The sequence below is a fragment of the Colossoma macropomum genome, unplaced genomic scaffold, assembly GCF_904425465.1.
Source record: "Colossoma macropomum unplaced genomic scaffold, Colossoma_macropomum, whole genome shotgun sequence".
Taxonomy (NCBI): domain Eukaryota; kingdom Metazoa; phylum Chordata; class Actinopteri; order Characiformes; family Serrasalmidae; genus Colossoma; species Colossoma macropomum.
This window is the reverse complement of record NW_023494797.1, coordinates 3,342,077-3,486,255: the sequence shown is the minus strand read 5'-3', so window position 1 is coordinate 3,486,255 and position 144,179 is coordinate 3,342,077. Positions and strand designations below refer to the sequence as shown.

The window sequence follows — 144,179 nt, the reverse complement described above, 5'->3', positions numbered from 1 at the left end:
AAAGTCAGAGGAGAATAAGTGGGAAAAAACAGGTGTTTCCAAAAGCTGGGTTCAAAAATGATTAAAAGTATAGAGAAAATGGGACTGCTAGCAGACCTGGTAGACCACCAAAACTGTCATCATCAGTTAAACAGTATTTAAAGCTTTTATCTTTGAGAGAGAGAAGAAAATCAAGCTCCACTCTTGCTCTAGAACTGAAAAAACATCTGCAAGTATTTCTGTTCATCCTTTTACTATGAGAGGGCCACACTGCAAGAAGACTGATAAGATAAAAAAATAAGAATATGAATTAATAAGAATAGTTGCAAATCAAGCAATAAAGCTACTGGTGCTCTCAGAAGAATGGACTGACTGCTCCAAAACACAGAACTTAACATCACAGAATGTGTTTTTGATTGCCTGAACTGTGGGAAGCAGAAAATTAAACCAACTTCTAAGAGTGAAATTTGGAGGTGCGGAAAAACATCTCCGCAGAATTCTTTGAAAAACTGAAAGCAAGTCTTCTGAAAAGAAAGGAAGCTGTAATAAAGGCAAAATGTGAACATTCTAAATACTGAAAAAATGATAATATATTTAGTTGTTGCAGCTTCTGTGTAATGTACTGTTAAGTATACTTTTTCTGCTTTTTTCACCTTGTACTTAATGGCCGTTTTCAATGCAATAAACAAAAGATGGTCTCTGACTTTTGCACAGAGCTTTAGGCTTTTTTTCCTAATGCTGAAAAATGAATAACGTAATGAATGGCAATTTTGACTGGAAATTAGATAAATGAATGGTGATGTCTTGGACACGATTTAAAATTCTGTGGATTTCAAATACGAGTGGGCTATTTGAATGGCAGTCATGCATATTACTTGCAAATAGTTATATATAGAATAGAAATGTATGCTTTATACTCAAAATAAATGACTTGAGTTTGATTTCTACAGTCCAATGAGACAATGTTTTGACACTTACCATACAAATTATGTCCAGAAAAAACGTCTAATGAACCTCATAATGAATTCAACAGGGAGAAGAGACTGCTAGATACTTCAAATAATATGTACTATAATGTATACACTCAGTCACGTCAAGCTAAGCCTACAACATCCTACAGAATCAGCAGAAACAGTCAACTTTCAAAACATCATTTGTTTTTAAGCTCAGACACTAAGCTGTCAAAACAAATTGCCTTTCAGAAGTTGAGAGCTACAGGACTTTGAACAGTGCTTTGACATAAATATAGCTTTCAGTTTGTGCTGTGGGTGGGTGAAATGGTGCAGCGGAAGAATGGCAGCTTACATCTTGAAAAAAAAGAAAAAACATTCTGCAACAAAGTCTACATTCCACAATGAAGCCGGAATGGTGGAAAACCAAATGCTTCAGTTATAACCACAATGAGCAGATCAATATCCAGCATGAGAGGGCTGCCTCTCTCTGTGTATCTGTCCGTCTCTCATTCGTCCTATTTCTGCAAAAGCACATAAAAGACTTTGAGATCAGAGGTATAATCTACGTGATATGCAGGTATGTGCCACATAGCCATTAGGAAACTGCTAAGACTTACATGTACTCATTTTTGAAATGCACAATAATACATTAGAGATTCATGTATTTGGGTCTTATTGCTGTTGTTTGTGAAAAGAAAAAAAGCAACAATAGAACAATGACATGATTATGTTGCTCAGAGTGCCATATTACAGAAAGCTATTACATAATATGGCTACAAATAAGCTCATATGCTCCGAAATGTCTTACTTAATACTTAGTACTTAATACGATTCATCATGATACCATGGATCATAAACATGCTTCCAAGTCAAAATAATGACTTATTTTCTCAGCATAATGACTTGCTATGTGAAGTATCTTAGTATCTCGTAATAATGACTTCTTATGCTAAAATAATTACTTTTTTTAAATTTAATAACACATTATTTTGACATAGTATTTCAAGAAAGACATTTATTAGAGATATTAAGTCAATATTTTGGGCCAGTAAGTGATTATTTCAAGATTCCCAGTCAATATTTTGAGAAAGCAAGTAATTATTTTGAGATAGTAAGTCAATATTTCCAGAAAATAAGTAATTATTTCAAGATACTAAGCCAGTACTTCGAGATAGTATCTCAAAATAATGAATTACTAAGTCAATATTCTAAGACAACCAATCACAGTTTTGAGACACTAAGTCAATATTTTGAGACTGTAATTATTTCAAGATATTAAGTCAATATTTTGTGAAAACTAGTCATTATTTTGAGACATTAAGTCAATATTTTGAGACAGTAAGTAATTATTCCAAAATACAGGGCGATTCAAAAACAATCATCCGATTTCAAAGCACCAGATTTTTACGACCGTAAGGCACCTAGGAACCAATCACATCATAGGGATCATAGAGTTTCTGTCACCAAAATATGGCTCCCTTCAGTCTGTGAGGAGATGGGCACCCCTGAGCAGAAAGTGTTTTGCGTTCTCCACTTCAGTAAGCGTGAATCCGTCATAACTGTGCTACTTGATTTTCGTGGACAGTGAACCTCCAACAGCTCAGAGCATTTGTCGTTGGTTCCACAACACTGGATGATCTCCGACATCGCATTGAAAGAGCTGTGAGTACAGTGACACCCGACATGCTCAATCGAGTATGGGATGTATTTGACTATCGCTTTGATGTTGTCCGTATAGCTGGAGGAGGTTCATATTGAGTACTTGTAAAATTACATAGTAAACTTTATGCTCACTTAAACCATTTACAGTTTACTGCATTGTTCTGTAATGATTTACAAGTGAAATAAATCATTTTGAAATCGGGTGTAACACTGTATTAAGTCAATATTTAAATAGGTTATTATTTCAACATAATAAGTCAATTTGAGTCATTTTGACATACTGCTGTCAGAAATGGAGAAAAAAGAAACAGAAGCATTTTTTTTTCATCTGGCCTCCATATTTGCCATATAAGTTTGGTTTCTGTCTACTTTCAGAGACTTAGTGACCCAGTGTGGAGCCGCTGCCATCCACATTTCAACTCATGCACTGTCTAAAAGTGAAAAACCTGAACTGAGAAAGTTGCTTCTGAACAACTTTTGTCTTCTTGTACTTTTGTCACTTTGATCTAACTCTCTCCCTCTTTTGCTTCTTAGTCAGCAGTAGCTATGCCTGTGGCAGTGGCAGGGTGTGCTGCGCTACTGCAAATTAGAATCAGATTAGTTTGAATACGTGCATCTCAACATAGCATCAGTTACATGTCCTTTCATCTCTTATTGTCACTCCCTTCTTTGTATTTTTGAATGAGTAAGACAGAAGAAGAGACAGAAAGACTGCAAGGAGAAAAGAAAGATAATGTCAATAGAATCACATTTCTCCCCTGCATCATCAGCCTAAGCCATGTGGCAGATGTTGAACGAAAGGAACCGTCTTCTTCTTGTTTCTTGCTGGTGCTGTTTACTGTTTACAGCTTAAACAGGGCAGAACCTCTCCAAAGATCAGGCTGAGGTCAAGTGTTCAGGACTGAAGAGTCCAGACTCTATGTTTGAAAACAAGCATTTGTTGTGTAGGCCAGACACGGGGCACTCTATTAAAGATGAAGACATCTACACCACCGCTTCTGAAAGAGAACAAACACAGGCCAGTTTGCTATACTCATTGCTGACTAGGGTCAGGTCAACTGACAGAGGTCATCAAATTTGGAGATTTTTTAAAATGTTATTAATAAAAGTGCAACTTGATTCTTTGTTGATTTGCAATAACTACCAGATTAAGCCACAGGTTAATTTCAGAGTATAAATATACTGTATTATGTACCCTACATGTGCCTGAGAAAAGCAGAGTGACCACAGGAAAAATACACTGTGCTACACTATTTAATTGACATATGAAAGAACGATTAGAAGAAGATTCATTTCTTAATATGTATTTATTATTTATTTTGAAATACTCTGTGTGCGTATCTTGCTGTTGTCTCTCTGTGCTGTTTGTGTTGTTGTTTCTCTCTCTTAGTGTTTGTACTTCTACTTCACTGCTACTGTCTCACTGCAGGTAATCTCAGTATTTCTGAAAATAAATGTTTAAAATGTACTTTTATGACATTTTAGCTAGCAATAATATATCTGGCTACTATGGTAGCTTGTTTGCTGCTTTTCAGATTAGGTAAATGTGCTAGTTAGTTGCTAGAAAAGTAAATACTAAAGTTAACTAACTTACCTTCCTTGTCTAGCTGGTGTTAGTTAGCCAGCTAGCTAAGTAATATCCCATTTAATTAGCACAGAAGATAATTAAAGTGGATATTAGTTAGCTAACATCACTGCCCCCAAACTGGCTGCCCCCTGCTTTCAGCCACTTTTGCATATTGTGTATTATTCCTCTCTCTCTTTGCTAATCACTGTGAGGAAATTCAAAAAACACAAGCTCCCTCCTTACAAGGGAATGTAAACTTGATTCTTGCAAAACATCACATCTGAAAATAATACCTAACTATTGCTAACAATGCTGTAATTCTGTGAGTACAAAACCACAGGAATACTGTTTACATTTTGCGATGAATATCTGTCTTGATGTAAATGTCTTACCGAAAAATTTGCTGCCATAATAATTAGTTTTACATATATACAGTAAGTGTGCCTACAGAGGACATAATCTCATTGCAAACACAATATGCAGTTAGTTAGCACAGCAGAAAGATGAGTTATGGAAAGCCTAAAGTGACCAATGGTGGCTGATATTGGGGGTGCCCATCATTCTAGTGGTATTAGCATCAAAGTAAACAAAAACATTATTATTGAAAAAAAAAATCAAACCAGTCTTGGACATTAATCTACACATATCTACCTAAAACCATTAATATGGGAGCATAAAATGCTTTCATTTATATACATTTAACTTAGAATACCGTTTTCTTGTTTTGAGAGTTCTCACAGGTGGGTTCTCTATGCTAGCTTCTTTCCTAGCTATGCTAACATCAGCTAGGAAAGAAAGTTAGCTAACTTTATTATTTAATTTTCTAGCAACTAATAACCTCCAAAGATAATTAAGCTGAATATTAGCTAGCTACCTAGATAACACCAGCTAGATAAGCAAGGTAGGTTACTAACTTTAGCATTTGATTTTCCAGCAAGTAATAATCTCCAAATATAATTAATGTGAATACTAGGTAGCTAGCTAGCGAACTAACACCAGCTGGATAAGGAAGGTAAGTTAACTAACTTCAGTATTTCAGTTTGTAGCAGCTGATACCCTCCAAAGATAATTAAGCTGAATATTAGCTATCTGGCTAGCTAGATAAGGAAGGTAAGTTAACTAACTTTAGTTTTTCATTTTCTAGCAGCAAATAACCTCAAAAGATAATTAACTTTAATGAACTTTAGATAGCAAACTGGCTAACTAACATCAGCTAGATAAGGAAGGTAAGTTAAGTAACTAGGGTATTTTATTTCCTAGCAGCTAATAACTTTCAAAGGTATCAACTTTATCTGATCAATGATGGATCCTTGAACTTAGCTTTTAGTTAGTTAGTTCTCTGTTTTATGCAGTTCAGCTAGATCGCTGCCAAGCTTACCAAGCTACCAAACTTAGCAAACATTAACAATCGCTAACTTAATAATCGCTTTTAATTTGAAAAAAAGCCTCCTTTTTATTAGTTGGTCAGTTGGCAGTGTTACTAACCTTTCAACTTACCATTTGCTGCTATGATTTTTTACTAAATCATTTTAGTCTAAATGTTCATTTAACTTCATTTAAACTTCATAGTCAAGTTTCCCTGAAAAGAGCTTACTGAGCTTGAACACATGGGTAAAACATGAATTTTGATTCGTGGTCCCAGATTCATCAGCTGCACTGATTGGCTGATGCAGATAGAACCTTATAACACTCACTGCTTACGCCATTTTCAAGAAAAAAATCTTTCACTTTTTAAAATACAGACCCTATGACACATTTAAAAAAAACACCACAGCAACAACAAACACAACTTAATGATTAACTGTATTTACACACTATGTACTGAATGTTACTATATGTACTATATGTAAATGGTTTGGTGGAAATTTCTGAGCAACATTTTATTTTAACTTAAACAGAACAGAAGGGGAACTGTGTGTTATTGTGACCTCAAGTGTTCTATTTTGCTTTTACACAGCTATTTTGCAAAACATCGGAAAAAAGCAAAGCAAACAAGCCTTGGATATTGCAACAAATGTGCTTTAATATTGGCAATTCCTTTTAAAAAAAAGTCATAGCCTAGTTATAGAGCCATAAAAGTTCCATAATCAGGTTCAGTGCAGCTTTTTTAATACTTGTCAGATAAAGCTGTTTGTTGTTTAGTGTGTAAAGCATTTTACAGCTCATCAAATTGCATTCTGCTTCTGGCTAATTCCATTTTGATTTGTTGTTCCGCCTTTACAGCTGCTGACCAAAAATCTTGCTTAGGAGCAATTGGGAATTTGATGTGGGCCTCCGATCACACTATTCTTCAGAATCAGACCAACAGGCTGCATGTCGAGTACTATCTTACGGAGGTTTTCCTATTTTCTGTTTTTGTATGTGACAAACAGGACAAATAGATTAACGTAGTAATAATTAGCTGCAGTGTAAATGCATATTGGAACCAACTGTTGTATGGCTGAAACATTTGAGTGCTGATGAGTCCTGATGTCACAACAAAGAGATAAATTGCCTGGGGTTTAATCCCAAAGTAGCACTTTTGTCAGCTGTTTCTTTATACTTTGCAAATACTTTAAAACAGGTTTTAAACAGTTTTCCATTTTATGTGTTATTACAACCGGACAAAGAAAACAAGTTCAAAAAACATTCTGAAAAGCTAATCCCTGAACTTTTGATGCAGATTAAACTCAAGAATCTTTCAGAAAAGCTTCCAGGCTATTTCAGCATAAAAATACATAAATGAATGTCCATCCATTCAGCATAGAAATGTATAAATGTTTTTTAAAGAACAGAATATAGTTATGCATTTGTCAATGCATAGTCATCCAATAATGATTATTTGGAAACTTTACTGTAGGGTGCTGTTCATAAGGCAACATGACACCTATATAAGCTTGTCATGATAACTGACATAACTTTACACAATTGTTCATAAATGATGATTCCAAGATGCATTATCTGTCATAAAAGCTACTTTAGCTAACTTGAAAACTGGCAGATGAAACCTTTACAGTGAATAACGCCTATTGGAATAAGCATTTATAAACATTTATGTAGGGTTATGTCAGTTGTCATGATAAGCTTATGTAGGTGTCATATAGCCTTATGAACAGAACCTGACAGTAAAATGTTATTACCAATTAGTTATAAACATATAATCACTGTCGGACAAAAACCTTGTATTTCCAAAATGACCATTTTTCAGGAGACGGAGGAAAGAGTCTTAACTTTCCATGGAAAAAGTTATTTTTAAAAGATTTCATTCCAAGTCATTCTGGAGCTGAATTGAAAGTTGAAATTTTGATACAAAGTTAAGTGCAGCCGGTGTTTTCAATTTATGTCAAAAAATGAACCATGATGAGGATTTGTTCTGACAGCAATATGTAATGTATTATCACATACACATTTAAATCCAATATTACAGGGAACAAGCTTTTTTTAAACAAAACACAAAAATGCACAAAACATAAGCGACATGAATCATCAAGTGTGTGCCAAATTACCAAATTACAGAATGAAGATGTCAAATCGAGCTGATGACTTTAGATAAATTATCGCTGCTGCATCATCTCATTTTTCAGGAAAGCTCACAGCAATTAGCCTTTCTTTTCTCCAGGCCTCACAAAAAAAGAAACCCGAGGCTGAATAAAGCACTCCAGGTGAAGCAGCGTGGACAAAGCTACAGCACCAGCTTTCTCTTACAGGACCCAGCAACACTGAGAGATCTGTTCAGCATGGCCTTGTCATTAAACAACAATAACCTCTTTATAATAAACACACAGTAGTGCCAGCTGAGTCTCTGCTCATGCTTTTAACCGCCAGAGAAAAGCGTAAACAAGTGGAGGTTTTAAGGGAGAGTACATGAAGTCTTGGATGTGTGTGAATCAGATAAGAGAATGGGGAAGATAATTAAGCTCTGTCTGTGTGTGTGTGTGTGTGTGTGTGTGTGTGTGTGTGTGTGTGTGTGTGTGTGTGTGTGAGTGAGTGAGAGAGAGAGAGAGACAGAGAGAGAGAGAGAGAGAGAGAGCAAGTGAATGCAAAAAAAGCCTGTGAAAAAGCACAGGATAAAAACAGGGTGAGAAAGAGAGAGAGAGAGAGAGAGAGAGAGAGAGAGAGAGAGATCAGATACCTTCTCTTCCTGTAAACTGAAACAATGCCACTTCATTCATCCATTTTCCCTGGGTCATGTTGGTGCAACAAGGTCAAAGGTGCATGCAGGCACTACTTGTGGAACTGAGAAAATATCCCCCTGTCCAGGTGTTTTGACCAGTATCAGTGTTTCAATTTGTCTTCAACATAGAAGAACAGAATTTCAGTTCAAGTATTTGGCAGGTTTACACAATATTTTAACCCTGATGTGGAAACTGAGGGTGCTATTTTAATCACAGATGGTAACACCATTTATTTGGAGTCCACTTTAGATGCTTTTGTAGATGCTTAATTTACTTTCAAGTTACATTCAACTAAATATCTACCAAATTCACCATAATTTTCTGCAACTCTAAACCTGGCTCTAATCCTAATCCTGACCTCAGTTAGGGTCAGTGTACACTATTCCACATTAAGAAAGACACTGGGCAAAAACATGGCATCCAAGGGAGAGCCGCAAGGTGCAAATAACTGCTGACCAAAAAGAACACAAAGACTTGTTTCACATTTGTCAAAATCATCTTGATGACCCTGAAGACTTTAGGGATAATATTCTGTGGACTGTTGAATCAAAGGTGGAACTTTTTGGAAGACATGGGTCCCATTACATCTGGCGTAAAGCTAACACCACATTCAACATCATACCAACAGTCAAACCTGGTGGAGTTTGCTTTGCTTCTGCGTTTGGGTGGCTTTTCATAACTTTTAACTCTGCTGTCTATCAGAAAAAAAAAACTAATGGAGAATGTCTTCCCATCAGTTCATGACCTAAAGTTCAAGTGCAGTTGGGTTATGCAGCAGGATAATAATCCAGAAACACAAGCAAGTCCACCTTAGAACAGCTCAAAAGAAACAAAATGAAGATCTTGTAGTGGCTGAGACAAAGTCCTGAATGAATGCCATTAAGATGCTGTGGCAAAATGGGCTGTTCATCCTTGAAAACCCTCCAATGTAGCTGAATTAAAACAATTCTGCAAAGAAGACTGGGTCAAAATTCCTCCATGGTGATGTAAAAGACTCATTGCAAAGACTCATTATTGGAAACATTTGATTGCAGTTGTTACTGCCAAGGATGGCACAACCAGCTATTAGGCTTAAGGAGGCAATTACTTTTTCACATGGGTGATATAGGTTTTAAAAAATCTTTATCTTCAATAAATGGTATGATCATTTAAAAGCAGCATTTTGTGTTGACTCATGTTGTGTTTGTCTTATACTAAATTAGCAAAAATAGAAGAAATCAGGTGAGGGGTACATACTTTTTCACAGCACTGTACATATATTTGTTTATTATTAGATTTTTACCCCAAATAGGTCTCTCAGTAGATCTTCCCCTTCACACTGTGCTGCAAAGCTGGGAGGGATGAACATTCGGGAGTTTAGGTTGAACAGGATTTTGGCCCACATTCTGTAAAGCTTGTCTAACTTCACAATAGCAGCTAAAACAGAACATATTTGTTACAGTCAGTGGCATAGCTGTTCTAGGGAAGCTGTGAATGACCTCTGCATTTTATCTTATCAATGCATAACTGTCCCTGCATCTTAGCAGATGAAGCCTTGCCTCCTTTTCTTAAGATTACATGCACACTGGCCAAGTTGACAAGTGCCACAGCTTGCCGCTCAGTGTTTTGCTGCTACTGCATTAAAATTAAACCCAAAATGAAACCATAAAAAACCATAGTAGGTGATGCTGCCTAACCAGAGAGAACAAGGCTGATTATGCTATCTTGTATATGGATGGCTGTGGCATCGCCTGGCATTAAACCCATGATCTCCCGATAATATGGCCGAAGTTTAGACAGTTACACCACTCAGGATTGTAGCCCATTTTCTGTAAAGCTTGTCTAAACTCACAACACAAGCTACAAAAGAACACATTCAACTGATACTTTTGGGAAAAACTTATATGGGCCTCACTTTACTTGGATAGTCCACTATAGTCCCCTATAGATTATCTACAGATGTTCAAGTCGTTAATAAACAATCTGTTGAAACTCAGCTGATTCTAAACAGTGGTGGGCAAGTGAGGCCTGCAGTTCTTCAGATGTTCGTCTGGGTTCTTTTGTGACCTCCTGGATGAGTCGTCTACATGCTTTTGGTGAAATTTTGGTAGGCCAGTCACTCTTGAGAAGGTTCACCGCTGTTTCAAGTTTTCCCGCATTTGTGGATAATGGCACTCACTGCGCTTCACTGGAGTCCTAAAGCCAACCCTTTCAAGACAGGAAGGTTTTAGTGACTTTGTTTCACGTCAGTATGTGAAACATGGCATCATGTGCTGCTTTTTGAGACCTTCTAGTCTGCTTCACATTGCCGGACAGGTTCTATTTAAATGATGTTTAGATTCAACAGGTCTGGCAGCAATCATGCCTGGGTGTGGCTAGTGAGATTGAACACAATAGTAGCTAAGGGCGCCATTACTTTTTCACATAGGGCTAGGTAGGGCTGAACAGCATTTTTCCTTTAATAATGAAGCCATCATTTAAAAACAGCATTGTGTTTACTTGGATTATCTGTATCTATTGTTAAATGTAGTTTGTGCATATATGCAAAAATAAAAGTTGATGGAAGTGATTGAAATGTAGTCCAGTTCGTAGCACCAATTCTAGCCTTTTGGGGGCCCTAAGCAGGATTTTTTGCCCCCCAAACTGATAGCTGATGTCCTGTAAAATTACGTGCTAATTATCAACAATGACTACCACAATGGCTGTCTAAATTATATGGATGCTCATTTGAGGTTCTAATGAGTTGCAGTTTAAATTACAGATAACCTTCTCAGCATTTTTGATTGAGGGGTCACAACGCAGTATTTCTTTCTTACTCAGCTAACTGTAAGCTTATTTTGAGCCAACCCTGGTAGCAGTGGTGACAGCACTGCTTTTTTGCAGTTATAAATGCTTTACTTTATACATATTCAGGTAGCATGACTTCTTTTTCCTTTGAGACGCTAAGCAGAAATTCTTAAACAAAGCCTACAGATACAAAGCTAAACAAAGATTTCTGCCGTAAAGCTTATCCAATCTCTCAACAGTTGCAACTGAAGATTTTGTGGGTGGAGCATGGATAGGTCAGCTGACTTTTGCCAGAAACTCATTTGATTGAAAGCGCACCTTTAGTTCCAACGTCAAGGTTAAAATATAGTGCAAACCTGACACATATATAAACTGACATTCCATGTTCAAGCAAAAGAAGACCTGCCATGAATTACAATTACATTTTAAACAGGCTCAAATCTGAAAAATAAGCACCTTGAAGTTAGATTCTTTCAGCGATGTGCTTCAAAAGTATCTCAACACGTGCGACTAAACAATGATGCATCTTGAAGGCGAGCAAAAATCATTTCTCCCAGCGTTCACCTTTCTCTAAGGCTTTACAAAAATCCAGATAATAAGACAAATCTTGATGTTGATGTACAAAGACACCGTACTCTATCACACATCAGAACGTGTCAAAGTCGTGACGTGTAGAGAAGAAAAATTCCCCATATGCTGGAGTTTGTTTAAAGATTTCTTCAAGCTTAAAAAGCGCTCTCGGTGACAGTAACTTAACCGAAAGCACCTGGTAAGGGCATCCATGCTGGAGAAATAGCGCTCTAATTGGCGCGTGGTTGTATGGGGAATAATTGGGTTGATTTGAGGAGGTTGAGAGACGCAAGAAAAGAGACAGCAAACCTTCCTCAAGCTCTGTGGGGAATTAGCTATGAAGCGCTCATATTTATTCGCGCTCTGTGTGCACAGATAAACAGAGATTTTCGGTGTCTTACGTGTCAAGGCGATGAAAGAGACACATGATTAATGTTCTCTGCTCCTTTTTCAAGCACTATTATAAACTCAACCTCCTTCCATACTTCCCTCAGCGGGCCAGGGAGAAGACAAGCTTTCTTAAAAGAAGAAATTAAAGTTAAACGCGTCAATCCCGCTGCCGAATGAAATGCCTCATATATTGGCACAATGTGAGATGATTGTGAGGCCTTCATGGTGGAAAAATGTGCTTTGAATGAAGCAATTACTGGCATGAGGAAGAAAAGGAAATAATAATGTTAATTCAAAGAAACAGGGGAGGCAAATCAGACTCTTTTTTACGACATGAGATGGTAGCCTTTAGCTTACTAGGGAGGATAAAGTGCAATGAGGTTGGGGGTGTTGGCATGAAAGTGCTTGGACCCCTAAAGCAACACAGGCTAAAAGCTTTGCTCAAGGGCACAACAGCAGCTCTAAGGAGGCAGATGATTTACAAACCACAGATGTTCAGAAGATGGTTCATTTTCCCATTTTACCCACATCATCAGTGCTCATCAGTGGTCTAAACCACTGAAGTGACTGTCCACATATATGGACCATTGGTTCAAAGTCAGAGTCAGAAACACATTTTAGACTTAACTTTTGCTTTGAGTGAGACTATACCTTAATTTTGTTTATTTTAGTAAAATAAATGATTAAAGAGTCAACTTTGTCACTACCAAAACAATCATAGTGCTACCGACACTTTATCAAATGTTTCGATAGTGAATGTTTCGGTAATGACAATTTTACCTACATTTGAGAAGAATTTGACACTCTAGCCAGTACATGACTAGCAAACACTAGCAAACACAATAGTTTAAAACACAAAAAGTTTACTTAATTGAAGAAAATGTGTTTCGGTAGTGAGAGTTCTTAATGTTACACGCTGATTTTTAGAATCTGCAACACATTTACTTGGGATCTAACAGTGAGATCTAACTGCTCACCATGTGGCCATGAGGGGCAGGGATACAGTCTCACTTCCTACTCTAAAATGCAGGGGTGTGGCTAAAAGTCTCCGTTTATGGACTAAAACTGTGGGAAAGCATTTTTGGAATAAAGCTTTTTTTTAATATTATCTTTTTAATTTAAGTATGTAAGTATTATTTTCACAAATTTAAATTTAGGGTTAGGGTTTGGGATAACCACCTTCCTGGAAAAAAGGACCCTTTACATGATGATTTTGTCAATGATGAAATGATGATTTGAAGCTTAATAAACTCTGCTACCTGTAGCTTTGATATGAGCCTGAAGTCAGCTTCCTATTCACCCTCTTCTTGTTCGAATTTTCCAGTTCCACCTTTAAATGGTGCAACAGTTCCGTTCTGGCGCCTCAGGCTCCTGCTTCATTTAAGGTGGAATAGGAAAGTTTGAACAAAAAGCTGGCAAATAAGAAGCTGACTTCAGCTTTGTAGTTTTAATGCTGGTAGTCTTTTTTGAGAAGGTGATTTAAGCTTTAATCAAAAATTCCTACCTAGAGTTTCATGTCTGGACCTACCTATAAATATGTGCTACACTACGACATTTCACCAAAGTAGCACAATTCATCACAACACATTTGCTATAGTGGGTGGAGGGCACAAAGAGGACTCTTTCACACAGATTTATTTTATATGCAAGTTCTGCAGACAGGGTAACAATCTTCCGTCAAATTTTCCTCTGCAGTCTTATAAAAACCAAAATATGACCACACTTAGAGGGGTGAAAAATCTCTGAAGCACTGTGAGTTTTGTTTTGTTGTGTCAAAGGAAAGATGGTGGCACTGGCTTCCACCATGTTTCCTTTGACACAAAAAAACCCCAAACAAACCCACATTGTATGCTGCACCACCATGCCTGTGTCTGGGAGATTGTTGCTAACCTTGATTGATGCTGGACAGTATTTAACATGAGTTTTTCAAACCGCGGTAATCAACCCCAGTTTTAATGATTATTAAAACTTGAAATGGTGATACTAACCATGTGGAATTTTACCATGATTTACTGTCACTACAGTACAGTACAGAACTGTTAAACAATTGTACTATATACTGCTGCTTCTTTCTTTTTGTCATCATTGACTATAGCTAAACAGAACAGCAGTATACTTTGGGTTTAGTTTACATTAGTTTTAAAATGTGACTGACAGTTGCATAATTGATGTCTGACAGCTCTTTTGCAACTCAGTGTGGGAGAGACATGTCCCCCGTGCCCCAAAAATCCTCACCAGTGATTGTAATGGAATACATTACTGAATACATTTAAGGCAGTGTAATCAGCATTCTGCTCAACTCTGTGTATGTATTGGACAACATATATATCCTTTGAAGATAATCAAATTTAACATTTAGGTTGATTATTAAGATACAAGGACATCTGAAACTTAATCTGTGATTGGCTAAAGAAAACTAAAGATATTTTGAGCAAAAAAGTCAGCTTAGTGATGATCATGCTCTGCACAACATCCAGCTGTGTGAACCAAATGTGCATTCCACAATTAATGACATGAAAATCATGTCATGCTTTGTCATGGTGTTCTGTCCATATGCCACTTAAACTCTTAACAGCAAACAGACAAATAACATCTGTTCATGGATGAATTAGCATCGGGTTCCAGTCTAATTCCAACATAGAAGTTTCTTCAGAGAGATTTACCTTGAATATGTGAAAAGCACTTACATCATCAAAGACATAAAATTGAACAGACACTTACATCCTTTCCTCACCACACAAGAGTGTACACACAAATATATCAACCGTCAATATAGGATCATAAGGTAGCTGTTTTTCAGCCCAAGAAACAGTCCACATCAGAGGAGTGTATCAGAGGAGAAGAAATCCATAACTAAAATGTTTTATGTTGCTCGGGCCCATCGCTGGCGGCATTAAAAGCACAGAGCTAGTAGTGTCGACGCATTCGCTGCAGCTATGCGCAGGACTTTATTGTTGGAGCAGATCTAAATCATGTTGTGCCAACATTTCACATTGTTGCATAGCAACGGCGGGGTGAAATAACCCTAACGCAGTGGAAGCAGGGCGACGATTCACTGTTCGTTTTCTGTGTTCTGGATAAAACGCCCGTGACATCCCCCGAGAGGGAAGAAGAAGGTAAAATCATGAGTAATGATCTCGCAGCAAACAAAGACAGCTTTATAGCAAGAGCCAGATGGAAAATTCAATTTAGGCGAGATAAATAAATAACAGAATGCAATGATGTAAAATTGCACATAAAGTGTGTGCACCTGCTAGTGAGAAGAACAGTCATTTGGGTGGAAAACCAATCGCAGCCAATATGAAAATGCTCATTTTCTGCATGTTCTGTATGTGTGGAGCTGAAACAAAGATAGCAAAGAGAGGAAATATCAATCCCCACACTCATCTAAGCCTCCATAACAATTTCAGTGCTTTATGAGCATATTCCCACGCACAAGAGAAACATCAGAGGAGCCTGTGTTCCACAAAAATGTCAAAGACAATGAAGATGTGCATCAAACAGAATGGGCAGTATTGCCATATACAATGAATGCATGTACCACAAATGCAAGGTCAGATGTTTTACTCCAAACAAGCAATTGGCAAGTTTATTATTTTAATTTTGGACAATCTGTGCTGTTTTAGGATGTAAATAAGGCAGTAAACACGACAGGTTAGAGCACTTGCACTATATCTGAGTGCTGCTGTTACAACTACACTAAAAAGTCGCTGTATAATTATACATGACACTTATGCATGACTCATTGTGTTAAATAGTCAGTTGCCTCTTATATTCAATGTAGCACTTTATTTGACTCATGATATTTAAATAAACAACTCTTTCATTTACATATTTAAAATGGCATATTAAAAAGCAAATAATATTATGTATACTGCAGTTCTGCCTAAAAGAAACTACTGAAAATGTGCTAGTGCAGGGCTGCCCAAAGTGTGGCCAATGGGCCAAAAGTTGGCAAACCGGGATGTTTGATTTGCCTGTCAGAAAGTTTACCTAACCCCACTCCATACCCAATTAGACAACAAACCTATTTTTATACCACACAACTTATTCATTGGTGTCATTGATATACAAACTTCAATTCCAGAAAAGTTAGGACAGTGTGTGAAATGCTAATAAAAACACACAACCATTAAATGCAATTTCCACCTGTTTTGGAGGTCCCTCAGTTTTTGCACAATGTGTTTTTTTTTTCTTTAATAACACTGATAGAATACATTTAGATGGAAATGGGTATGATTTACAAAAAACAGACACTAAATGGATTTTTGTTTTCATAGATGAGAGTAAGTCAACATTTATCTGTCTTTTTGTTGTCTTTAAATGCTTTTTTTTTATCGTGGCAGTTTTTGATATGCAGTTCTGCAGTCCATTTTATCTCAGCCTAGCTGTCTTTGTGGAGAGGTCTGAACACAGCTGGGGGTTCTCAGCCCTTCCCTTTCACTCATCACTGCTCACTAGCAACTCAACACAGAGTCACAACATTTCACATAAATGTAATGTAATGGAGAAAATATGTAATTTGATTATATTAATTAAAAACATTACAGGCAATTTCCATTCGGCCGGATCTTGCAGAAACAAGTTAAATTGAAAACCATACAAAAAGATAAAATTTGATGTTTTACCTAATGAACTGATGTTTTTGTATCTTTCTTTTTGTAAAGATACACTGACTCCAAACTTAATGCATGAAACACTTTCCAAAAAGTTGTGTAAACACCACAGCATTAAATTATCACTTAGGGACTGAAGGCATTCTCAGATCATGCACCCATTTTGTTGTAACATGTTCCAAATGTGGCTAGCTGTTATGTCAAAATAAGCATGAAAATCTCTGAAAAAGACGTCCTCTAGAAGGCGACACATGCTGCTCCAAAATGTGTATATGTCTTTCAGAGTTAATGTTGCCTTCACAGATGTGCAAGTTACACATGACATTGACCCCTATCTTTATAAACCCTGGCTTTCAAAATTTATGCTGGTAACTATCTGGATTATTCCTTTCTTCTTTGACTCATCAGGGCATAATACACATTTCCACTGTGCATCAGCTGAGCTTGAGCTCAGAGAAGATGGTGTCGTTTCTTACTTTTGTTGATATAAGCTTTCCACTGTGCATAGTACAATCTTAACTTGCATTTGAGGATGCAGTAACAAATGGTTTGTCAAAGTATTCCTGAGCCCATGTGGTGATATTCATTGTAGAAACATGTTGGGTTTTAATGCAGTGCTGACTGAGGAATTGGCCGTAGAGAAATTGGAATCAGCCAGTATAATTCATTAATGATGTATCGTTAATTATCTTACCACTGATCATTTATCCCAGCAAGAGTTAGGCCACTATTGGGACTGACCAGACATTGCGCATTTTAGGCCCTCTTTCCAGGCAGATGAACTAAATTAAACTGTCAACAATGATTCTCATTGTACAAACTTTTTAGAGATGGGCTAGGCTTAATCTTTGTCTATAAAACCTACCCATTCCCATTATGCACTAATGTCCTCTAGCTGACAAAGGCACAGAAACAAAATAATGAGCTGTTTAACATATGCTATGTGCACACAACTGCTTTAGGCACATTGATTCATGCTTGACTATATTCTCTACATATTTTATCTACATAAGCTTTTACTGATGTAGTCTACATTGTGGTAATGCCCGACTGCAACTGTTTAGGGGTCTTTTATCCATATGTTCTGTACAGCCACATATCCTACACTACTCTGAGAAGTTCAATTGGGTTCAATTCAGTTCATGTCATTTGTATAGAGCTTTTCACAACAGGTTCAGACTGCTAATGAGCAAGCTGAGGGCAACAAAGCCAAGAAAAACTGACAAAGACCATGAAGAAAAAACCATAGGTTTAATCCAAATATTCATATCACAGTTCAGAGGTCACCAACCCTCCTCTGGAGATTTCCTTCCTGCAAGTTTCACCTTCAGTCCAAATCTAAAATACCCCCTTCAGCTAATAAGGGACTTCTGAAAGCAATAATTAGATGGATGAGATGGGGTCTGTTATGGTTGGAGCTGATGTTTGCAGGTAGGTAGATGTCCAGAAGTAGGCTTGGTGACCATTGCCACAGCTTACGTGGCTGGCTAAAACAACATAGTTGTTCATAATGGAATGCTAATTATGTAAAACATATGTAGATTTTCAGAATCAAATGGATGAATTGAGATAGTAATAAGCTAAACATATACAAAATCATTATAGGGTACTTTCTTTTGGGAGGTGGCTGTCCAAAACCCTACTCCCTAAATTTCGACATGTGAAAATAATACATACTTAAAAAATACATATGAAATACTTATTTTTAAATAAAAGAAGCTTTATTCTAAAGATATTTTCCCACTCTTTTATGTCACGATCAAAACAGTTTTAGTTCATAAAAATTCTCTGCAATCAAGTACATTTTTGTGTTTTAATGAAAAATATATACAACTGTTCAGAGCTGTGTTTGCCAGTCATATAATTTTGAGTTCTGCTCAAAAGTAGGTATAATTTTCACTACCAAAACAGCAAGTACCAAAACATTTGGTGCAGTTTTAGATGTGTTATTGTTATATTGGTAGTGACAAAAGGAATGTTCAATCGTTTATTTAAAAAAAAAAAACAAAAACAAAGGCATAAGGTCATTCAAAGCAAAAAGATTTTAATTTAGAGCCCAAGTCAAAGTGCAAATTAAGTTATCAGCTCTGACATTCATCCAATTTGGAAGATTGACCCATAAAGTGCAGCGACTGTAAGACAGGTTAAAAGTCTAACGATAGATCATTAATTAATTTTACATAGCCATAACAACTAAACTAGACAATGTTTCAAAGAATTATTGTAAACTTTTACAGTCATTTTTGCAGACAGTAGACACTCTTATCTAGAGCCATTCACAACAGTAAGTAAAGACAACACTAAAGGGTTATACAAAGACGTTTGTTTTCTTTTTGGCATAGCAATAGCAGGCTATAAGAGGAGGAACCGATCCCCAGTCTGCTGTGTGTGAGCCACTATGCTATTCAGGTGTGTCGGTAGCATAGTATCTGGGCATGCAGGATAGGCACCTGCATACATGCATACATGTCCTGCTGGGCCTGTGAATCACCTCTGCATTTTATCATTACATAATTGCCCATGCTTCCTAGTTGAAGCCTTGCCTCATTTTTGTGAGGTTTATGCACACCAGAGTTTCTCAGAGCCATTCAGCATTGCTGCTACTGCAAAGCTTTAGCGCAAGTTCTACCAGGAAGACTATAATACTACATCATCTTTAAATGACTTGACTTAACTACATATTCTGCTGCTTTCAGGTGCCTACATTTTAACATTCCCCTCCTTCCTTACCACCACCACCAGATGGGTCCCTGTCTGGTTGTCCGGGGGGTAGACTCCGCCCTTGCCATCTCTATCCGGCAGGATCAGCGAGGGTCTCGATGCTCCAAGACCTGGACCAAGAATGGGGCCTACGCCAAAGACTCTAATTTTTACTGAATTATTTCCTTTTAATTTGTAAAATTCCATTGAGGTTTTAAAAAAAATTGTCCTTCACTCTTGGCTCCTGAGTCTTTCTGGCAGAACTAAATTAAACCCAGAAGTGAGCCACAAACGGCCATCGTAGGTGACATGTGGCTTGAAATTTACACCAAGAAAAGCTACAGTCTTTTAAGACAGATAGAGAAATTCTAACCATCTCTTATCTCCCCTAATTTTAGTAGCCCAGTCACATTGTTACATTTCACCTCATACCAGAAGCTTGAAAACAGTGAGTTTATGAAAAGTTAGTTGATACCAAATGTGATAAATTCACTAAATTATGTTGAAATTTTTTTTCTATTAAATCTATACAAACAGAGTGCAAAATGGGATCGTGCTTGGTGTTCTACAGTGCTTCTCATCCATCATGCAGGAATTTTCAAATCACTTTTCAGGAACTGATGCTGTCTGCCATTACTTTGGTGGACAGAAACTTGGTGCTGCAATTCAAATCAAAAAGACATGTCATTTAACAGGGGCGTATCTGAACTTTTCCACACGACTGTAGTGGCTAAACGGAGGCATGCGCCTTGAACATGTGCTGAAAGATTATTTACCAACAGAGTAACATTATTTCAGCTCAAAGGATCAGAAGTATGTATGTTATACTGGGAACCTGCAACACAGTCTGTGTTATTGTTTTGCAAATTCAAGTTTTTAGCTGGAGAAGAATTACACCCCTTGGTGGGAAAGAACTTCATGTATTAAAACTGCTATGTCTACATAACTGAGCTTTCATTTTCAGTTTTTCTCTTGAGTTTGACTATAATACAGTCAATCAAGAGGAATCAGACTCAACACATTCTCCTCCGGGCCGCTCTAGACAGTGCAGTTATAATGCAAAGGACATGTAAAGTAGGACAAGTTTACAGAGGCAGAATTGCAGAGGCACTCAGATCCTCCAGAGTAAAGATTCCAGACATAAACCCAATGTGAAAATGCTATTAAATACATAGCAGAACAAGATAAGAGAACATGTTAGGCAAAAATGTGAAATCTGAAGCTAGTCGTCCATGAAAGGGACCAAGACATGAACTAATTTGTCAAGTACTTTATTCCCCCTCTGTTTTGTAGGACTAATAGTGGTGTTGCACTGAAACCTGTTCCCTTCTCCACTCTACCACACCCTGTCTGGCACTTCCTGGTGGTACTGGGTCATCTGCAGTGGAACTCTGGGAATTGTAGTTCCCAGCAGCAGATGGTGAGGGAGTACGGACAGGAGCGCATATGCTCGGGAGGGACACGGGGTCAGCAGGCGCAGAAGCAGAGTTTGTTAGCACTACTAGATGGTTCAGCTATAATAGAGGTTTAGGTCAGGCTGCCTCAGATTGCACCATATTTCAGAGGTAATTTTTTATACGTGATGCTGCTGTCATGTATTTGACCTGATCAGATGTTAAAGGGAAGGTTGATGGGAGGACTCAAGTACATTTATGGGTTCATGCACACCGTTATAGCTCACGCTGTTGTTGACTCACATGTACTCAGTGCTTTCAGTTAATGGTACTCTTGGCAGGGTGATGGGTGGCCTATAAAATCTTAGCCAGAGCAAGAGCAAGAAAAAATGGGTTAATACTCAGGTAACCAATAAATAAGTTCATGCTTTTATTATGAAATTTACTATATAACATTGTGAGTTAATAAGTACTACTCAAATGTTGAGTATGTAATATCACTATGTTGTGATTAAAGATACAGTACCATTCCGAAGTTGTTCTCCTCTATAAAAAGTGTGAAATCAGTGTCTAAATTCTAATTTGTTTGCAGATAAATACAGTAAATTAGTCCTGTGCAACTTCTCAGATTTCCAATAATTAGTAAGAATTAGCAAGAGATTAGTAATTAGTAAGAAAGGCTGTAAGTGAAAAAAAGAATGAAAGAAATATTTTATCTGTCAATGTTCGCAGCAGTTGTAAAACACTTAATTTTCAAAAGTGCATATAATATAAAAAGTATGCACTTTTAATGTTTACACTGTAATTAAATGTTAATTTAGTTATTATTTTAACTAGTTGCACTTAAGTAGATGCAATTATGTAACTTGTAATTTGTAGATATAACTTATTACACTTACACACTATAAATGTATTACTGGGTGTGCTGATACACTTACTCAATACATTCAACAAATAAAACAAGTATTTAAGTGTACTTTTACAAAATAATAGTAAGTATACACTTCAGGCCTGGGCGAAAAGACGATGTAATCCCATATCGTCAATGATGGACAAGTAACCCGATGGCACTGTGTAAAAGGTGCTATTTGCCGTTTTGGTAAAAGAACTGACAGAGAATTAGAGAGAACTAATTTACCTTAAAAAACAGCTCAATAAAACATTGCGAAACTGGGGTTCATGCTTAAGAAGTGTGCAGGTTCACGCACCAGTAGTTATTTTCACAGAGAGAGAGAGGCAGAAAGAAAGAGAGATGGGGGGTCGTTGTTAAGAAGCTGCCTGTGTTATCTCTGCTACGCACTGTAATGCTAGCTTTACTGCACGGATTCCATTTAATTTACTTTACGTGAATAGAATTGAAAATGAATGCTGACGTGCTTTGGAACTTTGGAGCTGTCCTTAAGGCGAATAAAAAAATTAAACAAAATTAAAAGGTTCATTGACTGAAGGTTAGCATAGAGCGAGGGAAAGTCCGGTGTACCGTATTTTCTGTACAGATTAAGTGTCCTAGTGGTTAATGGAAGTATGAAACGTCACTGTAATGATGGAAAACATATTGTTTTAATGTGGAAAGTGTGTGGACATGGCTTTGGAGAATCACTTGCAGTCTGAACAGGAAGCTCTAATTAGCACGCAAGTTGGCATGAATCTATAGCAGGAGAAGCTCATGATTGCACATGTTATCAGTAATGTTTATTATGACAGATGAAGATGACATCTATAATCGCAATTTTTTAACTAGAAAATATTGAGCTAATTATTTTTAGATATCGCCCAGGCCTAATACACAAATTCTGCTACACACAAAACATATGATTTTAAATGTATACTCTCGGGTGTACAGATACTCATATTGACTGTAGTCTTTGCAGCACTGCTGTGTATGATCCACTCGTACCAGTGCAACACTCAATAACATGCCATCACCATGTCAGTGTCAGTATTAGTTTGATCATACATTTGTTTGGGTTTTTTTTTCTTTCTTTCATTCCTTCCTTCCTAAGGGCAACTTTCACCTCCCTCGTGTCAGTTTTGTGTACATGTAAAAACAGCTTCTCCTGCTTTTGCTCTGCTTTAATTAAACTTCTCAAAAAAAAAAAAAGGCCTTTCGAGCCACAGCAAGCATTTATCAAACAAATGGGATCACAGCAGGGCTCGGCCTCTTTGAAGAAGCACGGCGGAAAGGAGGTGGAATTAAAAAGCAAGAGCGAGCGAGTTGTCCGTGCTTTGTTTAGCAGCGGCTGACTGATAGTTGTAAAGTGCCAGAAGGGGAGAGGTGGCAGAGGTTTGTCAGCGTGGCTGGTGCGCGCTCACTCCCAGCAGATAAACACTTTGAGCGTGGCAGGCACCTGAAACCAACACTAATGAGCGCAGCATTCCAACATGGGATGGCAACGGTGAGTCTAGGACAAAATCAGAAACAATTTAGATGGAGGCAAATCCACATGGACAGAAGTGTAATTAAAAAGACCTTAAAAAAGCCTGCTCGAGAGCAGAGTAATTGACTACACATGAGCTTTCCTTGGAGTAATCCTTTATGTACAGTAATCTAATGAAGCCTGATGAAAGTCTGCTGCTTTTTAATGTTGACTGTGAATTATGTAGGCTTGAGTTATTGTCTCAGTAGGCTTATAACATCTACTTTAAAACATACTCACCCTTACTCACAAATGCAAAATGACAAGACCCCTTTGATAACTCTAAAATCTATGGCTGTGCCTGGATATGTTTTTTAATGAACAGACTAGGTTCCATATAATTTATTGTAGCTTCTGTGGTGGAATCTATTGATATGTAGTGCTGTGCAAAAATCAGAGACCACCCTTCATTTATTTAATTTCCAGTTAAACAGTCATGAACTACAAGTTTTTATGGAGCCTCAACAACTAAATACAACAGCAAAGATTTTCAAAGAAATCTGCAGAGATATTTCTCCATACCTCCAAAGTTTAGTCTAAGAAATTGGTTGCATTTTCTGCTTCTCACGATCCAAGAAATCCTGAACACATTCAGTGGTTCGAGGACTGGACTCTCCATTGATCTGTCCATTGCTCTGAGAACACCAGCAGACTCATAGTGTTGTGTTGTCTTCTCACAGTGGAAGGATGGACAGAAACACCTGTGGATTTTTTCAGATCTGAAGAAAGAACAAAGCTTGATTTTCTCCTCTCTCTCAAAGATGAAAGCTTTAAGTACTGTTTACCTGATGGTGGCAGTTTTGGTGGTCTACCAGGTCTTACATGGTTGTTATGCATCCCATTTCTTTTATAACATTTTTTTTCATTTTATTTACTCTGAACACTCATTTTATAAATGTGTTTGGAAGAACACAAGAATGGAGGTCTATATGATTGCACAAAGTAAACTGTGAGCTTCTGTCCCTCGTATGTGCAACCATACTTTGCCAGTAAACCTAATGCTGTTCACTTGCTTTTTGCTATGGGTGCGTACTTTACTGCACGGATTCCATTTAATTTACTTTACGTGAATAGAATTGAAAATGAATGCTGATGTGCTTTGGAACTTTGGAGCTGTCCTTAAGGCGAATAAAAAAATGAAACAAAATTTAAAGGTTCATTGACTGAAGGTTAGCATAGAGCGAGGGAAAGTTCCTCTGATCCTCGTCTACAGCCGGTGTACCGTATTTTCTGTACAGATTAAGTGTCCTAGTGGTTAATGGAAGTATGAAAACGTCACTGTAATGATGGAAAACATATTGTTTTAATGTGGAAAGTGTGTGGACATGGCTTTGGAAAATCACTTGCAGTCTGAACAGGAAGCTCTAATTAGTCGGCATGAATCTATAGCAGGAGAAGCTCATGATTGCAACAACTGATATAGGTTGACAGGAAAATTTGTTTTCTTTTATTTTTTCTCCTGTGGTCTATAAACAGTCATAATTCATTTTACCTCTGTTTTTGTTGCTGGCTGTTTTTGTTAAGACTGATTTATGTAAATGACTCTGCTCTTATTGGCGACATCATTCAAAAAGAAATCCAGGCTGAAACACTCCTTATAACTTCAACATGAATGGGTGGGATTAAACTGTTGAAGTTTGAATAGGTGGACAGGTGAAAATGCACTGGAAATGACTGTTTTTGCAGCTTTACCTTCCTATATAGACTGTGTGAACTTGAGAATAAACAGTATTTTGAGATTTAACAATGTTTACAAACTCTCTATAGTCCAAATCAACCTTTTATTCTTAAAATGTGGTCAAACATAGGATTACAGTCCATTATTTTGTGTTTCATTCATAGTTTGTGCATGCACTGATGCATACATAGTCACTAGTGGTGGGTATTTGAATTCTTTTTCAGTTCATTCTGATGGATAGACGGATAGTGTAGTGGATAACACTGCTCCCTCACATGCAGAAACGCAGTAGTTGATTGCCTGTGCAGGCAGGAACACCACTGCATATCAGAATCCTTAGACTGTTAACATCACAATCAATCTACTATTGTGAATGACTCTGAATAGGAGAATCTACTAAATAATGTAAAATATTGTTTTGTTTTGTTATGTAAAATGTTATCAATGTTTACAATAATTTCCACATCTAATATAGTTGTCTCATGGTAATGTAAATTTAATTTAATCACATAACACTCGATAAGCATGGTACGGGGCCCAAACAAAAGGAAAACACATGTCTAATTCTGCCGACAGAGGAATTGTACCATGTTCACATTCCCATTGGCAACAGATAAACTGTAACAGGTAAATACAGTATGTAGAATCTGAGCTTTGTATGTGCTAGCGGTTTTCTATCACTATGGAAAAGATGCCCGAGGTTTCCTTTTTTCAGAGTGAGTGCATAAGCTCATTGAACGTGCAGTTCGGATTGGTAAATGCTCATTATGTGATTTTATTATTTATTTGATTTGTTCAAAAATAATAAAAACAATAAATGACAGTGTAACATACATGTTTTCTTGTTCAAAATGGTTCTTTCAGTCACAAACTGAATAAAAATTTCATTATTTTTGGCTTTGCTAGATCTGGTTCTTCACATATCAGATAATAATGCTTAGTGTTATTAACAGAAAAGAGAAGTTAAAACTGCAGAAATAGCCACTTTTTGGGTCAGCTTCAAAGAGCTAATTAAGTTCTTAAGAACATTTATTTTCATAAATGGATCATAGTGCAAACTTGCATTGAGAATCAAAAAAATAATAATTGACAGGTTGTACAATTAATGTAGGGCTCAACTATTAAATTTAAATATTTAATTTTGAATATTTTATTAAATGTTAATAAAATAAAGATTAAGTTGCAGTTTAGTATATTGTGCAGTTTAGTACATTAATGAAAAAAAATTCTCATTGCTGTCTTTAATTTTTATTGTTTTTTTTCTTGTTCTTATTACTTCATCTTCTTCTTATTATTATTGTTATGCTCTATTGCTTAAATTACATTTATATAATGTGCTTTTTAATAAAATGTGATTCTACATGATAATGAAAAGCTTCAATGACAGAGAATCAATGTTATTTTCATAAGAAGTTGCATTAAAATGCTAAACTGGGGGTTCTGGCCAATCTGGTAACCCTGAACAGTACCGTTGCTGACTCTGTTTGAATGGCAGTGTGTGGGTGGAATGTAGAGTCAATGGCATCTTTTTAACCATCATATTAAATTGGAAAACTTTTTGGTTAGTTCTTGTCAGGATAGGGGGAATAATAGTTATTCAATCACTCAAAAATCTTTCATTAATAAAGGCAACTGAGAAAATGCTAGCTAGCTAGATTAATCAATTTTATTGCTAGTTAGCTAACAATTGTAGAAAGCAGTAGGAAACATATTTGGACTGAACATGAAGTTAAAACTGATACTGTTGTCACTGATACCTCATATTGTGTCTCGCAAGCTGTGCACCATAGAGTAGTGGAGCTGGTAGCTGCGTGCTACTGGTGAGAAGCTAATATTTAATATTAATATATTAATATTAATATTTCCCCACAAGTGTGCATGAGTTCATATGAGTGGTAAGCATGGTAGTTAAACAGTTTTTTTCTCTTTCAAATATTTTTGCTAAAATTCACCAACATTATTTGTTGCAGCCCTAGATTATTGTTAACCACTCAGAAATTCCATATGGGTGCATCATTAATTGTTACATAAGCATGTAATGGGCTTCCAGAGTACAGTGTCTGAGTCAAGACCAAAGCCACCTAAACCAAAACACCTGTGATACCGTTATTATTCACTCCCACAGTCTCAGTTTAGACAGCATGTAAATGAAATAAATGGCTCATAGAGTCAGAGGTAATTGGGCCACCTATTTAACTGTAAAAGAAACAGAAAATAATGAGGATGAAATCTGGAAACAGCCACATTCGCACACACATACAAAACTGACGGTTGGCAACAATGCAAAGAAACAATGCATACTGATAGATGCACTTACTGATGTATACTCAAATGCGGTGAATCCAACGCTACGTACAAAGACCCCAGCAATGCACACAAGCCAACCAGGCCAGCAGGAACCATACTGTGAAAAATAAAGAGAAGCGTGCATAGATACACAGGAGAATAGACAATCGAAAAGCTGTGCGCACACAAAAACATGCGCATACAAGCACAAATACAAATACAAATGCACAGGAAAAAAGGATGCCACACTCAAATAAATGCTTGATTATTATGTATAAAATGTTTCTGAGCAGTCAGCTGAAAAACTAATTTCATTTTCTCATTAGGAGCCTGAGCCCGAGGCCCATTCTCATGTCAATGTTTATTACTCTGCAAACAGAAAATTAAAATCATCAGCTTGTTCAGAACTGGAGCAGTGAATCACCACATTTATATGAGAGAGAGAGAGAGAGAGAGAGAGAGAGAGAGAGAGAACACGAATAAAAATACAGCAGAATGGAGATGATAATAGGAAACCAGCTCATTCGAACTGAAGCAATGAATTTATAGCCACTATGACCTTTTCCTTTCCCAGGAGATTTGTTGCCATGCCAACTTGGATCCTATTTTTTCGACATTGTATGAAGTTCTCCAAAATACACAGCTAGTGACTGTATGTTCTGGTGAAGCAATCGCTTTCTTTTTATAATATGGAGAGCACAGCACTGCATCGCAAGCCACTTGCCTGAAAAATGGCCCATCCTTGCCCTCTTTTTCTTTTAAATCTGACGACCAGCCAGCTCTCGAAACACAAAATCCCTCCCCGAGCTTCATCAGCTTGATATCCACTGTTCAGTTCCCCATGAGGTCTTCAAGTACAAGGCCAGATACATCATTTACCGCTTGGAAAAAAACGTTCTTCAAAGCTTTTTTTTTTAAAAAATGCCAGGGCACTTCATTAAACGTGACAGCAACACAAACGTTTTCCTTACTTTTGAGCTGATTTATGCCAGCAGGGGCAAAATTATTTCAGAAGCTATCCCCCAGCCATTCTACAGCACTCTAGCAAAAACATTACTCATATGGCCTATGCACTTAGCAGGGGTGCCCATAATATATAAAACCCAATAAATGAGCCGTTTCTTATGCTTTATTCAAATTTTAAGTTTTAAGGAATAATTTGATGAAATAACTCAAATACTAAAGCAGCCACACGTGTATTGGGGGTACCTACAATTGTGTTAAGGACACAATGTAATTTTTCACTTAACTATTTGTTTGGCAAGATACTGCCAACAAACTATCTTGATGTGAAAAAAATATGACACCTTTAGGCAGCGGTGAACCGTGACTATTAGAGCTAGGACTTCAATTCAGGCCATAAATGACAAAACTCGGTAAGAGCATGAAGAGGGGCGGGGTGGAACACACACACACACACACACACACACACCTCTACAACAATGCTAGCTTCTGCTAATGTGCCGAGGGAATTCTAGTAGTTTGTTAGCTAACAGCGCTTCAGATTAACATTTTTTGGCAGTTCTACATTAAACACAAACATCTGAAGCTTTTAAAAACATTCCATGGTTTACTTGAAGCTTGTGCCAGACATGATAGCAAGTTCTACTTGGCCGCAGTTTTACAGTGACCCTTTCAGTAGTGAGCTCTGGTATAGAACTGCGGCTGCTGTTTTCCATTTTTAACAACCCACTGATTAAGCTGCTGCTCGTATTTAGTCAGTGACATATCTAGGAGTTCCAGAAGACCCAGAGTAATGTTTTTTTTCTCATGAAATTGATCCCGTCTATTGAAAATCAAAACGTGATTGGCTGTTTCCTCGTAATTATGCTGATAAGTGATCTAACTTATTAGACCTTTAGCTCTTGAAGAGTATAAATAGAACAATGAATGTACTGAATAAAGATGAACTACAAATTAGAGACATGCATTTTTAGTTCCCAGGAATCATTAGACCATGTCTGAAGACCTAGAAGGCCCTGAGGGTTTTCCTCTGCATTTAAGATGATCTGCCAAACACTTCAGTCTAATTTATCTTTTGCTCAACCAAAAGGGTGTTTTTTGGGAAGATACCATAAAAACAACCTTTCAGTGCATAGTTAGCACCACAAAGAGCCACTTTTGTAGAACCATATAGAGTCCATATCCTGTATTTTTTGGTTATGTCTTTGTATTTTTTCCCTGAGGTTCATTTATGAAGTGTGTGTAAGTACCAGTCATGACCTTTTTTCATTACATGACCTCTCTTAATCCCTTAGAATGAAACAGGCTGTGTGTTAAGACCTGTTTAAGTAAATGAGCTCTGTTCTGATTTACTACACTATATTGTGCCTCCTTCTAAAAGCAGTCCAGGCTGGATCAATCCTTAAAACTGAATAGGCAGGCGCTGTGTTGGTTTTCATTACATCTCAAAAACAATTCAAAACGAGCTGTTTTTCAGCTGAATTTGCAAATATGGACTGCATGGACTGAGGAATGAATGGTATATTTTGACAACTTTAACAATGTTTACATACTACATCAAAATTTTAAAAATAATAATAAAAAAATTCAGTGTTCCTTGATATGGGGCCTTCAAAGTTTCTTCAGGTTGGTTGTTCTTTAATAGCTTTCTTATAAAACCAACCCTAAGCCCTAAATAGAAAGGAAACAGAGGTGCCTCTAGGAATTTTGGGCCCCCTAAAAATTTAATGCATGGGTCTCTTGCCTCACTTCATTTCCTATACCAGAACCTTTCACAACAAAAGCATGCCAAAACTTGTATAACCCTATTTTTATCTTGCTGTAGCTCCATAATTCTAACTCTTACTTAAGCTGTAAATATGAACTTAAGCATCATGACTGCACATCAATAAACTGTATAAGACAGGCTTGAAATGTACCGTTTGTTGCTTCTTAAAGGTGTTGCATCTTGGCTGTCGAAGCAAAACACCCTAATGAAGTGTTCTTGACTAGAGGACTAGAGGACAGATACATTATACAGATACATCCAGCTATAGACTGTGAACAGACCACTGTTACATAAAAACTGAGGGTACTGATTTGGTGGAAAAACTCAAAAAAGCTCAAATTTGGACTGTTTACACAGCTCTGTCACATCATTTCTATTTCAGAACTACAGTTACCACTGACAATTTAGTACCTTTTTCCTGAGAGTATATAGCATAAACTTCCTTTCTACTAACAACTAAGGTGCATCTTGATGACTCACTTTTACTGCAGAAAACTGGGTGATGTTGCTTACTGTATTCTTGCTTTTGCTGTTTTCCTTTTTACATTTTATTACTGTCATATTTGAAAGCATAAAATATGTTTGTTTGTTTTTTTTTGCCAGAATTTTCATCTAAATTAAATACTCTTTAGAGAGTATAACTGGGCTAAACCACTGAACATTAACACAGAGGGGCCGACAACAGGGCTGGCAGAATGCAAGATGCATTACTGCTGGCTCTGTATTTAAAACTGTTGTTTAATGATTATGGAATTAATAAAGAATTTCAATTAAGAATCTTTCAGAAAGTTTAAAAAAACACATGCAAAAAAGATATATTTTTTGGCCCTTGTCTCTTTGTAGTTTTTTTTTAAATTCATCCTAATCTAATACAGTCAACAGGTGCAGAAATGTATCCCCTCCCACATCAAGAAAACATATGCAATTTTCACACCCCTACACTGGGCCATACCACTGTCAACTGTTGACTGCCTCAGATTTGACTCCCTCATCATCTATTCATTCTTAGTGAAAATGTAAGTTACTGTTTGTGAATTAGCTAGCTGGTAATCTTGGTAGCTAGCTAGCCATGTTACTAGCTACCTCTACCGTGGTCACTCACCCCCACATTCATAGCTAAGCAACTTATGAGCCCCTTTGGTGGCTGGTTTCTCTGCATCTGCCATCGCCACTACTAGTAAAAATGTGACAGGTTGTTTGTTTTATAAAAGCCTGTTGGATAGAATTAGCCAGCCCGTATTTTGCTAACTGAAGAAAATAAAATAAAAACTTTACCATAAATGATAGTAGAGGCAGTTCACTACTTAGCAGGGGTGCAACCATATGTAAATTTCACAAAACGCCATTTCAGTTTTTTAGTAGAAAACTCATTTTCTTTGAAGAAAAAAAAAAATATGAACAAAAATGCATATTATTACATGTTACATACATTTGGCAAAGATAAGTTATTACAGATCATTATAATAAAATACAATAATCAAAATTAAATTAAATTAAAAATAAAATAATAAAAGACAAAAAAATCTTGAAATGAACTGAGCTTTAGAAGTTCATTTACTATATAATCTTGTGTTTCTACATAAAGTGTGGGTCTTACTTTCTAACTGACAGGAGTGTAAGAGCGGGATTTTCTAACATGGCTCAATCACTCAGAATCCAGGACTCTCTGCATCCGAGTAGAATCGTGTTCTTTGTTTCACCCATTTAGAATCGGCACTTGGTGGCTACTTGAATCATGTATTCAGAAGAAGCTGCTGCGACTCGTGTTTCTCCTCACTTTGGTAACTGAGAGCTTTGAGTGACGTCTTCACAAATGAGCATAGTTGAGGTATTAGCAGCAGTACTCACACAGTGTCAGCACACTGTCACTGTTCAGTCTAAAACTCTTAGTCCATCATCATTGTACTCGACTCATAATTGTTCCCAAAACAATAGATGAATGCGAGTTCTTGCTTGCTCTATCTGCTTGCAATTTTAAACAGCTTTTAATTGGGACAGATTTGTATTAATATGGAGAGTAACTTAGTGGTAAGATTTTTTGTTTTTTAGAATGTCTTCAGTAAAGTAATACCATTCCGGTTTGGATGAAGTAATTGGTAGTTCGCAAAGGATTGCCTTTTATTAATTATCCCCAACACTATGTAGACAGATAATCGAAAATCACTGACTCTCAAACACGTACTAGCAGAGCAGATGATGTTCAACAATTAAAGCCATGGAAAAAAGGGCTCGGTCAACATTACATAATCAATATGCACGCAACTGCGATTTACTTTGCCTCGTCCCATTTGTGTTTGGCCACTGCTCCGTGTCAAATGAATTACAAGGTATGACAACAGGCCTGGCCGAAACAATACCCAACCGGACGTCGCTTCCAATAAAGCCTCATGATTTGAGTTTACTAAATCGGAGTTGGAGAGCTAGAGAGCCAGAGGGAGAGAACAATGGGGAAAGTTCATCAGGGCTTGACCACCTCATTTGTGTGGCTGAGAACAGTGCAGCTGTTGTCGAGTCTCTGCTAGCTATTGTGTCCGACCTGCGCCCCATTACAAAAGCCCCACCTCACCCCCTGATGGGCAGCCACTGACCCAGAAACACAGCCTGGGACCACCCCCCGTCGCCCCAACATGATCTTTACAGAGAGAAACTCAGTTTTAAGGGTGCAAAGTGAGGGTTTGTGCCTCTCTATGGATGTGCATTTTCCAGCCTACTGTAGGGCTACAGGTCTTGTCTACATGTGTTTGCAATGGAGACAATTCCATATATGCTAAAATTGCATAGTGTAGCAGTTCCTATAATAATTTGGCTGTTCCTTACAGAGCATCCTACTGAAAGTTCATGGAACTTTGACTGCCAACATTTCACAAGTCAGGATCATACAGCTGGCTGCATATCGCTGTTGTCAGAAGAAAACCTTATATCTCCATTTTTGATGATTTTCAGTGTTTGACATAATTTGAAAATACCTGTTGTCCTTTACATTGTATGTAAATTTCATGATTAATGGACTAAAAGAAATGACCCAAAATGACTTGAAAAAAAGTCTGGTTCTATTGACTCACATTAAAAGTAAAGTATTTTTTTTTCCTTCTCCTGTAAAGTTACCATTTTGGAGATAAAAGGTTTTCTTCCAAGAACAGCGATATAGTTGTATGCAAAGATTTGAACACCCTCAGTCAAAGTACATATTTTGTTGGTTTTCTAAGTGAAAACAAGTTAAAATATCCTCTGCAACGAACTTATATAGGGCATTTTTCTCAAATTGTAGTGCATAACTTTGACAAGTGAACATATTCAGTGTGACCTAACTTCTGCAAAGGCCTCAGTTTAGAGGATGTGTTAACTTATTTTCCCTTAGAAAATCAGCGAAACATGTCATTTGACCAGTGGTGGCCAAACTTTTGCATTGTCAGTACTGCTAAAACGCAAAACAAATGCATGTATCAAAAAAATCAAACAACCACAACAACCAGTGTAATAAAGTGGACAAAGTGCTTAGTAATAAGTAGTTTGTCAACAATCATATTGTTTTTTGTTATCTTTACTAATTGTTTTATTCTTTTCACCTGTTCCTTCTTAGAGGTTTTTAAGGGATGCATGATGATATCAAAATACTATTGATATCAGCAGATATTTGCTTATCAAATATCAACATCAGGCAGCTGTTTAGATTTGACCAATAATACAAATTGTTATCGGATGAAATATTTATTGCCCTATGGAAGAGCATAGTGTTTAGGTGATACTGAGTTAGCGAAATTTTGTTAATTTTACTGCATTTTGTAATTCCTACAAATAATGTTCTATGCTAATACAGGCAGAACATCCTCCCAGTTTCTACATTTTATGAAAAAGCTTACATTTCAGACTTGAAAAATGGCCGATATCAGCACTGAGCAGAAATTTCCACACTGATTCATTCGTAATATTATTTGCATTTTGCTGCTGGTGCAACACATTTGCTAGCCTCAGGAAGAAGAAATCGTGATACATACTGTGCACAAGTATTGTGATGTTACATTTTTGCCATATCGCCCACCTTTACCCATAATATTGACAGCATTAAACAGAACATGCACGGAAGAATGAAACTTTTGCCAAAATCAACGTCACTTTTTTCTGCCTTTTTCAAAAGAGCATGTAACCACACTTCCTTTATCCCTTTGGCTTCTCATCTTCATAAAGACGATCTTTTCTGTCAGAAAGCTAATACCAGACATCCCTGCAACATGTGTCCTGACCTTTCCCAAAGCTGGAGTTTCTGTTTTGATATGCTCCTGATAGCGAGCCGCCCTGCTCTTTGCCAAAGAAAAGGTCACACTGAGTGTTCACATTAGACACACGCTTTCTCTTCATCTTCAACAGAACTGCCTCCCCACAGGCTCATGTTTAGGGACTCCAAAAACGTGCGGGAGTTTAGTTCTGTCATGGTGGTCCTCAGCTGGTGTGAAGTGTTCCTACTTCCAACATTCACTCTTTAAAAATGATGGTTCTTGGCTGGAAAATCTTTTATTATAGGATCTTTACAAAACATGAAGGTTCTTTCAACATATTTCTATGATTTGCAAAGATTAAATTTGCAAAGATTAATATATATATATGTGTGTGTGTGTGTGTGTGTGTGTGTGTGTATATATATATATATATATATATATATATATATATATACACACATCTGCCCTATTTTGACATATGTGTAAATAAGTTATGTTACAATACATGCACATATATGTATATTAAATATATGCAGGTGTCAGTTTTTAACATGTACATGCATGTCAGAAATATATACAAATATAGTTCAGAATGATACTGACACATTTTTTTTAAATATATTTACATGTATTTCTATACTCTCACACACACAAAATGTCTACAATTACACAGAGTCAAATGCAGATTGAAAAAACTTCCTTCCATAAAGTGAATATATAAGCAAAAACATTTGTTCAATGGAGCAAAAAATGCTAATAACTTTAGTTTCCTAAGTAAGATACCTAGAGATCTCATTACAAAGGTGATTGTTTTAAAAATAGCAATTGACATCAACATATCAGAGCAGTTTTCAGTCTCCTATTAGTCATGTGGTAGTGCTTAGTGACTTCACCTGGAAGAGTTAAGAATTTGTCATTGGCTTCAGCTACAAATGTTCCTAAAGACAAGGGAGAATGCTTCAAGTACCTTTACGTTCTGTTGGTACCAAAGAACATGAAACTGGAGTATTCAGTCCTGGTCTGTGGGCCAACGGAAAAAGCACAGTTCTAGTTTTCTGGTGCAAAAGCTTTTGGTACTTTGTGTGGTGGAAACCACCCTTGAGCTAATTTGTGGTGTCAGTGGTACAGTAGGCCGGGGTGATGTCTAAAAATAATTAGCACAGTATTTTCTTGTATATCATTACTCCCCTACCCCCTGCCCCACAAACCAATACACCCAGTCTGCTGCAGCTTTGAACTACTTTTTATTCCATTTTTAGTTTGTTTTTTATTAACATGGATTGCTTTAATGAAAATCTTTAATAAATCTCTCATATTTAGTAATATAATGCTGAGCAGCCTTCTGTCTTTTTAATGTATGTTACTGCATACGTGCATTCATGAGCTTCTTCTGGTGCAGATTCATAGTGACTTGTGTGCTAATAGCGCTCCCTGCTGGAGAAACTTCAGACTGCAAGTGATTTCCAAAGCCATGCCCACGTGCTTTGCATATTAAAAAACAAGCTGTTTTCCGTCATTAAAGCATTAAATCATCTAGTTTTTTAACTTGACAGTTTTTTTTATTTAACTTACCATCAGAACACTTAAACTGCTCAAAACATTCAGCCGATGTTACTCAGATAGTTAATTACACGCCTCATAATAACCCAGTGTTTTACTAGTAAAAGTGAGTACATATTAATTAATATTATTACCTTTTTCTGATCCTGTTTTCTGGCCATAGACATAGACACATGTCACACTGAAGCAAGTTGAAGTTCCACAGCATGACATTTATTTTCAGTTCCAGGTACTTGAGTAAAACTTAACATGAAGTAAAATAAATAGCATTGTGGTACACTCTCAAAAAAAGAGGTACTATACCGTCACTGGGGTGATACCCTCAGGGGTACATCTGCAGTACCTTTAGTTAGGGAACATAATGGTACCATATTCCATTGCATGTATACTCCACACATCCTGTCTTATCTCCAGGCTTTTTATTTTACTGGACATTAAAACCATTGTTGTACCTTTGATGGCACATTTACACTGTTTATACCTTGATAAATGAAAAATGTACTTGCACAGTACCGTTCTTTCTGACAGTGTAGGTAAAGCGAGCAACACATCTCTCTCTTTGTCTCGTCTTCTGTCTCTTTCCCGACCTCTTTTAAAAAGGAAAAAAGGCTACTGGGGTATGGGCCCACACAGATCTTAAAAGGAACATGAATCCCTATTTCCCAACATATTTACAAGCTGTTTAACAGTAAATTGGTCCCAAAATCGCCCTAATATCACCCTTTTTACATTACTATCAGGTTACTTATACTTAATTATTGATGACATCCAATCACATTGCCCTTTCACAATGTAACATTCACCATTCTTCAGTTTCCCACCACAGGTCCACTGCTGGCCACATACTATTTGGGAGGTAGAATATTCAGTGTCACTGCTAAGTTGACCAAAAATATCCAGTACAGTGGTTCTGTGGTCAGAGCATGACCACCGATGAAGAGCTAGAGGATTGTGCGTCAGCAGATGCATTACAATCTCTAGTTTACACCAAAATAAGTGTTTCTAATAAAGTGGCCAGTGAGTATACAGGCATGCCAAGGCAGAAGAACAGAGGATTTATTACTATGCTTCAATTAGAGGATTCAGATAAACAGACAGGAATGGCCAGTCACACAACTTGGCCAGATGTAGTACACCCACAGAGCTTACAATGGTCATGTTGCTTTATGTACAAAATAAACAAACATATTTTGTTTGTACCCAAAACTGTAACAGTCAAAATGCGGCATGATCTGAACACCACAAACACGCATAATAAGCAGGTGTGTCACGATGCTGGAAATAACCAAGCCCTCTCCTCGCATAAACACCCCCCAGATAATAAACAATAAACACTTACTCACATAACAAACACATTTAGCTGCAGACACAACTGCCAATTATTCCAAATATAGACATTTGTTTAATAAGCAAACATGTGGCGAGGGTTTGCGCTCTGATCTCATTCATCAAGCCTGGCAGATTCGGCTCGTTTAGGCTCATAAGATGGAGTGATTGCAAGAAATTTGGGGCACGGCTGATAAAAAACGAGGCCCTTATGCATGTGGACAGCTTTTGGGAGGGTGGGGGAGGGGGCCTGTCAACCTGACATTGATCGATGAACCCGCGGAAGATCATGAACTGAGAATTAGCGCAGTAGGAATTGTATGATAAATAGTCTCCCCAAACTGAATTGAAAGCAGTCTAGGATTACAAAAAAATAGCGTGTGTGTGGGTGTGTGTATGTGTAAGATAGGGAGAAGAGAGAGAGAAAGGAACGCCCTCCTGTCTGGAGAAAATCACTAGACCCATCCAAATCTGTCTAATGCTCAAATGGTCAAAACAAAAGGTGCACTAATGTCAGGCCACACATTGATACCAATTTCAAAACCAGGGTTTCCAGGATTATTCGGTTAAACTTGACTACTCTGTTAAAAATAATAAATTAAACATACCATAAATCAGCCATGATTTGCTGACAATCTTCATGATCATAATGCATATCTTTAATTCTACTGATGGTCTCTCTTACGGTAAGAAACAGAGCATGGTGGATACTCCCATTTGTCTGCATTCTTTCTTCTTTTTTTGGCCACGTTGCATTTTTTGCTTATTTATTGTATTATTTTATTTATTTCCTGGCCTTTTTTAAAAAATCCTTAATTATTTGATTAATCAACATAATTGGCAGATTACTTGATCATTAATCAAATATAAATGAAAAAATGTGTGTAATATATATTTTTTTTATTCATAGAATCATCATGCTTGTTAAATTTGAACTCTGCAAATATTGTAGTAATACTTTTATACAGTTGTTAAATTCTGGTTGGAAACAAAAAGGTTAAATTCTTTAAAAAATATCCAATCACAATGTGTTCTCTAGGTAGATATGGCCAGGCAAGCTTGCTCATAGGTTAGGACTTAAGGAGCTGGATTGAAGGCCTAACGTATCAGATTAACATATATAGGAGCTGAAAGTGGAATCAGCCAATGACATTTTGAGTTTTGACATTCAAACCTAGCTCTAATTGTCACAGTCAGCATTGCTTTTTACAGTATGCTAATTGAGGCCTATGATGGCTGCCTTATACTGTAGGTATTGCGCTATAGCTTAAAAAACATGGATAGTTGAACTTTCATTGATTTATGTGGTTACTTGTTAATGATGATAACTTTACTGAACTTTTGCAATGCTGAATTAGCAAAACAGTTGATTATGCTGAAAAAGTATAATAATAATAATAATAATAATAATACTGTTTAGTTTTCATTTTTGTTGCAGTGGACACAATAGCTTTGATTTAGTTGTTTGTGAAAACTGTCCATAGAAGACTTCATGAACAGAAATACAGATTCTACACTGCAAGATGCACATCACTAGTAAGCCATAAAAACAGGATGGCCTAGATACTATTTGTTAAAAAGTATTTTAAAGAGTCTGCAGAGTTCTAGAAAATGGTCTTGTGAACAGATGAGACCAAGACTAACTTGTGTGAGACAGACAGCAAGAGCAAAGTGTGGAAGCAATAAGGAACTGCCCAAGATCCAAAGTATGCCACTTCGTCTGTGAAGCATGGTGGTGGGAGTGTTATGGTCTGGGCCTGTATGGCTGTGGGGGTACTGGCTTACTCATCTTCACCGATGATGTAACTGCTGATGGCCTGTAGCAAAATAAATTCTGAAGCGTAGAGAAACATCTTATCAGCTCAAGTTCAGGAAAATGCCTGAACTCATTCAACGACACTTCATCCTACAGTAGGACAATGATCCCAAACATACTGCCAAAGCAATAAGGATGTTTCAGTTCTAGAAAATTCTTGACTGGCAATTCTTGATCAAGTCAGGCACTTGATCTGCATCACATTAAGCAGGAGCTATAGCTATATGGCTGCAGTACAGGCCTGGCAGAAGATACTCAGCACCTGGTGATGTCTATGAGTCACTTCATGCAGTCATTGCATGCAAAGGATATGCAACAAAGTACTAAACATGATTTATCTACTGCACAAGCCACAGCTGTGTCCCAAACATCGTGTAATTTCTACATGATAAAACTAAAATGTATACAAAAATTATTATTAAAATCTGAGAAAGTGCACTTTGACCATATGTGAATTGTTTAAAAAAAATTAAAATTGTGGAAAACAGAGACAATAATCTTTCTTTTATGTTGTATGAAAATTTCATGACGAATGGACCAATAGAAATGCTCTAAAATTGCCTGGAATAAAAGCTCTTTACATTAACTTACATCGAAAGATAAGAGTGTTTTTGCCCTCTGCTGTAAAGTTGCTATTTTGAAAATACTTGTTTTTCTTTGGACAGGGATGATATATGCCTATATATAGCGTAACATGAGGTTTTAAAGCTTTGCCTTTAAAGTCAGATGTTCTAAATATGTTCCGCATTTGTCGCCTTATTCAATAAAATCAAACCACACGAATGGATCAATCAGTCACTGAACCAGTTAATAATCTTAATCAAGTTCCTTACGCAAAGCCTGTAGGCCTGATCTGTTGACTGGATCAATAATGCTGCCCTGTTTTCTGACCCATCTCTCTCTCTCTCTCTCTCTCTCTCTCTCTCTCTCTCTCTCTCTCTCTCTCTTTCTCTACATCTCTCTCTTTGTGAGTGTGAAAAATGCAGAGAACACACAAACAATTTAGTTGCTTATTATGATGCCTTCATGTTGTACATATAAGTTTTCACTGAGAAGATTTTAAGTAAATGATCTTCTAAGGTGGAGTTACAATCCTCTGGGCAATTCTGTGCTGCCAACGACAGCATCTTGTAAAGTGCACTTGTAAATGTAGTTAAAATGCAAAAACAAGTCAACACAACTCTGCAAAGCAATTTTAAGTTGTTAATTGGTCAATATTTGCATAAACAGCCGCTTTGCAATGTATCCACCAAATCTGGAGCAATTATCAACACAGAAATATGTTGATGTGCCAGATGGGGAGTCAAAAAGTTGAAAATAATTATTATAACTGTGTTTGCAAGTCTGTTGCCACAGTGTACATTACTGTTTAAAAAGTTGGGAATCACTCTTTTTAATAATATAAAGTCAATGTAGTTGCAGGTACATGCATACAAGTATTCTATTATGATGCGTGTAATCTACAACTTACAGATTTTTGATCATTGGTAGAAAACTGTAGAGAATTAAGAAATTTGAGTGATGATTATATAATGATTGAAAAAGCTGTATAATAAAATTAACCCCCAGAATGCCTCATATTTGAAAAAATATAGGCATAACTTACTACTTTTTAATATTATTTAATAGATTCTTCATGCTCCCAAAAATGTGATTAATAAAACATCTTAAAAGATCTTGTGGTGTCTAGCTTTATGGCATTTTCTTAATAGTATCTACACTGTATAGGTAAAACTAATAAAACAATACCAATCATTAATATGATAAGTGATTTTAAACTTCATAGTATGCATGATTGTATGCAAATGTTTGAACACTCCTGGTCTAATAACATGCACTCAAATATGGCATTTTCTGATAATTTTAGTTCTTAGTATTTATTAATTACAAGTTTAAAATATTGGGGGTTGGGGGGCATATAAATGAACAAGTAAGTAAGTAAGTAAGTAAATAAGTAAGTAAGTATTTATTTATAAAGAACATTTAAACCCAAAGTGCTTTACAAAGAGGATAAATTTAAAACACATATAAAAAAACAACATAAGGTATATCATAAAACAAGATCCAGTCCAATCAATTCACAAAATCAAAGGCTAACCAATAAAAACAGGTTTTTAATCTAGACTTAAAAGCATCAGTAGAGGGCGCAGACCTAATGTCCAGAGGTAGACTGTTCCACAGCTAGTAACAACTGATCTGAAGCATAACATTTGTATAGGCTACAATAACATAGGAACAATAACATACTATATTTTATGTTTCATTTGTTTTGTTTTTTTTTTATTTTAAACATTTTATATTTTATTTGTTTCCTCAGTATGTTAAATTCAGCAAATAAACAGTTATTGTGCATTATACTGTGCAGAAGTGTGTTCTCTGTAGAGGATGTGTAACTAATTTTCACTTAGAAAATCAACAAAACAGGCCATTTGACCAAGGGCGCCTAATCTTTTGCACACAAGTACAAATATGGTCAGACATGAAATGCTATTACTGATCAACATCATGTCATATTCTCTGAATTATACCACTGTACAATTCTGAAACCATAAAAAGCACCCATAAAATAAAGAGTAATCCCGGGCTGAAGTGAAAATAACAGCTTCAAGGCAAATTAACACTTTTAACTTGCAATTTACAACTTGGCAAATCGGAACTTATGAGGAGCATGTGCTACCTACTACTGTTACTTTGACAGTGACAGGTCACACTTTATTCAGTTGGAGATCAATCAGTCACTGAACTCAATGGAACACTCTGCGGGAGCACTCACTCATGCGCTAAACTGATGGGAAAGTGATAAAATGCTGAAATGACTGCAAAGTCAGTGCAGGACAAAAACCTGCCCATTGCTTTTTCTCTCTATACATAGCTCGACTTCCATCCGGCTGTCAAATTACATTCAAGCAAATAACTGAACTAAGTGAAATGGCGCAAAAATTGTATGCTGCTTCCATCAGATCTGTACAAAACTATTTACGTCACATCTGTAAAAAACACCTCTGAGAACTGTGGAACTGTGGCTTTACAGAGAAATCTTTAATGTTGACCGACTTCCTGTTTCCATTTTGTTTCATTTTATGATCATGTTTTACATCATAAGAGTAGAGAGAGAACGTACCGGCAAACATAATGGGACAGGAAACGGTCATCAATCGACTCCAGAACCTTCTGTCTACTCACTGTCTAATATCAATGTTGTGGTTTGGTCTTTGTCATTAGTCAACTGGTACCTGCTGCCTTATGTTGTGTTTCATGGTAACATAACTACCGTCGTGGCTGAAGTGGTCCCCTCGTCACTATACTCCACATCCAAAAATCTGGATCACTTTATAGGACAGTATTATAGGGAACAGAATGGGTGATGGAAGTAAACGATTTCAGACGCTGAGTCATACAGGTTTTGTCATTACAGCAGATTCTTTCACATAAACACTATGAACATCCTGCCACCAGTCCAGTATAACCATTAAGATTGACTGCACACGAAAACATACTTTTGTAACAGGTGTGAAGAGAGCTCTGTTGGAGACACTGCTCGGAAATACTCGGAAAAACCAAACGACGCAGTGCATTATGGGTATCCTCTAACACCTCTAAAATATTGCACTATGTAGTGAATAAGGCACAGTTTTGGACATAGCTTGTGTGCTTCCATCATAATTTCTAGGACAAATCAGTGTCACATCATGACAGCAATCAGTTATTTGAGACTAAGGCTATATTAAATATTCAATAATATTAGATAAACGTGATCCTCAAAAGCTTAAAAATTGTAAAGCCATTCAAATAAACAACACTTTTTTAAGAAATTATGCACTTCTCTGGGGAAAAACACTTTTTATCAAGCTCAATGCTAGCTTGTCACTAGCAGCACACAGCTGCCAGCTTTTCCCACCAGACTCTTTTTGGACAAACATTTCTGTTGAGACCCCATTCCTAGTCCATTCCTCTAATTTGATATGACAAATGTTTTTAACTCCAGGTTCAGTCGAAACAAGTTCTCTAGTGCTAGCTAGCGTTTCCAAGAATGAATCAGAGCATGCAGGCTAGCGAGCTGTCCAGAGTGGGAGAAAATTTATTCAGACTTCACTGGACATTAAGACCAATGTAACAAAAATAGTTGATTCCCCTAAGGTGACATGGTGATTGTTTAAAAAGGTGTGGGCATAAAATAAATACACTGAGGCCTCAAGGTAAGTTTCTCTTAACTCTTGGCCTCAATATAGTAATTTGTTGCCTCAATATAGTAAATTGTGGCTGTTTCTATGTGATGTTTGATGCACTTCTTTGGTTACAGATGATAATTTAAGGGTACAATGTTAGCGAACTATCAACCCTTGACTGTTAACTACAGGTGGATCATCATTGTGCATCTAGCATTACTGAATAGACAAAGAGATGTTAATAGACATCTATCTATAGAAAAAAAGCTTTTCAAACCTTCAGTCTGGAGTTAAATTAACAAACTTGATGTTTGATTACCACCAGGAAACAAAATGGGAAAAGCAGCTCTTTGTTGTTTTATTTGAGGGCTAATGTTAGCAGGCTAATGTTAGCAAGAGAGCTAGCTACTGCTGCTACCCTCTGTGCAATTCACCTGTCGACAGTTCACCAGATTTCTTTCTGACATTCAGCTGGCTGAGTGCTAGACAACATTTCACACATTCATATGGACAACCTTAAACACCAAGGTACTACAAGTGTATCATCTAAGGCTTGGTGTAGCTACAGGTTATTTTCGCCATACAAGCTGGAGCACAAATGATGGTTTAATCAGGTGGTCTCAACCAAACAATCCGTCTCTTTCCAATAAGATTGGATGCCCCTACATTAAACTGATAATACCTCTTTGCGTTGCTCTCAACAGTTTTCACGTTTGGTGAGGAAACCAAATATGTGTTTGGTCACATAAGTCAAACTTCTGACACACTGTGGACGTATGGGCAGAGCATCAGTGTTTGATTGGCAAAGTTAAATTAAAAAATGACATCATGTTTAAGATACCACTGGGGTGGCCACTCAAATTTTAAGTCTGTCTCAGCGGCCATATTGGCAATGCTGTCAGGCAGTTATTTCCACTCAAACAAGGCCAGACTCCTGTCTCTTTGGATGGGGAGAGACCTAAAAAAAAAGAAATCAAAAGCTTTATTAACGTTTAAAATACATATTTTAAATTACTGATAAAATCTGACAAAATATATTAATTATTGTGGCATCTAGGTGAAGAAGAACCACAGGGAAACACTGTACATGCTCTTTTATTGGACAGGCAGCAAAGGAGAACTGCTGCCCAAGCGGCCAGGATAGTGGTCAGGTCACTTCCAGCTATACACATTCTCTTTACATCGCCAATACACGCCAATGCACATCTTAGACTGAATAACAGCAACATGTCAACATTAAATGTCTCTCCTTACTTCGAGCGGAGCCTCCCGAGAGCCTCTTTGCATGGTCACTTTGCATGGCCATGCCTCCAAGACACCACAATATTTTGTTGCGTGTGACTCAAATAACAAGCAAAAAGCTTGTTCTTTCTGCTGTGTTTGCGCAGACCTCCACAACGAGGGGAGCATTTCCTGCTTGCAGCTTAAACAGAAAGCTGATTGGCTCATTTCATTGAAGAGTGGGACTTTCCTTGTAAACAGACGCCATGTTGAGCTTTCCAATTCATATTTAAACCAGTGACCGCTCTCCTCCTTTATATTGCCTCTGGGCCAACCCAGGCCACCTCCTGGTTCTGCCCCAGAATGCATTCCTTTTTTATCAGCAAATAATTTATTCACCTCAAGCATGCTTGCAAATTTGATTGATTTAGCTGATTTTATTATATTCATGAAAACCATTTTATTTGATTTGTCAAAAATTGCATTTGAAGAAATACATGGAATTCAACCTAGCTTCTCTGTCTCTCAATCCACTGAACTGAAGCAATGTTTCTAACGGAAATATAACACCATGGTTGATTTAAACATGGAGGAAAGAAAGAAAACATCGAATGCAGATGGATTTTGTATGAATTACAGTTGATGTTATGGTTAGTTGACACTGAGCCACAGAATTTATCAGAACTTGGTATGTCAAGGTTTAAAATTTGATTAGGCAAACTCAATACAGCTGATTACTGCTCAAATGAATAGCAGATCAGCACTGTAAAATATCAAGATATTTTACTTCATGTGAACTGAAATACATTCTTTGGAAAACATGAATCTGCTGTAGGGGTGGCAGCAGGCCAGAGAGACAACAAAAACACATGTTTTGTATTCTTTTTGTGCTTGTTAAAATCACCTCTGTTAAAGGCCTCATGAAGGAAAAAGATTTTTCTTTTGTTTGATCATGATTGCGATATAATCATAAAATTGTTATATAATTGTTATATAATTTGAAAACGCCAGCTGCTGTTTACACTTTGTGAACATTTCATGAGGAACAGACCTTTTTTCCTTCTCCTGTAAAGTTAGTTGAGATTTCTTGAGATACAAGCTTTTGTTCCAGCAGTGACGGAAAACAGCCTGTTTGATTCTAAGAGAAAGAGAGGTAGAAAAATGGACATTTAAAATGAATTATGACTGTTTTGGGTACATAAATGGACCTCAAGGGTGAAAATAAAATGGAAATAAAATGAGCTAACCATTACAGACACCTCTCTACTTCAATAAAGTTTCAAGAAAGGCCTTTCAGAAACAGGTGGCCGAGGTCAAGGCCTGTTCTCACTCAATTTGCTGTCCTCCGTCCTGCCCACTTATCAGGAGCAGTAACAGTCCTGGTGATTCAAAATAATTAAGTCAAACTACTTCATTAATTTGCTGTAATCAATCAAATTGGCCAAGACGTCAAATCTTTAGAAGCTTCCTAGTGCTGTATCCATTATGAAGCTGTTCTCAGTGGGCGAGCTGCACAATGCAGGCAAATGAACAGCAATTGTTGGATGAAAAATCTGCAGACATGTTTGCTGCTGACTGTGCACATAATCAGAAATGGTCTTTCCCTCTGGGCAAAGCACCAGCATTGATAATTGCTTTAAATGTGGCTAATGCATCGAAAGCCATCAACTGCTAACCAACTTGCAACTTGAAAATCACCTTAAAAATGTGTGTTTATGTTTGAAATTTCAACTCGGCTCCAATTCCACATATCAGCGCTGAGTCCTTGATGTTCATCGACAAGGGAGATTGATTCAGCATAGATCCAGCCAAGTGTTGCCTGCAGGAGAGTTGACACTACAAGAAACCCCTTCAACCCTCAGCCTGCATATTTATTTATTTATTTACCTATTTATTTAACACAGAAAACATAGATAAACATTGCTACGTGAAGATGCAACAGATGAACAGATGAACTGTAATGACTAACTTCTAGCTGAAGCTAACTTGTCAGCATGTAGAGCAGGGGTGTCAAACTCAACCAGTAAAAGGGCCATTTTAAAAAATCATCAAATCTGTGGGCCAGAAAAAAAGGTTATATTTCATTTCTAATTAATGTTGCACTATAACCCAAACTGGCCATTGTTTATTCAAAATATGCAAAAACTTAAACAGTAAACAGTAAAACACAGACACTTCTAGTAGACCTCAAAATGTTACATGAATACTTGAAATATTCAAAATTTAAATGTCTCCAGGTGCTCAGTCTTTTAAACCTGCCTATTTGCTTGAACCAGACACCTGGCATCCTTTCTTTGCTGCAAGTTCATTAAGACTTGGACTCAATTTCTGAGCTGCGGAGCAAACGTTAGGTGTATGTATTGGTTAAACTGCAGCTGAAGTGCATTTCGTTGAAATGACTGGTGTGGAATTGTGCATAATTTTGTGGAATTGAGGTGTAACCGTTGTCCCACAGACTGTTGTTGGGATAGTTAAGTCGGAGCACATTATATTGCAGTGTATGCTGGGGACTGTAATGCAGTGCATTGTGAAATGGGTTAATATTAATAGAAAATTAAAATACTTTTGCAGGCCAGTCAGGATTGTGGGGTGGGCCTGATCTGGCCCACAGGCCTTGTGTTTGACACATGGGATGTAGAGCCAGTAGAAGAAATCAAACCTAAAACAATGTGTATATTTGGGTCTTTCTGCAGAAACGTCCACTTTTTTATCTATCCATAGGAGTCACTGGTGTTACTGATCATCATTGGTGTTACACATAAGAAAGGTAACACCAGAGACAGTAACACCAGTGACAATTTTAATGAAGAATGCATTTTACAAAATGGCTGCTACGGAGTACCAAACCACGTGTCGTCAATCATAAAATATCCACTAAAATATGTAATTTAATCCATTTGTATTCTATTTTTTCACAGTTGCCTAAGAATAAAGTAGGTCACACCAGTGACTTCAACTAAAATCCTCATATGAAATCATGAGCTAAATGTGAAAATTTCTGATAACTGAAAAGACACAGTGGACTTACCATGTGCTTTTCTTCATAGATCTTCAGGAAATAGGTAAAAGGAAGTCAAGTGATGTGATCAGTGTGATTTGTAGTTACACAGTAACACAGTAATATCATGTATAGATTATTGCAGTTAAAATTGCAGAAAAATGTTTTTTACCTCAAAATATGGCCTCACCCTTCACACATGAATGTGAGGACAAGCACTTCTGTGGTGCTTGGAATTCTAGATAATTGGATTTAAAAACCAATATTGCTAAATTGATGCCTCAGGAAGGTGTAATTGGTAAAATAACTTATTGTTTTATTTTTAAATATTAATAAATTGTAACCCTAAAATGTTTTTCAAGTGTAATATAGCTGTAAACGCTAGGGACACAAAAATGGATGTTTCCATAGAATGACTCATTCATCCTGAACAGCCCATATCATTGGAAACCAAATTTACCTCACTTTTTTAAATAAAAGTTTTTTAAATAAGAGTTTGATGTAGTATGTAAACATTGTCAAAGTTTCAAAACTTCCCATATATAAACTAAACTGCAAAACAGCTAGTTTTGAATTCATTGTTTCTATGATGTCACAAAATCAATTCATTTACATATATCCACCTATTCAGCCTACGGCAGTTCAGCTCCACCCATTCACACTGAAGTTATAAGGAGTGTTTCAACCTGGACTGTTTTTTTGTTTTAATTTTTTTAAGAGGCATAATACAGGGCAGCCAATCAGAATAGAGGTCATTTACATGTAAAGGCACAGTAAAATCAGCCTGTTTAAAGAGAAGTTGAAAAATGCTCATGTAAAATGAATTATGACTGGTTTTGATACACAAAACCACAAAAACATCTATTGTCTATCCAGTCTATCTACTGAATCAGTATTTTGAATGATTTGGTCACTACTATGAAACTAATGTTTAAGTTATGTAGATATGAAAGTGAGGAACTGACGGTTGGACGATTTCTTCTGATTTGTGCTCAGACAAGCTCAGAAACCATGTAGACCAAAGAGCTGTTTAAAATCTCAGATATTAATAAAAATGGATTATGGCTTTAAGTAACATTGTCTTGTTTTACATGTCTGAATGTGTAGAAAAATCAGAGCTCACTGTCACACTCCACAGTCTCTGACCTCCCAGAGTTCACCAAGTTCACTGACACACTAGCAGATTTACACTGTTGTATATTAACCATTTCCCTTTCCCACTGAATGGAGCTTTCCCCCCATGTCTCTATGAAAGTGTACAGTTTCCATCTCGCTCTCAGTGTTTTTACTCCTCGCGCTGATTTTGCGTCTCACCTCCCTCTGCCCTCTTTTGTTTGCTTTTTGTTTAGGAACAGCTGTTGGGGTGCTGTTTTTTTCTCCTTCTTCTTCTTGCCTTGGTCAGCTGTGGGTGCTCTGGGCTAAACAGGAGCAGATGGTGCTTTGCTGAGCGTGAATGAATGAAGCAGTGGAAGAAGAGCGAGCTGAATAGACGCCCGATCCTGAATGGAGTCTATAGAGCACCTGCCTCTACAGAGGAACAGTGCCGGAGCAGTTATGATCTGTCTACTGTCAGAAAGAGAGACTGAGAGAGAGAGAGACTGAGGTAGAGAGATACAGAGAGAGAGAGAGAAAAGAAAAAGAGGGAGAGAGAGAGAGAGAGAGAGAGAGAGAGAGAGAGAGAGAGAGAGAGAGAGAGAGATTGAGGTAAAGAGATACAGAGAGAGAGAGAGAAAAGAAAAAGAGATACAGAGAGAGAGACAAAAGAAAAAGAGATAGAAAGAGAACAAAAGAGAGCAATAGAGAGATAGACAAAAGAAAAAGGGAGACAGAGAAGCACAGAGAAATAAAAAAGAGATAGACAAAAGCAAAAGGAGAGACAGCGGGAGAGAGAGAACATAAGAGAGAAATGCATAGAAAAAAAGGGGAGAGAGAGAAAAGGGGTATAATGTAGAGCAGAGAGAGATAGAGCGAGAAAGTGAGAGAGAGAAGCACAGTGGATTAGAAAAAGAGGTAGATAAAAGAAAAAGAGTGAGAGAGATAAAAGGAAAAAGATGGAGTGAGGGAGAAAAGGGGTAAAAAAGAAAGTAGAAGAAGGAGAGAGTGAAGCGTAGGGAAAGGTAAAAAGAGAGATAGGCAAAGGAAAAAGAAAAGATGGAGAGATGGGGGGATTTGGACTGGACCACAGAAAGAGAGCTACACAAATAAAAGACGGAGGGAGAGAGAAAAAGGGAGAATGAGAGCATGAGAGAAATAAAGGGAGAAGAAAGAGAGAAAGAGAGTGAGTTAGAGATAAGAGAGACTGACAAAAAGGCACAGCAAAGAGAGATAGACAAAAGAAAAAGAGATGAGGAGGAAAAGAGAAACACAGAGAAACAGAAAAAGAAGTAGAGAAAAGAAAAAAGAGAAAAAAATGAGTGTGAGAGAGCTAGAAAGAGAGAGAAGATGATGAGAGAAAAAGGTTAGGAAAGAAAGTAAAAGGAGGAGAGAAAGAGAAGCACAGAGAAAAAAGACAAAGATGGAGGGAGCAAGGAAGAGGGAGGGACGGTGGGAGTGAGGGATATAGACCAAAGAAAGACAGCTAGACAAAAGAAAAAGAAAGATGGAGGGAGAGAAAGAAATAGAAGAGAGAGAGAGAGAGAGAGAGAGAGAGAGAGAGAGAGAGAGAGAGAGAGAGAGAGAAATGGGGTCAACTACAGAATGACAGCCAGACAAAAAATAGTGAGAGGAAGAGAGAGAACAGAAAGAGAGGTAGGAAAAAGAAAAATAACAAAGGAGGAGCAGAAAGAGGGAGACCACAAGATAAGAGAAATGAAAAAAAGGAGAGTGAGGGAGAAAAAGAGCAAGAGAAAGAAAAGAAAGAGGTAAACATAAGAAAAAGTGAGATGGAGGGTGAGGGGAAAGAGGGAGGGAGGAGAAAGGAAAGCTAGAGAGAGTGTGATGTAGAGTTAGGAGAGAGAGGTAAACGAATAGGAGAGTGAGACAGATGGCAAAAGAAAAAGAAGAGAGAAAGAGAGATGGTGAGATGTGAGAAGGAAAGAAAAAGAGAGGAAGTGAGAGAAGTAGATGGTGTGATTGTGTGAGACTGTTTAAAAAAAGAGTGAGAGAAAGGGGGGGAGGGTTTTTTTTTTGGGCTGCCTCCATGTTTATTGATTCTCCTCGCAGCGCTGGAATAATGTTCTGTACAGTCAGTTTGAGTTAATTAGATATGACACAGCATGCACATGCAATCTATCACTGCACTCTGCCAGTACACTTTGTCAGGTTTGTTGCTATAGTAACGTGGTGAGCTTGGTAATAGCTTACATTAACAGGCTAAGTAAGTCGCAATAAAAAGTCATTTTGGAGAGTCGGTTCGCTCAGAAGAGCACAAAGCCCATAAAACACTGATGGGGGGAATTGGAAAGTGACATCTGGGCGAAGAAACAAGCCGGGATTTTATATTCTACAACTAAACCTGACACGGCCCGAACTGCTCTCTCTCTCTCTCTCTCTCTCTCTTTCTCTCTCTCTCTCTGAGACATCTGTCAGCCACTGGCTTCATTGACCTGTCACAACAAAGCAAGTGTTCTTCAATCACTAACAGCTTGCAGAGCAATTTCCACCAAAAAAAGGAAAAAAAAACTCACCACAGCACTAAATAAACACAGCTATGACAGCAGAACCAAAAAATGCTAACTACATGCAGGCCCGCTCTAAGCGGCCTATGCCTGCCAGCTCAAAAAACTGGTCATACTGTCTTTTTAAAAACAATAAAATCTACAATAAAAATATCTTTAGCAAATTTCTGCGGAGGCTGCAAACCACCGGTCGAAGGATTCTAGCCTGCTAGTGCCCCTGAGGTAGAAGAAAAAAGAGAAAGAGTCTTTTTTTTCAGCCTTCTGAGTGATTTTGGACTGAATATGTTTGGCTGGTGACCTTTCGGAGACTGACGACAGGGAAAGCGGCCCTGACGATGGAGGGAGGAGTGGGTATGCAGTGCTTGTGTTTGTGTTGGTGCACCTTGCGGCGTCCTTAGAGTTTTAGTAGTGCTGAACCACAAAAAAATGCAAATTTACAATATCCGCCTCATTCTTGAGCCCTGTGATGCCTCGAGGGAATTATGGACAGAACTTCTGACAAAGCATGAATGCATTAAATGCTAATAACATAACATTAACATGATAGAAATGTGGTAATCAATAAAAATATAAAGATTTTTTTGGTCAAGTATATCAGATCAGTATCAGTAATCTTTAAATAACATTCAATAAATATCCATTAAATTCAACTAAGCTTCAAGTTGACTGTCAAAGAGTTTAGTAAATGTATCCCTAACCCTAACCTTAACCTCAAGGCAAAATCTACACCTACTCCTACTCTAACCCTAACCATAATGTTCATAGTCAACTGAACATCACCAGAACGTTTGTTAATGATTGAGGTATCTGTAGAGCATCTATAGAGGACCATGCAAAAAAGTGTGACCACTGTTTTATTGTTGAAATACTTGAATGCCTGTGTTCTGTTGTTTGTATCTTTCAGCAAAAACCTGAACCTGCAGGAGAGAAATGCTTCAGTCAGAGGATTCTGTTCATAGCCTACACTAATAATTAATGCTAATAAGGTCAGTTCATTTCAACTACACACACACACACACACACACACATATATATATATATATATATATATATATATATATGTATATATATATATATATATATATATATATATATAAAGCCCCTCATATGTTCACTATGGTATGCTAGCATCAAGCTAGCTTGGTGCAAAACTGAATTTTGATATCAGCTGTAGTTTAAGCTCACAATAGGCATATAAATTGCATACTTTATTCGTCTCAGTTTTTAAGTAGCTCCTTTAAAGGCTTAAACTTGAAGTCTGTATTTATTGTAGCATTAGCCAGTTAGCCGGTTAGCTTTGTGCTGACCTGCTCAGCTTACTCCAGTGAGGGCAAAATATATCCAGTTATGAAGAGAATATAAAGCATAAACCAGTTACCAGTTGTTCGAAGCTAACGCTGATGTTCTACTGGCTGCATTTTATGGGCATTCACAACTGGCTTTGCTTCATAATGACAAAAGAGTCATTATGAAGCAAAGCACACCCTGCTGAAAACATCAGAACAGAATTAAAACCTGATGATTTTGCTTTCTAATGATAATTAGCTCAATGGTTACTTCAAAGACCACTGTTTTTTTCTGTAGGACACCTTAGATCCCATTAGGAAACTGTCAAATTCATTTTGTATCAGTCTCAGAACATGTCTTAAACCATCAGAATCCTTTACACTGTGATATCAACCCCTTAGTAAAACACAAAATACCATTAGTGGCTGTTGGACACCACCAGCAGAAACGCTTTCTGGTTTCTATGATGTTGATGTTCTTTCCATACTTTCATCATAGTGACAGCCGCAAACTGCACATTGTCTCAGAATGCCTCGAGGACTTTTAATTGGTCAAAAAAACTAAGCACACATTTTTTAACTTTGCTAAAAATCAGTTTGAATGACATTTACTATCCACATTATTTCAGGTCATGTGAAAAATAAGGTGGATAAGTGTACTGAAACCTACTGAGTAGAAAAAGAAGGAAAAGAAGGCCATTAGAAAGTGGATTATTAAATCTGTCTGCATTAACTTCAGTAACATTAGTGTTATAGCTATATAAAAAAGGGGTGGCTAAAGTTACCAAACATTCACTGGTATTCACTGCATTGTTTTTGCATGTCCCATGAGGTTCAAGTGTGACAATCGTACGTGTTTAAGTTCCAAAACAAAGTCATAATTCATTTTTACATGACCATTTCCAACCTTTCTTTAGACATAAACTTTTTGAGTAAGACTCTTTTTGTTCCTGTGCCTTTAAGACTAATATCTGTAAATAACTCTTCTGATTGGCCGAGCTGCATTGTGCCTCATTCGAAAAGCAGGCTGAGTTGAAACACTCCTTCAACATGAACAGACAGACTGATATGTAAATGCGTTGTGTTTTGTGATATCGCAAAAAACAACGAATTCAAAACAGACGGTCTTTGCAGCTCAGTTTTTCATATCCTGCTTTTGCATAAATTTGCCTCAGGGTAACAAACCCATTCCTCACTTTTTAATGACATGATGCATATTTAATGATAATGAAAGGTGTAATAATAAAGGTAAGATTTTAAAACCAAAAGGCCGTTGGGCTTTTTAATGTTTTTGGGAAGGTCCGACTTGTGGACGATACACTTTACTGCACCAGACTGACTCAAAAAAGCAAGTATTCATCTTTCATCCATCCAAAAGTATGATTGACATTTGTAGAGGTTTTTAAACTATTCAGTATCATCATCATCATCATTATCATCATCATCGTTAACCGCTTAGTCCAGATAGGGTCACGGTAGCAGTTGGGAGAGCAGAGAATCCCAGGTGACCCTGTCCCCCGCAACTTCCTCCAGCTCATTCCCGGGGACCCCAAGCCGCTCCCAGGCCAACTTGGAGATATAATCCCTCCAGCGGGTCCTAGGACGACCCCGGGGTCTTATTCCGGTAGGCCGTGCCTGGTACACCCCCACCGGGAGGCATCCCGGGGGCATCCGGATCAGATGCCCGAACCACCTCAGCTGGCTCCTCTCAATGCGGAGGAGTAGCGGCTCTACTCCGAGCTCCTCCCGGATGGCCGAGCTCCTCACCCTATCAAATAGAGTGTAGCCCGCGACCCTGCGAAGAAAGCTCATTTCTGCCGCTTGTATTCGCGATCTCATTCTTTCGGTCATTACCCACAGCTCATGACCATAGGTGAGGGTCGGGATGTAGACCTCTTCACCACTACAGTCCGGTACAGCGACCGCATTACTGCTGCCGCTTGTCCCAGCCTGCGGTCGATCTCACGATCCTTCTTCCCATCACTCGTGAACAAGACCCTGAGATACTTAAATTCCTCCACCTGGGGCAAGTCCTTTTCCCCTACCTGGAGTGGGCATACCATCCTTTTCCGGGCTAAGACCATGGACTCAGACTTGGAGGTGCTGATCCGCATACCAACCGCTTCACACTCAGCTGCAAACCGCTCCAGTGTGCGCTGGAGGCATCCATGTGATCCAGCCAAAAGAACAACATCATCTGCAAATAGCAGAGACGCCACCCTCCGGCCTCCACACATAATGCCCTCCTGACCCCGGCCACGCCTTGACACCCTGTCCATGAATATCACAAACAGGAGTGGAGACAGGGCACAACCCTGGCGGAGTCCAACGCTAACACTGAAAGAGTCCGACTTAATGCCGAGTATACGAACACAGCTCTCACTCCGGGCGTACAGAGATTGAATGGCCTGGAGTAGTAACCCCGGCAGCCCATACTCCCGGAGGACCTCCCACAAGATATCTCGGGGAACACGGTCGTAAGCCTTCTCCAAATCCACAAAACACATGTAGACTGGGTTGGCAAACTCCCATGCCCCCTCAACAATCCGTGAGAGGGTGAAAAGCTGGTCCATTGTTCCACGGCCAGGATGGAATCCGCATTGTTCCTCCTCAATCTGAGGTTCAACTATCGGTCAAAGTCTCCTTTCCAGCACCTTGGCATAGACTTTCCCAGGGAGGCTGAGCAGTGTGATACCCCGATAGTTGGCACACACCCTCCGGTCCCCTTTCTTGAAAATAGGGACCACCACCCCGGTCTGCCAGTCCAAGGGTACTGTTCCCGAGGTCCATGCACTATTGCAGAGGCGTGTCAGCCACGACAGCCCCACAATATCCAGAGCCTTAAGCATCTCCGGACGAATCTCATCCACCCCCGGTGCCTTGCCACTGAAGAGCTTGCCAACTACCTCAGTGACCTCAACCAGGGAAACGGAGCTTGACACGCCAGAGGCCTCTGGCTCTGACTCCCGTGAGGGAGGCATGTCACCCGGATTAAGGAGTTCCTCAAAGTGCTCTTTCCACCGACCGACAATATCCTCATTTGAAGTCAGAGTTTCTCCACCCCTGCTGAATACAGCCTGGGCGCAGTCACTCCGACCACTCCTGAGTCGCCGGACAGTTGTCCAGAACCTCCTCGAGGCCTTTTTCCATGGCCTCACCAAACTCCTCCCACGCCCTGGATTTTGCTTCTGCCACCGTTGCAGCTGCCACCTTTTTTGCATGTCGGTACCTATCTGCTGAATCGGGAGTCCTTCGGGCCATCCAGTCCCTAAAGGCCTCTTTCTTCAGCTTGACGGCCTCCCTCACCACCGGTGTCCACCAGGGGGTTCTTGGGTTACCGCCATGACAGGCACCAACAAGCTTTTGGCCACAGCTGCGCCTGGCAGCTTCCACAATGGAGGTTTTGAACAGGGTCCTCCGGGACATGAGAAAAGCTCTCCCGGAGGTGGGAGTTAAAATCATTCCGAACAGGGGCCTCCGACAGTCGTTCCCAGCACACCCTCACTATTCGCTTGGGCCTACCGGGTCTAACCCTCAGTCTTCCCTGCCATCTGATCCAACTCACCACCAGATGGTGATCAGTTGACAGCTCAGCACCTCTCTTCACCCGAGTGTCCAGAACATACGGTCCCAAGTCAGATGAAACGACAACAAAGTCGATCATTGACCTTTGACCCAAGGAGCTCTGGTACCATGTACACTTATGAACATCCTTGTGTTCGAACTTGGTGTTCATTATGGACAATCCATGCCTGGCACAGAAGTCCAATAACAATTCACCATTCGGGTTTAGATCGGGCAGGCCGTTCTTCCCAATCACGCCTCTCCAGGTCTCCCAGTCATTGCCAACATGAGCATTGAAGTCTCCCAGTAAGACTATGGAGTCTGTAGTTGGGACCCTTTCCAGAACCCCGCCCACTTGCTCCAAGAAGGCCGAATACTCCGACCTGTTGTTTGGTGCATAAGCACACACAACAGTCAGAGTTTTCCTCTCTGCGATTTTAATACGCATTGAGGCGACCCTCTCGTCCACCGGGACAAACTCCAACTGTACTGCCACCAGCCGGGGACTCGTGAGTATCCCCACACCCGCCCGGCGCCTCTCACCTTGTGCAACCCCGGAGTAGGAGAGGGACCAACCCCTATCCAGGAGTTTGGTTCCAGAGCCGATACTGTGGGTGGAGGTGAGCCCAACTATATCTAGTTGGTACCTCTCAACCTCCCGCACAAGCTCCGGCTCCTTCCCCCCCAGTGAGGTTACGTTCCACGTGCCAAGAGCCAGTTTCTGCCACAGGGGCCTAGGCCACCAAGGGCCCCCCTGCAATCTCCCACTGCCTGTACGGCACTGCACCACTCCCCCATGCTGGACTTTGCGGGTGGTGGGCCCACATGGTCCCCCGACGTTGCCTCTTCGGGCTGAGCCCGGCCGGGTTACGTGGGCTGCCTGGCCACCAGGCGCTCGCCGAGGGACGCTACCCCCAGGCCTGGCTCCAGGGGTAGGTCCCGGTGACCCTCTCCCGGGCAGGGTACACGATGTTCTGTGTCCGTTTTTCATGGAGGTTTTTGGATCGAGTTAGTCTGGGTCTTCACTCCAGACCTGTTCGCCCTGGGAGACCCTACCAGGAGCATGTTGCTCCCGACGACTTAGCTCTGAAGATCCCTAGACCACACAAGCCCTTCTGCCACGACAAGGCCCCGATCCAGGAAGGGACAACTATTCAGTATAATAAAGATAATTTTATGTTATGAGAAATATGAGAAATATGTTTGTTGCCTTAAAGCAACACTGTGATAGTAAAATAGATTTAGCCAGTTGCATGTGAGTTGTCACTTGTGCAGCCATGTGAGAGAACACTGCAGTTATTATTTAGTTTTTCATTTGATTTTTTTGTTGTTGTTGTTGTTTTTTTTGTTTTTTTATCATTTTGCTTATTCTGGAACTTTAACTTATAAAGTATTTTACGTGTACTCAGTTTTGAGCCTTTCCAGTCAGTGTCATGTAGTTTTATAGTTTTGTTAAGAAAATGAACAGCAATTGCTATTATTTGAAAATTACTTGATTCTTGCTTTTTATGTTTTAGCATAGTTTTAACTCTTATTTTTAGCTTAGTTTTAAATGATTGTTTGGTGTCAAAATATTACTCCAAACGGTTTTGTTATATAAACATGATTTGTTTGAAAACAGAATAAAATTGGATTATTCTGTTTTTTTGTTTGTTGTTTTAGCATTAATGATATTTAAAGATCAACAAATTGTGCAGTTAGTCAGTTTCAGTTCAAATATTTAGATAAAAAAAACGTGCCCTATATAAACACAGCATCATTTCTTTGCACTTTTGCACAATGTTGCCTCAAGGCAACGTACTACAAAAAGGAAAGCTGCACTATTTTTTTTATTTTATTTTAGTTATCAGGCACATTTTGGATGCATGACCTGGGGAGTATATGGACCAATTTGAAACTTACTAACTGTTTACAAACTACATCAACATCTTTTTAAAAACTGAGGAAAATGGTTTTCCATGATTGAGTCATTAAAGAATAAACTACTGGTAATATAATAAACTTAAGTTTGTTGCCCTAATAGTTAACAAGCTCCTACGGCTAAAGTTAGCTACTTAACTTTATTTTGAAAATAAAAAAAGAAGATAAATAACTTTATTTATCTTAAAATTATTGCTACTGTGAGAATTATTGACACCGTGATACCAAAAACAGCCCTAGACAGTTAGTGTCCAAATTTAAAACCTGACTATGTTTTCAATAAACCTAAAGACATTTTTGTCTAAAAAATTAAACAAACATATGTGTACATTTCTGAGACAAACAGAAACCAGAATTATGAAACACAAAAAATCCTTGTCCTGTTAATGGAATAATCTTTGACTCTACTGCTGCTTGCATGGAACCCATTTTTGTTTAAACTGAGGGGCTGACATTTTATTTTCTTAAACAGAACTAGGCTGGTCAGTTATCTAACATGCTAAAAAATAGTAAACATGCTAAACAACTCCATCATTAACATCACATGCTTAAGTTAAAGTATTTACAATATGATTCATATGATAAAAACAGAAATATAAAAGATTAAAGAATGGTAAGAATGGCTCACATCAGGGGTGTTAAAATTCAACCACTAAAGGGCCATATGAAAATATTTCAATAAACCAGTGGGCCCGAGAAGGCCTAAGTTTTCTTTTTTAAATAACATTTTGCTATGATCCGGACAGGCCATTGTTTATTGAAAATACAACAAAATGTATGTAGACACTTGTAGTAGACCTTGAAATATTACATGAATGCTTGAAATATTCACATTTTTAATGTTCCCAGGAGGTGGATCTTTTAAACCTTCCTGTTTTCTTGAACTAGACACCTGGCGTCTTTTCTTTGCTGCAAGTTCATTCATTCATGAAGCACAGCTAGTCTGTATGTGACTTGTGTGGCAGAATCGAGGAACCACTGTCCCATAGATTATTGTTGGGGCAGATGGGTGAGCGTGCACATTATGTTGCAGTGCATGCTGGGGATTATAGTGTAGCGCATTGCGAAATGGACTAATATTGATGAAAAACTAAAATACTTTTGTGGGCTGTAAGGTATTGTGTCACGGGCCTGATGTTTGGCATATGGGGCTTACATGCTTCAAATGTCCGTGTTTCAGTCAGATCTGCCTTAAGAAGCATCAAACCCAGGCTGAATCTCCACCAGCTCTGTACTCTGTAAAATACGTTTTCTAGCTTCTACATCCAAATAGTGCACTATTTGTGGAGTATGGATGTGGCTGAATCCCACATGAGTATGTGTAACTAAGAACACCCTTCGCCGTAATAAAATCACTGTAATGCATGCCCTTCCAGGGCTCATTGCTTAAGCTGATTCCCATGCTTTCTTTTTTTTTTCACTATGAAGATGTTTTATGTGTATAACAGCTTTCTGGTCACTGTCTAATTCCATGTGTTGTGCCCAAACTTTTGACTGCTATCGCTTCAAAAAGAATATGTAGTGATGCAGTGAGATGAACAGGCATTGCTGTCAGTTTGTAATTAACAAAATCAAGTGTTCATTTAAGCTGTTTCATTATAACTATTTTAAGGATTTAGACTCTACGCATAAACAACGTTACAGTTCAACATGAATTTGAAATGTTAGACAGTCCGTTTCAGTATATGCAAGTGATTTTGAGTGAAATGAAATTGGAGGCTTTTTATTTTGGGAGGGTGTGCAGAAGTAGCCTATTCATCAAAGCAGAGGGAGCATGAAATTTAGCTTCACAGAATAATCTCACTTGACATTAATAAAAGCGCATAAGTATTCTGCGGCAGAGAAAACCATTTTCTTGGAATTTAAACTTCAATTTAGGCCAGTTCTGCTCCTGCTATTGGAGCGGAGGGAGCCAGAAGCCCATTTGATCTGCAGCAGGGAGGGAATTTAGTTCTACATTGCTGATTTAAAACTAAAATCATCGCCTTGATATTACAACCATAGGGGTTTATGAGGGAATATAGAGAAGGAACTAAATAAAAAGAGATGAGGTATGACAGCAGAAAAGCAATGTTTGGATCGCTATACTTCTAGTGCGTCATCTTGTAAAAAGAGTTTGTCCATAATGTGCCTAATAGGTGAATTTTAATAGCTTCCAATTAGGTTGTAACAATGGGCGATATGAAGAGGCAGGAGTAGGAAGAGGCTGACTAACCAAAACACCTAGTACACAGCCAAGGGGTACAAATACACATGGAACAAAGCAAAACACGGCAAGACACACAAGGAAAGATAAACTAAGGCAGACACAGACAGAAACAAGGAAAGACAATGCAGGGCAAGACAGGATGTACATATGCACTGCTATATAATATTTGGGGGCTTTTGGGTTTTTAATTGGCCAAGTTAGTCAAAAACAGTCCTTTTCTCATGTAAATTTTGTACTGGTACTTAAATAGCAGTAACAGTTTAAAGTGAGACTATCAGATACTTCATTGTTTTGAGACACAGATTCACTAAATCAAATACATCATAAGCTGGTAGTGTGAATGCATGGGTTCACTAAGGTTCAGGCCTGAGGCCTCCAGGCTGAGAGGAGCCCCAAGCAGGGCCCAGTGTCAAGGGAGGGGCATTGATAGACAATAATAAATTGCTTAATACATGTGTCATTCTACTAAATTTGTTCAAACTCAGAGTTGAAAACACATTTAGAATTTTCAACTGACTTGGGCTTTAGACTAAAATCCTTTTGCTTTAAATGAGAAACCTTATGTTATATTTTCTCACTACCAAAACAATCACAACACTACTGTAACTTTACCAAATGTTTTGGTAGTGAATGTTTCAGTACTGACAATTTTAGCTGATTTTGAGCAGAACTTTGAGCCAGTGAGTCGCAAAACACAGCTTTGAACAACTGTACATACCTTAAGTCATAATAGTTTCTATTAAAACACAAAAAGTGCTGCACACTGATTTTGTAGACTTTTTAGACACATCTACTGTAAAAAAAACAGAATCTAACTGCTCACCATGTGGCAATAAGTGATGCATAGTCTCACTTCCTGCTCTAAAATGCAGGGGTGTGGCTAAAGTAAGGCTCTGCCTATGGACTAAAACTCTTTGTGTTTCAGTAGTGACATGAAAACGTGAGACCGCACTTTTTGAAGTTTCTTTAATCTAAAAATTAAACTGATGATAAACCTAATCTTTCAACTTCACTTTGAAACAAATCAAGGTCTTTAAAAACACTCCACTAAAATTAAGTATTATTTTCACAATTTGAAATTTAGGGGTTATGGTTTGGGACAGCCACCTCTCAGAAAGTAAGTACCCTATAAATGATGATTTTGTGTATATTTAGCTTATTACCACCTCTATTAGATTCAGATAGATCATACGCATAATCCTTGTAAATATCTAAGCTCTGAATACTTAATTGCTTTTTAAATAGATTTTTTACTGTGGGACCACACCATGACCAGTCATAATTGAAACTCTCTCTATGTCATTTCTGAAAGTGCAAAGTAGCCCTCTTTATTTACTTCAAGCCCACTGTAGACTGATAACAGCTGCCTTATTAGCTCATTGCATGTCACACTGCATGAGATGCTGCAAATAAAGTCTTGGCCAAATTCCATGGCAGACTGAACAACTTCAAATATGCTGCAGGCCAGATTATATGATAAAGATTTTTTGGTGATACATCTGCGATGCAAGACAATGTTGACATTCTGCTTTTGCCTTATTTTTGCTGAAAAATAAAGCAGTGCCACCAAAAATAAAATAAAAACTAAAAAAAGCCCTCTGCATAATGTTTTTCCTGAAAAAACAAACACTAAACATTTCTCTGTCAGCTTTCTGGAAGTTAATGCTGCCATTTCAAGGCAGATCATTCTATATCTGATCACTCTGAGCCAGCATTCAGATAAAATTTGTTAGTAAGAGTAAAACAGCCACAGAGTTTCTGTGAATATATTTTGAATTTGAAGGAACATTTAGTTAAAAGATGTGCCTGGGAGACCTGAAAGTGACCAGATACTCAGACAGAGTGTGTTTTCTACCCATTTCCAGAGCCAAACACAAAAACGTTAGCTTGTGTTAAAAACGTTGGTGCATCGTTGTGAATAGCAAATTTGCTGAAGTTAATTAAAATGCTCTTTTACTGAAAAAGCTTTAAATATGTCAAAGCAATGTCTATTTAGTTTAAGATTGCTGGTGTTTTTCCCTGACTTTGTTGTGTAAGTCACATCTCGGCTGTCTGATTATAACTCAGTTATGTGGTCCTCAGTGGGGTATAAGTGGAGGCTATTTCAGTTTTGGGTGAGTTTATGTGATGCTTTCATTCTCATTTATGTGTGTCTAGTGTTGTTATGGGAAGCCATGGATTACACCATGCTGGAGTAAACAACATGGAATAAATGGTAGATTGGCTACCGTTGACAGACACCTGATAGCAGGCTGGCTAATGTTACCTTGCTAATATGGCTAAACTAGGCCTAGCTAACAGTTAGTGGCAAACATTAGTTAACAACTGCTTGCAAGCCAGCTAGCTAACCACCTCCAGATAGACTAGCCCAAAGGCCAATGTTAGCCTTAGTGCAACCTTGATCACAAATGTTTTCTTGTAGAGATGTTATAGAGTCTGTTGAAGAATGGTGCACACTTAACTCTTTCAGAATAGTTCACAATAAAAGTTAACACTTCAGTTTTTGTTGGGAAACTGGACTTGGAACAGTGCCTTCAGCTCCTCCCACATTTCGCTGAGGGCACAGTGGTGAGCTTTTTGCCCCACCTTTGGTCTTGAAAGTCAAGTTCTTTATGCAGAGGTAACTGGCCGGCCAGGGCTTAGCAAGACAAGCTAACAAAGCCAGAGCAGTCCTACACACAAAAGTTCACTGCTGCAGCAAAAAGGTCAACAGAGCCTGAACAGACCTCAGTCCAGCAGACTGCAAGGTCAGCATCTTCCAAACAATGGCTGCCATCGGGTGTCGGGTTCAACAGGTTTCTAAACAAAGCTGGGCCATTGTGCTCGTGGGTTAAGCCAAGTCTGCCCAGGACCAGGTGTCTCAAGTCATGTCAAAGTTCATGCCTGCCCTTTAAAACTAAATGAGGGTGGGGGATGGGGGGACAAAGTGAAAACCAGAGCTGCAAAATCTTTGTTGACATTTTATATTGTGAAATCGGTATTTGTAACACTGTCGCTGCCCGACCAAAACCCTGTATCAACAAATTGGTCACTTATATAAGTTAAAAATGTACTAGCAATATATATATATCCTGAACTGGAGTGCCCACAGGCCCTAAGGGTCAGAACAGTGGGCAGCAGAACGTCTGGCATCAGGACATAATATCCATGCTGTCAGCAAGAGAATATGAGATACCAATCCATCATTAAAAATGTCTAAAAGCAGGATTCGAATCACATCTGGCTTCTCTGATCAATGGTTTAAACATAAATATATATGTATACACACCCACCCATCCACCCACACACACACCAAACAAACAATGGCATGCTTACACGCAAACATGAGTGCACGTCTATTCACATGCAGGAACACACAAACACATACGCTGACAAAGCATATGCAGACGAGAGAGAGAGAGAGAGAGGGAGAGAGAGAGAGAGAGAGGGAGAGAGAGAGAGAGAGAGAGAGAGAGAGAGAGAGGGAGAGAGAAAGAGAGAGAGAGAGAGAGAGAGAGAGAGAGAGAGAGAGAGAGAGAGAGAGAAAGAGAGAGAGAGAGAGAGCACTGCATTTACAGTAAATTAAAGTCAGTTGGGCTGTGCCATATAAGAAAATCTAAGGTCAGATCATGTAACAGTATGAACTAGTTTCTATACATAGGCATGATATGATTACTTTAATGAAGGGTCATGCAGTTCAAATGTAACTCATGCTCTGCTAAATTCTTTACAGCATTTTACATTAACACTTTTATTTAACAGCAGAAGTGGGCAGCATAGCCTAAACCCATACTCAAGTAAAGGTATAGTCAAATGCAAGAATAGGCCTGGTCAAATGTTTCAGTACATGCTTTGTTGAGTATATTATGTAAATAACACACCCTCTTCAGGGAACAAACTTAAATATGTCATTTTTCTGCTTTTTTCCTGCACAAAGTTTAACATATTGGGGAAAAATATGAAATAAAATATAAAATGTGCCATAACTTTTGCCCAGGCCACATGTTATGTCTTAAATTTTTCTCCCATATGTTCAATTCAGCACATACATTGTGCATTAAAATGTGCAGAAGTGTGTTCTCTGTATAGGATGTATACTGAAATGCACATTTGACCAGGGGTGCCCAAATTATTAGGATTTTTTATTATTGTTACAACAGTGAAATAATGACACCAGTAAAAGTAAAGGTGCCTTTGCAAAAAAGAAAACTTCAGTAAAGTTCAAGAGTAGCAGGTCAAAAACCTCCTTATGTACTGTGTAACTTAAAGAACTGCATTGCTGGCCTGTTTAGGTGCTGTTCTCTTCTTGAGATCCATTTGATCCAAGATAAAATTCTAGAGATCAAAAGCAAGAGATGTGAGCAACAGTAAAGCAGTCCATGCACTGAACCAGCTAAACAGAATGAAATAGACCACTGAAGTCGTGCCATCATTTTGCAGTTTGCACTATACCTAGAAAGGGAGCTCTGTGGATCTATGGTGTTTTTCTATGTGGAAAAACAGCTGGTGTTTTGAAAATCACTGCACTAAACAGAAGTGTTGAGAAGTCACTATGTGATGCTCTGTGTACACTTTCCCATTAAATGTAACTCTGAATTATGGTAATTAAAGAGTTAAAATACAAATGTTGATACACACAAGCTAACACTGCTGCACATTGAACTGACATCATAAGACTGTCCACCTCACCAAGCGACCCCACACCAACCAGCAAGCTTCATCACATGTGGAGTATTAACGTGCTTGCAGCATGTATGCAGCACTATTTATAGTTCAACTGCAAAACAACCTCATAATTCAGAGGGAAACATACACAGGAAAATGTACACAGGACAAAGTAGACAGGACAAAATGAATCCGCTCTAACTCATCTTTGTCTTTTGACCTATCTGGTGAAAAACTGCTTAGACGCAGAGAGACCAACGCACCACTTTCAGGTGCAAATTGAACGCATTCTGCCTTCGTTATGCACAAACCGGCGCTTTCATGTGGTCAAGGATTAATCACAGCCTAAACGTGGATTAAAACTGGATTAATCACATGTTGAGTACCTAAACCTGGATTAATCACAGTCTAAGCATCTAAACCTGGATTAATCAGATCTTGAGTGCTTAAAACTGGATTAACCACAGGCTGAGTATTAAAACCTGGATTAATCACATCTTGAGTACTTAAACCAGGATTAACCACAGGTTGAATATCAAAACCTGGATTAACCATAGCATTAGAATCTTAACCTGGATTAATCATGGATTGAGTACCTAAACCTGGATCAACCACAGCCTTAGTATCTACACCTAAATTAACCACAGCCTGAGTAATTAAAACTGCATTAATCACAGATTGAGGACCTAAACCTGTATTAATCACAGCCTGAGTATCTAAACCTGGATTAATCACAGTCTGAGTATCTAACCCTGGATTAATCACAGCCTGAGTATCTAAATCTGGAATAACCACAGTCTGAGTATCTAAACCTGGATTAACCACAGTCTGAGTATCTAAACCTGGGTTGAACACAAAGTATCTAAACCTGTATTAATCATAAACTGAGTATCTAAACCTGGATTAACCACAGCCTGAGTATCTAAACCTGGATTAATTTCAGCCTGAGTATCTGAACCTAAATTAATCACAGCTTGAGTATCTAGACCTAGATTAATCACAATCTGTGTATCTAAACCTGGATTAATCAAAGCCTGAGAATCTAAACCTGGTTTAGGCATAGGCTGAGTATCTAGAACTAGATTAAGCACACCCTGAGTACCAAAACCCAGATTAACCACAATTTGAGCATCTAGCAGCCTAACCTGAACTTTTTTCATTACAGATCCAGATACACTACTTCTTGTTGTCCAACTACAAGCCAAACCATATGGCTTAATGTTAATACCTTAAAAAATACTTTCCTCATCTTCTTCTTTTGCTTTCCAATGTTCCGCTACAGATGTGTACTCACCTTTTTGAGACACGATTAACTGGTTGCTTTTTCCTCTCGAGCATCTTAGACAACAAATTGGTACAGTAATAACCCAGAAGACGTTAGAGGGCCTGCTTGTGGCACCATGGCCTAAGCAGCTGCTTATGTCATCTATTACGTAGAGGTGCCATTGCATATGTATTGTGGCGCTGTTCAAAAGGGGATTGCACATAAAAGTGGGTGGAGATACTGCACATGCATCTGATTACATATTCCTCCCTATTTATTGATGTATGCAGGGCTAGTGGTAGCTGAGTTTGCCTCATGTTGAATTTTCTTCAACCATTTAAAACTGGATAAACCATTTAAAATTTGGATAAGGGTTTCAAAATATATGTTGTTGAGAGACTTCATTTAACAGTGGCAGCAGCCACAGTAGATAGATGGAGGCACAAGCCTTGAACATGTCCTGAAAAATGTCTATCATTATAATAACACTGTTTAATTTCTTGGGACCAGATATATGTATGTGAGAAGACATGGCGCAAAATATGCCATCATGTGGCTGCAATATGCACACAAACTCAGTATGTTTCACAAACTCGACATTCTTAGTCGAGAGTAAAATAATAACCTTGTAGAATGCTTTGGAAGGAAAAAAAAATATTAACGCTAATAATTCATCACTGAACATTTGTTTTCTTGTCTTTAGTTTGTAGTTTGTGTTAAACCCGGAGCCTCATGATTGAGCACTTAGTTAGTAAGTTTTAATCAAATGAACGTTAGTCCTCAACCCGATCTATAGCCACAACAGCAAAACATGTGGGCAGTAGAAGAGTAGGAGTTTACTAGCACGTCTGCTACGTCAGTTGACTGAAAGAAAGCACACGGGTGGTACAAGACGGTTTGGTCAGGGTTAGCTTTCACTATAATGCCCCCTGCTGTGACACTCAGAATGCAGGTTGCACTTGTGATATGAGTTGCGTTGCGACATATTTCAGAACGCAGTGATGTGCAAAGCCGTGTTTGTGTAGCTCAAAGCGTCTGTGTTTGTGTCCTTGCGTGAAGCTTGTTTCTAGCCTTACATTCCACACTGACTATAAGGTCTAGCTTTTGACTTTTAAACCTCTTAATAGCATAGCTTGGCATATCTTACTGACCTGTTGAAGTGTCACCGCCCATCCAGACCACTTCATTCAGCTCAGGCTTACTGCAAACACCTAGTATCCATTTAATGTATTTAAACATTTAAGTATTCAGACTTTAGATATTTACAAGGATTGTGTCATGATCTATTTAAACCCATTGTGTTCACTGAGATAGTAAATATAAACAAAATCATAATTTATAGCTATATGACAAGTTATTTTTTGTTTGTTTTTTTTTCAAAGATCTTTTTGATTTTTGTTTAATTCTAAAATAAAAAAAAATACTTTATTACAAAAAAACTGTCCTGCGTTTTTATGTCGCTACCAAAACAGTTTTAGTCCATAGGCGGAGCCTTATTTTAGCCAAACCCCTGCATTTTAGAGCAGGAAGTGAGACTGCATTCCCTGTCCTTCATGGCCACATGGTGAGCAGTTAGATCCAATTGTTTTGACATAAATGTGTACCAAAATCTGAAATCCATCATGTAACATTAAGAATTGTCTCTACCAACAGCTACTTTCTGCAATGTTTTAATAAAAAATATATGTCACCACAGAAACATTCACTACTGGAACAACTGATAAAGTTTTAGTGGTGACAAAATGGAACAGTCAATTATTCGTTTTAATAAAATAAACAGAATGACAGTATAGGGTCACTCACAAAAGATTTTAGGCTGAAGTCCAAGTCTGTTAAAACTCTGGCTTTGAACCAGTTTGGTAGAATTATCCATATATCGCTGTTGTTGGAAGAAAACCTTGTATCTCCAAAATGGTAACTTTACAGGAGAAGGAAAAAACCTACTTTACTTTTAATGTAAGTCAGTGGAACCAGAATTTTTTCCAAGTCATTTTGGGCTGTTTTTTTTTTGGTCCTTTCTTCATGAAATTTACACAAAATGTAAAGTGCAACAGGCATTTTCAAATTATACCAAAAACTGAATAATGACAAAAAGTGAAGATATGAGGTTTTCTCCCGACAGCAGCAATATATTAATGCAAGTGAACCATTTTTGCGAAGCATCTGTGAAGCATGTTTCTAGCATCAAATTCCGCTTTGACTACAAGCTCTTACTTATGACATTTAAATCTCTTCATAGCGTAGCTTAGCATATCTTACTGATCTGATGAAGTGGTATAGCTCATCCAGACCATTCCATTCAGCTGAGGCAGGCTTACTGTGAACTGCTAGGATCACTTACAGTTCAGTTGGTGGAAGATCATTCTCTTATATATCCCCAAAATATCTCCAAAACTCTGGAATAACATTCCAGAGAACTAGCTTGATAGGTGTTTTTAGATTCATGTTTAAAGCATATTTGTTTAGGCTAGCACACGCCTAGACTATTGTAGGTCATTTTCTCCTGTCTGTAATTGTGCTATTAGTTTTATTATTTTTATTTTTCCAATTCTTTACTTATCGCTGCTGTTGGAAGAAATCCTTCTATCTCCAAAAATGGTGACTTTATAGGAGAAGGAAAAAACCTACTTTACTTTTAATGTAAGTCAGTGGAACCAGAATTTTTTCCAAGTCATTTTGGGCCGTTTCCTTTACTCTTCATGAAATTTACACACAATGTAAAGGGCAACAGGCATTTTCAAATTACGTCAAAAACTGAAAAACGATCCAAGGTTTTCTTCCAACAGCAGTGTTATGTTTCTGTGAAGTACTTTGAGATTTTGTATCTAAAATTACAATTGCCCTTTAAATAAAGACCCATTGTTTCAAATGCATTGTGAGCGCATTATGTGGCCTGCACATCTACATATACCTCGCCCAGAGTTTCTTATTTGGGCATGACTTCAATAGCCCAACAAATGAATTAGACACTAAATGTTTAAATGATGAAACATAACTATACTTACACACAAATATACTTAAGCAGATGTAAAATTTCCTTTTAATAGTCAAATTATAATACTTGAAAATGCTTAAAAAGAACAAATCCATCACAATTTTACTTGAGCTAATTCCTCCCCTGCTCTGTTTAACAGTCTTTTAGACTGCAAAGTGGAAGAAGGAGAAAAAAGACATTTCTGCTAAATTATAGTAACATACAATATTCATGCGCTGAATACCAGATGATGATTTGCTCTGGATTTTTTTTGCCTATTATGCACATTCATTTTAAGCCACTTTGGCCTTTTTTCTTCCACAGTAGCCTCATTCTTCAGAACCAGGAAAGGCTCAAGATGAATCAATCCACAATCATCTAAGCGCGAACCGACATGTGATCAGTGTTTCAAAAATCAGTGTAACCTCCCCTCCCCCCCTTTTTTCTTTCTCTGGTGAAGGGTCTCCGAGCTGCAGCCCTCGCTGTGAGATATTTGTCCACAGCGTGACCGCGCGGCTAACGGGGTTATAGAATAACAAGGCGCTGCATGCATTATTGATGCTTCGCTCCACCAGATAGTACTGAATAATAACTGCCAGCTCTGCTCTCCTCATTACGGCCTGTTTTAAAGGATGTGTTCGGTCGCCATGGACACAGCTCTTCCATTCTGAACCACGTGATCACCCAGCTCCCATCCCTCGTCATTGAAATTCAGGTCACGTGCAGAGCTAGCTGTTTTTAATTTTCATTTCTTCGCAGGCGCTTTAAGACTGTTGCCAGCACTTATTTGCAGTTTTCTCACAGCCCCCCTCCTCCCTCTGACAGGACAGATGCTGCAATTAATCACGGCGAGAGAAATTGGGCTTCTTCTTTTTGCTTCTTCTTCTCCTCTACAGCGAGGGAATAGGCTCGAGAGCCAATCATGAGCGTCCTCTCTCCCTCAAATTGGGCATGCATTTACAAACCGGCTAATTAAGGACGGAATACAGTTCTTGAGGATTCTATTAAGCAGAAACTAGAAAAGCAGAAGGGAGGCACCGATACTGGAATCTTGAGCCGATGCCGATACCCGGTACTTTATATTTACATTTCTGTCAATGCAGATTCATGTACACACCGTATACAATGTAGAATGTGGGGTTAGAGCTGCCTGGATTAGCATGACAGGGAAATGTAACGCATCGACACTGTCCGAAAAAAACATGTATCTCTAAATGGATAACTTTACAGGAGAGGAAGAAAATGTTCTTAGCTTTTAATGTAAATTTACAAGTTAATTTAAAGAGGTTTTGGAGCATTTCTATTGGTCCGTTCATCATGTAATTTTCACACAATGTGAAAACACAAAGAATAGCTGGCGTATTCAAATGACGTAGAAAAATAAAACAAAATAAATATACCTTTTTTGTTTGTTTTTGGACAGCAGTGAGATACTTGTAGAGGATTCAAAATAAAGCTGAGAATGTGATGAACACTGATACCTGATACCAATACCAATTCCTGAATGATACTTTTTTCAATACCTTCTATATATAAAATAATCTGATATTTGAATAATAATAACACCTATAGTAAAAATGTCTACTGTAATATCTAGAGACGCACAGATAAGGGGATTGTGTGCTTGTGCTGATTTCCGATATACTGGCATCAGCAGATATTTATGTAAAAAATTCGGGCTACATTTACCTTCATTGCCATTATGGATAAATACATTTATTTCTGCAGGTCTGCAACCAAAACTAAAAAGGTAGTATCAAAAAATATAAATAAAACGCAGTTATTATAGTGCAGTAACCAGCATCACCTAAACATGCTGCTCTTCTACAGGGCAATAAATACATCATCAAATATCGTTTTTAACATCCATCAAATCCAATCTGTCCACGATCTATACTAAGAATCTGCCAATAACGATATGATTCCTATATCAATGCGCATCTATAGAAATACCTACAAAATATTAAACAATATCTGTGTAGTACACTACATAATAAATACAGTAAAGTTTTATAATTTATTTGTCATAAGTTCATTATTGTCAGTATCAAAACATTTGGTAAAGTTTTGGTAGGGATAAAATGGAATGTTTAGCCATTTGTTTAAAAAAGATAAACATAACATATAGGGTCACTCAAAGCAAAAAGGCTTGATTCTAAAGTCAGAGTCTGTTAAAACTTTTTGTTTGAGCTTATACATTAATTACAAATTGTACTAATATATGTATGTATTAATGTCTTAATCACAGATTAATATAATCACGATAAAACACTTTATTTTGTATAATTTGCCGAAATTTGCTCAAATGTGACCCGAAAGAGGGATTTTTTTTCATTTAAAAAACAGTGCATTGTGTTATAGCTTTAGTAGTGGACAAAATAAGCTTAAACCGATTACATTAATAATTTTCAATAATTTAACATGAACCTGAACATAAAATCATAGAAATGTATGGTGTCTATTAAGATTCAGATTTTTTAGCAATTATCGGCTGATACTGCCATGTTCCAGTATAATTATGCATCCCTAATAAGCAGTGTTTCTGCTGTGCTAGAGAGGCTCAGGGTGGCTGAATTTCAGCAAAGCATAGAAAAGGAGGTGAAAAAGGAGAACTCACATTGTTATTGTGTGTTTATGATAATTACAGCTTGCCCTCCCCTCCCCCCATTTAACAAGCAGAAAAGGAGGGAGGGAGTGCATATAGAGAGACAGAGAGAGAGAGAGAGAGACAGAGAGAGAGAGAGAAGCCCCTGGGGCCATCTTAGAAATGTAGCTATTGAGTGGGGGGCTGAGGAAGAAAGCAGCTATATCCAAGCAAAGGGTCAGTGAGAATGTCACTGCTATTGAGACAAGTGATGGTAACACACTGTAAACATGTCCAATTTCACCTGCATGCACACACACACACACACACACACACACACACAGCATCCCATCCTATCTGAAGCCCATGCAGCACTTACAAGGACATTCCCCCATAATGCGATTCCCAGTAATGGTCACACCCAATCAAACCTCAAGTCCTGCTTGTATAAAAAATGGACTGATCTTTTTCCCATATTTTTATTAACGTCTTTCCCAAAGTTGAAATGAACTGAATGCTTGAAGTAGGGATGTCTTTATTTTTGAATCTTTCATAGCTAACAAGGAGACATCGAGGAAATATTTCATACAAAAGTATGGCTAATATAATCTTTGAAATGAATCGATTCTTTTTGAAATAAATATTTGTGATTGTTATTTTTAATTGCAAACATCGAGACACACAGAAGTGTAATACTTCATACAAAATTATGGCTAGTATCATATTAATGATGGAATGTCTTTTCTTCATTTGCTTTTTTTTTGTTTTTTTTCTTCTGCAATGGCAAAACAAAGCTGCTTTAGATTAACGTTCCTAGTAAGGGTTCGAAAGCCAGTTGAGTCTACTGAAATGTGTTTTATTCTATGGACAGGTTTTAAAAGCAGATGATTTGATCTGTAAGCAAAAATACAAACAAATGAATCGCTGCTATTGGAACTCATAAAAAAGTAGAAAAAGAGCAGAGATGCACTATGTGATGGAGCAATCCACAGGTCAGCTTACCAACTTCTGAATTAAAGCCTCACGTATTAAAACTTTACAACAGGCGATATGAAAAATGTACACCTTTGCTTTTTTTGTTTTGTTTTTTTTTTTTTTCTCTCATTATCACCATTTTTCTTTACAGCTGGCAGAAAATACTTCCTTTTTCCATGTTAGCTTTGACATTGTAAAATGTCCCTGCTAAGGTTTCTTTCTCTGTTTCTCTCTTTACATAAGTCTGCGGTGTCAAGGAATAGTGAAAAAATACATTAATCATTAAACCATTGGCCTGAATATTTGAATTTTTGCGATTTCTTCTTAAAATAGCCTTAAAATATGCACTTTTATTACACAAAATGAAAACAAAACAAAACGGAAACATAATTTAAATTCATTTAAATTCAGTTTTGAGGTAAATACAAATACATAGAAGTTTTTTTTTTTCCTTTTTTTTGGGGGGAGTGCTATTTATACACACATTTGAGCCAGTTTTTGAGAAGAAGCTCGTTAAAGGAGAAGTTCCCTCTCCTCTCAGCTCATGTACAGCAGGGTCGAGAGTAAGTTTTGAGACATGATGTCAGTAACTGCTCAGTGGCAGCACGTCTGTTCAGAAAAAGAAAAAGAAAGAAAAATAGTAAATTCCCATATCAGTTCCCTTTGTTTCTGTTCTCTCTGGAGGCGCTGATGATGTTTTTTAAGGTTCATCTACAGAAACGTAGGCAGGAGCAGGAGAAAGTTAAAGTTTACTGACAGGCTGGCCAGAGAGAGGTGACTTCCCTTTGCAGTTTACAATTTCCGTTTTGAAGTCATCCATCCCTCTGAATTACGAAAAGCGGTCAAAAAAATTTCCATTGAAAATTCCATTGCGATCCTTAGGGAATTAACCAAAAACAGTGAATTTGTACATAAAGCTTTGCTGTTAAATAAAAAACATAGAGATCTGTCGCTGTGGCTGATCCAACTTTCACCTCTGATTCTGTCCTGAAAGTCTTTAAACCTCGATGATTGAGATAAACCAAAAAACGCACACAAATGAACTACGGCCAGGCACTCCATCCCTCACCATAGGCTCTGCCTATTTTATAGACAAAAGTCCCGGCAAGGCCCTTCATCCCCTTTTTTTATTTTACATGTGTCGGGGTATCCATCTAGAACAAAGGACAGTTCTTTTGTAAAACATTCTTATTTCTCACACACTTCTTAAGTGCAACTTTGTAAAAAAGCAACTCTGAAACGGTGCTTTTTTTATTAACAAACATCTTCCTCTGTAGGATTTGGGGGGTTTAGTAGATGCTGACTTGCGAGAGAACTTGAGCATGGGCTTGGATCTGGGAAGGGTGAGGCTGGGGGGCCGGCGGCGGGCTCCCGAGCGATGCCGAGTGGGCCGGCGCGGGCGAATGCTGCACGGGTGAACACTGCGACTGGTGCTGCTGCTGATGGATCTGATGCATCTGCTGCATTTGCTGCATGTGTTGCATCTGCATCTGCTGCTGCTGCTGCTGTTGTTGTTGTTGTTGCTGCTGCTGTTGCATTTGCTGCTGTTGTTGCTGTTGCATGTGATGCTGCTGCAGCTGCTGCTGCAGATGATGCTGGAAATGCTGGTGCTGCATCTGCTGCTGAATCTGCTGGTGATGCATTTGCTGCTGCTGCATCTGGTGGTGCTGCAAGTGGTGCTGCATTTGCTGCTGCTGCATGGCTGCGGCATGCGGCGGCTGCATGGGGGGGCTCATCTGAGACGGCTGTGGCCCACCCGCCCCCATCTGGCCCATGAGCTGCGACTGGACGCCAGGTGCCATGTTTTGATGGGCCACCGTGACGGAGGTGACAATGTGGCTACTACCCACTCGCATCTGCAGGGGTTTTGGGGCGATGGCCCGGGGCATGGCCTGCTGCTGGAGCGCCTGGGCTGAGGCCGACATAGAGGGGTGCTGTGAGATGGGTGAGGACAGCGGGGAGGGCAGGACTAGGGCCGGGGACAGGCTGGTGGAGGCCAGGGTCTGCTGCACCGAACGGATGGTCTGCGCCTCAGCTGACTCTGCCGCAGCCTGAGAAAGAGAACAGATAAAGAGAGAGAGAGTGAGTGTGTTTGTATTTCATTTTATCCTGCAGCAGATCTCATTTCACCAGTCCTAGCAAAAATGAGTGTTTATGAAGGGAAGAGGCTGCAGTATGATTTGACTAGACAGAGCCATGATGAAACTTCTGCATTTAAATGAACAAGAACAGCAGAAAATAAACAGATGCTGTGTACTCTCAATCAAAGAATTTTGTAGTGTTCCAGATACCTTTTGTGCATGAACACTTGAAAGTAAAGGTTTCTGAATGGTTCTTGGCTTTGACATACGGTACCAGGAAAAACTTTTCATTGGTATAGAACGTTTATGTCTTTAAACTTTATCTCAAATAGACGTTCTTTAAAGATCAAACCATCCTTTGAAAGGTTCTTTGGGGAACAATTTGTGGTTTTGTATGGCACCACTCAAAAGAACCCTTTTTGGTTCCACAGCAGTGGCCACTGCAGTTCTGGAATGTTCAAAATGGCCAAAAACACCAAGTGAAATGACTGCTACGCTGTAGAAATCTGAGATTGATATCTTTGACCTTCAGTAACTCTTAAATTGTAGCTAACTTTGGCTATGTAACTTTGCTAAATTTCCTTCCGGATCAATAAAGTATCTATCCATCCATCCATCTAACTCTAACCTACTAGGTTAAAATGATTTGTTCAGGTGTGATTCAATGATGTAAGGAAGTGCACAATAACTTGTCATTTCTGCTTACTGACAGTGAAGTACTTAGAAGTGTTGCACCGATACTGGCACTTAAAACCAGTATCGGTGAAACAGAATACTAATACTACAAAGCAATTTCTGACACACACATGCCACCTAGCCATGCTTGCTTGCGCGCCACTAGATGTAGTAAAAATGCTCACTGCAAAATGCCAGTGTTCAGACCTGCAAGGATTTCAGTACGTCACATTTAAAGTATTTAATGATAAACCATGCCAAGGAGCACAGTGACTTTTTATAGCTTTGAAACTATTCAAATATGAAGTTGTCCAACCATTAAATGCCATTCATTCTAGGTTAACACATTTTATTTGTGATACAGAAGACTGCTTTTACTACTTTAAAAAGTGTAATGGTATAAATATCAGTATTTATAAGCACCACTGACGTAGTTAGGCTAGACAGAATTAATATTGGTACTCTGACGATAATTAAGGATCAGACATTTGTATCAGTATCAGTATCGGAGGGGATAAAGTGGTATCAGGGCATCCTAACTAATTAGTAAAATTGGTGTATAGTGTAAAAATATAATGCATAATGCCTAACTTGACACACACATAATGTATTCTGGTTGGGGCAAGAAGTATTTAACGCAGTCTTCTTCATCTGGTCTTTCCTTAACTACAATGTTGAGATTTAATTCAATTACAGTCTTCCTTGTCAGACCTGCTTTAATGCCTTCAATTTAATCTCTCATTGGTTTCATAAAGTTCTCAGGGAAGAAAAAACAGAGAACGCAGCAAGCACGGAGCAGTGAGATGTTACCATGTGTAAGACGATCAAGTATGCAAATATAAGCAAATAATTTAGCAGGCAGTATCAGATATGCAAATGCTACAGGCTAGCAGGCAGATCCTGGGAATTAATGAGGCATACTCATTAGCTGGTTTTACGACCTGCTATCATTGCACCTTTACTGTGGAGAGAGAACGAGAGGGGGAAGCAAATCTCACCTTTGACACCAGACTGGCACGGTAAGCAGCGAGGGCTTTCAGGTACTCCTTCTTGGCCGCCTCTGTTTTGCTTTTGTAAACCTGGAGTGACGAAATAACCAGCAAGGTGTGAGGAGCGGGTAATTAACAAAGGCTTCATCTGCTGAGTACTCTGCAAAGACAGTGGAGGCTAAAGTCTACGGTGTAAACGACTGCTGCCAACCATGCAAAGCTGTGAAGGTGTCCGCCATTCATTTTACAGGGTCTTGTGATGGTTGGAATTAAGAGAAAAATGCTTCTTATAAACAAGTGTAGATAGAAAGATAATTTGCCATCAATAAACTGCATTTCTGTGATCATATGCATCTCAGGATAAAAATATATGACAATATATAAGCTTTTCAAAGCTTTAACAAATGTTGACACAGTGAAAGGCCAAACTGCAGCCAAATTCACTTGTTGCCTGAAGTCAAAACTTTGCACTCACATGGAGTTTTATACTGTGATATGTAAGGTCATACTTCACCTGGAGTAAGAAGAGGCTGATAAAATTGGCAAAAGATCCATCACCAAATGCCCTCATAAGGGGAGCTAGTTTTACATGTTGTTTTAATAGACATGGCCTTGTTCCATGCTTCCACTTTCTCCTTAGTTCTGTGAACCATATAATCTCCCACACAAGGCCCACCTACAGACCCTGGTTTATTATAAAATGATACAAATGCAGCTGTCTGTTTTTTATCTGTACCTGTTTCTGTTCCTCTCCTAGGCCATCCCACATGGAGGCCACAATCTTGGAGACCTCCCCAAATGTAGCGTTGGGGTTCTGGCCTTTGATGGCTGCTTGAGTGTCTCTGAAGAACAGTGCGTAGGCCGAGACAGGCTTCTGAGGCTCGTTCGGGTCTTTCTTCTTCTTCTTTTTAGGCGTCTTGGGTTTCTTACCAGCATCTGGGGCCGGGCGCTTTTCGCCAATCTGTCAAAGAGAGAGATAAAATAGGAGAATGAATTTCTGAAATCTACTTAATTTACAATTTTGGTCTAAGAGCGAGGTTCAGAAAAAGAACTGAGTCTCTTTAAGTAACTGAAAGGATCACAGATAGATACTGTATACTATTATTTCAGTACTTGGTTATGCCTTTTAAGGTCACTCACTTTACTTCCATCGTCCTGATCATCTTCGTTTATGGAGCTTGAGGGAGAGGGCGTGGCCGACTTGCTGGCAGGTGGGGACGGGGAGGTGTGGGCGATATTTGGTCCAGTCATGTTGAGGCCTAGCTGGGCATTTAGCTGCGACTGGTTAATGGTGGTCAGCTGGCTGCGTGACATCATAGCATTGGGGCTGTTCATGTTGATGATTGAACGCATTACCATGGTGGGGTTAGGGGGGTACTGGCGCAACTGAGAATGTCCAATACCCTGCAACACACACGCACAGCAAAATGTTTAGCACACACTGGAATTAATATTCACTGACTGATGTTTTTAATGATCTTATTGATTTTAAGACCCCAGGATATATTTTATAGGGCTATATTACATGTTAGCTAACCAGTGTCAATCTACTCAGCATATATACATCAATAAAAGCACCCAACCATAATAATGCAGAAAAGCAATAATCATGCTGGAAACACTAGCTGCCCTTTACACTGCCTGTAAAGTTTATGATGAAAAAAAAAATCTCATTTATACATTAATATTAAGAAATGTTTTTTTTCCTTCTATAAAATTACCATTTCAGAGACATAATCACAATTAATTTCCTATGAGAAATATGAAAAAAGTTCAAAATACCATAAATGAATCGAATCACTACTAAGTCATCTTGAATGAAACTTTAGGGTTGCCACAAAAATGCAAAAAGTATATCAAATAAAAAGCAACTACAACTGTGATTCCTTTTGTATCGTAGTATTCATGATAACACTGCACTACATATAAACATTCTAAGATTGCATCCTAAATAGACATAAGAAGACATGTGAAAACTTGATTAATACGAGCAGAACACATGCTTTGGTTGTCACTCAAATAGTATAATATCCACTTGCCAAAAAGAACCTAGTGAGATATTGCTTCTGCCAGTGGAATGTAACCAGTCTTCTGGGAAGCCATTGAGTTTGCAAAGCCACAAAATCACATTAAGTAGAATAACTACTCTAGTAAGTCGCTGTGCATTTCAGCAGTGGCCAAATAAAAATCCCATACATTTCAGTGCAGTCAGACATCCTGAAGGTTATGGCTCGCGCTTGAGCTGGTGATGTAGGCACAAAATGATACGGCGGTGCATGTTTGGCGATGAAAATCTATCGGCTGGCAGGTTTCATATATCACACTTTGACTGCCAAAGAGAGGGGAAAATATTTCTGTATAATCAAGTCTATAAATCACCCGGCTGGGATGAGATTTGAAACGTGTCGCTGGCCCTCTCTCTCTCTCTCTGCTTCTCTCTTTCTCTGAATATAATACCATGCCATCCTCATATTTTTTTCTATCCTTTGAATGATATTCCAGCTATGGCAGCATTTTGTGAGCGTGTGTGTGCTGATAGAGTGTGTATATGGGAGCAGCCAGTTCTGGGGGGATATAAAGTGTTTTGCATTGATTGAACTGAGTGGGAAATTACAGCAGCTGCCAGTCTCATACTGCAACATGATTAAAGAGCAAAAAAAAAAACTGCTGGCACAAAACCAAACAAAAACAGCCTCTGAGGACAACAAGGTGATATTCTTTCATATTATCATTCTGTCTCTTTATTTCTCCACTCCTTTATACTTTCTCTCGCACACATACACGTTCTCCCTCTACTCAACATTTGCTATGCAGAGACTCTGACTCAATCTCCTCCTGTGTCAACACATCATGAAGTCTTGCACCTGGCCTTATTGCATGGAACCCTGTCCTCCAGAACAATGTTCTAACACCTTTTCACACACGCAGATTGGATTCGCCATCTTTTATTCCCTCTGCTTGTCCTTGTGCCAGATCGGTGTGCTCTCTGCTGGTGTTTGTATTTCAAAAGGGAAATGCAGAACCAAAACGTGCCTTTAAATGCACTTATTACAGTGTTAATATGACATGATGATGAAGTGTTTGAATACAGTCATTACTGAGTAATAAAGTTTCTAGCTTTAGAGCATTTCTATGAGAGAAGGGCGAAAAAAGACTGCAAAAAAAGGAGCGAGAGAGAGGGAGAGATGCATGCCGCGTTCATTAGCTCCGACCATCTGTGTAATAACTCTTCAGCACTGTCCCAGCGGTGACACTCACCTAACAGCAACCAAACACTGAGTAAAAGGAATGACTTCTCTTCAGGCTGTACAGTAGGAAAGCGCCATATGGAAGGAAAAAGCTGTGTATATCACAGACACGTTTGAAGCTCACTGAGTCAGAGTCAGGGCTTGTTAACAGTGGGCTTCTGATCATATTACATAAAGTAATTTACTACACTGACATGTCATCTTCAAAATATCTGACACAACTGCAGGAATGCTGTCAGTGTGAGAAAATAAAGGCAGATATGCAAAACCTTAGGCCTGTCACAATTCACTAAACTCCATTGCAAAATAAGAAACCCACTCATTTAGATGCACATAGTGTTTTTATACAGGTCTGTGCAAATGTTTCAGGCACCTGAGTAAAATATTACTTAAAACGCTTAGAAGTAAGTGTTTATTTGCTGAGAAAAAACATTAATATTAGAATCCATACAAATAATATAATAAATGGTGACTTTATGTATGTCAATGCATTTGTCTAACCATTTCCAGGCCTCTCCTCAAGGAAGACCTGTATTTGTTTTCATTACGTTCATTAAATGTGCTGCTGGTAGAATTTAACAAATCCAGGAAACAGCTGGAGGCCGTCTGGAATCAAACTTCTTTCTTCAAACTAACTTACAAGACAACTCTTTTGGAAACAAGAAATCATTCTTAGTTTTTATTGTATTAATTTTTATTGGCATCTATTCTAATGATTACATAGTGCTTTTACAAAACACACTGCAGAGATAAATGTTTTTAAATAATGTACTTAAGACTTTTGCACTGTACTATAAATTTTGAAATTAAGGACTCCTCGTTCATCTTCCTATAGTAAAGAATTTTGGAATCTTTGAAAGGCTATACATAGTATGTGATTGTGCAGTCCATGTCATATTATTTGGCCTTTTTTTCAGTGCTCAGTGTCATAAAAATAATCAGTAGATTGAGCTTCGCTTTGACTACAAGATCTTGCTTATGACATATAAAATTCTTAATGGCCTAGCTCCAGCATATTGTCACTATCAGAACAAAATTATTCAAAATTTTACAGGAGAAGAAAAAACTTTATTAATTTGTAATGGAAATTAATGTAACATTTTTTTCTAAGTAATTTTGAACTGCTTCTTTTCCAATGCAAGGAGTACACAGAGTTTTCAAATGATGCAAAAAAGGAAAAATCTGTTGAAGTATTACAGCCTGTCCAGACCACTTTGATCAGCTACTGCAAACTCCTAGGATCACTTACAGCTCAGTTGGTGGAAGACCACTTTTTTATATAGTTCCTAAACTTAGGAAAAGCATTCCAGAGAATATTAGGAATACCAGCCTGACATGGTATTTATTTATTTATTTTCTCCCCAATTTAGACTTATCCAATTCCACCCACTACACAGGTATTATTAAATCCAGATTAACAATATATGTTTATATATATATATATATATATATATATATACACACACTATATTGCCAAAAGTATTCACTCACCCATCCAAATCATTGAATTCAGGTGTTCCAATTACTTCCATGGCCACAGGTGTATAAAACCGAGCACCTAGGCCTGCAGACTGCTTCTACAAACATTTGTGAAAGAATGGGTCGCTCTCAGGAGCTCAGTGAATTCCAGCGTGGTACCGTGATAGGATGCCACCTGTGCAACAAGTCCAGTCGTGAAATTTCCTCACTACTAAATATTCCACAGTCAACTGTCAGTGGTATTATAAAAAAAGTGGAAGTGACTGAGAACGACAGCAACTCAGCCACGAAGTGGTCGGCCACGTAAAATGACAGCAGGGTCAGCGGATGCTGAGGCGCATAGTGAGCAGAGGTCGCCAACTTTCTGCAGAGTCAATCGCTACAGACCTCCGAACTTCATGTGGCCTTCAGATTAGCTCAAGAACAGCATAGCGAGCTTCACGGAATGGATTTCCATGGCCGAGCAGCTGCATCCAAGCCTTGCATCACCAGGCGCAATGCAAAGTGTCGAATGCAGTGGTGTAAAGCACCACCACTGGACTCTAGAGCAGTGGAGATGTGTTCTCTAGAGTGACCAATCACGCTTCTCCGTCTGGCAATCCGATGAACGAGTCTGGGTTTGGTGGTTGCCAGGAGAACGGTACTTGTCTGACTCCATTGTGCCAAGTGTAAAGTTTGGTGGAGGGGGGGATTATGGTGTTGGGTTTTTTTTCAGGAATTGGGCTCGGCCCCTTAGTTCCAGTGAAAGGAACTCTTAATGCTTCAGCAGACCAAGAGATTTTGGACACTTTCATGCTCCCAACTTTGTGGGAACAGTTTGGGAATGGCCCCTTCCTGTTCCAACATGACTGCGCACCAGTGCACAAAGGTCCATAAAGACGTGGATGAGCCAGTTTGGTGTGGAAGAACTTGACTGGCCTTCACAGAGTCCTGACCTCAACCCAACAGAACACCTTTGGGATAAATTAGAGCGGAGACTGCGAGCCAGGCCTTCTCGTCCAACATCAGTGTCTGACCTCACAAATGCGCTTCTGGAAGAATGGTCAAAAATTCCCATAAATACACTCTTAAACCTTGTGGAAAGCCTTCCCAGAAGAGTTGAAGCTGTTATAGCTACAAAGAGTGGGCCGACATCATATTAAACCCTACGTTTTAAGAATGGCATGTCACTCAAGTTCATATGCGTGTGAAGGCAGATGAGCCAATACTTTTGGCAATATAGTGTATATTGTTCAAGCTAGTATATGCCTATAGTGTTGTGGCATATATATGCTGCCTGTGGTTACTTTGAGATTTTGTCACTAAAATAAAAAGTGCTGTATAAATTAAGATTTATGATTATTATAGATTACTCGATTATTAATATAACTGATTTTGACTGCCCCACAACACATAGTGAATTGAATCAATGATATGTAATACACCAGTGGATGAACAGCAAGCAAAACAGTGGGTAAAGGAAATGGAAAAACCACTACAATTTATGCCTAACGCTGGCTAATACTAGGCATAAGCACTAGGCACTAATTAGCTAATAGTATTGGTAGGGAGGTACATGGCTTCTTTTGTCAGAGTGTTCTGACTGGTGAGGAGCGAGTCAATAACCAATCTGTTTATTCATGTCCCCACTGCACTGCTGCCATTTGCATTTTGATTGGAATATTGTCTGTAGCCACAGCTTGTATGTGTGGAGATGCTTTTGATAGTCTTTATAAATCTGTAAATAACTTCTTATCTAGAGAACAAAGAGGCCAGATGTGTCCTGTGCTCCCCTCCTGTGTCTGACTGGGTGAGTGTGTGTGTACATGTAGCCCAAGTAATCAGACAGCCGATCTTACCCACTTCTGCCACGAAAAATCCTGAAAATCTTTATTGACTCCTCTTGATTCGTGATGATGTTTTTAAGAGGTTCAGCTCCTCATACAGAGAATGCTACTGATGGCTGCCCTAGATTTCTTTGGGTGGTGATCTCCATTGTGAGTCCTGGAAGGGCCTACAAAGCTCAGTTTGTTTTGCTTCCTCTGGATTTAACCCAATTAGTCAGTTGAAAAGTCTAAACAAGCTCTGTTAAGTTACATGTTGTGCTGGTTTTCTAAGTAAAAATGAAATGACATATCCTCCACTTAAACACTGCGATTTTCTGCATTTTTTTCTATTTATTTGCTGATTTTAACATAAACAATAATAAAATTGTTACATGTGCCATAACCTTTGTACAGGCCACATTTTGTTTAATTTTTGCCAATACATGAAATTCAGCAAATAAACAGTAATTGTGCATTAAAATTAACTAAGAGTATCCAAACTTTTGCATACAACTGTACATGGTGCTTTAGAGTAGTGCTGAAACTGAACTGTGGTCAGTAAGAGTCCATTAACAATGTTGGGCATCCATGCTGGAGATACATGCAGCATACTATTTAAATAATAAGCAACTTTTCATCAAGTTCAGATCTTAATAAACAATCTCCACTTCTACTTTTGAAGATGAATTCGGGATCAAATGAAAACACATTTTACAACATGAATTTGTTATTCCTAGCAATAACTGTAACTTCTAATGACTAAGAAGCTGACTGAGAGCTCATTTAACTGCATTTTTAATGTATATCCAGGAAAGAATTTCGCTTAAAAAAGATGAAAATCTTGTATCCTAAAAGTACTTAGGCTGTGCAAAGCTCATGTTTTTGTCATGATCCAGGATGGTATTTACCTCATATCGTGATACTGGTGAGCTTGAAATATGTTACCCAGACAGTAAAGGTCTAAACCAAACTGCCTAAAGGAATCAGACACCACGCAGTACTTAACAACATTCATGTCAAACCCTGTGTCACCTTTGATCGATGACTGTTTGCTTCTACTTCAAATAGTATCCAAAGCTCTTTCATCAAAGCCCTAGCCACCGCCAGAGAGGCAGTTACACCGTCGACAATAACACGGACGGTTCTTTGACACTCGTGTTCGTGAACACAACAGCTGCGCTTGAAAAACGCCAATAGTTCCTTCTCTCACTCTCCAAAGGAAAGGGAGTGAAATTTTAAAGAGCCATGTCATGGGCCGAGAGCCTCAGGTCTGCTCTTAAAAGATACTGCCCGCAGAAACAGGGAAGGGGGGGTGGTGGCGAATTTATTAAAAGCAGCTTGGTATGAGCTGTTCCACGCTGAAAAGAATGTTAACAAGTTCAATTTCCATTCAATCAGCCTCACAGTGCTCTTGGAAATGTTCCATTGGTAGAGGAGGAGGGCGAAAGAGGAGGGGGGTTGAAATCATCTATATGGTAATTATAAGGATGATTCTGGCAGTAACTTTGGCCAGCGTGAAAAGGTCAGTTCACTTAAAGATAGTTTATCAGTTTTCTGCACATATTCACTCCAGCGCTGCCGTTTAAAACCAACATGGCCAGGTTTCATTTTTTCAACCATTTATGTGTACCTGCCACAGCCCCTCCTTCAGCCAAACAGAGGGAAAAAAAATGTAATTTTGAATGGAGACAAAGACAAATTGCTTTTCTCACTGTTCTACACTGTACTCTCTTTCCTTTTCTCTCTTTCTCCCTCTGTATTTCTCTCTTTCTTTCTCTCTCACGCCTTTCATATCGGTTTCTAACCCTCCAAACCAACAACAATCCCCCCCCAGTACAAAACCACCTGACTCCCCCCTCCTTTCCGTCCCTGCACTGTGGGTATTTAAAACTTGTTCAACATGATTTCATTTCATTTCAAGCACTGGCTGAGAAAACTAAATTACAGAATCAATCACGCAGAAGGTCAGACTGAGACTTCATTACAGGTATTGCATGCCTGCATCAATATCTTTCATTTATGACCGACCCAATATGTCACAATGGTGGTCGGATAGAAAGAGAAGGGGAGAAAAAGAGGGAAAAAAGAACGGGTTGGGGGAAAAAAAGAAACATGGAGGTGAAGGTGGGAGAAAAAAAATCCACTTTAAGAAATTGATGTACAACCAATGTCAGAACTACTCAGGTTGGAAGGGAGATAACGCGGAGGAGAGAGTTTGAAAAGATGAAGAGAGGGAGAAAGCAAGTGAGAGAGCAATAGCAAAGAGGCAACAGAGAGAGGGAATGAGAGAGGAACAGAGGGAAAGAGAAAAAACAGATGAATGAGGAGAGTGAGATGAAAAGAGAGACAAATAAAGATGGAGATGAACAAGGGGAGAGAGGCAGAGAGAGAGACGAAGAAGAAGAGAGCAGTAGGAGAGCGTGTATGAGAGATACTGAGAGAGTGGAGACAGAGGTGAACAGAGGGAGCAAGAGAGAGAAATAAAGAAGGAGACTGAGAAAGGAAAGATGAACACAGTGAGGGAGAGAGAAAGGTGAAGAGAAAAAGAAAAAGAGATGAACAGAGAGAGCAAGACCAATGAACAAAGACAGAGAGAGAAAGAAATGAAAGGAGAGTAAGATGAATGAGGGAGATGAACAAGGGGAAAGGCAAAGAGAGAGAGACAGAGAAAGAGACAGAAAGAAAAGGTGAACAGTAAGAGAGTGAGTGAGCGAGAGAGAGTCGAGAGATAGTGAGAGAGGGATGAACAGAGAGGGAGGGAGAAACAGATATGTGAACAGAGGGAAGGAGAAAGGGGAGAGGGAGAGACTGAGTGAGAGAGATGAACAAAGAGTGAGATGAACAGACAGGAGAGAGAGAAAGAGAGAGTTAGGAGAGAAAAAGAGAGGGAAGGAAAAAAGGTGAACCGAAAAAGGGAGAAAGAGAGAGATAAGGGGAGAGGCAGAGAGAAATAGAGATGAAGAAGGAGAGAGAAAGAAAATGTAAACAGTAAGAGATTGAGTGAGCAAGAGAGAGATAATAAGAGAGTTGAGAGAGAGAGATGAACAGAGAGAGCGAGGGACAGAGGTGAACAGAGGGAAGGATGAAGAGAGGGACAGGGAGGGAGTGAGTGATAGAGAGAGTGAGAAAGAAAGAGAAAGAAAGAAGGAGAATGGGAGGGAGGGAGAAAGAGAGTTAAACAGAGAGAGGGAGAAAAAAAGAGGTGAACACAGAGAGAGAGAAACAGAGTGAGAGAGAAATGAAGAGATCGATGAAAAGAGAGAGGTGAACAGAAAGCAAGAGAGAGATGAATAAAGAGAGATGCACAGAGAGAGAGAGAGAGAGAGAGAGAGAGAGAGAGAGATGAACAGAGAGAGAGAGAGAGAGAGAGAGAGAGAGGTGAACAGAGTGTGAGAGATGAACACTGTACAGCGCAGCTTTCTGCAAGACTGCTCATATTTTCCATTCTATTCTCCGAGCTAGCAGAAAAGGTCCTGTCACTTTGTGAAGAATTACATTTTAAACTGCACTGCATTTCACCTGACAAACACCTGGCAACACCCAAAAGCACCTTCCAGGGTTACCATGCGTACAACAACTGCTGACACACAAATAACCCATTATTCCCTGGAAAAAGAGGAACTAACTCTTCAGGGCAATCAAATATTACCGTCGCTAAGCAATAAGCCATTAACGAAAACAGTACATCCGCATCCAACAATGATAAACGGCCTTTGTGTTTTTAATCTAAAGTAAACAAGATGCAAATCATAAATTTGATCCAAGTAGACACATTTAATCATCTGCTCATGTAATTAGACAGTTATGACCCTGTTGCACTTTCTGAGCACAAGCGTAGTGCATAGAAAAAAGAAAAACAGCAAGAGAAAAGAAAGTGAGGAACGAAAACCAACCTTTCTAAACAAGACGTCCAAAATGATTCATGTACACTCTCATCAAAAGCCAGACTGACTCTGTAATAATAAGATCCCTTTCAAGCACTGCATGTCTGAAGAAATACAGGACTGTGCACATGTCTTTCAAAAGTAAAGTAAATTTGGTTGCAACCATTTATCAGGGCAGTAAATGCATTTTATTTTGTTGTAAAAAACTCTACATGATACTAACCCTTTAAAATACCAGACTTATTACAAAGCCTTATTATTCAGTAACTGGACTAAAACACAAACTGACTCATTTATCCTTCTATTACAGATGTGTATAACAGAAGTTTGGTCCTGACCATTTAAGAGGTAAAAGAAATACAGATACACATTAATACAGTGAAGTTACAGTACAGTTTTCAAAAAACATAGCCACAAACGTAGCCACTGCATGGATTTGTTCACATTCCCCTGATTTAGCATTAACATTTATCACTGACATGTAAAATAATATCAAAAAGTGATTCAGAGTGGTTTGATGTGAAATGGAGAACCAACTCTAACAGGAACAAGGAATTGCAATGTCTTTAACACAAATATAGTCATTTTATTTACTATCCAAAACAACCAGTGAACATTTCAGAGACTATTTTGCCTTGATACACCTGGAGGCATTAAAAAAAACAAAACGTTTGATGCCAAAACCTTTTTTAAAAGCTACTGAAAAACAATGTCTCAGGTATCATTATTAGCTTACTGGTGAGGTAGCTTTAAGAGACATTAAACACGTCTGGTTCCTATCACCACCACTGTGAACACTTCTCACAATTCTCACATTGTATGTTTCTCTAGAACAAACAACTCTGAATGCCTTTGTTCACAATGTAACCATTTAACAATGCAGAATTTCTTGAAAAATTGGTGGAACACTGAACACACACTAATTAAAATAAAAGTTCATTTGTAGCTTTACAGAAAAAGTCCCATCAATTTAACATGTGAATAAAACGTGGTTTTTGCACACGCGCTAAAACTGTCGAAAAAATGTGATGACGTGAAAAAATATGAGATCATATGTGATATCATGTTACCATGTGAATAAATGTGTGATTACATGTGAAAACTTGTTGACATGAAAAAACGTGTGATTACTTGTAAACATGTGGCTTCTGAACATGTGAAATATATGTAACTTTTCTTATTCTAATGTCATTGTTTTTTGTACTCAAATAAACAGCTTTAAATATAACAGGCCATCTAAATAACAGCAGCTACAGGTTTGTGAAAAGAAGAGCTCTACTCTATGAATTGGAGGAAACGGCTCTTGGACGCTATCCCGCCCCGCCGGTTTCGGGCAGCTCTGAAAATCAGAGCGATCCCATGCTGTGAGACAACAGCAAGATTGAAACGAGAGCGAAGGGAGACGCAGGGAGCTTGTTAGAGGAAAGTCGATTAAATAAATAATGACTTCATGTTCAGGGCCCTGCTAGCTGCCCTGGCAGCCGACGAGTGTGTTTCGCTGAGCCGGGGCTTTTAGTGAGGCGTCCCAGGCTGAATAAACCCAGCGTCTGTACCCTCTTTAGACCAGGGTGCCACTGTTGTAGCAGAACCTCATATCTCTGTTAAATTTATAGGAGAACAAGAGAAAAGTTATTAACTTTAATGTAGTGTAAGAGGCAGTGTTTCCAAAAGGTAAAAAATGAAAAAAAATGGAGCAGGGAGGTTTTAATATGTCTGAGGGTTATATTACACACGTTTGTTTGTGAACAACTGAAGCTAAAGTTGGCCTCTTATTCGAATTTCCCGTTCCACCTTGAATAGTGCAGGAGTTACATTCAGGCTCCTGTACAGGCACTGCTCCAGTTAAGGTGGAATGGAAAATCCAAACAAAAAGCTACCAAATAATAAGCCAACTACAGCTTTGTAGAAATTCAGATGTGAATGACTATTTTGCCTATAAAAGCAATTCAGATTTACTTTGGTTAAGGGACGTCTCAAAACAGTATATCATGATCTATACCAAAACTGTCTGAAATTTTAATTATACCTTGACAAACATTGTTGGCTATAATGCCCACTACTAGTATCCTGAATAATGGCTCAAATCTAAATTGATCCTGTCCACAACCATAAAATTATAGCTATTTTAGCTTCATAAACCGCCTTCTTAAGTGAATGGCTAGCATAAGCATGGAAAATGGAGCTAGTGTTGGAACACTGGTTTATTTTTATCAATTAGGAGAGGCTTTTAGCATGGGATGGATTATGTTCTTCATAATAGGAAAGTGTAAGAAACTCTTTAAGATATGGCAACATGATAGTGTGTCATGTTAAGGAGAGGGAAAGTGCTATGACATGCAAGTTTGGTTGATTTAATTATGAGAATAATATACAGCCAAGGTGCTGAATGAGTGCACAGCACTTGATCTTCAAGTCAATTTGTCCTGTGCAGAACTAAAACATGAATTAGAGAGTTCTCAAACTACTGGTTTTGGAGAAAACCTAAATTAACACAATTTTTCCTCTTAAAATTGACAAAAGTACAGATAAAATTCAGGCTTCAAGACAGGTGCTACTGCTGTTGTTAGCTATGTGAAAATGGCCTACAGTGACAAACCACTTAAGCAACTCTACTGTTCATATGAGATTACTTAGCAACTTGATTTGATGTAATGTGAGGCAAGCATGTGATGATTTAGCCATGCAGTTTGCTCCACGCTAATTGGTCATTATAAGCTTCCATTACTTGTTAGCCACATTAGCCTCACAGCTCCAGCACAAAACTAAAAAAGCAAACTTCTAACATGTTTCAGCTAATTGACTACATGTGGGAGAAGTGGAAACTTGTATAAATGTGATTTTTTTGCATTGAACTATTTCTTTAAAACAGTGTGACTGCTTAAATATAGTCTGTGTGAAGAACTGATACAGATCAAATTCCATTAAACTGGAGTAGCTGTGAATTTTTCAGAGGGAACATGACTGACAAAACAGGAAGAAAGACAGAGAGAGAGAGAGAGAGAGAGAGATAGATAGAGAGAGAGAGAGAGAGAGAGAGAGAGAGAGAGAGAGAGAGAGAGAGAGAGAGACAGACAGACAAAGCCACCAGGCAAAGAGCAAAGGGCCTGTATTCTCCCAAACACGCTTTAATAGAGTCCCAACACAATCAGAAGCCCAGCCTGGTGACGCATCTAAAGAGGAATAAATGTTTGAGAATCAGATCTAATCCCTTCGCAGCAGCGTGAGAACGGGCCGACCCGTAATTGTGTCAAGGTTCCGTTTTTCCTCCAGATGTAGACGAGCCTAACTGACCATGAAATGAAAATTCTTTTTTCCCAAAAAAAAAAGCCTTCCGGCAGTCACTTATGCTGGGCAGAAATTTTAAAAGCTGCGATTATTTTTACATGCCGGCAGCAGGGGGATGAGCGAGGACAGAAAAGCTGTAAAATTTTATGGTGCTTGTCCATTTGCAGATGCAGATAAATATCTGTAACATGTTTGCAGTTTTAAAAATGGGGGGAGTTGTACATAAAGATTATGCTTTGTTTGAAAAAAGAAATGGCTTTCCATGATCCAGACACTTATATTCAGTGTCAAATGCTTTTGCAATATTCAAGAACCCATTAAGGAAAGAAAAAAGAAAAATACAGAATGTGCACATCATCTCAGAGCTTATGACCTTTCATGCTTTCTTATATATTCATATTTCGGTGACAGAGATTTCATTTCTGTAATAGCAGCGTTTAATATAACTAGTCTAGCCGTGACATTTCCCTCTCTCACTCCTCGATGCATTCATATTGCAGTGGCATTTAGGAGCCACTCCTCTTTTTTTTGAATTAGCCATCATAACAGCTCAATCATAAAACATTAATGTTATGAAGCGCCGGAACGCCTCTGCCAACGTTATGTTCCATGTCACTTTTCATAACAGCGAGAGGTGAAGGCAATATATTCATATATAGATTTGACCTTTATGAATGGTGTCTTTATCCCCACGCATGTTATATACACAATAATGGTTAAAGGTTCTTTCCAAATATCCATGAGCAAGTGTCCAAAACCATGAAGAAAAGACCCCAAGTAAAACAATTCAGCCATATTTGGACATGTGTTGCACAAAGTGTGAAAACCCAAGTAGGGAGTAACTGTAATTATTATGGTAGTAGAAGTAGCAGTAAAAACACAAGGTGTTCAATAAATATTTTAGTGTTCAATTACATCAAGTAAAAACTACATGGGACTTCCATTTCCATTCTGACAAGCTGTGTTTACCATGTCATGAATGAATTCACAAAGGCAGATTTAACTATTAGTCTAAACTAGAATAATAATTTACTTATTCAGTTAGTTACAGCTAAATCACAACTAAGCCCACTCAATATGCTGCATTCATGCTCTGTCAGGTTTTTGTTTGAATGGTTTCTCTTGTATACAACTTACTAATTTTGCTTTTAACAAAGTAAGTAAGCATTTATATAGCTTATGTTAGGTAATGACTGTCTGGTGAGTAAAGCTAATCTGTCAGATGTAAACATTTAGTTCAGAAAAATGAAAAAAATTATTTGATGAATTGATAAACACGCTCTATGAAGCAGGCTGGATGTGGCGCACGGGTAATGTGTAGCCCAGTAATTTGAGACTCCTGCTCCAAAGTTTCTAAGAAATTGGGCAGCACCAAGAGAAATGCAATCAAAAAAAAGCAAAGTGTTCAGAAGTGTCCAATTACTGCACTGAAAATAGTTATTACCACTGCTCAATTTCACATTGTTCCAATTCCGATACTAAGGTAAAAACACCTTACCATTTTCACCTGCTTCAACTTTATTCATCATCAACCATTGATAAACAAACTTTATTTTCTACACAAACGGTTTTATGTCAAACATCTGTTTTTTTTTATAACATTGCTTAATAGACTTTAGTTGCTGAGATGCATCTTCTGCAATCAGAAGAGGCTGCATCATTTAAAAATGACATCTGTGCAAATTTAATCAGCTAGCGGAGGTGAATGAGGGTTGGAGCACTTTTTTATTCCAGGCCAGAGGCTATTGGTAAATACAGTGCTGATCGAATACTCACCACAGGGAGTCCATTGTTGATGCCCACTCCATCCTGTTCCATCAAGTTTCTGGAGATGGTTATGGAGGGCAGGTCCAGGCTCTGAGGGGGGAACTGGGGAGTAAAGGGACCCCGCTGTGTGTTGGCGTGTTCGGGCAGCCCAGGGAAGGGTGAGCCCCCTTCCTGCAGTCCCAGCCCAGACTCTGTCTCTGGAGGAGGGGTGATGGGAGGGATCTCGAACTCCTCATCGCCGAGATTGGGAGTGTGAAACGTCTGGGTGAGAAAGGGAAAAAAGAGACAGGTGTATATTAACTGATATAGCTACTGTTAAAATGAACTCCAAGGAGTCTAGAGTTATTATTGCTGTTTTGCTTTGATTTACATTATACAGTTACATAGGCAGCTACATAAAGAATTACACAGATACGTAATAATTGAAATTTATAGTTGGTTTACATTTTGTATGGAAATGTTTGAGATAAAAAAAATGTCCAAAGCATGGAAAAACATGTTTTTTCTTTCTGTAAAACAAGTCTTAATGCCGAACAATAACTGTTAATAATAAAACATCTACTCTCCTACGTACAAACAGAAATGTAGTATTGATCAAATTTCCCTGCTGGTTTCAAAGAGCTACAAGTGAGAAATAATTCAACAAAATGTACGAGGAGGCATGTCAAGGTGTACACACCACGGGGGAACTAGGGGGGCTAATAGTTCGACAATGTTGAGACTGTGTAGTTATTTGGGTTCATTTTAGGCTTCCCATGGAGTTCCAATTTACAACTACTTTAAAAATATATGCTCCAACTGCAGTAATATTAGTGCTGTGTAAATTACAGAGAGATTATCTGGGGCTTCAGCTCCGTGATGCTAAATGCCAACAAATCTGACCCACTAAAATATTTTCTGGATCGCTGGGGGGAGGCAGTACTAAGCCAAGCAATTTAATTCTCACAAAAGAAATCAAAACTGCAACTATTCCGCTCGTGCAGTCTGCTGAAAGAGAGCACAGGAGAGAAAAGAGACATCAAGCCCTGTAATATCATGCTGCATCACACTAGCAGGCAGCCATGATAGAGACTGGTTAATCTGAGGCTGGAATGATGCTGGGATGAAGAGAGGAGAGAGAGGGAGAGAAGCAGGCTTTAGAACACATTTTCACAGATGATTTTGGCTGGTCAAAAGTGTTTCGCTTTGTTCCTCACACTAGCGGCCGTAAATCTGCTCATCAAAGCTGCCTAATCCTGCAGCCTGAGAATTAAACTCCACCGTCACGCTTAATTTACTTAGTTTGGCTTCTTGGAGATGGAATTTCTCACCTGCTTGTGCTTCGTCTTGATCAAGACATTCTTACGGTGTACCTCTTTTGATCTCCCTCTCCATCTGTCACTCACTCTCTCTTTCTCTCTCCATGTTCTCTTTCCTTGCATTCTCTGTTTATCTTTATACCAACTAGAGGCGCACAGTGTATGACCAGTCGACATTAAAACATGCAGACAAATTGGAAAACTATCATTACCTGTCTGAAACTGGAATTATAGCCTGTCATAGCTGTGTAAAATGAATAAATTAATTCATATTTTTAATCTGCCTTCATATGTATTATAATGTATATATGTATATGTATGTATAATGTTATATTTTTTTAAATGCAAAGAAACTACAAAAAAACAGTTATTATCTGTATTGCTCACAATGAGGTGCTAATTATCAGTTGTTGTATCAGCCCAGAAACTGCATATATGCTTAAAAACTTCATAGAAAAAAATCTGGTTCCATTAACGCCCTTTTAAAGTTAAGGAGTTTTTTTTTCCTTATGCTGTAAGATGACTATTCCACAGACAGAACGTTTCGTCCTGACAGCGACACAGAACTCTCCTCTTGTCACAGCCTTAGGTAATACAGACTCAATTGTCTTCCCAGGTTATAAAAAAATGTGCAAATTATTAAAGAACAAGTGCAATGATGTGATATGTTTCCAGCTTGTAAAAACACACCCTGGCTTGAAAACTATCCTTCATCCCACCACTCTGTGCTGCTCTTGCTCCTGCTCCATCTGCTATCTGTCTATCTTTCAGCAAAAGTATTAAGTGCACAGCAAAATTAAATCTGTGAGTAAGTTTCCTGGACAGGGATTAAACCTAGTCCTGGACTACACGGCATTCTGAATGAAGATTCTCCATTGAAATTAAAACATCGCCCAGAACAAGGCCTAATCCCTGTATGGGAAGCCAAACCTATATGTTTCATCACTGCCCAATCCTGCTTTTAATTTCTTTTTGTTAAGTTAAGCCTGAAGATTCTACCAATATATGGCTGTTTTTTCAGCACAAACTGATACCTTTTAATGGCACCAGCACAATAAAACCAGATAGGATTAACTGAGCAGGAATTTGCTGACACAGTCTTTGATTAAAGAGTATAAATGATTCACTTGCTTGCTTTAACACTCACAAACACATTTGGACAAATGCTTGAAACTAATTTGTCTACTACTTGACAAGTGCTGATGACTTCCAGCACCAACTATTCCAATCACTGCACTCATATTGTTCCTGCATCTCTCTCTCTCTCTTTCTCTCTCTCCTTTTCCTTTGGCTTTATTCCAGTGTTTAACTTTCGCTGCTGGTCCTGCAGCTGGGAGTATGTGCAGAAGGAGCTCTGTGTTCACCACTGCTGGAGCTTGAGGCTGACAGCATGTAGGACATCTTAACATCATATCCAGCCAAAACTGTTTAGAGATCCACACAACTCTGCTTACAGTCACAGAGACTGTGTGCTCATTACTCCCTCCATGTGTTGGAATCAAAACAGTCCTGCTGCAGATGGCAGTTTTAAAACGCCTGTCAAAAGTCCAAAGACAGTGACCAAAGACATAACAGTGATCTTAGACTTGATGAGATAGAGAGACAGAGAAAAAAAAAGAACGAAAGAAAATGATATGAAAATGTAGCAAAGAAGGACAGAAGGGGCAAACAGAAAGAGAGAGAGAGAGAGAGAGAGAGAGAGAGAGAGAGAGAGAGAAAGGGAAGTATGTTATACTGGGAAATGGTTCAAAAGGGCAAAAGAAGGAGAGAAGAGGACAAAGAAAAAGAGAGAGAGAGAGAGAGCGAGAGAGAGAGTGAGAGAGAGTGGAAATGGGGTATTCTTCTGCTTTGCCCCATGACCTTTCTCTGTGAATAAGACCTGCACTGCCAGCATGTTTTTACAAAAACAATGAGAGAGAGAGAGAAAGAGAGAGAGAGAGAGAGAGAGAGAGAGAGAGAGAGAGAGAGAGAGAAAGTAATGCCCTCTGACCTAAATATCTCTAAAACACAAAGCTAAGCAAAGCGCCTGATGCAACTTCCAAAGGACGCATGTTGCGTCTCTTTCGTGTTATTTGGCAGAGCAAAAACACAACAAACATGGCCGTGACCTTTAAGAGTAACAAAGCAAAGGAAAGAAGGATGAAGAAGGGGAGAATAAAAAGGTCTGAGAGAGAGAGGCAGACAGATCACTGACTACAATGAGAGCGGTTGTGCCTCTTGTCCCACTGCTAATGATGATCCAAATTAACATCTGCTGCAAGAGACAGTGGGGTTTGTGTGTAAATGTGAATTGAGACGTGCAGTTTGGGGGGGGGGTCTGTTGGGGGGTTCTTGTCTGGTGTTGGGAGTTGTCAGCTGTCAGTATCAGTGTGTCAGTGTGTTGTGCTGGGAAGAGGTGCCAGACTGGGACTGTTTTCTGAAACTCAGTACTACTGTACATTATTGCTAACTGTGTGTACACTTGTGTTTGTTTTCATATGTTATAACAAAAATCTTTAACGTTAAAAATTACAAACGGGGCTAACAAGGGCTACATTGGTCCTCATGTTGTAAAATACCTTTTGAAAACCGAAAAGCTAAACCACTTCTTTGTGGTCGCTGTGGTTAAGGCAAGGGTTCGGTTTAGGGTTAAGCTTAGAAAATCCTTATTGCATATACAGTTGTACGCAAAGGTTCTGTACATTTTACTGAACAGTTACTGTTCATTTGCTAAATGTAGCACTTTGGGGGAAAAATAGCACATTTTATATTTTCGTTTTTAATTTTCCAGCAAATAAATAGAAACTGTGCACTGAAATTAGCAGAAAATGGCATATTTAAGTGTCTTCTCTGTAGAGGATGTGTTATCTCATTTTCACTTAAAAATCAACAAAACATGCACTTTGACCAAAGCGTTTAAACCTTTGCATACAACTGTAGCTCCTTACGCAATACATACAGGGATATACAGTACTGTGGAAAAAGCTTCTAAGCAAATTATGTTGAAATATTAGACTAATATTAGAATAAATACAAATAACATTAATACAAAAAGTAACGATTTTATGTATGTAAAAAGTTTCATTTAACCATTTCCAAGCCATTCTCTCCTTGCAGCATTATTTGTAGTTATTATTCAATACCTAGTTTGGCCAATCAGTGCTTCATTAAATTAAATCAGGTGCTCTGGTGGTGGATTTCAACAACTCTATGCAATGGCTGTGGGCATCAAGGAGAAATCGAGAACCAAACCTGTGATCTTCTAACCAGCCAAAAGGACAAGAAATTCTTGTTACTTTTCACTGCATTAATGTTTGTTTGCTTTTATTGTAATGTTATCTGGCATTTTTACCAGCAAAAATTAAAACTAGCAAAAACAGTTTACAATTTACTAAGACTGTTGCAAAGTACTATATATGACCCCATGTCCTGACAACAGATAACACAAACCAGTGCTGAACATATTTTAAATGCAGCTTACCACTGTGCACTGTAAGGGGGGACTCTGCCACATTGATATGTTAATGTGTTAGTGTGTTTTAACTATAAAAAAGTCAGTTATTGCCAGTGATAACAAAAGCATGTTGTAATTTGATATTTATCATCTCTAATCTGAGGCTCATTTGCACAGGCAGAGAAATTCTTACAATACCATATTTATGTTTACAAGTAGAAGAAGAGATAATTTACTAGTCAAGTCAAAGTTTACAACAGGTGTTGTCACAAAGCAGCTTTATAGAAAATCTGAGTCCCACCCCCCATGAGCAAGCCAATGGCGACAGTGGCAGTGAAAAACTCCCTAAGGACGAGAGGAAGAAACCTTGAGAGGAACCAAGACTCAAAAGGGGAACCCATCCTCCTCTGGTCGACACCGGATAGCAAACAATTTGCATTTGATGAAACCATTTTTTACTTGAACCCACCAACAAAGAATGTAAGTTAAATGTAAATCTTTGTAAATATATTTAATTCCTTAAGCCTTTACATTAAGCCAGTACAGCAAAATTACACTATCACTGCTAGACTTTAACGGGTTAAGTAATAATATGAAATGTAATCGAGCAGCTCCATTCATTGTGTTCTATCTGTCCATACATACCCAAACAGCATTCTTTGCGTGATGCCATAGAAGACCCATTTGTTCTTTTAAGAACCTTGTAGTGGATGTCTCATTTTGTAAATGAGAGAACCTCTTCAAAGTTTACAGAACCTAAAGGTCATATGAAGAACCCTTAAATCAAGGTAAAGAACCTTCATATTATATTAATGTCCTCTAAACCTTTAAAATGTTTTCAGACTCACACAGCTCATTTTGCAAAAAGGTTCTTTAGAGAACCAAAAGGTCTTTCTTCTGTGGTGTCGGAACCATTTGTTGCACCCTTCTTTAAAAAGAGTGATCTATATACTGGGCTTAGAAATGCAGACATCACAAAGGAATATCCAGAGTCTCTCCATAAACCTGGTAATCTAATTCAGCAGAGCAATAACCAGCACTTGTCAGAAAGGCAGTGTGTTGCAATTACAACACACAGTTGCTGACTGGATCGATGGAATGGAGCCTCCAATGTCAGGAAAGCAGAGAGCGCTGCGCTCCTCAAATGACAACATGGTGGTAAAAGTCTTGCAAATGTGGTCTCCCTGAAATCCATCTCAACATATTTACGAGCAGTTTCATGTGGGTAACCTGATTGGGTGTGATAAGAGATACTGAAAATGGAACCAAATATAACTGTGTTAGTTTAAATACAGATGGAATAGAAGCATAAGCGTTAGTTCTTAACATGTAACTGTTAAGCTGATGTACAAGGACATCAATGATGTCACGATACCACTTATCGCTTATCTTTCAGTACCGGCTAATGCTGATACATTTTCTTTCCTTTAAAAAGTGCTAAGCTTTCAAATGACCTATTTTAGACCGAAGCCTTCATTTAACATGGTCATCTAAAAGTACCATGCTAAACTACTCAAACACTTTAATGTCATAGAGGAAGAAAAATATCAAAATAACTCATGTAAAACTTTGATTTTCTTATTTAGTAAAGCAACGTTTTATTCAAGTTGAATAGAGATCTCACTTATAGTGCACATGCAAAATTAGACTATTTATTAAAATTGTACTTAGCTAGACTTCTGTTGTTCTTATAATAACATTAAGCTACATGTGGCTACTGTTGTTATTAAGTTATCTACTTTAATTTACCTTATGTTGCCCTACAATTCTGTGATTTCAGGTTAAATTTTTTACAGGATTAGTTCGGATTTCTTCTTGGTTTTTTTTCCCCCTAAAATATGTGACCCAGCACTGTTTACTGGTATTGGCCTGATACGGATGTTGGTGCCATCTCTAAAGGAAGAGCAACTATATTTTAGAATATGCAAGGGTGTGTGCTTTATGTTGTATGCATTGCACTAAGTTTTCATTCGTATAAAGGCTCTAGATTGCGTTCCTGGCCATTTCAAATTGCTTTAGAGTCGTAACAGTTTAAGCTCATTTCAAATGACTAAGAGAGCTGTTTTCAACAGCATAGATTTAATATGCTTCTCCACACTTATCTGTTGGAGCAAAAGGAGAACAATATATGCAAACGATAACAGTGTGCATGCAAATTCTAAGACTGTAATGTGGACTGTTTATTTTTTTGCAAATGTAAAGGCAGAGCAATCTAGTTGGTTAATGCTAAGAAGATCTAGCAGAATCCTAACCCCCAACATCCCCAACCCCCCCCCCAACACACACACACACACACACACACAAGCCTCTTTCTCTCGTTTTCTCTCTCTCTGTTGACACTTTAAGTAGATTAACGAAGCATTTGGGCGCACCAAAAACCCATCACACTGTCAAATTACACCACATAGAAGGGCAAAGTCTTCTTAATGTCTCTTAAGGTCAGGTTACAAGAAACAATACGCAAACACATGCTAATATGTTTCTGCACTTCTGCTTTTTTTTTAATACCATGCTAGTTGTCCTGCAGCAGTGTGGCATCTGCAGTGTGGAGGGGGAAACAGTTGTTCCTTTTGATAAAATGGAAATGAGATAGAACTACCAGGCTACTAGCCCCCACCACAGCTTTCCCCAGCAATGAGCATCACAGAATACCTTAGCATGGCCAAAAAATGCTCTTCCGATATCTGTATCACGGGAGACATTCACAGTTCAAAAAGAATAGTTTGGCAAAAAATCTAATTTATCAATTGATCGACCAAAGCATGTACATTTTCTGACACTGTATACCATACCTTAATCTATACAAAATCCTAAAGAACAGACAATGTAGCGTCAATGTCAGATGCCTGTCCCTGCTATTTTTAGCTATGCGGTATATTTTGGTTCACTTTTATAGATAACAGAACATCATACTATATCTAAAAACACATAAGCAACCCTATTACTTAAAACTCAACGTGATCTGGGGCACATAACGGTTTAAAGAATGTATTTTACTCTGTGCTAATTTGAGCACACAGGCTTTCATTAATTCTTAGCTACTTTAGCCTAATAGCTCCAGTGCAAAAGTAAAGAAGCAAATTTTAGCCAACAAACATGCCAATTTACCCAGAGTTAACCATACTTATATTACAGTTCTTCGAAGCTCCCAGCATTATTTATGTATTCATTATTGTACTTAACAATCCATTTTTTTTTCAAGTTATTAATAATAATAACAACACTTTCTTTATAGAGCACTTCTCATTCACCAAGAAGCTTAAAGTGCTATACAATCTAACCATAAAAATAAGTAGTAAAATCAAAAACACATTTTTTTTTTAATTACTGTTTGTTCCATATGAATAAAGTCTGCTATGTCAACACAATTTTTCTTTCAATTCACTCATGTTTAGCAAGAATTGAGTTAATTTAATATATTTTTTTCATATGAAACCAATCTACACATCTGCATCAGGTAAAGTCACCATTATTTTTTTTAGTGTAGGATTTAAAACAGATTTTTAGGTATACATTGATCAAAAATATGCTGATGGGTTTCATGATTCTTATCATATCATGATGCTTGTATCAAGATATGTATTGTATCGTAAATACTTAATCTCCACAATGCACATTGTCAGTTCTGGACTACGATATCACAATGTCTTAATGCACTGTTACACCCCTAGTGGCCAACATAATACACTGTTACTTGGCATCATGATCTTGGAATGGGGAACTTAATGAGCCAAAATGTGTACATAAACAAACACTGCATGGGTTATATCAGTACTGTTTTGGATATTTGTGGTATCTTCTAAATTCAGTGCTACAGAAAGACACTGGAAACCTGATAGAGGCTGGGGGGATGGTTGAGTGTGTGGTACAGTGTGTTAGAGAGAGCCAAGATTGTGTTATACATGAGAAACAGTTACTCAAGCTCGAAGCTATAAAACCAGTGCAGTCTCTCATCTTACAATGCAATCACATAGTGTTACTGGAGCAAGTCAGAGCTACAGAGGTGCAGAATTTATGATAAATGTATTTCAGTCACATTGGCAGCCTCTGACAGTCAGAGAGAGAGAGAGAAATAGAGAGAGAGAGAGAGAGAGAGAGAGAGAGAGAGAGAGAGAGAGAGGAAAAAAAGAATGCTGTAAATTAAGCAGAAATTGTATTTCTTTCTTCCAAATTAGACATGAACTCTCATGTATATGTGAGAAAACAGAGATGTAAAGAAAACGAGAAATTATCTCTCTTTCTGGTTTTTATGAATGAAAGGAGATTTTATGAGAGCCTGTCTGCATCTCACTTCTGTTTATGTTTCTAGATGAATACATCAGCAGGGTTATTTTTTTACATCTTAAGCTTCCAAAACATCACTTGAATCTGTTAGAAGCCTGCAGCCCAACACATCAACCATCTGGTGTTTACCCCACCTCAAACTCATCTTTGCATCTAGTTTCGATCCCATCTTACCTGCACTCAAGGAACAGAGCCCTCACAGAAACAAAGCCAGTGTCATCTGCACTCAGGACTAATGCAGGATCAACAGCCATGTCACTGGTTTATCAAGCCAGCCAATCTTGTGTGCCTGTTTTCAAGCCAGTGTAGGTTTGAGATGGTGGCAAATGAGAACTGTCGCTTTCCCTTCTGTGTGCTTTTTTACAGTTCTGGGAGTGAGAATATTAATGTTTCACACTTCCCAGTTGGCGACAGTCACTGTTATCTATTATATGAATATTCTTTTTCCACACCTGTATATATGCACACATTTGTGAGAAAAAAAAAAGTTTCTGAAACTCTTGGAATTATCAGAATTTCTTCAATGAAAATAAGGATGCACAGTGATATCAGAATCATCACATGAATCGGCAGATAATTGGTTAGAAACACATATCTGCATTGGACTGATGATTAGATACAACTGATAGATCAAACCTATATTGATGATACGTTTGTTGTACTTGGAAGAGCAGAACATTTAACCAATACTCAGGTACTATGACAGATTTGTTAACCTCTAAAAATACATACTACATTTCCCTGTAATGCTAATCCAGATGGAATTAGAGGGTAACTGGAATATGGTATTTCAATCATTTCAGGCATAGGTTTGACCTGTCCTGTTATTAAAATACTACACAATTCTGGTTCACAGCACAATTATATTTAAGTGCATTACTAACTAGTGGAAATACAAAATTTTACAAAAATTACTGCAAAAGGTTACAAAAAGTTTGTGCCTGTATCAGTTCATGCTCAAGCAAATAGTTTACTGATGCAAGAAATTCAGCACCACTGTTTCTCTCCAAGAGCGAGTGTCCTACAATAATCAGAACATGGGCTGTAGGGCAGAACTCTAGGGAACTCTGACAGATAGAGATCAGCAGACTTCTTATGTGTGGGTGTTCTTGTCTTGAAAAACACTAAGCAAGAGTGATGTGTATTGCAGGCATCTACAAAGGAAACTGTGCCCCCCGCCTCCCAAAACAAAACAAAACAAAAAAAAAAACAATAATAACTGTTGTTTGATTGTTGTCTGGAATAGTATTATGTGGACAGATGATGCAATAGTATAACTTTCTGTTGAACACACACAGTCTTATGTTTGGACAAAACAAAACATTGCATACCAACAACAAAACATTATCCAACTGTGAAGCATGGTGGAGGGAGTGTAATGGTGTAGGGCTGCTTTGCTGCCTTAACAGCCTGGACATCAAAAGAATTTTGAGTTGTATCAGAAACACTCTAGAGCTAAGGCACTCTAACTGAAACAGTTTTGCATAAAAGAATAGATGAAAAGTCCTTGGTTGAGGATATGGCCAGTAAAAGAGATTAACTAATTAGTTAATACAAGAGTTTTGCATTTGTCAAACATTTGCCATTAATTATCTTGATTGTTTAAACCATTTTTTAGATGTGGCAACGTAAATGCTGTGTTGTTGTTTTCTAAATAAGGAGCCAGTCATGTAGAATTGCAAAATCTCAAATAATTAAAGGGGTTCAGAAACCTTTTCTTACAACGGTGTACTTACACTTTTTTTTGGAAAACAAGTGCTGCAGCTGCAGAGGATGGGAACTTGGACAGCTATAGGGAAATACTTTAATATGTGAGTCTCTGTCATAGCTACTGTACGAGAGGGAGAAAACGCTTAGTAAATATAACACTATACTGTATATTCAACCCTAAAACATTGCCATGGGGGTTTGAGTGCTCAGCCTGCCAAAACAGCCCAAAGGAAAGATCTCTGGTAGCAGTACTGTATGTAAAGACGGCAATTATCATTGAAAATAATCTGTGGCTAATGAGACAAAACAATATTACATCTGAAGAGGATTACGAATATAGTTCTTGTTTTGGAGCTAACAAAGCTTGACCCATTGATGTTTAACGCAGCTTTTTACAATGAAAGATAATGAGCTCTTTCCTTGTGTTGGTGCAGCACTGCAGAGCTACTTACATCGCCGCCCGCAAGCAGAGACCCGTTTGCATCAGCCATGTTCATGTAGTTGTTGTTGTTCCCGAACTGCAACAAAAACACAGAAGTAAGGAATGTTAGACAGACGTTTTACATCATTCACACACCAAGATAAACAGAGATTTTTGCTTAGAACTGTGCAGCAGGCTTTGGTGACCAGTAGCATAGCAGGACAGTGAAAAACTGCAAATGTTTTGAGGTTTTCTCTGCAATATTACATAAAGTAGGAACTCTCACTCTCAAACACACAATTCTCTCCTCTTGCATGCAGAGGGAGGTCTGAGGAGTTGATCTAATCCACTCTTCAGTTCTCATCCGTATTCAAGAAAGAGTCTAGCTTTGCATCACAAAGGAGTGAGCTGAAATGCACAGGCATGTTATTAATGTTGAGTAACCCAGAGGGACAATGCGAACCTGGTGATGCAAACATGGCACTGAATTACTTTTATTCCACGAGCTCAATTCTTATTAAGTCTTGGTTTAGTTTCTGCAAAACTAAAGAAACAAACTTCAGACACCAAACATGTCTTGGTTAATTGACTTCATTTTGGTTAAGAGAAATAATTGCGCATTTTTTTTCCCCAAATCATCATGTGAAAAGCAGCATACAAGAAAGGCAGTTCGCAATGATTCTTGAGGAAATAGTCAGAGTACTTTTAATCAAAGTGTTGAAAGTTACGTGCAACGACCACACAGATAACAATGACTTATATCACGCTTAGTAAAAGTGGACAGAGGGAGTCCAGCATCATCCTGCTCAGATAGAACAGTCAGTATTGCTGTGTTACTGAAGATTGCAACCTGGGGTTCAAACCCGAGCTCCAGAGGTAAGGTTGACCACTGCAGAGATAGGTCAGCTTTACTGAGATCAGCATACATTTTACTCTTAATCGTTTTACCCTACTTTTTGTACCTCTCACATACACAATGTTAAACTCACTAAGCTAAATATATACCCCAAAAGTCTGAGATCACTAATGAAAATGTTTTTATTTTCATTCCTTTCTAATGTAATACAATGTTTTTCCTTACACATTATATTATCAGCAAGACAATATAAGTGAACAGAAGAATCTAACTTGAATTTTTTTAATATTTGTCCCCCTTTTTGCTTCAATGACAGCATGCACTCAAGCTGGCATAGACTCTTATCACTCACAGTCACAAAAGCCTCTAATAATGTAGATCAAATCCATCAGACACACATCTGCTTCAATGGAAGGAATAACATAAAAATCTGACCTGTACAAAAGCCCTAACATGGTCAGTGTCACAAATTTGCTACAATTTCAATATTTTTAAACATTTATCTGAAACAAACTTGGTTTTATATTATTAAAAACACTGATCAAACTTGAAGAGTAGTTTATTTTTTTAAAGACATATGCTAAAAATTGTCTCCAAATGGGGTGAAAATATTCACATTTCAGACAAAACTAACTGAAATAAATGCAGCATATAGAAATGGCTTGCAAGTGCCAGGTGCAACAATTAATCCCATGAGAGAAAAGTATTAGATTTATTGCCTACGTTCATCTACACTTGTTAGGAAATCTTTTTTTTATTCTAGCACAGAGGCCATCACACTGACAGGTAAGAACAATGCAACAGCATCATAAAGAATTAAGGGGCAGCAGCTGGAGGGGCCAGAACAGTAGGCCCCCCAGGGACACACACACACACACACACACACAAAAACATCTACATATGAGCTGTAAGGCACAATTCAGAGTTTCCTCAGTCTGTCTTCATGTGTTTAATACAAAACTCACTTCTGTACGCAGAGCCAGCAGAAGAATCTGCTTTCTTTTTTTCTGGAGGACAAACAATAGCAGAAACAAATTAAGATCAGAGGAAAAAGAGACGAGCATTCATTTTTTTCCTGCTGCTTTGTTATAGCCCCCTTTTCTTCTGAGTGGTTAGTATGCGAATGTAATTACTGAAGGAACTGTAGCTAATCAACTGCGAATGGTATCCATTAATTAGTCTATGCCCTGGAGAGAGAGAGAGAGAGAGAGTGAAAGAGAGAGAATGAGCTTAAATGTAAATGTCAAAAAGCTACAGCATTCTGCAGAAACACACACACACACACACACACGTGCCTCAAAGCATCTGGCAGAGCAGGTGGCTTCGGCTGATCAGGCCGAGCTCTCACCTGACACAGTACTGTAGAAAAAGGATCAAACATAAATACACACACACACACACACACACACACACACATAATAACCCTCAACAATCAGCGGAACATCTGTCCAAAACAGAAAAGAGAATGAATGACCCTCTTCATCATCCTTTCACTGAATCACTTGTTTCATCTGTATCTTTCTCTCTCCCTCTCTCTCTCTCTCTCTCTCTCTCTCTCTCTCTGTTCTGTTATCAGTGAAGTGCTCTGGCTCTTCTCTAAGACTTCCAGGCGGAAGTCCAGACATGTCCCTGTCCGAGCAGCCAGAGCAATGCAGAGATGGCAGGAGAGATAGAGCGACAGAGAAAGAGAGAGAGTGAGTGTGTGCAGTCCCACGAGGAGCTAGTGAGATTGAAGAGCAAAAAATGCACAATGGACAGAGAGAGAGAAAGAGAGAGAGAGAGAGTGAGTGTGTGCAGTCCCACGAGGAGCTAGTGAGATTGAAGAGCAAAAAATGCACAATGGACAGAGAGAGAGAAAGAGAGAGAGAGAGCTCACACAGTGCATTGTGGGAAGTGCATGCCTCATTTCATCAATAATGGGAGTGCAGCTGCAACACAAACACAGCAAGTAGTGTGTGTGTGTGTATGTGTGTGTGTGTGTGTGTGTGTGTGTGTGTTTGTGTGTGTGTGTGTGTGTGTGTGTGTGTGTGTGTTTGTTTTTGTACATTTTTAGAACAAACCTATGAAAAACCAGAGAAAGCAAAGCTAAACTACAGTACCAGGACCAACTAAATACATTTTACAATGTTCAAATGTTTCTTGGCACATTTTTTAAGACCAAAAAGGGTGAAAATATTTATTTTTGGCTACTGAGGTTCAGGTTAGGGTTGGGTACAGGGTTACGTTCAGAAAATTCTTATTATGTACAGGTAGTTGCACATACGGTACAGTGCAGAAGTCAGAGAATAGCCTTTATTTCAGTTTTTCTATTAAATCTGCAGGGATATTTTCCCGCACAGCTCAGTCTTAGAAGTTAGTTGCATTTTCTGCTTCTCAAAATCCAAGAAATACCTAACACATCATGTTGAGGTCTGGACTTTTAGGTGGCCAGTTCATTGTTCTGAGAACACAACACCTTCCTGCACAGTTATTTCAGTCCTGTATATAATACTTATGGGACTTATTTATGACCCCACATTCTGGTATTGTATAAAAACTAGTGTGCACGTGTTTTATTGTGTTCAAGTTACTTATTCAAATCATCAGCATTCACACAAATCTCTATCCTATTACCTGCTGTGCTTGCCCCCCTGAGCTTCTCTCCCGCGCACACACACACACATCACAAACCTCATGAATATTAACATGCAGAAGCAAGCACTAGCATGTAGTGATTTTGTTCAATGTAGTGATGGGTCCTGTCCTACTGTACTTGACTATTATCCAATAAAGTGGGAGATAAAAGGAAGAAGAGAATGTAAAAAAAACTAAAACGACTGATAGAAGTGCACAGAGAGGTAGAGTATGAGGTAGTAGAAGGACTGCAGAGTGTGTTATTCTCACACCCTCAGCGAGTGTGTAAATGCTAGTGCGCTCACAGCGGGGTGACGCTGAGCTGGACGCCAAAGCAGATTAGCCCTGATGGGGGGATGAGAGAGAGAGAGAATGATGGAGAAGAAAAGAGTGAAGTGGGTCAGATCAGACAATGAGGCCTCTGTAATTAACTGGACGAGAAGGGCATGGAGAGCACCTCGTTAAAGCAGAGTAACGAGCGCGAGAACACACCCCTAAACTCACTAACGAGCAAACCAATCAGATTCTCCGATACGGCCACACTGAAGTAACGCAGGCCAAATGCAAAAAAGAAGACAATATCTTTTATTATGCTTTGAATTTGATAGAAAATGACCGTTGTGCTTACAGCTTACAAAACAAATGAAAGAAGTTGGAAGCAAGCACTTTAACATCAGCTCCTTTTGTAACTATGTAATTAAATATTAATTATGCAATTACATTTATTTGGATACCAAAATGAATAAATAAATAAATGAATAACTCTAGACGTCTAAAGGTGACACTGCCATAGATTCATTACATGCAAAACAACCAACTATGGCTTGTGATACAGTTTGGCAAACATGCACAAGCACTAAAAAGATCACGTTAGTGGCCATTTCATTTTTTTCTGTCTGTTATTGTCCGGCTTTGTGTTCCCTAGCAATCCCATTTCCTTGTTTATGCCTTGGCCGAACGGGCTTTCATAACCTTAGCACAGGCATATTCTTATGCACATGTGTCCACGGGGAAATAAACTGCTTGGTATCTATTATGAAGTGTTAAATTATTTGCACCCCCCAGGTACGGACAATATTGTACCACCCTGAACCCTTCTTGCCCTTGCCATCGCACTGATTCCATCGGCAAGCGGTGAAAAGATGGGCAAGGTCCGTGCTGCACATGATCACAGCCCGGCAAAGGGGACATCACAGCAGTGATATGGCTATTATGTTTGTGTAATAGACTGCACTCAAATGCATTGAAATGCAATGAATCTGAAGCTTGTTCACTTCAAGCTGGGACAAAGTTGTTCAGTGGGGGTATAAATCTTTGATTTTACAAAGATTTGATGCAATTATGATTCTTTAAGATCGTAAAATATCTCAATTTCATCACGATTCGATTTAATTAGACTGTTTTGTCGTGAACTGGGTCAGAATTACTTTTCAAAAACGCACTAAATACACAAATGTGCCAGGAGGAACTACTTACTAGGGGTGTAATGCACAGATTTTCAGGTTTTTTGATTTTGAGAGTAAGATTTGATTGATTTTTTTATATTTTATGTGTTAAAATGTCCAGAGCCCTAATTATATACAACATAGATTGGTTTGGCTCAGAAAAATACACATTTTTCTGAGCCATACACTTAAAACTAAAAGACTGTAAAATAGCATGTGCTTGTGCAAAAAAAAATCTTTTAAAATCTTATAAAACAGAGTAAAATCTTACAAACGGAGCAAAAACATTAACTATAACTACATTATTGTTTGTTTTTCCCTATTTTGTGGTTTCCAAGAAAGACAGCAAATGAAAAACCCCCTGAATAGTCTAGTGGTGATGAATTTTTCAACATTGTGAAGAATAAAAGTTACAGCTTGCATGGTCAGTCATTCTCTTACCCATTTACTCACTCAATCACTCCACCATTTGTTTTATTATCTTCTTTTAAGATTTGGCAGCCTGCCAGCTCGAGGCCTCTCATTGGTCGGCTTGAACAGGGCGGAGGGGCGGAGGTACTTGCAGTTGCATTGTGGGTAAGGAGAGGCTCAGTGGGGGTTGTCTTTGATTTCGGAGGTTTCTCTACACTAAATGTACTCTCATTTACAAACCAATACAGCGCAGAGCATGTGCAGCTGGCCATAACAGATCACAGGGGCTATTCAAAAGCGGCAGGCAGTCTCACATGGAGTGCACACACACACACACAGACACACGCAGACACACGTAAACACAAACCCATACACATGCACACGCACACACACACTATCACAGTAGTACATTTGTAAGCTCGCTCTTTGGTCCAGCAGGGCCACGCGGAGAGCTAAAGCTAGGCTGTTTTGATCCGCAAGAGGAATCGATTGCTAAAACTCAGTTTAGAGCTCAAATCATTACACACCAGCCTTAAACTCAGCAAGAGGCTACAGCTTGCCTGTAAGAGACTGCACATTAGAGCCACACTCTCTCCATCACTCCACTTTACTCTCTCTCTCTCGTTCTCTAACGCCCTGTTTTTCTTTTTTAACACCAACCTCACAGATAAAAACTAAACACTGGCCTGAAAAGACACAGGCAGAGAGAAAGTGAGAGAAAACCACTGAGAAAGATGAAGAGACGAAGAGAGCGAGAGAGAGTGAGAGAGAAACAAGAGAAAAAAATGGAGAGAGAGCATGTGACAACCAGAGAAAAGAGCTGATGTTATCATAAACCTGGAATCAGCAGTTGACAGTTTCATTCAAAGGCTGTTCCAATCCCTCTCCCTCTCTCTCTCTCTCTGCATTGTACATTCCTTCTGAGCTGTTTCTGTTCACAAAGGGGCCACTTTAACCCTTGACAGTCCAATTAAAAGCAGCTCAGTTCTCTTCGATTTTTTATCGCGCGTCACTGGATCCCTATTACAGCGAATGTTCTGTATCTGTGTTCAGTACTTAGACAGATTAAAGTACATGTGATAGCGGCTCTTTAGGGCCTTGCGGTGAGCACGGTAACACAGCGGTGTTTATCAACAGACTGCCGACAGCTTCATTCTAGACTAAAGTAAACTCTCCAAAGCCACAGCTAGCTCCTTTGTGTTGCATTAACCTCCAACCTTCAATTTTAAGATTGCTGCGTTAATAAGCACTCTCTTTGAAACTAATTTAGGCATCAGGTGTAAGACACATTTGCTTAAGTGAGCTCAGGTAACTGGAGAGTGTACAATGAAATCGGAGCTGTCCTTTTGTCTGATTCCTGGCATGGGTGTGACGTGAAATTGATCCCCAGTAATAAAAATGCACCTTAGCCTGTTAGTTCTGTTTTTTTAATCAGATTAGATGGATTTCTGTCTTTACAATCTGAAATTTATCCCATTCAAGCAGCCCTGGTCTGGCAGAACATAATAAAACTGAATCTAATGAGTAAGAATCTGACTGAATGGATTACAGAACCCCATGGCTGGCCAATCACAGTTAGCAACAGACACTACTGCAAAGCCATATAAGTGAAAGATATCCTGACAAAGTAGAAAAAGCTGGCAAAAAAGTAGAAAAGCTGAAAACATTAGAACCTCTGAGTTCCTATACAATCCCAAGTGTAATTTCAGCCCTAGAATGGGATCGGTTATGAAGTTGGAGCCACTCACCCAACACACAAATACAAAACAGATTCAGCTAAGATTAAGTTAGCTATCAAGACACCATTAGACATCTTGTTTACAATGTCACGTTACTGTAGACACAATTTCATGCATTCTTACATAACTTTTGTTAACTTTGGGCAACTTTAATGTTAGTGCCAGCAAGCATTAACCAACTCTGTCACCTCATTTCATCATCTGTCTGCTAATGCAGAGCTAAACAACTGTAACATTCTTTGAATTAGTGTTGAATCAATCACGCTCTCCTCAAATTATGTTTCACTTGAGGTGCTGCTGCTTAAAAGTTTTGAATATTTGATACAAATTGCTTTATTTATTCATCTTCACCATGATAGCCAATTTAGCCAAAAACAGCCTGTGAGTTCTCAAAATGTGTTACTTTTAGCATAGCTGTGGAAATGGAAATGACGTGTTTGAAAATGTTTAGATAATGCTGGGTTACTATACTAACATGTATTAATTTATACAAAAATACACGTTTATATATGTGCATATTGGTCCACAGTTCCAATATTGGTCCTTCCCTAGTTATGATTATCTTTCTATAATGTGGACTACAGTGGCTGGGCAGCAAGAGTATACAGGTATACATCTAATTAGTAATTTCTCTTGCAACATCTGGCTAACTTTGAAAGTAGTGGGGTAAAACACTAGATTTTGAAAAATGAGTGAAATAGTTACTCAGTCAAGGTTTGTAAATATGTTTTGCCTACGCTATCAAGCAAATAAAAAATCTTCTAGCAGAGATGCAAAAACATTATGGCTTGAAACCAAATCCAATTTACTGTCAAATCAAACTACCACAGATGTTTGCTGTGCTAAACAAACATCCTAACTTCCAATCATAAGAACTCATTAAACATGAAACTTGAGAGTCAAATGATTATGTTCAAAATATGCACATATGCAGTCCAAAATGTCTACCATTATTAAATCACTCAAAAGCCATAAGCCTTGAAGTACATTCTGGTGTAGCAATTCTTTTGACCAAGACTCAAATGAGTTTGATGACATCAGCTGCCACCCACTGGCCCAGCATCTGTTACCGTGGTGTAATAGACCTGTTCTTTGCAGCGAGGCCATTTTGTCATGTCTAAACACCTCCAATTAATGAGAACCCCCCATTACCTCCTTCTGCTCTCCCTCTCTCACGGCAGTCACAGCTCAGTGCGGTCCAGCTTCCTTCTGTTTATTCTTACAGAGGGCTCAAACTCAGCTCAGAGTGTCATCTTTGAACTTGCGGAGTGTAGCACTATTGGCCTTTTGCCACAAAAGGGTTTAGAGTTAGACCTTCTGAAACGCTGGCGCAGGTTCTCACAACAGCACACACACAGGCACATGCACATACACTGTACTGACACTATGACTAACCACTGAACCGTGTTCACAATTTTGCACTGAAATCTTAAGTTCAATCTATAGCTTCTATACCTGATTCTCCATTTGCTATATACAGTATGTGCAAAAGTCAGAGTCCACCCTTCATTTATGTAATTTCTAGTCAAAATGACCATTAAATACAAGTAATTAATTTTTAGCATCAGCGAAAAAAAGTTAAACATATATATTTATTATTTATGTGTCCACCCTTTGCCTTTATTAAAACGTGTATTCTTTTCAAGAGTCTTGCTTTCAGTTTTTCAAACAAATCTGCAGGGATGTTTTTTCCACACCCCCAAAGTTCAGTCTTGGAAGTTGGTTTCATTTTTTGCTTCTCACCATTCAACTAATCCCAAACATATTCAGTGATGCTGAGGTCTGGAGAACACCAGCAGCTTCTTTATTTGACTTGCAAGTTTTCTTCTTTTTTTTTATCCATTTTCTTTTCTCTGTAACATCTTCTTGACAGCTACACATCCTTTCAGACTCAAAGTGTTGAGTCGTCTTCTCACAATAGAAGGATGGACAGAAACAACTGTGGATTTTTTTCAGATCTGAAGCAAGAGTGGAGCTTTATTTTCTCCATCTCTCATGGATGGAACATTGAAGTACTGTTTATCTGATGGTGACAGTTTTGCTGGTTAACTAGGTCTTGCACGTTTGTTAGGAGTCCAATTTTTTCTGTATCTTTTGATAATATTTTGAACTCAGTTTCGAACAGTTTTAGAAGCTCCTGCTTTTTCAATTATTTTCCCTTTTATGGGTTTTCTGATCTCCTCAAATGTATCTCTTGCAAAATGAATAACCTGTAGTAACGGCTGTTTTAACAGGAATTGAAAAAACAAAGGCATCGTCTCAATTTTGCACAGTACTTTAAGTTCTGTATTTAAGATACTGGCTCATGCTTTGTTGATAAGATATTGCAATGGGCATTTTATTTAGTTTGTCCTTTTTTAAAAGTTTAACATTTAACATGATTTAATTTTTTTTCAGAATTTGAGCCTTAACCATCATGATCCAGCTGCCATAACAGGAGGCTTCACAATCTATCAAATCATAACATAATAGTATCATAACATAAACTAATGGCCACTACACAACACTAATATGCACATGCATACACAAGCAAGCTCCTCTATATTAGCATGCTCACGCACAAGCAAGCCCCCGCATTTAAAGACTGAATGTAGCTGTGTCAGAACAGCAGTGTTCAAAACACTTCAAAAGAGGCCATTTTCAAACAGGAATCGTTCATCCTCAAAAAGCATTACGCGTGTAGTTTGTGCATTTTTGGAGCATCTCTTCTGAAAGCCATTTTATGCACTACTACTTTGATATGCTCATTCAACAGTAAAAACCCTGTTTCTCCTTGATGTTAGCCAACACTATTTTCCATTTCCTTTCCGTTGCACACGAGTCTCTGCCGCACATTTACCGCACTTAGGAAAACAACGCTGCAGGACAGTTTGCCCACTCCCGGCTGCCCTGTTCTCATTTATTGCCCTTTCGATAAGACTGCGGCCGCTACATCGCCAGCCAGTTGTTCAGTCTCTATAAATCTGTGAAACACAAACTGCTAAGAGCTGAATCATATATCAGTCCATTATTCTGCCAGGGCTTCAGTGTATTAAACAAATGGATCAGCCTACAGCTGCAGAGAGGAAACTGGGGGGGAGGGGGCAAAGGTTATTGTCTAATTTAAATCTTGGCTGCCTTCCCAGGCCTGTGCCACATTCCAATTTGTGGCTGTGTAGCTTGGCGCTCCTGACAAAAGGGCCTTGCTGAAAATGCTGCTGTGGCCGCCCTCCAGAAATGTGTCGAGAAACGAAGCGATCAACAGGTCGGGGGAAGATTAACAGTGTGACTGGAGCTAATTAGCGTAAATTACAGGACTGCGAGGACGTGCATGTTTGGTTTAGGTTTGATGCAACGTTTATCTCCGCTTTTTTCTTTCTGGCAATAGTATTAACATGGTAAACACGTGTAATCTAAGGTTTTATTCGCTTGTTACATGAAGAGACCTTAGTTTCAGATTTCAGATGTTAAGCGACAACTGAGGAGTGGATTTATAGGCAGGAAGACAGGTGTAGCTATTCAGCGACAACACGCTCACGTATCAAACGTATATCAATTACTCCCTATTCATATTTAACTGACAACCTTGTAGCAAAATAAGCTTTTAAACATGGAACGGCTTGACAGCTCCACATTCGCAAAGGGTTTGTTTCTCCTTGCTGACAAGAGCAATCTGTTCTGAGTACCTTGTTCATTTATTCCCCCCACATTTACACCTGAACTGTCATCTTAAACATTTTCCATTTCAAAAGAACACTGAGATTATGATAGCAGCGTTGGGGGAAATTACAATGCCTAATCTTCGCCATTCATTTCTCGTCATTATGGTGACATTTTAGAGAGCTCAGGAACAAAGGCACACTAAAGGATTCGTTCAGATGCACTGTAAAATTATTCCTCTTCTGAATGCAGGGAAACAGGCAGGAAGATCAAAGGAAATGCAAAATATGACAGAATAAAGAAGTACTGGAATTGTGCTGTGTTTTAGGGGACTTCATTTCAGGGTGAGGTGGAAGGAGCTCGGTTTAAGCAGCAAAGTAGTTATTATGGAAAGAAAACCCCACTTTTAAGTGGATCTTTTTTTATTTTAGAAGCTAAAACAACAAGCAAAAGTGGAAGCATTCCTTTTTACATGCTGGTTTCCTGAAGGACAAAATCAAGCTAAGTATATGGTCACCGCTAATGTTTCGCATCAATCATCCTCATTCCAAAAACATTTAAACATGAAATCCCTATTTAAACATGAAACAGTTCTTTCTTCCATCTTTCCAAAAGGCAGATGAAATGATGACTTTAACAGACTCAGAATACAGGAGAACACCATTTACACTGATGCAGGTTATAGAGTAGACCTAGAATTATGAAGGAAACACCATATATTAATGTATGGAAGTGATAATGCAGAGCTGCTTTTTCTTTTGCAGTACTGCCATCTTCTATATTGTGCATAATTGACCTCAGAAAGAAAAGCACTTTGTGGACTAATTCTACACCTTGATCACCTACCTTTTAGTACACAATGTGGCACTTCCTTATGACACTAGAGCTGCATGATACATTAAATAAAATACCAAATTGCAATTATATTGCTACATGTTGCAATTGTGACATGTGACATGTAAGAATGTGCAGTAAGGTTAATGCAAAAATATGGTAATAAATTGTGTGACACAAACAACCTTTTTGAAAAAGAAACCCCTGAATAAGAATATAAATCATGCATAAGTTACAGTTTGTTGTTACTTTTATTAAACAAACCAATAATGAGTGTTTTTTAATCGAACCTGTGCTCTGAATGAGCCTGCGCAATCACTCAGAAAAAAAATCACAGTACATCTAACAATAAAGGCAAGCTTGTGCGTCTTTAATATACTGATAAAAAACATGCTAGCATACAGAAAGTGCCAGTTCTGCATGCTGGTATGTCTCACTCTGGCCATTGCCAAATTCTCAGAATGGATCACCAGTGAGGTGCATGGATCAATAGGGTTAAATTCTGGTTTTAGCTATGAATTGTCACCCTGCTTCAGTTTTACATTGAGATTAATGAAAAAAACAGCGTTTGATTCTCAACCCCAGCCCAACGCCAGATGGGAAAATGTGCGGCAACAAAATAAATTGGAATACACAGGCTCCAGAAAAACACTGCAACAGCCAAGCATCTTTCCCAACCCATGTTACAGCATAGCTCTCCACAGTCATCTGTCTTCATTAGGCCAGTGTGTTTGACCTGTTTTTCTAGCTCTCTGTCGCATGGAAGAGGTCTGCAGGGACCTGATGTGTAGGCTACACTTAGCACAGTTAGCTTGGGTCTACACAAGGCCTCAACCTTGATACAAATTGCTCAGACAATTACTGACAATAACGGGCCAAGTCAAGCTGATAGTAGACTGCTAATCTAAAGTGTGTCAGTTGCAGAGAACACTCCTTAGCACAGCGTGGCAGGGAAGGAGAAATATTTTTCTGTCATTCTGTCTCCAGGCAGTTTACTTGGAGACAGAAAAGTGGAATTAGCAAACACAGAGGGAGACTCCATTTTGTCATTCACCCCTGTTAAAGACATCAATGCCGTTGAGTAGGTTTGATGGAGACTGTCAGATGTTGCTGTGTTTCTGAATGAGTGTGAGCTCATGGCGTCATTCTGTCCATATTACAACAATCATCTTCAGAAATGAATGGAGACTGGGGGATAATGAATAAATCTCCGGTTCACACACAGTGATGGGTTTTTCATGTGTCGACCGATTGGATATTTCTTAGACTGTCCAACGTATCCGGTGGCCTGCAGGAAATTTGCCTTTGGATGTTCATTTTTCTCTTCAAAAGAGAAGATTTCCTTTCAAAGCTGATCCTCCTACAAGGTGCCCCTGTAATCATTCCCTTTATGAGGGTCAGTATGAAAATCGTACTCAGTTAAAAATCAGAAAATTGACAGCTCCAAAGATCAAGTGAGGCTTTTATTTCCCCCTGGTCTTTCATTTCATCCAGTGATATTCAAATCAAACTCCCTGTGACTGATGCAGTCTAATCTGTCATTCCGCTCTCTAGCCAGAGGCACTGCGTTTCACACACTGGTAGAGATGCTGTCAGATCAGAGTTGTCATGTATAACAAAGCATGTTTAAGGGATAATTAGGGCCAGATGGCTGTTTCTGGTGCCAAGCTAGACAGACAGTCCATATGCCCGTCTGTGGCACATCTGCATGACTGTAAGCTAGACTACTCTCACAAGTGTCAGTCACTGCGATCTCTATAGCATCAATGACATGCTCCTCCTTTGTTAGGACAAGTTAATGATCATATGCTGCAACAATGTGGTGGTACAAACACGATCTGGGCAGCGGTCCTTCTTCCCCAAGCAAGTGTACAACAAATGTCCAATTCATAGACGAAAACAATCAAGAGAACAACAACTGACTAATTCATCTAGAGCACAACAATCAAAGAGAACAACAAACGGCTAATTCATGTAGAGCAAAACAGTCAAGCTGAACATTAAATGGTAATGATCAGCCAATTATGTAGGCTTAAGCTTCTGTTTCCTTGACTGTGTTACTACAATTTGCATGTTGATGACCCTCAAGCTGGACGTCTTTCAAAAAGACCACTCAAACCAACACTGAAAAGCAGCCATACTGTGTGGCCAACAGCACACCGATCTAATTTTCAGCAAAATCCGTGAATTAAGACTAGCAGAGTGGTGTTATACAACACATTTCCATATATTATGCTGTGAAAAAGAAATATTTCATAAATAGACTCATAAAATCGATACAGTCCATGTAACCCCATCTGGGTAATTTTGAAATGAACACTCTGGACTAATTTTGGCAGAACGGCTGCCAGTAACAGTAATACCGGCATTAATATCCCCCAGCAAATCTACACGAACAAGAGTGTATTTGGCACGCCGCCCTCCCCATAGCACTTTATTAACTGTGTAGAAATAGCATATAATGCTTTCCATGTTCCAAAACACACAGCTGGCGTTCTGGGGCCTAATTCGTCATTGTTATTCAAGAGCTTGCTCACCCAACACTTAAAACAAGATCCTTCTAGATTCTAATTAAGCAGTAAGGTACCTCCCAAGGGTTCTGCTTTGGCAAAGCAAAAGCACTTTGATTTATGTAGCACTTTGTTGTTAGCACTCGCAGGCTCGCCTGTTGTGAACACACTGCTGATGAGTATGTGTATAGAGCAATTACTCATATTTGTTAATTAACTCCTGCTAACAATGTTTTCCTCCACATTGTGATAAAAATGCAGCAGATTGAACACAAATATGCCCCGTTATTTCATGTCTCCACCTACAAGCAATTAAAATGAAAATAATTTGCTGTCTATTGAGCCCTCGCTGGGAGGGGGAAACTTTCGAAGCATACCAAATAACGGCCGTTTAGCCAGCACAGCCAGCAATCACACACTACTGATAGGCTTTTAAAGCTCTAATTAGCTCTCAACCTTGTGGCCGTCCAACGGCATCCCTCTAAAGCGTGAGCGCTCGCACTGGTGAATTACTCCAAATATCACGGCTCTCCTCGGCTAGCCCTTCAGCCTCGCAATCATTAGACACAAACACTCTCCTGCTCTGGAATCACTGAGGTTAGCCACTGCCACTCTGTGTCCCACTACAAAACCAGCCAAAGTAGACATGAGCACTTTCCTGGCATAATGTCAGAGATTAAACACAGTAGCAAAATAGAGTCACTGAGATTATATGGTAACTCAGTGCTGAGATTACGCACAAATTCACAGTCACACAGATTAAATACTAACTCTCCAACATGGCAACATTGCTTAAATAAGACTCAAACTGTTTCCTACTGCAATATCACTGAGATTAGACACACTCAGACTGCCAACTCACTGAAATTAGACACATGCACCCCCCCTTTACTGAATAACAAACATTAGATAAAATCGTTTGATTGTCTTATGAATGACACACTGAGATTTGAAACATTTGAACTACAGACTCCTTGAAATTATGTGTTCACTAACAAAGATTAGATGCAACCTTGTCCTACACATGATTCACTTATGAATTAGACACAAATGCTGGCCTATTTCAGGGCCAGTAAACTTAGGTATATGTTCTCGTGTTACACATGTTGTCACTGTTTTATCTCCTAAACTAATTCAATAGAAGACGGAATAACTGTTAAAGTAACTTCAAAAAAAATTGGCTGGACGTCAATACAAAAATATATGATACTTAAGTGTCATAGAATGTGTTTTTGGGTGCTAAAATTATAATTGTTTAATTCAGGTTCCTTCAAACACTTTAAAGCACAATAAAACTTATGCCTACTGCATTTTCAAAGCCTATATGCAAGCATACGTTAATTAGGAAACACATTACTCTTGCATTTTTTGTTGTACAGTAAATGCAGCGTCAGAACGAAACTGTCCCTTTCTGTTTCTACTTAATCTCAACTACCTCCATTACAGTGGCCAAGGGACAGAGATAAAGCAGATAGCAAGTTAATTGCCTTCAGCCTTTGACAGAACACAGATGAATAGGCCTCACTTTCTTTTTTTTGTGTGAGGGAGAGCAAAAACGGACGATCACCAGGGTAATTACAGATACTGGAAGTCAAACAGAGTCAGTGTTTCCTTTTTCTAAGTCCCCTCTGCTGCCTCATTAGCTGCAATTGTAACCTCGTTGTTTTTATCCAGATTTTACTGCGTTTCTTGCAAAATGCTGGTGGAGCTGAGGAGTGGGCTGAAGGGCTGGAGCGAGCTAGTGCAAACAGTGTTTTTATTCTATTTTTCCTCTATTTCTCTAAGTCTTCAGTCTCCTGCGATTTGACGTGGAAGCCAAGAAATCCAGAGGAGACGAATGCTTTCCTATGAGAGGTTTATTAGGGGTGGGTTAAAGGGGGAATGGTTATAAAACAATACTCCTCTGAACTGACCGAGACTTTTCATTCAAGACCTTCTGCTACTGTTGAAGAAAGCAGCTGCTCTGCTACATCTGGTGACCCCAGGATGAGTGGACAAGTGAACACAAACAGCCATAGACTGTACCCCCCGGAAACATGCTGAAGTCTACTTTTCTTTGAAGCCGAACACACACTTGAGATCTTTTGAATTACATGCTATCCAGAGACTGTGTGTTTATTTTTATATGAGCATTGGCAGGACTTTAATAATTGAAATAAAGAGTTGCTCTGAGACTGAGAAAGGTAACAAGTGAGCTGTAAAACTTCCAAATTCATTTCACTCAAGCTGAGCATTTTGTTGTCGTTGCTATTCTCCTACAAGGTCTTGTCAGAGTACACAGTAAAATGGCTGCACTCTTCAAAAATGACAACTAAACCAGCAATTCAAAAAGCTTAGCTCACCGCTTATTTTAGGTCTAGTCACTGTAGACTGTAGAATAACACACTTTTCACAAAGACTTCTCTATGAAGTCTTTGTACAAGAATAGAGACCAGAAGATTATAGGGCAGGTAAATCTCCTTTCATAAAATTCAAATGGTGCACTGGCTAGTTAACTGACATACCAGACAGACACTCTTAAAAATAAAAGCTCCTAAATGCTTCTTGGCATGGACATATGGCTCACGCCAAAATCTTAAATTGTTAAGGAACATTTACATTGTCTGGAGATTCTCAAAAACATTCTTCATACTTATACATCTCGTTTACAAAAGTGGGTCTTTAACAATTCATTGAAAGGGATGTAACAACATAGCGTATTGTACTGTATTGTCTTGTAATTCCGGCGTCCCGTACTGTATCATCATATCATACCTAGCATTTTACCTTGTGGCTAGCGTGTTAGTTTGGGGCACACATATTAGCTTGTGGCTAGAGCATTAGATCAGGACACTATACTGCACTTCCATCCATCCATCCATCATCTAAACCGCTTATCCTTCTGGGTCGCGGTGGGGTGCTGGAGCCTATCCCAGCTGTCATCGGGCGGAAGGCATATACTGCACTTGTGATTAAAAAAAAACTGTTGAATACTAGGGATGCACTGATATGAGAACTGTGGGCCAATGCAGATATTAGATACTTTTAACGTACATATCTGCCGACGTTGACACAAATACATTTATAAATTGAAGAAATCGGGACTAAATCCAACTGGATTAGCATAAAAGAAAACACTTATTTCTATAATGATACAAACATAGTTACGTAAATAAAAATCCAGATAATTTACAGCAGTAACCCAGCGTCTCTATACATTCTGCTCTTCCAGAGTGCTATAAATACATTATCAAACACATTTTTCAATCAAGCACATTTTCAGACAGCCTGTATCTGTAATGGAAAATGTATTTTTGCTGTATCAAATTGAAACATCGCTGCATTGCATCGAATCAAATTCTGTTTTTTGTGTGTCATTACAGCTGGCCTTGAATCACGGTCAGAAACAGAACAAGTACAGAAACAGATGGATATACTGTGAAAATGGGGTGAATAAGGTTCATTCCCATTAACTATTTTCGACTCACTCCCCTAAAAGCATTGTATAAAAGATCAGGGTACTCCTTCTGGTGTCTTACAATGACCTTTACGATCCTTTTGGAAAACAGGCCCATGATAAAAGGTTACACAGAGAGTATTAACTGAACAGTCACAAGCTTTCATAAAACAACACAGCGTATCATTATTTTCACGCTCTTTTATTATGGCTGGTTAACCTTGGACAACTGTACTGTAACACTTTAATCAAAACCCAGTTAATACTGAGATGATACGATGTAATCTTTCAACAGCTTTCTCCCACATCAAGAAATAAAGAGAGAAAGAGGGCAAAAAAAAAAGAAAAGAAGAAAGGAAAAGATCGTGCAGGTCTCTAGAGAGAACTTGCTCGAGTCCAATTTACCTGTGCAATTTAAAGGAGCTGTGAGGAGGATGAGGAGCGTGAGGGTTGAGGAAGGTTAGCGATGCTTTTCATCGATCTGGCACATAAAGCAGTTTTGTAGCCAAAGATGCCAAAGTGTTCAACACTGGCTGTCACCAAAGAACACTGATTTAAAAGCATGAACAAAACTTCAAAAGCATGCAGAAAGTGAAGCCTCAATAGTGTTTTGTCTGCTACAGTGAGAAAAAAGCAATTTAAAGTCAGTATTCTGTTATTCACTCAAGTGCAATAAAAGTTTTTGGATAAGAGAGATGTCCTAATGTCTGCTCTTCATCTTTAAAGGTAATAAAAACTTCTTAAAGAAACGTGTAAAATGTAAGAGTACTGATATAAAATCAGTTTCCTTTCTTGCCGTAGTAAGGATGATTATATGGACACAACAACCTGGTTCTAGAAACACTGGCATACTTTGAGACTGAAACATGGTCTACCACCTCCCTGTTCTAAAAACACTTGGTGAAAAAAGGACGTCCAGAGCCACTTCTCAACAGGATACTACTAGAGTCTCATAAGTAACCAGTAGAGGCGTTATTCCCTGGATTGACTGCTGTTGTTGAAATATGTGTAAGGATGCCTCAAAATGTTCTGCAAAACCATCAAAGCCAAAGACTTCATGATCATGCTTGCAGCCATCATATAGGGCTGAGCATTGCCTATTAGCTCATCATGATGTACAACCCCATTTCCAAAAAAGTTGGGCCGCTGTGCAAAACGTAAATGAAAACAAAATGCAATGATGTGCAAATTATTTAAACCCTATATTTATTTGAAAATAGCACAAACACAACATATCAAGTGCAAAAACTGAGATTTTTTTTTGTTTTTTGAAAAATATATGCCCATTTTGAATTTGATGGCAGCAACATGTTCCAAAAACGTTGGGACAGTAGCATGTTTACCACTGTGTTGCATCACCTCTTCTTGTAACAACACTCTGTAAGCGTCTGGGAACTGAGGAGACCAACTGCTGTAGTTTGAAAGTGAAATGTTTTCCCATTCTTACTTGATATAGGATTTCAGCTGCTCAACAGTTTGGGGTCTCCTTTGTTGTATTTTTCATTTCATAATGCGCCAAGCGTTTTCAGTGGGTGACAGGTCTGGACTGCAGGCAGGCCAGTTCAGCCCTCTTACTCTTCTTTAGATAGAAAAATTTAACATTTTTTTTTACTATTTTCAAATAAATATAGGGTTTAAATGATTTGCACATTATTGCATTTTGTTTTCTTTTACATTTTGCACAGCATCCCAACTTTGTTGGAAATGGGGTTGTACATGTCCTGACATGATATCCCTGATTAGATCGCAATGGTTGACACTTATCTCCACCGGATGTTTTTCACCACGGAGAATGGCAAAGCAAACAGCAAGCCAGGTACAGAAATTGTACAAGACATCTTATGAGATGGTCTTTCATAGCTTCTTATAAGGATTAAGTATGTCCTTCATCCACATTGTTTGAACTGTAACTAGTATATATACATAGGTAAACAATGCAATAATTACATAAATTTCAATGCAAGGATTCCAAGCATCAATCCAGCATCTTGAAAAACAATATCGCAATTCAATGATTAAACACAGTATCGATACAGCTCTACCAACATAGTAGAGCTGGGCGATATGGCCAAAAATGCTATCACGATAAACAAAATTCATATCGTTCGATATCGATACATACCGCGATAAATGTCAAATCATTATTTCTTTCAAGTTTGAAGGCTGATTTTTGCTCCTGAGTGGTTAATTGCTGTTTTAAACGATCCTTTATGGTCGGAACACGACAAACCCTCGCCAAACAGTGGAACATTTCACAGATCTGTCATGGGAGAGTGGGAGAAAGGGTCTGCTGAGCTGTTTTTACCAGCTGGAAAAGCATGGCTATTTTGTAATAGTCATAATTTAAGAAAGAAAACTGATTATTTTTAGCTGGTGACGAGCGCTCGGCTACCCCGTTACAAATGACATCACAGTATTCAGACACCAGCTAGCGACGACTGGATATTCAATTGTAGTAGTTTAAGTGGTGAACCGCAAAATATCAACACTAGACAAACAGAGTCCTCCTTTTAGGTATGTTTAAACTGAAAGCGGTGCTTTTGTGTCGTGTTTGATCTACAGCATCATCAATTCTCCGTGTTTTGGAGTGACAGAGCGCTACTTCAAGTTAGCCAGCTGCTAAAAGCTAGCGTTCTCCCGCTCTTCAATGCCTCACAGCTTCCTCAGTTTACTTTCATTTAAATTGGAGCTGTAATTTACATGAACCCACTTCTTTCTTTCACTTTCGTTGCTTGGGAATGCACTAATATTAAAATATGACTGTCCGAGCGCTGTAACAGCACTCTAGTTGTGAGGATTGTGATTGTGATTTAACGCTGCTAAAGCTGGTTAGGATGTTAGGAAAGAGGTGAGTTCGCTGTAGGACAGTACAGTTACACCACTGACCTCGTCACTCACACTCAGTCACAGGAAAACAGATCGCCGGTCGCTCCACGCAAACGGAATGTATAACTCCGCGTTTCAGCCGTTGCTAAAGACTCATCTTACTCGTGGCCCCCTCCCTCTCTAATCATGTAGAAAAACTCGGAAGTGCGCCCTCTCCTGGCGACAGCAGAGTAGTGTCGCCTTCCTTGCAGTAGAAAACGCCTCCAAGGCTTTCGCTGAACGTGGGAGTGTGAGAATGGTGTATTATATCGAACATTTATCAAACATGTCGTATCGCTCTATCGAGGAAAAGTTAATTCGCGATAATTATCGTTATCGTTTTATCGCCCAGCCCTACAACATAGCTATTCAAGAATATGCTTTTGGAAAAAAGTATGAGTCTGTCTACAACACTTTGAAACCCAAAACTTTTCCCACCATATTTAATTTAGCAAACAATCAGGGACATTTTTCTAAATTCTTTAAATCCAACCAGAGTAGTTTCTAATGGGGAGGTAGTGGGTATGTATGCCCCCAGCCCATGTCAACACTTTCCCCATAAGCTCCAGATGGGAACCAGCTGTTCAGCTTCCCTAATACAACTTTATTAGAACCCAAATGCAACATTCAGTTGCTCTGTAGTACAGAGGGACGGGCTGGCATTTTTGTTAAGGATGCTTCTGAGACCAATAAAAATCACATCAGCAATGAAGCAATCACTGTACGATTTTTGGAAAGCAACTACAAAGCAGCCACTCTCCGCTTTTAATACGCGCATGAAATAAATATCAGCACTGAGGGAAACCATATGTTTCTATGAAAGGCTCACAGTACTTCAATCATCTTTTCGTCCCCCCCCCCACAGTGGAGTTAGTGCTCACCGAAATACTCTTTTCTTCTTTTTCTCTCGACATCAAAACCGAGAACGTGTCAAAATGTGTTACAACATGATCAACCTCAAACACGCTTTCATTTAGCCACATTAGTAAAGAGAGGAGCTGGGAAGTGCACTGCACGTTGTTGGCTTTGCAGGAAACTGGAGGTTTGTATTACAATGGAAAACATGCAGTCGTGGACAAGAAAACAATTTCATGGTTGGTGAACTGGAAGACAGTGCAAACATATGTGTGAAAGGTCCCTGTTTTCCTGCGTGTGTCTGATTCACTATCATTTCAACATGTGCTATAGTCAAATGATTAATTGCTCCGGGTAGTTCTGTCAAGCACAGTCGAAAGAATGAGCTTCCAGGCTTTTAAAACGAGTGTCCTTGGAGCAAGAGAGTACACAAGCCCAATTTTGTTTAGGCCTGGGCTGAAAGGGTAACATTTGAAGTACCTACTAAATGACACTTCTGAAGTTCGGCTGTACCAGACGTTTGACAATGGAGATTTGGACCAAGCTGAAGGGCAGAAAGCCATCAAGGAATCAACTGCATTATAAATCGATGCTTTGTAATGATGATGTGGGGCTGTCATCTACATATAGAGATGAACCAAATCCTCTCAAGGGCAGGACTCTAACAAATGAAAAACGAAGAGAGGAAGAAAAATGTGTTTGAGAGGCCAAGAGAGAAAAATAGACAGAGAGAGAACGTGCATAATATCTAACATTTCATTTAAAATGATGGCAAATTGCATTCCCCGGGAAAACAAAGGGTCCTTATTCTTATCAGACTAATGCACTCCTATAAAAGATTCCATTAAAATCCTGAGAGAGGATGATGGTGCTTTTCCAATTTATATTAGCTTTTTGTAGAGACTATTAAAGTTTATTTATTGGGTGAAGATGACTTTAAATGGCACCGTATCGGTGCTTGGGCAGAATTGGATTAGGAAGGATTTGGACATTACCCTGCTACCCTGTATGACGTTTTTGGAGGGGGGATGAATGGGGCTAGCTGAAGGATCAGTAACTGATGACCTTTCTAAGCCAATAGCAAACACACACATGGTTACCCGATTTCCATAACACAGCACCCAGCTGTGCTTGAGGACCTTTCCTGGTTGGGAAATCCCAGAAAATCGCAGGATGAGAAAAGATAAACATGGCAGAGTGGCAGTGGCGAAAGAATGTCAAAAAGAGCCTCTGGCCGACCCACACTTGAGTCCATGGCATTAATGCGAAGGTGGTCTTACTTTGTCAGTGAAGAACAAAAAAAAAATGTTACCCCCCACCTCCCACCCCCAAGCCGTTTTCGTTGTGTTCTGTTTGCTCATTCAAATGAGTCTTTTATTTACTCCCACTCTCTGAACTCTTTGCTCACTGAGCCCTACTACTATTTGAACACCTGCTGTTTTTGTCAGTCCGTACAGGGGCAACCAGGAGCCGCGGAGGATTGTGGGTGCATGTAGCACAACAAGGAGCGGTCAAACAAAAGACTAATGGAATAATCAGATAGCTATGATTTCACCTCATCATCTGACGCATGATATCAGACACTTCATTCTCCTGCCACATTAATGAGGGCAGAGGGTTCTCTCTCCCTCTCTCTCTCGCCATCACTATAAATGGATGTCAAAACAAAGACTGATGCCTGGGTGAAATGTAGAGACTGCAAATGAGAGCAGAATGAGTAGAAGAAATGTGAATAACTAGAAAGCAAAACCAGTAATAGCTAGATATACTGAGTCATTATCAGACTTGATACCTGTCAGATGTGACATCTGATATTGCTTCTTATATGTAGACGCTATAAAATTGTAGCAGTGCAATTTTATAAACATTCTACAACAATATAATCTAAACATTCTGCATAATCCTATAGAGAATATTACATAGTGTATAATCATCTTCACTATGGTACACTGGCCTGTAAAATAAAATACACATGTATTCTTTTGTTTATGTACTTTAAAACAAAAGGGCCTCAACACAGCACTGGTATCGGATCGGTACTCAGTATTGGAGTTCAGATATCGGAATCTGTTTTGGGAAAGAAGTTGGATCAATGCAATAAAAAATTGTAATAATAATAAATAAAGTAATAATTTTACTCTCTGAGTTGGAAAAGAAAATGAGAGACATTTTGATTTGAACACTACAGAAAGAGAGCTGTAGCTCATATACTGTTTTCAGTAGACTTTACTGTGTAGTAGTGGAATGGTGCAATAATTAGCTCATGTTCTCTGTGAGCAGTTACACATGCGGCCTTGCACTGAACGCTTTTTTAACTACTGGTTAAACTTGAGGAAAACTGAATAGAGGCAGAAATGGATAGGTATCTCATGGCAGCCTTTGAAATAGAACTGTGTGGGTGTGCAAGGCCTAACATTTATGGGACAAAATACTTCTCGAGCCGCACATTGACAAATGACTGACTAGCTCTTAGAAAACAGCTCGGAGAAATCGCTGTTCCTGGGGCAATGAGACTGTTTCCTTTAATAAATCAGTGAGGTTGAAGCTATTGGAGAAAAAAAAACAGAACAGAGCTGGAAAGAACAGCCTAGTGAGCACCAAAAATATTGTTTTTAAATAATCATTAGACCCCCGCAGCACCAAATATAGGCCTAATTATTTTAACATTTTCAAAAGAGACATCTGCAAACTGTAGAGAAGATTTAGTCTGCATTGCTAGTAAGATCAGAAAACACATTCGATACTGCTTCTTGAACGTCTATATTATTCAGCCAATACAGTTTATGTTTCTGTTGGATCCCAGAGTGCACTATCAACAGACGTTTCATTCTGTTCTGCTTCTGTAGCTTTGAGGCCATAAAACTTATAGTGCAATTACTAATCAAATTATAATCTCAGAAACGACATAAAAGACCACTGACACAGGAAATCACTATACAAGTTTGCTGATTCTGCTGATTGGAACTGCAGATTAAAATTAGATGGATGTATTCAGTGGCTGTGGGATCGCAATCTCTCGGGACGCACTTGATTGAATAACCAGGTTTGGTGCCAAGATATCTAATGGCAGTAACGAAGAGACATCTAAGAATATGAAGCAATAAAAAAGCTTGCAAATGTCACTAGTAAGGCAGACCAGGCCAAGCATCTAAAATGCCTCAAGTTTGCTTTAATATTTGTACAACTGATGTTGTAAAACAGTGCTTCTCAACAGAGAACACAAAGTAGATACCAGATACTGTTGACTCAAAGCTTTTTCTTATCCTTCTACTTGAGATATTCGTTAGCTAAAAGACGAAAGAGGGCCCAGACTTAGCGAAACCAAAACAATGTGTGGAAATGTTTACCTTTGTGTTATCAGAATCATAACAGGAATATCTATTGACCAGTTTGACCAATCATCATTCCATATTGGCTTTTTTTATTCAATGAGGTTTGGAGGAGTGTTTTGGAGCAGGGTGAAGCTCTGAATTTCGGGTCGTTCCCCAACAAAGGGACAAGGACACTCTAAACCTTCTCCACATTGTTCGTTGGCATCAGTGCAATGTGAGCTTGTTCTCTTTGAGCTGCAAGGGAGAGGAGGACGAATTCCTGACTAAAAAAGAGTCTTCGAAATCTTTGTTCAACGCAATCTCAGAGGACGATCTGATGACACTTTTCAGCATCTCTTAATCAATGCTGCTTTTCTCTGCCTGACTTCTTTCTTTCTGTGAAACATTAATAAGGATCACACACACAAATGTGCATGTGTCTAAGTGGCCTAATCATATCCAATGCTAAAATAATATAATATGATGCACCAGTTTCTCAGACCAAATGACTTACTGCCTGTACAGACACCTTTCATTCGAGACCAGCCATTTACAAAACAAAAGGGAAAAAAAAATTGCAGCACGGCCATGCTACATTAGTCAGATTGGGCTTTATTACCATATCTCTCTCTCTTTCGCATTTGTCACTCAATAGCCCCAATCTCTCTCAGGTTACAGACCACAAAGTACACACAGTACAAGTACCTTAAGCCCACATTCAGGAAGTGAATCAGCACCACTGTATACGATTAGCTTTGAGCTTTCCAACGCATGAGCATAGTGAACATGGCATGTTTTATTTTTTCAGTGCATGTGTGCATCTGTGTATCTCAGTTGGAGCTTACAGACTGCCTTTTGTAGCGCTGCAATAGTTTTGTATTCTAAAAGGCATAAAAATTATTATGTCCTCCACTTTTACTATATTTACACTCTTAAAAATAAAAGTGCCTTAAGGTTATTTAGAGTGATTCAACAGAAGAAGCTGCACATAATGTAAAAGGTCTACATCAAGTAATCATAAATCCATGCCAAGAACCACTGAAAACCCCCTTAAATGGCCAGGACCACCTTTTTTTTTTACATATTTCTATAACCTACAATCTCAGCAGCAAACAGGTTTCTAGTAACAACAAACATTTAACTTCAATATATATTCAATTATGTAACCCTTTTTGTTGACATTCTTTAAAGAACCATGTATAATAGTTTCTTTATTATTGAGTAGAACCATTTAACCATGCAAGGAACCATAAATGGTTCTCTGAGTTGTCATGGTTCTATACATTAAAATTGCCTTTACTAAAGAACACCTGAAGAAAAACCGTGAAGAATTACTCAGCTGCATCGTAGTCCATGTAGTTGCTGAAAAAATCACCTTCAGATGTAACAAGCCTGTGACTTTAAGGGGTTAAAAACCTCTATTCCTCTTTTAGATAACCTCTTCTAGTTTCTAGTTTTGCTCTTTATTAGCTCAGAACTTGTTCTGAATAGCTTAGCTTGTTCTGAATATATATATATTCTGGCTTTACAAATGTACTTTTAATTCATGACTACTCGTCGTTATACTTCTTTATAACGTTAGAACTCTTTGATGTTAATGTTAGCAATTTAAACTACTGTAGTAGTCTACAATCAGTGGAGCTTAATGGGGTATGAAAAGATTTGACTCTCAGAACATCACAGAGATGCAGAGGAACTCTATAGGCTCTTTAGTGTTTTCACACATGCACTTCCCTGGCATAAAAAAGCCAGTGGAACCAATCAGATTCGATTCCATTTTCTCCAACTTCGAGATTACTTTTGTGGTGTTTCAGACCATGACGGCTGAGGCTGAGGCTAGCTTAACAGTATAAAGGCTCATGTTTGGGAAGATAATCAGAAGCAGTGAGGTTAAAGATGTGCTCTATAACAGCTGATCTCATCTGGCTAATGGCGGGTGTCGGCTACAGATTAGCATAATTACGTTTATCAGCTGCACAACAGCACTCTATATAGATAATCAATCACATGGAATATTTTAGGTGAGTGCTGGAACTGGGCGAACAGACACTATCAATGAGGGAATTCTCTCACAACACATACACACATATCCTCAGTGTGGCCACATTACTTGTATCAAACATTGAAATGCTCGTAGTGGCCTTGGCTATACTGTGCAGTACAAGACACAAGAGTATTATCTTTGTGTTTCCACTGAAGTGGGCAATCACTCAACCACACAACATGCTCTCTCAGATTTACAGGATATATTTATAGGTTGTATTTATGGGATATATGACTACAACTGCTACCAGTGAGTGACTCTGGACTCTCGTCCTGGAACCACAATCGCATTACAATCCAAGTTCATCTAGGACAAGGATCAATAGACAGAGAGAGAGAGAGAGAGAGAGAGAGAGAGAGAGAGAGAGTGAGAGGGAGAGAAAGAGGGACAGAGAGATGAGCACTTCATTTGATTTCAGTTCATCTTTCTGAAGAGAATGTGATATGATTGTAAGGTCACTTCAGTGTGTGTCTCAGTGAAGTTCATCTTTCTGACATTTAGTTCACATAGTTCAGTAGTTGTACATTCACCAGCATTCACTTCTAGTGCATTTCCAAGAAATAACCATCACTGCAAGTCTAACATGATCCCATGAGTTTTCACTCTAGTAGACATTACAGAGACATTAACAAACAGGAACAGACAAGTTACAGCAGCAAAACAACAGTGATTCGTTAAAAAAAAAGCTATGAAAAGCTATGAAAACATTTTTTAAAATTAGCTTTTGCAGGACTGGACTACTTTAAAAGGAACAGAAGGATAAAAGTGTTAAAAATAAATTAATAAAACAAAATGACAGCATGGGTTGACATCCATGAAATATTGTGTATGATAAAAATTCTTGAAGTATCGTGATATACTTTTGCCATATCGCCCAGCCCTTGTTCATCTTCTTGAAATGGTCCATAAAGTACCACAACATAATTTATCACAATGCTGAAAATCTTTAGTCATAGCGTCCACCCAGTACAAATGCAATAAAACATACCTAAAGAATGTTAAGGTTTTGCATTAGAGGTCAGGTTATGTCTACCTTTTATTCAACGTTTATATCATATTCAAGAATTTGAAACACATTTCACAATCTGTCATCACATTACATGTAACATGATGTCATCCTCTTTGTTTGGCAAATCCTAATGACAACAACATCTTCAACAGTTTACCATTTTATGACCTGCTGATATTACGAAGTGATGAAAAATAACATAACATAACGTCTAGAAGTTTCCCTGGACGGGCCGAACATGCATCAGTCTAAGGAAACATGAAGCAAAACCTCACATCTGCTTCCTCTTCAGTAAAATCTCCATCTAAAGAGCTGTCAAGTGAAACCTGATCGCTGAGGCCCAATGTTGTTTTCCTTTCAACACTTGATAATTCTGGCGACCAGCATTTTCACTCACTGCAAAGAGAAGGACACTTTGTCTGGGCAGCCGCCATGGCAACAGTTATCAGTGTTGTTGCAGTGTTGCTAAGGAAGTGCAGGAACTGACAGAAGACTCAATCTAAAAGCACAAAGGCAAAGAAACAATCTAAAACCCTACGTCTCTTTGCTAATGTGACATACACACAGCTGGCTTTTCATAAGCGCCTGAGACTAGAGCATGAAAAAAGTAATAAATAAGTTAAAGGAAAATAAATTTTGCATGGCTAGTCCCTGAATGTGTGGCACTCTCACTCTCTCTGTTCAACTTTGTGCTAAAAATATTATCCTTTTTTCCTCATGATCTCTGCTACAGCACAGAACTTGACAAATCCACCAAAAATATTCTCTAGACTGACAGTACATTTAGAAAAGGAATCTGAACACGTCTGAAACAGGTATCCACTTCCTCTAGATGTAAAAACCGGCCTGGATTAAGGATTAGTTTACATCAATCAAGCTTTGAGAAGAAGCTGGGCCAAAGTGAGCTACGCCCAGGGTGTGTTCATGTAAAGTAGTATTTGGACAGGTGCAGAACAAGTGCGTCTATGCAGATTTTGTAAGACAAAGACTTCTGTGTTTCTCTTGTTGTTGCTGAAGCAGGAGATACACTTTCAAATAGTATCTTTCTGATTGATTCTCCAACAAATCAGACTCTCCTAAACCCACACAGCGTATGTGTACAACATACTATTAGCTCCATTGCACCTACACTGTACTAGGTTCACACTCGAAAAGGAGTAACCTACTGATCTGTTAAGCATCTTAACTCTTGGACCCTAGATTAAATCTAAGTCTAGACTATTATTTTTGTTAGTGGTAAAACCTCTTTGACATTGCAGTTTAGTCCCAGACTACACTTAATCCAAGTCTACAAAACCAGCCCTTCATTAACCTGTTATATGTTTGAAGTAAACACTACTTGGTTTGACTGTTTAAACCACAGTCTTTTCATTCAATAATTAATGTTAAGACTTATTATTCAGTAACTACTACAAATTATTTGGTAACTACTATGATAATAATATTAAAGATTTATAGTTATGAGAGGGGGGAGCTGCAGTTTAAGGGGCAAAAAAAAAAACAAAAGCTACGGAACTTATATATTTTGCACGCTAAATTAATGATGTATCTTGTAGAACTGAATGTCACAGACCAAATTAGCATGTTTTCTTGCTTGCTACAAACCAGTACACTAATTAACGCGCTGCATCCTAAGTGTTTAATAAGACCTCTGAGACACTGGTCATGTATTAAAACATCTAATTATAACTGGGAAACGTTATGTAGTGTGTTGCATATATCTGAAGTAATCTAGCTTCTTTTAAGTATACTGCTAAACTATGCTACATACTTATTTTGGGTTGAACTACATTCACAAATTTGCAAATAATACGTAATGCTAAACCATGCTATTTAATCTCAGCATTTACGATACTGTGACTACACAGTACAGTTTAGCTATATATTTGACTTACAAAGTTGGTAAATGTAAATGTAACCCAAATGTGTAAACACTTTTTGCAAGTACAAATTATATTACAAACATATTGTATAGTCAAAATGAAAAGAGGTAGTCTTTTATGGGGAGAGCTACACATAAGCTTGTGGTTCAGCCTAAGGTCATAGGGCAAGGCCTGGATTTTTGCGAGTTAACATTTAGTATTAAGCTTCTATAGACAAAAATATCCAGCCAGATAGAAGGTATAGACTCCTCCAGAGTGCAGTGCGTATGACGAAATGACAGCAGCTGTGTACACTCTAACAGTGCAAACACAGAGCAGAGCGAGGAGTTTAACCCCTGCATGCCTGATCCATCACAAAAAAGTGATGTAGCCTCAGGGAAGAGTGTGTGTGCCACAGCACATCTGAATGGGTGTTTTTGTTTGCTTTTGTGCTTGTGTAACAATGCGTGTGAGAGTGTGTGTGTGTGCGTGTGTGTGTGTGTGTGTGTAGGGGAGTAGAAGGGTCTATGAGTTTAAATACCTTTGTAAATTACCATCTCTGATGGTTGTCACCTCATTTCCTTTTTTCCTTTGTTCTTTGTACAGGAGCATGAAATAACAGTTTCCAAAGGCTGACACAATAATCCTTTGTTCCAGAAATTCTTCCTTTTACATAACTTTAGTAAACTCCATTCCACCATGTGCCCGTCGATGTATTGTCTATAGTATATCAGTATTGGCGCAACACAATGAGAACGATTTTTAAGTTTTATTGGTTGCTATTGGTTACTGATGCTTTTTCAAACTGATATTTTTTATATATTTATTGTACTCCAGAACAGTAGAAAGTTTGACGAAGCAGGGCTTCTGTGCTAAAAAAGTCTGCATCCCTAGTTCAAAAAACAAAACTAAATAAATAGTACGTTTCCTTTCTGAACATCTGGTTTCGGTCAAGTTAGCTTTTTACAATAATACATAATACAATAATTCCTAAAATTATTGGTATAATACATAAGAAGAAACCAGAACTAAACAGTCCAAACAAAACAAGCTATGTTAGGATTGAAGGACATTCTTTTAGCAGAGAAGCGCTGTGGTATTAGTACTCAAGAGAAATGGGTTCATTACTTTTATTAAAGTGAACCTAAATATCATTAAATACTGTGATACCATGTTATACTGGAAAACATTATGATACTTAATTTTATCAACACCACCCACCATGCCAACAGCTGCAAAGCCATCCCCACACATCATGCTTCCAAACTCAAATACGAGAGATGACACTAAACCCAGGCTGACCCTGATAGCTAAATATAATACTGATTCCAATCTCCTCCAATTGTTTATGATGTGTTTATGATTTGTTCAACATGTTTTGGTGAACAGAGGAAAGAAATTAGAGTGTGTTCCACTGTGCTGTGTTTCTGAGGCAATTTGTCACGAGTGTGTGTACACACTCGCCATCTGTTAGTACAAACCCTCACTTGCAGACACACACACACACTTCCTGACACAAAGTCCAGTGGGGTCGCCATGGAGAGAGAGAGGCACAAAGAGAAACGTCCATTCTTGCATAACTGAATGAAGCTTTTCATCACAGATAGAGGTGGGGGGGGGACAATGAGAGGGAGAGAGAGAGAGAGAGAGAGAGATGGCCAAAACTGCTGACAATCACCAAACTGTGGCCAAACTCAGCTCAGAAAAATGCTGTCTCATTATTTGTAATAGTATTACTCTTGCTATCTCATTTTATCCAGGCATTTTCTTTGGCCAACATGATTCAAAAGCTTAGGATAATGCACCGTCATTAATAAACTGAAGATTATACAAAAAGAACAAACAACCGAAATGCTTACATGAATGAACACATTAACTATCAATTTAGTGACTCCCTCTGTCAAACATTTCGTCAGATGATTTGATCTGCTGAGCACTAATGGAGTGCATACTTGACTTAACTGCAAAACTAAAATAAAAACATATCTAGTCCCACTAATGGCATCCACATGACTATGAGGCCAGCGCTGTTAGTTTAGTGTGTCAACTCTTACTTTGTCAGTCTAACATTGTTGTAAACGCAGGCCAAACAAATCAAAAGGCCTCAGTGTAGTGTACTGACATTCAGAAGCACTTGAAAACAACCAGAGATCCCATGGCACGCATTTAAGCATACGAGTTAAAGAATTCCACTTGACTTCCAGCAAAATGACATTAACAAAACAGAATCGTCCGAAACAATGTAGGCATGTGTTCGCTTAAGCCTTTCAGAAGTGGGCCATTTTTCTTGTAAATTTTCCCTGACTGCTACCACATGTGTGCTCTGTCTAAACTGAACGCTCAAGCCCAAAACCGCACTCATTACCCCAGGACCATGGAGCAGCGAACCGGCCCGCAGCAGCAGCCAATCAGCAGCCTCGTGGACCTTTAACAAGAGTCTCGAAATCCCGCCAGAGCCCGTCAAATCCAAAACCACACAACCAGCAGTAACTCAGCCCTAATACTGTACCTCAGGGTTATTCATACAGAATATCAAAAAATGAAGAATAGCAGTTTCACATTGCCAATGAGAGTTGTTTCCCAGCAAACTGAGATTGCAGCCCTGATTTCTTCCCTAATCCCGATTCCACCACATTGCAACAACTCTATTTCCTTTCTCTCTATGCCTGGGGACATTTTACTAACTGAGGCCTGAGAAAGAGTCCCTGTTTTCTCCCTCTCCTTTCATCTCATATCTCATTTCCTTTTTTCTCGTCCAACTGTCCAGCATCAGCCACAGCTTCATTAGACCTGAGTGTGGAGCCTAATTAAGGTTCATGCCACTCGTTTTGATACGGTTGCAGATTTAAAGCAATCTGTGGCGTTTCAAAGAGCTTTTGACTTTGCAGGCATTAAAACTGGATTAAGTCCTCTGACAGAACTTCTGTAAAGGAAATGCTGATTTGAATAAGAGCTAAATATCTGTTTTAAGTCCTAAACCACCTTAGGCGGTTGGGAATGATACAGCATGATCAAAAGTGGAATATCAACATAAGAGGAACTATTTTCGGGGATCCAACAAAATGAGTGCAGTACGCCCCACTTTCTAATCCCACATATAATAATGAAGTAAAGTGGCCTATATTACATTACTAAGACATCCTCTAAAGTGCTCTGTAACAGGTTTATCAGTAATGTTTCTAGGACACATCTGTGCATGTGTGCTCTTTGCCTATCAACATGACCTTTTCCAAATGTTCATAACAAATCAAGAGAGAGATGGGTGGTTATGATAAAAGCATGATACTTTCCAAATATATCCTACTGTCAGATGATATTTAAGTCTGCATTAACAAAGTTAATGACTCCATTCTTCCTGTCTTACAAACCTGACCATAGCTTGTTTTGATAGGAGTTTTAATCTGTTCTGCTTCTTTTAAAACTACACCAAAGAGAACCTGACAGAGACCAGATTGCAACCTTATTTTTATTTATTTTTATTTTTTACTTTTGAACTGATCTTTACAAACAATGTGAAGCACCAATTGCTGATGTTAAGCTTTTGTCAACCAGTACAGCTAAAGCTGAAAATTAATGTTGTTGCATGACATTAATATTGTTATACCAGTATAAACAATGTATCACCCAGTACTAAATCAAGGCATCGAGACTCATCACTCACCATTCATTAAAGGTACAAACACAGCCCATCTCTATTTCACCTACTAGGCTTTCTCTGTTTCTTCTTCCAGCGCCTTGGAAACAACATCTGACTGACAAGGAAAAATGGCACAGCAGGACTTTTATATTCACTCTCTTACTTCTAGAACTGTAGGACTGAGGGACATGACGAGTCATTATGTCCTGCGCACAAAAAGAAACTTCCATGCTTTGTGTTGTACTTTGCTATAAAAGAAGTAGAGACAGAGGTAGAGATAAGGACAGATAGAGAAGCAGAAGCTAGAAGTAGTTTGTGAAAGGAGGATTATCCGAAAGTATCAGGTTAAGCTATATTACAGTCTACATATGTGACAACTCCACCTGAAGGCAACAGAAACATTGACTTGTGTTCATACAAACATACATTCGTGAAACAAGTGCACCAACATGGCCTAAACAGTCAGTTTTTCAGCACTGAACTAGCAGTTACACCATAATACATGTTGTAGCATCCAGGTCTGTAGCTTATTTAAATGAACTTAAGCAGAAATGTTAGGTTTCTCTGTGTGGTGCATGCATCAGTCATTCAGAAAATCCTTCGCATCACAACACACACTTTTATCTCTTATCCGTCATCTTTATCACAGGCTGGATGAGATGACCTCCGTCTGCAAAGAGGTCTACAAGACAGGATGTACTTTTCAGACACCAAAACCACACCGCAGTGGTTTGGATACCTGCGAAAGTGCTTGGGAACCTTGCTGATCTTTCTGTGAAAACTGTACTCAAGTGGCCCAATGGCAACATTTCCAGAGGGCTCTCACAACACTGAGGCCCCCAAATTACACAACTGTTCCAATGAAAAACATTCCGATCATATCAACCCCGATGTGGCAGGGCAGCACAATCCACTCATTGTCCAGTAACAGGAGCTCTCAGCTCTTTGTTTGGGAGGCTCACATAACTCCTGGTTTACGTGCGTGTAAATCTCTTCTTAATCAGCCATCATAGCCTTAATGCAATGTGACACTCTTCATTATGGGATGGAGTCTCCACATTACAAGCTACTCATCTTGAGCTACTATTAGTGGTCCCAAAAGAAAGTAGGGTGGACAACAGAAGTTGGCAAGTGCATGAACACAAGTAGGCAAGTTAGACAGGAGCAGGGAAAAGGAAACTGCTCCTTTGTTTTGTTTATTTTTCCTAATAGCCCAAATCTGATGTGAAGCCTTTAATTATAAAAAGCGATGCATCGAATGCACTTGATTCAAATGTGAACGTGTAAAATATATCACATTAACGTAATTACTGCCAATTGTAAGATGATAATTATACTGAATGCACTGTTTTTTTTTTTCAGTGCACTGAGTGATGTGAACACCTTCAAGAAGCCAGAAGTCAAGTGCGTTTGTGGCTAACTTAACTCTTCCACCTGCGTCCCTAATGATGCTAAGATGCTAAACGTACATCTGCACTAGATTGGCAATGCACTGACTTTTCCTCAGTAGCAATTTTATGCCCTCGTGTTTGCCAGGTTAGCTCTGACTGTAACGATGATGTGACCGTGCAGGCAACGGAGCAAACTTTGCCCACGAAGCTAACTCAGCCTCCTATTCTCCAGCTTCTTGTTCGAATCGTCCCGTTCCACCTTAAATGGCGTAGCAGTTCCACTCTGGTGCCTAAGGCGCTGAAACGCCACAACGTAACTGCTGCACCATTTAAGGTGGAACGGGACAATTCGGACAAGAAGCTAGAGAACAGGAGGTTGAGTTCAGCCTCGCACTTTGCCCCGCCGTGTGTTCGGCGAAAGGAAGAGAAGAAGCCTCATCGCCTCTCACCTTGTTGTAGCCGTAGTAGCCCAAGCAGTGGGAGAAATCCAGGCTCTCCGGGTGGCTCCCCCCGGCAGACGGATAAAAGCGTACATCCATGTTTCCCGCTCCTCAGCCACGCGCAGCTGCACGAGGGAGCTAGCGCGAGTCCCGGTTTACAATCCGCGAGAGAGAGAGAGAGAGAGAGACAGAGAGACAGAGAGAGAGAGACTGTACACGAGGAGGAGAGAAAAGGAGAAGGTAGGAAAAAGTTGTAGTAATCCTGGTCTACACGAGGACGTTGTTTGGGAGATGTTTAGTGAAAATGTTCGAGCACCTCCTCACTTTAAGCGCCAAACCGCAGAACACAAAGAGGAGAAAAAAAAGCACACGACCGGCGAGGCAACCTCCACTACACTCTTTCTTCGCTGGACTGACAGAAAAGTAACCGATAAAACAAAAAACTGAGGAAAAAAGACAACGTGGACGTAGTGTTTTTCCTGTTCAGAGCGTCTGTGTGAGCATCAAATCAAACTCACTCGCTGACAGGATCCCGCAGCTCATCAACAGCCGGGCTAGTTTGAGGCGAAATTAACCCTTGTTGTTGTTGTTGTTGGAGTTTGGAGTCGCCCTGCTACAGTCCGTCACCATTATCCTCCAGTTCCAGCGTTAAACCTCCTCGCTGAAAACTCGGTATGAGGGGTTTCAGTGTTAATGTAACGTTTCTACGCTCTCAGTGCTCCCAGTGCTCTCAGTGCTCTCCTCGCTACATCAATCTCCATCAGCCTGTTGTTCCTAAAGCGGAATGAACGACAGAAGCGCGCGGCCGAACGTGGCCACGCCCCCGGGCGAAGATAACCACGCCCACTGTGATACACGGACACGCCCCTTCTACACAGTAACAACAGAAACATGTTGTTGAAACATGAGTTCACCTAACAATAAACGGAACCTGGGTATCTTGGCGTTACTTACTCTTTAAATGAACTCAGCAGTTTAACTACTTAAAATCCCAGGCTTATTCCACACTAAGGCTTATTATTCAGTAACTACAGAGACTTCAATGCAAACTGACTGAGCTATTCTTAGGTTTTTGAAGTGTGTACTAAAACTTAGGGCCCTGGCCATTTAAGGGGATAAGACAACTGGGTTACTTACTTTTTTAGGTGAAAACAACAAATCATAATTTACATTAATTGAAAACATGACAATATACAGTTTTATCTGTTTTTGTACCTTACAGTTGGAGCGATTTCTTTAATTCTGCCCACACTGACTGTTATGTCTAACCCCATATGGAAAGTGGTGACTAGTGAGGAGCAGATTTGTTCATGAGATGTTGTATCTTAATCTCATGTGATGTATTTAAATTTTAAAACTGGGTTTGCAAATCCGAGGCAGGTTGTTTGCATCTGAATAGGCCACTTCCTCTTCAGCCTTTCCAAAGAAGCCCAAACTACCTTGTAAATGTATCTGTAGACGTACCAGGAATTGGGTGCTTTAAGATAACCCATTAGACACCGGATCAAAACAAACATCAACATAAAATTAGTTTAGAGTAGGTTAGCCCTCAGAATGTACTTTAATGACTTTGCCATGACTTTACCATTGTGCTCCATGCAAAAGCAGTTAGTGCTTGAGCTGGGAATGCATAGAATATGCTGAATGTTGTGAAAGCAATATTGTGACCTGAACATACATTTAACACAGTCTCTAGAGAGAGAGGGAGAGAGAGAGGAGAGAGTCAGAGAGAGTCCTAGTGTGACCACCTTTTCTAAAGCAAGCAACCATGTCCAAGCAGGTTGATATCATTCCCTAATGTGACCACAAGGGGCAGGGAAATGAAATGTGAGGCTACAGAGGGGTCATTATCATTTAATAAACCCACCTGGGTATTTTGGAACTTGTTCATGAGGCTACAGTGAAAGTCTATGAGACATAGAGACAAGGCTTATAGTAGTAAAGCCCAGACACCTTTTAAAACCGGTTATTGTCAGTGATAACATAAGCTTGGTGTAACTTGATATTATTTCTACATTGATTCAAACCTTTCAATCAATGCGAAATTTGTGTTTGTACAGTCATATGCAAAAGTTTTAATACCCCTAGACATATTACATGTTTTGTTCATATTCTAAGTAAAAAAAGTACACATCCTCTACAGGAAACAAACTTAAATATGGCATATTTCTGTAAATTTTAGTGCAGGACTTCTATTTATTTGCTGAGTTTAACACACTGGAAAACGTAAAATACAAATGTGCCATGACCTTTGCACAGGTCACATTTTATGTTTTATCTTTTTGTCCACAATGTTGAATTCAACAAATGAACAGTAAATTTGCATCAAAATGTGCAGAAGCATGTTTTCTGTAGAGGATGTATTACCTTTTATTTACATAGAAAGTCAACAAAACATGTAAATTGACTATGGGCACCCACATTTTTGCATACATCTGTAAGCAGAAGCTTGTTGTACATAAAGTCTATTGTTATGGAAAAACACAAACCATTCTTTATTATTATGCCATGTCTTTATCATTCATGACATTGAAGCAAGCAGAAAAATGTTGGAAGTGAACATTCAAACCTGTCATTATCACATATTTACATAATGTAAATAGAACGTAAGTGTAATTCCTTGTGTAACTTACAGTGCAATCAATCATGTAACTGCCTAAATGCATTTAAACAGCATAGCAAAATGATAACTCGACTTTTAAGGGCTAAAAACCACAAAACTGCACTGTAGTGATGTTTGTAGACACATTTAAATGCAATATTAAGTAGTATGTCAAATGAACACAGTTTAATGCAAATTGAAGAATCATCTCCAGTCTGTCTGTCTAAGCCTGTCCAGTTTTGTGGTGCATCACTGACAGAGCCATCAGAATGTATTAACGTGTCAAAGAGAACAATGTCAAAAAGTATCATGACAGCATGAGCCAAACATGGAAAAACTGCCTCAGGAAAGAAGTGCAGTGGTTGCTATCAAGGCTGGGGGTAGACCAACACTTAACACAGCATATTTGCTAAGAATAATTCCTCAATATTCACAAAAATGACTTTTAAAATTAAAGCTGTGTCATTTTAATGCTAATATTTATGATGAGATCCCCATTTGGAAGCCACTTGTGTTCAGAGCCTGTATGCAGATATGCATAACTCTGTGTAATAGGAAGAAAACTTGGACGCTGCAGCAGTGGAAGAAAGCATTGGGTTGATGAGTCATGACATCTGGAAAGGATTATTGTATGTTTGGAGAAAGTCAAAAGACACCTTCAACCCATATTACTTATTCCCAACTGTTAAACACAGTGGCAGGACAATTCTTGAAGGTAACAGAGTGAAGCAACTGACTTATCCATGCTTCACTCACAAATATGTTAAAATGTGTAGTAACTGATGCCAGGTTGGACAAGTTTACAGAACACTAGAAAAAATCCCATTCAGTCTAAAGAGAAATTATAGCACATAACTCAGATTTTAGAGAAAAAGAACCTGCATTTAGAATGTCAATTTCAAATGACATTTACTTGTTTATTATTATTATTAATAATAATAATAATAATAATAATAATAATAATATTGTTGTTGTTGTTGTTGTTGTTGTTGTTCCAAAGTAGCTATGTTGGTAATTTTAGACATTCCACAGTAGCTATGATGGTAATTTTAGCCATTCTACTGTAGCTATGTTGGTAATTTTAGCCGTTCTACAGTAGCTATGATGGTAATTTTAGCCATTCTACAGTAGCTATGATGGTAACTTTAGACATTCCACAGTAGCTACAATGGTAATTTTAGCCATTCTACAGTAATTACAATAGTAACTTTAGACATTGTACAGTAGCTACGATAGTAACTTTAGACATTGTACAGTAGCTACGATGGTAACTTTAGACATTGTACAGTAGCTACGATAGTAACTTTAGACATTCCACAGTAGCTACGATAGTAACTTTAGACCTTCCACAGTAGCTATGATGGTAACTTTAGACATTTCACAGTAGCTATGATGGTAACTTTAGACATTCTACAGTAGCTATGATAGTAACTTTAGACATTCCACAGCAGCTACGATAGTAACTTTAGACATTCTACAGTAGCTACGATAGTAACTTTAGACATTCCACAGTAGCTACGATAGTAACTTCAGACATTCCACAGTAGCTACGATAGTAACTTTAGACATTGTACAGTAGCTACGATAGTAACTTTAGACATGCCACAGTAGCTACGATAGTAACTTTAGACATTCCACAGTAGCTACGATGGTAACTTTAGACATTCTACAGTAGCTACGATAGTAACTTTAGAAATTCTACAGTAGCTGTGATGGTAACTTTAGCCATTCTACGTTAGCTACAATTGTAACTTTAGCTATTTTTCTGTAGCTATGATGGTAATTTTAGCCATTCCACAGTACCTACAATGGTAACTTTAGACATTCTACATATTCCACCATATTGTAGCAGTCAAGATCCGCATGTAAACAAATACATGTGTATTGAGATATGATGAGTTCTCATGATTAAATTGCTATTATCTTGTTTATTACTCAACTAATTTTCACTAAATTTGTTTCATTATAATCATCAGACATTTCTGCATTAAGCTGCTGAACATACAATTTACATAGCGCTACATTTGTAAAATGCATTGGTTACAAACAACTGACTATAAAACTATAGAACTGTCAAATCTGAAAAAAGCAAGTATAACAGCTGTAGAAAGTGAATTGAAATAATATTAAAAATAGCATTTATGTATTTATCTGTATACCTGCAGGTAGTGATGGGATCCCTCTTGAGCAAAGAGAAGAGCAGATCAAATCTAGATTTAAAAAATCTGAACTTGTTCCTAAACATTTAAGTTAATTTGACATAAAAATACATACCGGATGTAAATGCAAGTGTGAGGCCTAAGTCCACTGATATAACTCAATGTGAGTGTCCTGTAGAAAATGATGACAATGCACTGAGCAGATTTCTTTATTTTAACAATTTGCATACACATGTACCTAGTAAGAAGGTACTAATCTAATGTGAATATTTCATAATGCAAGGTAAAGACAAAATAAAAAAACAATACAAAATCAGAGGAAAATCACATGGTCATATCTATACATAAGCATTGTACTTGGCTGCTTGATTGAACCTAGTGTGGCATCTATATTTGTATATCTGTGGGTAACTTAGCTTACTGACAAAGTTAAAACAGCTAAAATTATTGAACTGTATTCTTAGCCTATCAATCAGATATTTATGCATACAAAGTTCAGTTCACAACAAATAATATAACTGATCTAACAGAGTGACTTTTCAGAATAAAAACCATTTAACATTTATATTGGAGTCTAAATTTAGTTTTTTTGTCACTGTGTGCTACAATATCTCATTAGATTGAAAGGGATTTTTGTCAAGGTTATATAAAGCTCATCCAACCTTGCAGCAGTTGCTGTGAAAGAACAAGGAGCATGGATAAGTCACTTCTGACTGCTCTACTTTTTAGTAGGTGGTATATTCATCTGTTATCTAGGATTTACAGAGTTTTTTTCATGACAATTCGTTGCATGCATGTCCAATTCCATGAAACATGGAGCTCTCTTGAGAAGAATCTTGTCCATAAATTACTCCCAGTCCCAGTCAGCAAGATTGCGAAAATGAATGCTGCCAACAACAATGACAGCAGCAACAAACAACAACAGACTTCAAAATGTGGTACAAAAACATTCGGTTCAATACCACTCAACTCTTCCATTCGTTGCACAGTCAAGGGTGAGTTAATGATTTAGTCCTTAATTTTGTGCAGGCAGCACCAGTGCCAAGGTTTAATTAAATAGCGCTGGATCATATTCAATCTCACAAATGAGAGCAAATCCCTAATAGCATTCTAATAACTAGCGAATATATCCACCCCTTTAGGCTGTACATGTCATGTTACATCTACAGCATTTGCAGTGTTGCCAATTTCGTCCTAATATATTCCCTATGTAGTCTTCATATTTGTAGGCTTCACTCAGCAAGGAGATCAGAAATGCCGGCTCTTAATTGGCCAGAAACAAGAAGGTTCTATAGGGTAACAGTGGAGTGTAGGCTCTGTATAATGTATGTGGATTCCAATGTGTTATGATACGTGTTACTTTGCTTCTTTGTGTAGTTCATAGTAGCAGTGTGCTAGTGTTCTATAGGCTATTCCCACAGGACTGGATCAAAGACATATAGAGCGAATTAATTCCAACCAAAAGAAGAGAGACCATGCTGGGAGATGAGTGATAATCCATGTTTTGTGAGTACTCTCGCTCCAGTGCTCCCTCTGTGTAGACTCAATATTATATGCTTCCATAGAACTAGCATTAAAGCTAAATGCAGAGCCAACAATGTAATTGTGTTTTCATTTTCTTTAAAAAATGTGTGGTTATGTGAAAAAAAGACATTCACCATATAAATACTCATTTGTCCACTGTTACACACACAAGCACAAACACAAACACAATAAGCCGCAGAAATTGTTCCCCCAGCTCTAAATATCCCATATGTTGTTATTGTATTTGATATGTTTGCTTATGAATACTCCACTGCCACGGCACGAATTAGCGCCTTTGATTCACTGTTGTTATTTATTTCTGTGTGTAATGTTGTTCGGCCGCGTGGCGAGGGTAGGGGGGTGGTAGTGGTGGTGGTGGTGGTGGGGGGGGGTTGAACTGAATTAATTTCCTCTCCAAGGGTTTGGTGTCAGTGTCG

At 38.6% G+C, this 144,179-nt stretch overlaps 1 protein-coding gene across 2 annotated transcripts; it reads right to left on the bottom strand.

Annotated features, from left to right (window-relative positions):
• Positions 1–71,744: 71,744 nt before the first annotated feature.
• tox3 (TOX high mobility group box family member 3) lies at positions 71,745–137,565 on the bottom strand. Of its 2 annotated transcripts, none has more exons than XM_036584044.1 (7): positions 137,467–137,565; positions 102,592–102,657; positions 91,424–91,675; positions 77,087–77,350; positions 76,683–76,907; positions 75,956–76,036; positions 71,745–74,252 (listed from the first exon to the last, which is right to left on the bottom strand). In XM_036584044.1, the coding sequence occupies exons 1-7, from the start codon at positions 137,554–137,556 to the stop codon at positions 73,491–73,493; spliced, it is 1,740 nt and encodes a 579-aa protein (XP_036439937.1). In that variant the 5' UTR covers positions 137,557–137,565; the 3' UTR covers positions 71,745–73,490. The 2 variants fall into 2 exon arrangements, with proteins under 2 accessions (XP_036439937.1, XP_036439935.1); XM_036584042.1 differs by lacking the exon at positions 137,467–137,565 and adding an exon at positions 110,777–111,253.
• Between the last annotated feature and the right edge of the window lie 6,614 nt (positions 137,566–144,179).

Coding starts and splice junctions, on each gene's coding strand:
- tox3 (XM_036584044.1), bottom strand. CDS start 137,556: ATGGATGTACGCTTTTATCCGTCTGCCGGGGGGAGCCACCCGGAGAGC. Junction 76,908..77,086: donor ATCAGGACGATGGAAGTAAA/GTGAGTGACCTT, acceptor TCTCTTTGACAG/ATTGGCGAAAAGCGCCCGGC. Junction 76,037..76,682: donor TAGGAGAGGAACAGAAACAG/GTACAGATAAAA, acceptor TCGTCACTCCAG/GTTTACAAAAGCAAAACAGA.